This window comes from Amphibalanus amphitrite, unplaced genomic scaffold, assembly GCF_019059575.1.
Source record: "Amphibalanus amphitrite isolate SeventyFive unplaced genomic scaffold, NRLGWU_Aamphi_draft 000495F_arrow, whole genome shotgun sequence".
NCBI classification, from domain to species: Eukaryota; Metazoa; Arthropoda; class Thecostraca; order Balanomorpha; family Balanidae; genus Amphibalanus; species Amphibalanus amphitrite.
The window spans coordinates 270,034-414,212 of NW_024881989.1; the positions used below are offsets into that span (position 1 = coordinate 270,034).

Below are 144,179 nucleotides of genomic sequence, written 5' to 3' on the forward strand. Positions count from 1 at the left end.
TCTCCAATGGCCAGCACTTAGCAAATAATAGCGCAATTCTAAATTGGTAATATATGTGTACAGTAGCAACTGCGGGTCCCTGTACTTGAGGATCAGCTAACCTTCGCCCGCACATGCCATTTTCCCATCCTAGAACGCACATGGGGGGGGGGTTGCCACCCCCCGCGCCATTTCGTTCCTGTTGGAGATAGAGCTTAGCGGTAAGGACCAAAAAGATTCTTTGGGAAGAGACGAATCCAATGATACCCAGTTTTACCTTCTCAGGTCAGTCATTGACCTTCCAGGTCAGGTCAAACTAAAGAATGTTGCTGTTTTGGGTCACCGTTGGATATCAAGTGCGCTGCTTATCAATATACCGATGACGATGCTGTTTTCTGATGCCAAGCCAGCTAGAACCTCTGTCACACTACCCGACCAGATTTTTGCTGCTGAGGTCATTTCAGGTCAAGTTAGGTCAAGGTCAATTATTTGTGTTTGTATGTCTGTGTGTGTCTGTCTCTGTGTGTATACTGATGTGTGTACCGGTTGTTTTTGTGTCCATATTACATGAAATCATGATCTGAGAAGCTTTTACCAAAAATGCAGTCAAAAAACTTCACAAAAAGTTAATTCAGCTTGCCTAAAACGCAATTATCTTAGATGACCTAGGTTGACCTTGACCCTGACCTTGACACCTGTACATCGTCGAACAACATCTTCCATGATAGGTGGGAGGTAAGACTGGCAAAAAAGGCCGAAATCAAGGTGTCAAAAGCTCACAAGGCCCATGGCAAACGCAAGATGTTGAGAATTGGCCATTTGGGTCATGACATGACCTGAAAAACAAGGTCATATCTCCGAAACCAAAAATCACAGAAACTTGAAATTTTCAGTGGACATCAAGAAAGGATAGAGGAGCAGCTATACGAAAAATCAGCCTTCTAGCTTTAAAAATGTTGAGTGCAGAGCAGAAAGACTACCTGGGGGGTGGGGGTGGCAACCACCACCATGTGCGGGCGAGGGTTAAAGTCAACCACACATACGGGGGTGACCTGCAATTTTCGTTTAGTAAAAAAAAAAAACATCGTGTCAGGGCTATGACGAAAAATAAGTGGCCTAAATCCGATGAGAAAACAGGATTTGGGGGTACCCTAGGTTTGGCTCCTTTAGCTGGTGCCCCCCCCCCCCCTTGTCTCAAATCGTTCCGCCGCCTATGCCTGCCATTAGGCCTAGGGCCCTAACTTTCAAACGCCATCACAGCCAAATCATTCGCCATATGATAATGTGCTTTGTGAAGCAACACCTCTAGTCAATTTGTAGTCTTTTCTATATCTTACTTTGGGCAAAAACTTAGTAATAGTAGCACAAACATTGAAAAATAAAGGGCGTGTTTTGCCCAGGGTTTCGGAGTCGTGGTAGCGCTGTTCCGACTCGGACTCCGACTCCGGGCTCCTGACCGACTCCGACTCCGACTCCGACTCCGACTCCGACTCCGACTCCGACTCCGGGTCTGATACGAATGGCAATGGCGGCCGCCAAAATTTTGCGTGATATTACGCCACGTGCTAGGTATACGTGCACGGGGAGAACGCTCTCACTCTCCGGTTTCTTTCGTGCAGTCACCATTTCTCCCACGTGGACGCAGCTGAATCCACAAGAGGTTGCGGCCAGCGTGGAAAGCCGCCGAGAAGCGCGAGAGGCGGCCGTATCACGAACACGAGCATCGCCATCATGTCAGTCATTCCTATGTGTTGATACTTTTTGGAACATAAACGAAGAAAATAAAAATACAGTTGTCATTTAGTCTTTGACTCGTCAAATACTTCAGATAGTGGAAGTTATAACAGGCATGCAAAATACGACTACTAAGTTATCTTGAACCTTGTAAGATCCAATTTTTGTCATTTAGAACAAAAACAAGATGAGTGCAATTTTCATCGCCGGAAGCGAATTCTACCACGGGCAACTGGTAAAAAAAAAAAAACTGAAAAGTGATATCACAGATTCTAGTTATTTTCCGGAGTCGGATTCGAGGCAGCTTGACCGACTCCGACTCCGACTCCGACTCCTGGCTGCTTGCCACGACTCCGGGCGACTCCGACTCCGACTCCGACTCCGAAACCCTGGTTTATTTCTTTGATGATTTAACATGGTTGGATGATGGATCCCAGCTCATTTTCACGAGAATTAGCAAAGTTTCACAGGAATGTAGCGAATATTTTTTTGCAAGATTATTGTTGTTTTTACCACATGCCGAGATATCCGAGGTAGATATTCGTTTTCGCTCTTTCTGAACCGAGCGACATCACTTTCATGCCAATTCATTAACTTTTTTGAAGGTGGGAGGGTCCCTTTAACATTAGCACGTGCATTTGGGAAATGACTTCGGCCCGCCTCGGCTAATGTTGAAGGTATTTGGCACGTACTTGGGAAACGATTCTGTCCCAAGGCCCTAGGTATATAGAAGGTGTGCTCATTAGGTCGAAGCAGCGATTTCCGTGACGTCACAGGTACGAAGGGTCGGACGGCTGTAATGCAATCCTATGGAAAATGACCCAACTTTAGGGCTCTCCCACATAGCTGCCAGACTCGACACCAAGGTAGAAATTATATCGCATAAAAGCTCGAATCAAGACGAACAAAAAACCTATCTGACGTTTTTACGTCTTACTAACGGCTTAGACTCTATTCAAGTATATTCAGAGCTCTGCATTAGCTCACTTTTTCTGCCGTCAATGCCACTACAAATGCCTAGTCGGCGCACGTGCGCTTGTCGAGCGGGGACCACCAGTCGGGCGATTCGGAGCTGCCACCCAATCAGAACGCCGCAATGCCGTGACGTCATTGGTCGCACACGATACGTTACGGAGATAGGGATGAGACAGCCCTGATTCTGCCCTAGGGCTTTTTGATTTTCCCATACGCCGAGATATCCCTTTAGCATTATCCTAGCCGTGCGGGAAACATTTGCACGTGATCTTTCCTGCACTGTTTTCCGGCACGGGTTGATGACCTACAGTTCGGGTGATTTTTTGATAAAAATCTTAAAAAAAGGTGATTTTAATAATTAAATTGTGAGTTTCTGAATAGATATTAAACGATGTATGGGAAATATCTTACTGAACTTGCTCTGGGATGAAAAATGGAAACCTCGGTCTTCAAAAAATCTCCGGCACTCGGCTACGCCTCGTGCCTACAATTTTTTAAAGACCTCGGTTTCCATTTTTCTTTCCCAGAGCCGTTCAGTAGTATTATATATTCCCAGACAAAGTCTCACTGAATATTCTGAGCGGAAGAACCACTTCCAAAGAAGATGTTTACAGACTGTGTTCACTAACAGCAACAGCAACAGTGGCTGCGTGTTTACTTACTTTTGCTGTCAACGTAATTCAACCAAACAGGGTTATCGTTCCAATGCCAATGTATTTATTCTTGTGATTTTCAACGTGCATTGTGCAATGTGTCATGTGTCATAGCATGATTGTGTATCTCATGTAGAACAATCACTTCTTGCCGGTCACTGAGAACCCCTGCCGGCTTGTAGAGAGTTCGGGTCAGCAGCTCTAAAGCCTAAAGGCCCCACGGCCCACACCCGTCTGTAACGGCTCCACACCAGCGTCTATGAGGGCCCACAGCAACGCCTGTAAGGACCCTCATCGGCGCCTCTGAGAGAATCACACTAGCTCCTTTGAGCGCCCACACCGGCACCTGCATGGCGGCCCCATACCGGGGCCTCTAAAGGCCCCTTACCGGCGGCTCTGAGGGCCCTACGCCGGTGATTCTGAGGGTGCTACCGATAACCGAAGGCACCACACATTACACAAGCGCTTAGTGTCGCTGAGCTTTAATCCCACACCGGCCCTCCGAGGGCGCCACGTCAGTGCACTCATTGCCCCACACCCCTCCCTCACACCCAGAGCGGGTAAACTGTGTTATACCTGTAGCAACGATTTTACCACCGTTGTACGTTATGTATTTCTCAAAGTTGACTCAAAATGGTCCAGTATATAATCTGGCCTGTTAAACTTTGGCCAAGGTCAGGCCGAAATCAAAGCGGGATGACAATAGCAGATGTTGTCAAATCGATACTGTATCAGCAGAAACCATTCAGATGGCAAGGAAAATGCTGTGTGTGGATGTTTAGATGTATAAAGGAAACAAGAAGGAAAGAAGTCCGGAAAAGGGAGGAAAGATCTTTTCTCGCTGCCTCAATGTTGAGGGGGCGCCGCCCCCTCGGCTCCCAAGTTGGGGGGCAAGCGCCCCCGCTGCCCCCCCTGTTCCTGGGTCTATGCTTCATCTTATTCTCCCATTCATTCATTCATTCGTTCATTCATTTATTCATTCTCTTATTAATTCAGTCAGTCATTCAGCCAGTCATTCTTTCATGAATACCTACCCCTTAATCATTAGCATTGGGATTCAGATTTTCAAATCATAGATAGCTGGAGGGATGATATGCACGTTTTTTAGAGATGATGGTTGTTTTATTTTTCAAATGTGTCCACGACGCTTTATATTGTCATTGTTGCGATTGTCATTGTTGCGTTGCGATACAAATTGCACATACTGGTACCCTAACTAAAGCCTGAAGAGAAGAAATTGATCGGTCAAAAACTCTAGCTCTGGCGTGATTGCAAACTTTTCTGAGGTAGGGTCACCAAACCGCCTCTGGTGACCTGACCTGAGGTCAGATCAACTCAAAATTTTCAGACATGTTGCGTAGAAGCCTTTTAGGAAAAGTCAGAAAATTTGAGCTTCCTAGCTCAACGCGTTTGGGAGAAATAGCCGAAAAACCTCAGGGGGGGGGCTCCTGAGGCCCCCCCCCGCCAGGAATAGGGTTAAGGTCCTTGGTCCTTCCGCCTCCTTCAAGAGGGCAATGACAAGTGTCGAGAAAATTGGGACCCGCAATAACTTCTTGAAGTGAGATTTTATGGCTCAAGATGATATCCATGTGCATGAAAAAGCTCATAAGCCAACGGTCATTATGGGTCCAGAGGCCAGTTTTACCAACAGAAAAATAGCCGCCTGCCGGAATTTTTTGCCTAAAGATCGTTTCACATATGGAGCGTAAACGGTAAAGCCCTATCCGCTTACGAGCCCATCGCGTTTACGCTCCGCATGTGAAGCGGTCTTGAGGCAAAAACTCCGGCAGGGGGTTATTTTTCTGTTAGTAAAACTGGTCTCAGGTCATATTTTCCGGGCTAGTAAAAAAAAAAAATGATGGGCTCGAGGGTACAATTTGGTCGTGATCCAATGCCTTTTACGTGAGCTTTTAACGAAAAACCACCCGCCGTACAAGGGTTAAATGGGATATAGCGTAGGCGGCGGAACGGGGAGGGCACCGGGGCACCGTGCACCCTTTGATTTTTGCATTTTAACATTAGCCCTATGGGCGTTGCATGGAAAGAATGGGACCAAAAGTCGGCAGTGCCCCCTCCCCCTCCCCCTTAATTGAAGGTGTTCCGCCGCTACTGGGATATAGGTATTAAATGTTTTGTGGAGGAAGTGTCATATATTAACCCGGCAGGCGGTGGGCCTACCAGCCACCTTCCGCGCGGTGGGGGGGGGGGGGGCACTTTCCCCCCGTATCTCCGAAACTACTGGACGGATCCGGAAAATTCAAACGGCGTTCGATAGCCCTGTCCAATTTGTCGAGGGAAACCAAATTTCATTGACCTCGGGGTCACCGATGACGTCACAGGTCAGGTCAAAGATAAAATGTTTCACCGTTCATGGGGCTTCTAGGGAAAGCGCTATAACACCGAGTAAAACGCATTTTGTCGAAAATCAGCGATAAAGCGTCAGTTGTCTAGTACATATGTTGCTATTAGAGGTCACTGGTCATACCAGGTCAGGTCACAGGTCAGGTCACGGAAGGTCACCAAGGGTCACCACATGAGCCCAACTTTACTAAGGTTATGCGATGCATGTTTTATGGCCAGTTTTTCATTTCCAACTCAATGGTGTTGGTTATAAGACCATCAGGTACGGTTTAGGTCACTTTCTGGTGGAGGTCAGGTCAAAAAAGGTCAAATTTCAAAGTTGACATTTTTGCATAAAATGGGTATCGATTCGAATACCCATTCATAAAATGGGTATTCGATATCGATTCGATTCGACCTGACCTGACCTTGACCTTGACCTCTGAATGATATTGTATGCAACGAATATTGTCTTGGTAGCCTAAGAACACGTTTTGAGCAATCAGTCTCAGTCCATTCTTCGGCAACTACGGTGCAAGGCCGATACTGATACTGTAGAAACTTGCAATTTGTACTAGTGATGTTAATTACAGAAAATCGGAATACCGATACCAAACCAAATACCAACCAAAACCGTGGGGAAATACCAAAACCGAACCAACTTCGAAAGATGAAGGAAATACCAACTTTTTACCAATTTCTTAGCCTCTTATACATTAGTAAGGGTTCATAATAACATAAAGAGCATGTGCGACACATGTTTTATGGGTCAATTTATTCATAGAATTCAATAGACACACTCAATAGGTGACATGGTCCACATCTGGATGAATTTCAGGTCGAGGTCAGGTCAAGGTCAGGTCAAGTGAGGTCAAATTTTGAAATTGGTTATTAAGCCCTAAAAAGGTGTCTATTTGATGCAGTTTTTCACGGCGAATCGAATGGTGCTATTTTTGTTTCCGTACGAGGTCTAGAACTTCCAAAAAACGCATTTTTCAAAAAAATGTTTGTCATGACGTCATAAAATTTTGAATAACTCCCACATTTTTGAACCGATTCTTCTAAAAATTGGTATGTAGGTGCACATCGACCACTTCTCTGACATATATTCCGTTTTTTATACACGCAAAATTTCGGATTTTACAATTAGGGGAAGCCGGGGGAAGCCCGGGCGCGGGGGAAGCCCGGCCACCTCGTTTCCGGCTAAATTATTCACAATAAAATGCTCAACTGTTTGTCCTTTCAGCGTGGCAGCTAAGGTAACGCCAGCAAAAAGTTAAGGCTAACAGAAATTGCATATTGTTAAAGTTATAGCGCAAAAATGATATTTTAAGGGTTTTTAGCTAAAAAGTGAGATATGTTGCAGTGTTAATGTTATACCATACAGTACTAATATTTATACGAATGTTATGTAAGGACCGTTTAAGTGTTTGTAGTGAGGGGTGACGAGGCAGGCTGGCTTAAGTATGACATTTTTTTTCGAATATCGCTGTTCTAAAATAAAAATTAGCACATTGGGGTAACCCCGGGCGAGTGGCCAAGCTTACCCCCAACCGAGAGCAATGCCACTAAACCATTGTTTTCCATGAGATAATAGGTACTGAGCAGGATTGGTTTACACCTAGATCAAAGATAAAATTCGAAAATAAACATGTTATCATAGACAAAGCCAGTCATGTCACTTAAGTTCAACTAGGGTCAAACTACGTTTTTGCAGATAACGCGACAGACAATGAAGCTAGAGCTTCAAAAATGGTGTCGTTGTGTTCTTCTTCATCAGCCGAGTCGAATGATATGCAATATGATGCATTAAGGGAAAAAGAAAAATAAATTTTAAGGAATTTTGAAATACACATTTTTTGTGAATTTTGCATCACGATTTTCATCGACCTGTACTGTATATGTGGTAGACGCTAGCTAAAATACCAGTAGTGAAATAAACTCTAAGATGTCCAGAGCTAATCAGTACCTTAATATTTCACTTTCCGTTAATGTTTGGAAGACACATAATGGTTTCATCAACTCGTTGTAAAGCGCTGGGGAGGTGGCCGGCGTTACCCCTATGCCGGGCTCACCCCAGAAAATTCAACACTTTTTTAAAACTCGATTTTCTTTACCTTATACTCATTCCACGAAACCGAATTTTTGGGAAAACACGGCCAATGAACTTAGCTAGCTAACAGGCTATCAACATTTTATACAGCACGTATGGTATGTAATAAAAATGAAAAAGAGCATACTATGCCGGGCTTCCCCCGGCTTCCCCTATTTTCCGAAAAAAGTCAGTTTTTTGAAAAAAAAATTGGGCCAAAATCATTTTTTTTCAAAAAACCGAGATAGCAACTTGATAGACAAAGTAGAATCACGCATAACCTTTTTTGTTACGCCTTGATTCCCTTAAAAATGAAGATGTTAGCGGCGTTTGAAATTTTGCCGTTTTTGAGGCGAAAATGGCGAACAAGACGTCACAAAAACGTCATTTTCTCCAAAAAATCCGAATGATTTCGCTCAAATTTTCAGGGAACGTGTCAAATTGATGTAAGAAAAGGTACTGAAAGTTTGGTGGCGCTGCGCGACGCCGTTTTTGAGATATTGCAAAAATTCGCGAGGGGGGGTAAAATGTACCCACCCACAGCCCCGCGCGGGTTAACCCGCGCATGACTGGGGGCAGGGGGCTCTACAGAGCTCCCTCCGGTTTTTCGGTAATATCTTCTAAACCGTTTGACGGATCAACACAAAAATTGCGGTACCCTCAGAGGCATTACTTTTACACCTTGTGATAATATTTCAACTTTCTAGCTACTAGAGTTTGGCGGAAAATGACGTCGAAGTGACGCCATGTCGGCCGATTTTGATGCAAAATATTAAATTACGGCTAACGCTCTGAATAGCGCAGTTTTTAAGCTAGATCCAATTTCTTTGCATGAGTAGACTAAAAATACACGTAGCTATCCAACTGCTATCTCGAATTTTCAATTTTTTTTTGAAAATTTCAAAGAATATGTATTAAAGGGACCCTCCCACCTTCAAAAAACTTTATGAATTGGCATGAAAGTGATGTCGCTCGGTTCACAAAGAGCGAAAACGAATATCTACCAAATTTCACCGAAAAATATTCACCGGTTTTCAAGATATTAGACTTTTACTTTTGTTTACTTTTTTGGAATCTCCGCTGTTTCTAGCGACTTTATTTTAGAAGTGCGGCGTTTGCGGCAGATGTTGCGCGCAAATAGCATATACCACCGCGTACTACAAAACGTTTTAGTCAAACATTTAAAAATCGTTAGCTATTTGCGCTGACGTCACACATTCAGAGGGGTATTCCTAAGCATTAGCCCCTCTGAATCAAAATGCTGCAATTTTGAAATTCAATATTTCCGATTTAAGGCATTTCTCGATGTTGTGAGTGCCGAAACCGGTAATTGTGAGCCAGGGACCCCATTTTGGCTATCTCAACTCAAATCTAATGTTAAGGTGGGAGGGTCCCTTTAACAATTACAAAATATGTATATTTTTTATTTTTATTTTTTAATTTCGCAAAAAAGAAACAGTAAAAATGTGATAGAACACACACTCATAAACTACTCTAGCAAGTTTTAGCCCAATTTCTTCGAAAATAGCCAAGTTATTTGCATAATTGTTAAAATTTCACAATTATATCAAAATAATATATTTTTAAAACCATTTTTCAGCACGTTTTTGACATCGCAAGGTCACGTCATCAAAATTTCCACAAATTGAAAATCCGAGACAGCCAAAATGGTCTTTGGTTGAATGCGAGTTGAACGATATAAAGTCATAGAAATCATAGAAATAGAAATAGATCATCATAGAAAACTAATAGTTTCTGAGTTATAAGCCGCCAAACATAGGGTTGCAGCGTGACCTCCAGGCCCGAGGCTATATCTCGGAAACCGTTGTTCGAAGAAAAAAATCCTTGCCACAGTTGGCTTCCCCGCCCATCACAACCCCATTATAGACCAGTATTAAACGAAATATAAAATATGTGGGTGTCATTTTTTTTTATCGATCTATCGTAGAATGCCCCTACTGCTGTTCCGTAGTCACTCCTGTGCACTCTACAACTCTTCTTGAGCCCCCCCCCCCCCCCCGGTCGGCTCAGCACAACTACCTACCGGCCGCCCCGCAGAGTCAAATGGAGGCACTCCGACACGATTAGTTTCTGAGTCACCTACTCAGCTCAGCCAATGACTCGGTAGTCCAGTCACCTACTCAGTCCAGCCAATGACTCAGTAGTCCAGTCACTGACTCGCTGACTCAGTCCAACTCCAGTCATTGACTCGTTAGTCCAGCCACCGACGGTGGACATATAGTCCACAAATCAATATTGCCACATAAATGCCACCGCACTCCGCAGATATTGCTGTGGCATGTAGGTCAGGTCAGATTATGTTTTGTTCTATATTAGCCGTGAAAAGACATTTGCGACGAGCGTGTAACGTGGACTGGTGTTGCATGTTCGATATACGAACACGTCATTATATCTTTCCAGGCGGGTGGGGGAGGCATTTTTTGCCCCCCCCCCCTTTAGTTTTTTTTTTCGATATATCTCCAGAACTGCTGCGCCGATCGTCACCAACCTTTCAGTATCCCCCCGTGAATAGCTTTTGCACATTGTGACAAAAATTGTTCCAAAGTCTATGATAGGTTGGCCGCTAATGACGTCGGAGTGACGTCATTTTTGCCATTTTCGACCCAAAAACAGGTTTCGCGGGAAGAGCTGTCAGGCCTACAGCCTTAGAGATACAGAAAAGTGCTTTGGACATAAAAGGTGTAGAATTAGGGGAAGATGGGGGAACACCGCCCTTTGGGGAACACCGCCCACTCCGATATCAGAAATATAAAAAGGTCTAGGGCGACAGCTGACTTGTCTTTTGGTAGCGTAACGTCAACAGAAGTGCAGGTATGGGCAGTGCACCGCATATAGTTATTTTATTTGACAGATATTAGTCCTGAAGTAGTATTTTTTTGCCATAATTAGGACTGATCCTAGCATAACGTGCTCCTGCTCGAGCGAAATTTTTGTCGTGCTGCCATATTGAAGGAAAATGGAAACACTTGGGTAACACCGCCCACTTGGGCAATTTGGTATTTAATAGCACATTGTGACACCAAGTCTAAGAGTGGCGCATTTCAAATAAAGAAAGAACGTTGTTGCTATGTCTTCTTTTTAGTAGATCATGCAAAATTTCGAGAAAAAAATGAAATTTTGAGACTTTAAGTCGTCTAGCTATATAAATGAGTGCTACATTGTACAAGAGATATAATAAAATCGTTTCCACTGCATTTTATAGATATACTAAAATGCCTCGATATTTACGATAAGAAGAACAACTTAATAGTCCAGAAACCTGCAAACTTCGTTGCCTGCTGAGCCCGGGCGGTGTTACCCAACGGTCGGTGTTACCCCGAAAAATGTAGACATTTACTTAATGTGGAATAATGCAATTATGGACGACACTACAAGAAAACAACTGGCTGATATGTATGTAAAATTGATGCAACAATCCAATGAAACTGAGAGATTGATCATTTAGCCGAAAAATACGTGACTAGACCCTAAAAGGTTGAGGGGGTCGGTATTCCCCCATCTTCCCCCAACAGGGCTACAAAATTACAATTTCAGATTTTTTGAAATTTTGGATTTTGACCCCCAAAAATCAAAAATAGATTTATTGAATATAATAGCCGGAAAATCCAAAAATGCTGTTCGAAACCCCGGAATATGTGTGATAGTACCTACCGTCTTCTATACACATACCAAATTTGAGATTGATACTTCTTTTTTTGGCCAAGTTATAGCGAAAAAACTTCAAAATTGGTGACGTCAAATTTTCAAACTCACTTTTTAGCAAGTCTAGAACTCGCAGCGCAAAACAAAGACCACAATTAGACTCGCCCTGGCGAGCTGCATCGAATCAATACCTATTTTGTGCAAAACTATCAACTTCGAAATTTGACCTTTTTTACCTGACCTGACCTCCACCAGAAAGTGATCTAAACCGTACCTGATGGTCTTATAACCAACACCACTGAGTTGGAATTGAAAAATTGGCCATAAAACACGCATCGCACAACCTTAGTTAAGTTGGGTTCATGTGCTGACCCTTGGTGACCTAACCTGTGACCTGACCTGGTATTATCAGTGACCTATAATAGCAGCATATGTACTAGACAACTGACGTCCTATCGCTGATTTTCGACAAAATGCGTTTTATTCGATGTTATAGCGCATTCCCTAGAAGACCCGTGAACGGTGAAACAATTTATCTTTGACCTGACATGTGACGTCATCGGTGACCCCGAGTTCAATGAAATTTGGTTTCCTTCGAAAAATTTGACAGGGTATCGAACACTGTTTGAATTCTACGGATCCGTCCAGTAGTTCAGGAGATACGGGGGGGGGCAAAAATGCCCCCCCCCCCACCACCACCACCGCGCGGAAGCTGGCCGGGAGGCCCATCGTCTGCCGGGATATACATTATACACCTGTCACTGACTTAGTCCATTGTCTGACTCAATAGGTAGTCTAGTCACCTACTCAGTAGTCTATTCACTGACTCAATCCAGTTGTGGGCTTAGTACTTTGTAGTCCATTCACAGCTCAGTATGTAGTCCAGTTACCTTCTCAATAGTCACCGACTCAGTGCAGTTACAGCCTCAGTGCCGTCACCGACTCAGTAGTCCAGTCACCGACCCGCTGACTCAGTCCAGTCAGTCAGCCGATTCACCGGCTCGGCCCCGTCACGAGCTCGTCGGGAGTCGGCTCTCACAGGGTCGGACACTGGCCCTGTGAACCCTCACAGGGTCGGACACTGGCCCTGTGAACCCTCACAGGGTCGGACACTGGCCCTGTGAACCCTCACAGGCGCCAGTGGAACGCGTCGGTATACCTACGGAAACGGAATGGCACTCACCCTGAGCCTTCCTGCACTCAGGGATAAAATACGATACAGATACCGAGCCGCCCAAACTCTGGTCAAAGATACCACACACTCAGCCACCCGGACTCCGAGAAAAACAGCATCTTCACACCCAGACTCGGGGAAAAGCTGCAACACAGACCCGTACTCCGGGAAACAGATACAATAACTAGACGCAGTGGTACAATAACTCGCCCCGATTCCGGACAACAGGTGGACGCCGCACGGTTGGGCCGCTGCACTGTTCTCTACGGGCCGTCCATTGGGGAGGTGAGGCTGCTGCTGCTGCTACTGCGCCGCGGCCCTCACCCGCTGAACACGTTCACTGCTGCGCGCCGAGCGGTGGCCCCACTCCCCTCCGCCGGGCGGTGCGCCGCGCCCGCCGCGCCTCCAGCGGCCATCACAGTATGTTGAGGTTGCAGTGCCGGCCGCCAGGTGGCCGCTCAGCCGGTGCCCTCGGCGAACAGGTCAGCGATGTGGTAGCGCTCCGTCCTGTAGTCCATGGCCGCGCCGGAGTCGGAGTCCGCCAGGGCGGCCGGGTCGGGACTCCGCAGCCACGCACCTGCCCGCAGCGACACAGGTGAGCACTGAGCACCCACACCCACACCCACACCCAGGAAACACCTAATGGTCTGGACATAGGCAGGTTACAGGAGACGGGGAGCGCAGGGAGGGCAGGCAGATTCTTCCCCCCCCCCCCCCCAGTCCAAGATCCGAACAGATGACTATAACAAGACAGAGAAAACGGCAATCAAAAGCTCTCAAGAAGACGGCTGTTTGGAGCACAAACGTTTCTCGAACGTCACATGTCAGATCACTGGCGGATCCAGGGCATGAGCGCGGCGGGAGAGGGGGGGGGGGGGCAGGGGTGAAGGTAGTTTTATATCTCTTTGTGGGGGCAAATACACCCACAATCCTGAATGATGCCCCCATTCCCCACTATGGTGAAAATGCACCATCAAGTCTTTTACAAGCGTCCTTTCGAGAGCACGGCGCCTTTCGCATGCTCTAACGACGTCTTCCTGACTGTCTCGCGTTCCTGGATAATATAGCGTTTTTAATCACTCGGCGCCCTTCTGGGAGAATGGTGCCCTTTTGACAGCACTGCGCCATTCTCATGGTCTAACGGCGCCGGCTCCTGACCGTCTCGCCCTCTCCGTCCACCGTGCATCCCTCGACTGTTCGGCGCCATTCTGGCCTCTCAGCGCCCCTGGACCACATAGCGTTTTCAATCACTCCATGGGTGTAGTTTTCCAAAAATCATTGGGGGTGCTCAATAGCTTTCAGAAAGGCATTCCATAGCTTTTGTAGTTTTTTTTTAGCTGTTCTTTTTTACTGTAGCCATCAGGCATCATGCAAGAAATGATGTTAAATCGGTTCGAGAGCTTGTTTTAATAGCGCCACTGTAAAACAATTTTGGCTCACCCAATGCATTAACCCGCGCGGGGCTGGGGTCTCCACTCTCCAGCCGAACGCGCGGGGCTGGGGGGATAAATTTTACCCCCCTGTTATCTCCCGAACTATTGGTCCGATTTGGAAAATTCAAACGCCAATCGAAAGATCTCATCACGAATAACTAAAAACATGCACTTAATTTAAAGTTTGAGGTCAAGGTCAGGTCAAGGGTACAAATTGCAAGTTTCTACAGTATCGGCCTTGCACCGTAGTTGCTGAAGAATGGAGTCATGGACTGAGACTGATTGCCCAAAACGTGTTTGGGCCTGACCTTGGCCATAAGTTTGGCAGGCCAGATTTTGTACTGGACCATTTTGAGTCAACTTTGAGAAATACATAACGTACAACGGTGGTAAAATCGTTGCTATAGGTATAACACAGCTTACCCGCTCCGGGTGTGAGGGAGGGGTGTGGGGCAATGAGTGCACTGACGTGGCGCCCTCGGAGGGCCGGTATGGGATTAAAGCTCAGCTACACTAAGGGCTTGTGTGGTGCCTTCAGTTATCGGTGGCACCCTCAGAATCACCGGCGTAGGGCCCTCAGAGCCGCCGGTAAGGGAGGCACCGGTGTAGGGCCGCCATGCAGGTGCCGGTGTGGGCGATCAGAGGTGCTAGTGTGATTCTCTCAGAGGCGCCGATGAGGGTCCTTACAGGCGTTGCTCCGGGCCCTCATAGACGCTGGTGTAGAGCCGTTACAGACGGGTGTGGGGCCTTTAGAGCTGCTAACGCGAACTCTCTACAAGCCGGCAGGGGGTCTCAGTGACCGGCAAGGGGTCCTTATTAGGCCGGCAGAAGAAGTCCTGCGGGGTCCTAAGAGACCGGCATGATACTGTCAGACGCCGGTGGGGCCCTCAGGGTCACCGTTGTGGGGCCCTCAAGTCATCAGTGGGTGGCCTTTAGATGCGCAGGTGTTGGGTGGGTCCTCAGAGCCGCCGATATAGGACTTTGGCACTGGTGTAGGCACTCAGAGTTGGGGGTGTGAAACCCTCAGAGACACCGGTGTGGGCCCTTATAAGCACCGACGAGGGCCCCATAGTTGCCGTTATGGGGCCCTCAGAAAAATAAGTGTGGGACCATCACAGGTGGGAAATGCCCCTAGAACTTTCCCTCATTGGCCGGTAAGACCTCTCAGAGGCTAGTAAAGGCTGAAGCAGACTCTTTCCGCGTTCAGGAAATCGCATGCGAGAGCCTATTCAAAAACATTGTAATTCCTCTCGCATCAATCGCTCGCGGGAGGTGCGTGCGATTGATGCGAGCGTGCTTCCATGTATTTGAATAGGCTCTCGCATGCGATTTCCTGACTGCGGAAAGAGTCCGTTTCAGGCTTAACGGGCCTTTGGAGACCACCGAGGTGTCCTTAAAAGCCGCAAGAGGCCCTCAGAAGTCGGCGTGGGGCCCTTATGGAGACCTTAGTGTGGCTATTTAGGGCCCATGAGGTGCTCTAAAGAGCCACACGGGGCCCTTCTGAGTAGAAATATGGCCATCGTTAACCCTCAGCGGTCAAATGGCGCCGCAGGGCCTCTCGGACCCAAGGGTCCCTTTGAACCCGATGGGGGGAGGGGAAACGTGTCCCCTTACACCCCTAGCTATGCCACTGTTTTATATGCATCATGTCAGGTATTTTAGGCTCCCCCCCCCCAACTTGAAAATCGTTCCCGGGCCCCTGATAATATCAGATGTAATGTTAACACAAATATCATGCATCTTAATTTGTGGTGATTTATTCAATGTATATTCTCTTAGTCACTGAATTGAGTAAGCATAGTATTTGCATGATTCACTGGGCTCATTACAGTACTAGGAGATGGACATTCTGATTATTGAGGGCCTTGAGTCAGCTGGGAATGTTTTGAGGAGGCTGGGGGTGCTTTAAGAAGGCAGGGGGTGCTGAGCTCAGGATTGGGGGTGCTTGAGCACCCACAAAGAGATATAAAGTTACGCTTATGAATCACTCGGTGCCATTCTAAGAGAATGCGCCCCTTTACATGGTCTCACGGCGCCCTCGTAACCGTCTGGCGCCCTTTTGTCCCCACCAACTTAGCACTTCTGACTATCCGACGCCCTTCTGGGCTGGCCTCTCAGCGCCCCTGGACCATATAGCGTTTTCAATCACGATTCACTCAGCGCCCTTCTAGAAGAATGTGCCCCTTTTCATGGTCTCACGGCGCCCTCGTAACCGTCTGGCGCCCCTACGTCCCCACCAACTTAACCCTAGAACGCCTAGGGGGGGGGGGTATATCACCCCCCCTGAGGTTTTTTCGAAGTGCACGCTAAACGGCTTGTCGTAGCGGGCTGAAATTTTCAATACCCTCTGGAGCAACCTTTGCGCATCTTTTGCCGAAAAAAATTGATCGGGTCATGTCAGGTCACGGAGGTATGACGTCATAAGAGGTACAGCCTCCGGCCGACAGTTACCAAACGTGTGCGCCGAATCCCTAGGTTTTCTGCCGGTGATACCCACATTGTTTGATGGATCATGATGAAACTTCCCATGCATGTTGGGGCAAGCATTGGCTATCGTGAGGTGCAAGAAAATTGACCGGGTCAGGTCAGGTCACGGAGCTATGACGTCACAAGAGGAACAGCGTCCGGTACTATTTTTGAAAAGCGCCCGAACCACTATTTTGCTAATTCTTGTCACCTCAATGGAAATATGCAGTAATATTAGCTTCTATAGGGAGCAAATGGACCTCCCAAATCCAAAAATACAATCAGATTTCAAAAATTTAAATTTTGATTTTTCGAATTTCTGCCGCCGACTGTGACCTTGCCGACTTCCGGCGCTCCCAACGCGCCATTTTTAGAGCTAGGGAAACGAAATACATACCACACGATAGAGAATTGATTAAGGAACACGATAGTGAAGGTTTCAAGTCGATATCTCCCACCGTTTTGCCGCAATCGCCGCGGAAAGTTGAAAAAGTTTGATTTTTTTCGGAAAATTTGACCTTTGACCGGTCATAAGTAGGTCAAATGTTGACCTAGGACCAAAAAATATACCACCAATCGCGAGATCTCGTTGAGAGCAATCCGTTGGTTTTTTCCGCTAAGCTCTACGACCTTCCGTTTCGAAACGCCAGGGGGGGTCGTAACAACCCCCCCCCCCCCCTGGTCGTTCGTGTTATGAGAAATGGCCTGGTCGTGCGAGGGTTAACATTAACTGACTGTGTGGCGCCCTTCTAACCTCTCTGCGTCCGTGGATCACATAGCATTTTTAATCACCTGTCGCCCTTCTGGGAGAATGGCGCCTTTTGACAGCACTGTGCCCATCTCATGGTCTTTCAGCGCCCATCTCGCTGACCATCTCGCGCCCTTATGTCTCTGTCCACTTCTGTCGCAGTTAACCCGCGACCTGGTGGGGGGGGGGGGCTATTTTTTGCCCCCCCTCCAGACTTTTCAATATATCTCCAGAACCGCTGCGCCGATCGTCACCAAACTTTCAGTACCCTCCCGGACATCAATTTTACACATTGTGACCAAAAATTTTTCCTAAAGCTATGATAGGTTGGCCGGAAATGACGTCAGAGTGACGTCATGTTCTGCCGTTTTCGACCCAAAAAAGGGTTTCGCGGGAAGAGCTGTCAGGCCTATAGCTTTGCAAATACAGAAAAATGATAAAGACATAAAAGCTGTAGATTGGACAGGGCTACAAAACTGCTATCTCGGATGTTTGAAATTTTTGGATTTTGACCCCCAAAAATCAAAAAATAGATTTTTTGGATATAATAATCGAAAAATCAAAAAAGTTTTTTGAATTTCGCAAAAACCGGAATATATGTGATAGTCCTTACCGCCATCCATCCATATACCAAATTTGAGATTGATACCTCTTTTTTTGGCGAAGTTATAGCGAAAAAACTGTTCAAAATTGATGACGTCAAATTTTCAAACTCATTTTTTAGCAATTCTAGACCCCGTAGCGCAAAACAAAGACCACCATTAGACTCCCCGTGACGAGCTGCATCGAATCAATACCCATTTTATGTAAATCTATCAACTTTAAAATTTGACCTTTTTTGGCCTGACCTTGACCTGACCTTGACCTGAACTTCACTAGAAAGTGACCTAAGCCGTACCTGATAGTCTTATAACCAACACCATTGAGTTGGAAATGAAAAATTGGCCATAAAACATGTATCACACAACCTTAGTAAAGCTGGGCTCATGTGACCTGACCTGTGACCCTTGGTGACCTCACCTGTGACCTGACCTGGTATTGCCAGTGACCTCTAATAGCAACATATCTTCTAGGCAACTGCCACCCTACCGCTGATTCTCGACAAAATGCGTTTTCCTCGGTGTTATAGCGCATTCCCTAGAAGACCCGTGAACGGTGAAACATGTCATCTTTGACCTGACCTGTGACGTCATCGGTGACCCCGAGGTCAATTAAATTTGGTTTCCTTCGACAAATTTGACAGGCCTTTCGAACGCCGTTTGAATTTTGCGGATCCGTCCAGTAGTTTCGGAGATACGAGGGGGGGCAAAAAATAGCCCCCCCCCCCCCCACCAGGTCGCGTTATAAACAGACCCCACCAGGGCGCGGGTTAAACTGAGAAAAGGACTTCAAAACGTGTGGTCTGATTTGAATAGGGAAAATGAGAAGGGTCACAGAGAAGGGTCGGTGTTGTCACTTTTTCTCAGTGTGGTTTCCAGCAATGATAACGGAATTCCATCTCATACGAGTCCGTGCATGGGTTTCACTTGAGAATGGTGATGCCGATTAGCGAACTTTTTGCGTAGATATTCTCGCCTGAGAACACCATTCTCCGGTTAATTAAAACGGGAAAAGGACTTAAAACGTGTAGTCTGACTTGAATAGGAAAAATGAGAAGGGCTACGGGTCTCAGATAAGGGTCGGTGATCTCACTTTTTTCTCAGTGTAACGACCGCCGTACACTTACCTGTTCCAGCAGTCTAACGAAAATGACGAGAATACAAGGCCAGGTATGCCTGACCTGACACAATACTCTGTCGTTTGGTTCAGTCAGGAAAGGTATCAAGTATATCGCAAATTATTAACCCGCGCCCTGATGGGGTCTGCCGAGCAACGCGGTCTGATGGGGGGGGGGGCATTTTGCCCCCCCCCCCTAAGATCTCGAGAACCACGCAACATAGCGACAAGCGGTAAACGGCGTTGGATAGCCCCAGGCATTGGTAAAATCCTTTTTGAAAGGATTGCATTCCCAATCCACATTCCTAGTGCCGAAGTGGATTGCATTCCTACCCGCAATCCCCTTTTTTCACTTGGATTGAGATCAAATCCGCAATCCTTTTTTTGCAATCCTGTTGTATTATTATGTGCGCTAGTGGATCTGGGGGGAGGGAGGGGGGCATAGGGCCGTGCCTCCATCCCCAAATCACCCATTTCTAGTACCTAGTCTTGCGAGTAATTCCTATCTAAGGCACAGGTATTTTATGGGAAATATTTTTTGCCTCAAACACCCCCACATTGAAACCTCTACCCAACCAGTGTTTTATATTTTTGAAACTCGCCCTGAAATACGTAACTTTGCCCTTCCTATGTAGTTCATCAGCGTATATTATTTTGAGCGTTTAAATTAAAAGCGTTTAAATTATTTCAAGTTTAGATGTAAAGCCCTTGATAACAAAGTACATTAAAGGGACTATCCCACCTTTAACATGGGGTTTGAGTTGAGATAGCCAAGTTTGCGGCGAGGTTCAGAAACCACTGTCTATCTAGGTTGCAACCCCCGCGGCCTCTTGGTGTTGAAGAAATTCGTTCCCTTCATTTGAAAATGGGCCTTGCACAAGGCCCTATCTTCAACATGCAGCGACCGTTAGTGTGACGTCACCTCGTTTAGTCATTCTGATTTAAATGGGTTTGTTCGTTGAAAAATCGCTTAAAACTTGGTCTGAACTTTGTTGTGGTGCCTACAGAGTAAAAAGAATCGGCTTTATGACAGTAATGTGGCCTGGGGAAGGAGGTAATTTTGGGCTGTGACGTCACATATTTGAAAGTTTGTGTTTGGAATATGGGAAGCCTAAGATGTTTAATGAAAAATAAATGCCAGAACCGTGTTCCTGGTCATCCAATCTATAAAGTCGGGCACAATTTAACTGGTTTTAACAACATTTTAGAAGGTGGGATAGTCCCTTTAAGCCGATGAAGCCGATCTAATAATTTTCAATCGCAACAAACCATTTCAAAGCACTAATCAAACACAATCCGGATTGGATTGCAAAAAATGGAAGTATGATGCAATCCAATCCGCAATCAAATCCTGTTTTTTGGAATGGATTTCAAATCCAGGTGCAGTCCACCAAAAAGGAATGCAATCAGGATTTTGCAATCCTGCAATCACAATCCTACCGATGCCTGGATAGCCCCAACGGGGAACTACCTTGTGACCCAATTTCATTGACCTCGGTCAAACCGATGACGTCACAGGTCAGGTCAAAGGTCGAATTTTCACCGTTTAGAGACATTTCAAGAAATGCGTTGTAAAATCGAGTAAAATGCATTTCATTGAAAATCATCGATGGGGAAATGTTCTTCAAACACATATTTTGCTATTTGGGGTCACGGATACCAGGTCAGGTCACAGAGGTCAGGTCACTGGGGGGTCACAATATGAAAGTGTCGTGTGATACATGTTTTATGGTCCATTTTACATGACAAATGCGATAATGTGGGTCAGGCAGACTTTTGGGCCAGCTTAGGTCACGTTTTGGTCAAGGTCAGGTCAAGGTCAGGTCAAGGTCAGGTCAAGGTCAGGTCAAATTAGGTCAAATTTCAAAGTTGATATTTTTGCATAAAATGGGTATCGATTCGATGCAGCTCGTCACGGGGAGTTCAATGGTGGTCTCCGTTTTGCGCTACGAGGTCTAGAATTGCTAAAAATTGAGTTCAAAAATTTGACGTCATCAATTTTTTAACAGTTTTTTTTTCACTATAACTTGGCCAAAAACAGAGGTATCGATCTAAAATTTGGTATGTATATCGAAGAGCGCAGGTACTATCACATATATACCGGTTTTTTCGAAATTCGAAAAAAAAATTGGATTTTTTTTAGTTTTTCTAAAAAAATCATTTTTTTATTTTTGGGGGTCAAAATCCCAAAATTTCGAAAATCCCAGATAGCAGTTTTGTAGCGCCGTCTTTTCTCTACACAACCACATAAAGAACTTTAAAATTGCTTGTTGACTGTAGAATTGGTGAGCGTTTCAATATGTCATGTTTTTTGCTCATTTTTACTCGAACATGACCTCAGTTTGACCTCAATAACTCCTGACCTGAGGTGACCTGTGACTTGAAATTTTGTGTGAAGGTGTCAAATTGATGCCCGGTAAGGTACCCAAAATTTGGCGGCGCTGCGCGCCGTCGTTTTCTCGCTATTTAAGAAAAACCACAGGAGGGCCAAAATGGCCCCCATCAGGGCGTGGGTTAATTACATGTTTATTGAGTTGCAATCATGACATTTGCATAGGTAGGTACTTTTGAAAGGGAATTTGTTTCCCCTTTACTTTTCCTCATTCTTTCGTTTATTAAATGGACGGTAATAATTCTAACATGCACTTCATGCAACGACACTTTTCAGTTTGAAACACTTGATAAACATATTAGTTTTGTTGTCCATATAGTTAACCCTCGCCGGCACAGGCCATTTTGAGTCCTTCGACGGCACAAGGGGGGGGGGGTACGATCCCCTCGCATTTGGCCCCTGATGGAGCTAGAGCTTCGCGGAAAAAACGAGCGTGCTGCCCGTCACGTGAGGAAGCCAATGATACCCAATTTTAAGGTCATAGGTCATCGGTTGACCTTCCATGTCAGGTCATTGATAAAAAAATCGGGAATATCGGGACCTGTTAGAAAGTCGTAAAGTGTGGCTGCTATGGGGTTTTCCGGGGTTGCTGATCACGAATATCGTGTTAGTTTTGATCACAGATGATGTCGTTAAGCGTTTAGATCAGGTTGGGTCAGGTCAGGTCAGGTAGGTCAACCGGTAGGGGTCGTGACGGGTATTCGTAGTACCTGTCATCCACCTCTGACAGCCTCGTAACATGTTACAAACGCACCAAAACTACTTCGTAAATGTTCAAATGGTTGCTAAATTTGAATTCAGCTCCAAAAAATAGCCTAGAAACATGTAAAACTCGAAAAAGTGAACCGAGCTCACCAAAGGTCAATGGCCTGACCCGACCTTCAGGTGACCTTGACACTCACCCTAATGCATGGGAGCAACATCAAATCACATGTTTGAACGTTTGAAACCACGAAAAGCTTGCAAACGCCCGGCTAATGCGAGCCGACATACGCCGAATTGCGATTCCGGCCAAACATGGTCTCGGAAAAGAGGTCACAGGTCAAAGGTCATTTAGGTCAGGGTCATGAAATTTTCAGGGTAGGTGTACAATTGATCAATGCGAGGGTACTGAAAGTTCCGTCGCGATCGGTAGCTTTTTACGCGAGTTATTCGCGAAAAACCTTAGGGGGTTGCATCAACCCCCCCTTTTTTTTTGCTCCGCCAGCCTAAAGCCAGTCTGGAGCCGGGGGTCATTACATCTGGCAATTTTGGCCAGGAACAAAGTTTTACGTTAAGCCGGTTTATGTGAACCCGGAAGCAATAGCAACGTGGGAGCCTATCCTTAGTGTGTGTGAGCAAATCTAATGGGGGAACTTACTTTTGCCGAAGTGCCGAAAAAGCCGGAACAAAACACAGATGAAGAAACGGTAACATTTATTTACATCACATATTCATACACTTGTGTAAGGTGTCAGTGTACTGGTGTGGGGTGTATTGGTCAGGGAAAAAGTCCTAAATAACAAAAAACCTGACGCCTATTGCAAAGGGGAAAACCCCGCGCTGAAGCCAAAGAGCGCGGGGAAAAAAACCCTACGGTTGTTTAATCTAATGTGTAGGAGGTAAAAGGGAAGGGATTATTGGTGCCAATCGGAATTTCTTTTCTTGGAATTCCAAGTTTTGTCCAATTCCAATTTGGAATTTGGACGGAATTCTTAACATTTTTTGGAAATTAATCGGAACACAAGGCCTTTAAAATTTAAAATTTTGAAACGGAGGCCTTTAAAACGCTTTTAAACACTTTTAAAATTTACGCAAAAAATGCAAAAATCGTTAAAAATTGGAATAGCCCCCGCTTTGGACAAAATTGGAAATTTACTTGGCAATTTCTTGGAATTGGATCGGAATTGGAATTGAAATTTCATGAAATTGGCACCACTAGAAGGGATAATGACGGCCCCGTGCTGGGGAGGGGCGCCCGGCGACCACAGGCGTAAACACCTTGGCTGCCAGTCGGCGTTGGCTCTCAACGACTCCGCCTTAGCGGGTCGGAGAGCGCAATAGGGGGCCGCCAGTTACACATGCCAGTTACACAGTGCAGGAAACATCAATGGCTAGAGCGCGAGCACACGATGCAATCAAAAGGAAAATGTAAATAAACGACCGGGATTTAGGTTGTACGAGTAAGGAACTGGGCGCCGCGTTACTATCGTCCCCACGGCGCCCACTCATGCCCGTGCTCGGGGTTCCTTTTGTCTCAGTGAGGTGGTTTCTATATGCTGTTAATAAGACGTGCCTCCTGGAGAAAGATAAAAAGCAAATCATGAAGCTCTGGATGATGGTCGCCAAGGATAGTTGGCAAATCCAGACTGAGGCCATGTGTGGTAATGTGTCTTATAATGTGTCTTCTGTGGTGCTGTAGGCGTGGGCAGTGGAGTATGAAGTGTTGTATTGTGTATCTTGGATGTGTGGGGCAATAGTGACATATTGGAGGTGGTACACGGTCGTATATATGCGAGTGTGTAAGATACGAGTGTCCTAGCCTCAGTCTGGCCAGCACGGTTTCTTTTTGTCTTGTAGGTTGATTTGAAGAAGAGAAATGGGAAATTGATGGTTTAATCGGATAGAGATGTGGATGTTTGATTGTGTCCCAGTCTCTTTGTCGAAGTTGCATAAAGGAGACGTAAATATGGTTGATGAAATCTATAACTGGAAGAGGAAGATGATTTCGAGACGAGAAGAGGAGTCCAGTTTTGGCAAGGTTATCTGCCCGTTCGTTACCTTGGATCCCCATATGTGCGGGGATCCAGAGGATTCTTACTTCTTTCTTTTCTTTCTGTAGAGCAATCAGCTGCTTTTTTATTTTGTATACCAAAGGATGTGTTTCCGTTTTTCTTGTCGTCAGAGTCCTAACAGAGGAAGCCGAGTCTGTGCATATCACTGCTTTCTGAAAATGTTTGCTTGCAATATATTTAAGAGCTGAACTAATCGCTATCAATTCAGCGCTGAATATGCTGTGGCTGTCGTGAAGTCTGTTTGTTTTTTCATAATTTTGCGAAGTTATAGCTGCGGCAGAGTGTCCGTCTTTCCGTGAACCATCGGTATAAATATATGCGTCTGCCTGATGTTCTTCTTTGTATTCAAAGAACAGCTGTTGTGCTTCCTCTTTTGTAATTTTTGTCTTTTTATCGGTAAATAGGAAATCGATATGCTTGATTTGTTGTAAGAAGAAAGAGGAAAGTGGAGGTGAGGGCATGATGTTCGGATGGGATATTCGAAAGACGTTAAGTACCATTTGAATTCGAGAGGCGATAACCAGGCGGCGTCTTTGAGGAGCAGTCGGCTGCAGATCTTCAGTGTAACGGTTATTTAGTATTTTATATGTGTGGTGAGAGGGGAAGGAACACGACCGAGCGAAGAACCGAAGGAGCTGGTATTTCCGACGCTGTACAAGTAGAGGCAGATTTAGTTCAATATGGAGACATATTATGTTTGTCGTGGACATCGCGCCCGCAACTATGCGGAGTGCTTTGTTCTGGATTATTTGCAATGACTCAATTTTCTTAGAAGCTATATCATCAAATAGAAAAGCATTATAATCCAAGATAGGGCGAATTAGGGAAATGTATAGTCTGAGAAGTGTGCTTCTATCTGCGCCCCACTTCTTACCAGCTATACATTTAAGTATGTTTATACGTCTTTCGCAGCGTTGGGCTATATCTTCGAAGTGTTTATTGAATGTGAGTTTATTGTCTAGGGTGACTCCCAAATATTTAAATTGGTTTACATATTCAATAGGTATGTTGTTTATCTGTAGTCTAGGGGGGTTAGTAAAACGGCTTCTAGGGGGAGCGAATATCATTGCCACTGTTTTAATTGGGGACACGGTAAGTCCCCATTTGTCGCACCACTTTCTAATATCATCAAGTGCTGTGTTCATGTAAGCATACGCCGTTTGTACAGATGAATCAGTAACCCAGACGGCTATGTCATCGGCATATATTGAAAATTTAAGTTTAGCATTATGTGTTTCTATTATGTCATCAATCATTACAAGGAAAAGGGTCGGGGACAACACACTGCCTTGTGGTAGCCCGTGCTCCTGTCGGAAAGGGGGTGAATACAGGGTATATAGAACAACGGGTACACCAACGACGCGGAAAGCGCCCATTTTACCTGGATGAGTTGCATGGTAGGTGATATATTTTTTGAATATGGAAAAAATAGAGTATTCTATTCTGACGAGTAAAGCCGAATTCATAAAGCAGTTATTTTTAAATTATATGTACCAGAAATAACATACCAACCATAGTTTAAAACTTAGTCTAAAGTTAGTTGAAAAGCGTATAGTTGATACTAAGATGGAAGGAATCAATGGAAGGCGGAAATGGCGCAGTTGTTTCATTCTTAAAATGTGTTCGCAAGCAGGATTTACGTGATGCTAGCGACATCTATGAATGTAATCGGGGACGCTGATTGGCTGATCGAGTCCGTGAGCAGTATCACTAATGTACGCCAGTACAGGGTTAAGGCAATGTGCGCATGCGCAGGAACTTGTGCTCTCATGGAGGGGATATTGGTACCTCGGGCAGCGCCCAATGCTTTTTGGACCTGTTATGGCCTCTGCATCGAAAAACGCCAGATAAAAAGGTTGTAGAGGAAGCTTCAGGCTACCTTTCCCCACAATAATATTGGCACTTTATCTTTTAGGTTACGTGTGAGGCTCGCTTGAAATAGGTCGATTTAACATGGAAACCCTATGGGGTAGTAGTTTTTGAGCGCCCATTTGGCCTAATGCTACCAACTGTTACTGGCTACCCCTGGGTGAATATGTGTTGCCGCATCTTACGTTAAAAGTTCGGTTGCTCAGAAAGTTCGTAATGTATGAGGCCATTCTGCCCCGCAATCCTTTTTTATGAAGTTTTATTTGAAGGGCAATTTTATTTACTTTATCGAATGCGTTTTGGAGATCAATAAAGACAGCAAGGGTATATTTTCTTGTTTGAAAACCACGTTGGATATCATCTACAATGTATGTTATATTGTCTGCAGTTGATCGGCCGTGACGAAAGCCATTTTGAAACGGAGAGAGAAGGGAGTTCGTTTCTAGGTAAGCCCTAATTCGCCCATTGACCATACGTTCCATTATTTTAGAGGCACACTCCACTGCCGTACTGAGCGGCGGGGTCAGATTCGGGTCGGAGCGCTGCCCTGGTCCAGCCTGAGGTCCCGAGCAGCGGGGGTTAGTCCCCCGGACGGCGTCGGCGTATCGACGCTCGCTCGGGATAGAGTGCCCGGCCGGGCGGGGTGGAGGGGCGGAGGGCGACTTCCGGTTCAGTTTCTCCTTGTGGAAGTGCCACGCCGGGCACTTCTTATCCCAGGCGGGATGAGGGCCGCCACAGTGGGCGCACTGGACCTCCTCACTCTGGCACTCATCCGAACTGTGTCCCAGTGTGGCACAGCGGAGACAGTTTGCCTTTTTGGAACGGCAGGTCGATTGGAGGTGCCCGTAACGTCCGCAGCGCCGGCAGAGTCGCGGGTTCACCTCCCACGGGCTCACAGTCAGGACCTCGTAGCCGGCGTACACGGCAGCGGGACACTCGAGGCCAAGGAACCTCAGCTTAAGCAGCGGGTTTGGGTTAGGCCCCTTAGATCGGAGGCGCGTCACCTCTACTACTCCTTGTGAGCGGAGCTCCGCCTGAATCTCGGCCTCCTCGATGTACTGGAGTGCTGGGGAGTAGCAAGTGCCCGCCACGGTGTTTAGGCGGGTAGCCGGGGCGGCCGTAACGGCCGTGCCACAGAAGGTGGTGATGCTCAGGGCGAGCCGAGCCTGGTCCTTGTTAAAAACCCTGATCAATATGTTGCCTGACCGGATCACTTTTGCGTTTACGCACGGGCCGATTAGTAGGTCCATCTCCCTCTGCAATTTAAATGGGGAGAGGCGGCGGAACGAGCCATCCGGAGTCAAATGGATGAAGGACTGGCCCTCTGGAACTTGGTCCATCATCGGGTCAGGGAAGGGTTCGGGGGTAGGCTCAGATGGAAAAGGGCCCATGAGAGGGAGGACAAGAGGTGGGCGGGGGCGAGACAGCGTGGGTGCCATCCTTGTTTTCTTAGAAATAGAAATAAGAATGATCAAATTCAGTGGAAAAAATAGAGGGCTTCACAAATTATTATGGCCAAAACAGAACTGGAATTACCCGCGAAGATGTGCCCAGGCGCGCCTGCGGTTAGAAAAAAGCGCGCCAACAAACCGCGCCAAGAAACCGCGCGAACGCCGCTAGCCGGCGGGCTGACGTCACGATCACGTGACCAGTGTCGGCCAATCACCGCGGCCGGCCGCAACCGACGAGGAATGGAGTGGAGCCGGAAACCGATGGAGGGAGAACGAGAATGTGAATATTAATCAGGCGCGGATCCAGGGGGGGGGGGCGACGGGGGCGGCCGCCCCCCCCCCCCCCGCCATCCGAAAAAGGCGCCCATATCCCGCGGCAGAGAGGGCGCCCCGAGCAGCAGAGCGGCGACACAGCAAAGATTCAGCAGAAATAGGGCGCCTCCAGCAGAAGTTGGGCTCACCAAGCAGGAGAGTGACGCCCAATTGCCAATTCCCAGCAGATGAGAGTCGCCCCAGCAGCAGATGGGCGCCCCCAGCAGAAGAGGGCGTCTCGTTACAAGAATATAAAATACCTTCTCTTCAAGAGGGGCGCCCCTGGAAGCGGAAGGGCACGCTTAGCAGGAGACGTGTCCCCCTGAAGAGGAGCGACGCCCCAGCAAAAGGAGAGAGGCGCCCCCATTCCGAGAAGAGGGGCGCCCTGACAGCAGCTGGGCGCCCCAGCAAAAAAGGAGCCCCATAATAAGAAAATGGGTGCCACTGGCAGAAGAGGGGCGTCCCAGCAGAAGAGAGGGGTCTCCAGTAGGAGACGGGCGCCCCAAGCAGAAGAGGGGCGCCCCAGCAGAAGAGAGGCGCCACAGCAAAAGTTAATCAGAAATAGGCAGCCTCCAGCAGAGGTTGGGCCCGCCAAACAGGATATGGGCGCCCCATTGACAATATCCGACAGAAGACAGACGCCCCAGCAGCAGATGGGCACCCCCGGTAGAAGAGGGGCGCCCCATTACAAAAAGAAAAGGAGTATATTCTACCAAGAGGGGCGCCCCTGACGACAGCGGAAGGGCAACCCCAGCAGAGGGGCGGTGCCCAGTGGCGTACCCAGGAATTTGCGAAGGACCAGGGCATTGGACGAGAGGGCGCCAACAACAAGGAGGGCGCCACATATCTGAAACTTGAATGTGTCAGTTATGTACGTACACGTGCGGAACGAACATAACTGACATTGTACATGCGTACACATTGATCAGCCTCAGGCAGCGGTACACGTGCGGTACGAACATAACTCATAACTGCGAACGTGAAAGTGTCGCGGCCGAGCATTCTGGGTGAGTCTGTGGTGCGCGTTGCATCACTGTGTTCCGTTGCTATTTTGTATTACTGGTGTCATGTGCATTGCTACATTCATTATAATTTCCTCACTGAGAGCCGGCTTTACTCTTATCTATCGGCGTACTCCGTACTCCGTAGGAGTATCTCCGTCACGTCTGCGGTCGAATATGTAATAGCAATTGTGTTTTTCTTCAAACGCCCTTAAACTGAATCGAAATGTGCTCTCGCAAGACATGTCATCAAATAGCCGATTACAAAAAGCAAAGTATTTTGCTCAGTTGTATCCGCGCCTGATATGATTCAGACACGACACATTACTCACTAACTAGGTACAATTTTCCCCAAGTGATACCTACATTGAATACCAAAAAAACACGCATCTTTTTTCAATTTGATACACTTACACAGTATAGGTATACGGCCTTTTGACTCACCTGCAAAACTCAAGGATAGACCGATTGCTAGACGCAGACGACAGCAATTCTTTCCTTTTCTTAGCAGCCCTGTTCTGTGCACCAGATTTCTTTCGCGTTCTTTTGTTGCCTGAATTCATTTTTTGCTCACTGCTGTTTAGTCATCCAATACAAAGGACCGTGCTACAGTACTTTACATATAATTTTTAATATGAACGGGGTTCTAACTTCTATGCCTAAATTTGAATTTTGAGCCCGACCCAGCGTCTCGGAAAGCGTCAGCCGTTAACGGTTTTTGTTAGGAAAGCAGAAAACAGCCGAAATATCAGACAACTACAAGTACTATAATAAAAATTAACGATTTTTATTGTTCTTAATACACCCTGGTTTATTGGCTATAGAAAATAAATGTTGGATTTAAAAGAAAAAAATACAGATAGGTTCAAGTCTTATAACTATAAGAGTGTTATAATACTATAATAATGAAATAACTTTATCATCAAGCTATAAGATTAGGGACATGGCCATGGGAGCTATTCAGAGACTAGAGCTGCAGCATTTCTACATATCCCATAACTGACACCATACTCATGAAGTCGGAGGGCGCTTTCTGACCAGAAGTACGCCAGTGAGCCGGGAGGGCGCTCTCTGATCAGAAGCACGTCAGTGTGTCGGTGGGGCGACCTCTGATAACAAGTACCTCACCGGTGAGTCGGAAGGGCGCCTTACGATCAGAAGCACGCCAGTGGGTCAGGAGGGAGCCTTACGATCAGAAGCACGCCGGTGAGTGGAGAGGGCGCCTTCTGAACAGAACCATGCCGGTAAGTCGAGAGGGCGCCCTCTGAGGAGATGCATTCCAATTAGCCGTGAGGGCGCCTTCTGATAAGAAGCATGCTAGTGAGTTGGAGGGCGCCTTCTGGTCAGAAGCACGTCAGTGAGCCGGGAGGGCGCCCTCTGATCAGAAGGATACCAGTGAGCCGGGAAGGTGCCATCATCTAGGAGAGCGCCGCTATCGACTGGAGGAGCGCAAACACTGGACAGAGGGGCGCCGCCATAATCTAGGAGCGCGCCGTTATCGACTGGAGGAGCGCCAACACTGGACAGAGGGTCACCACCATCGTCTAGGAGGGCACCGCTATCACTGAAGGAGCGCCAAGACTGGACAAAGGGGCGTCGCCGTCATCATCTAGGAGCTCGTCGCTGTCGACTGGAGGGGCGCCAACACTGGACAGAGGGGCGCCCCATCATCTAGAAGCGCGCCGCTATCGACTGGAGGAGCGCCAACTCTGGACAGAGGGGCACCGCCATCATCTAGGAGAGCGCCGTTATCACCAGAGGAGCGCCAACACTGGACAGAAGGGCGCCACCTTCGTCTAGGAGGGCACCCTATCTCTGCAGGAGTGCCAAGACTGGACAGAGGGTTCGCCGTCATCATCTAGGAGCTCGTCGCTGTCAACTGGAGGGGCGCCAACACTGGACAGAGGGGCGCCCCATCATCTAGGAGCGCGCTGCTATCGACTGGAGGAGCGCTAACTCTGGACATAGGGGCGCCGCCATCATCTACATAAGAGCGCGACACTGTCGACTGGAGGGGCGCCAACACTGAACAGAGGGGCGCCACCCACCATCATCTAGGAGCGCGACGCTATCGATTGGAGGGGCGCCAATACTGGACAAAGGGGCGCCACCGGCCCACCATATCGTCTAGGAGGGCGCCACTATCACCAGAGGAGCGCCAATACTGGATAGAGGGGCTTCGCCATCAACTAGAAGCGCGCCGCTATCGGCTGGAGGAGCGCCAACACTGGACAGAGGGGCGCCAGTCACTGAGGGCGCCGGGGACGATGAGCCAAAGGGACAGGGCATGCACGGAATGTCCTGTATGTGCGTACGCCACTGGCGGTGCCCCAGTAAAAGAAGAGGTGTGCCCCGTACCGAGCAGCAGAGGGTCGCCTCGCCCCAGAAAAAAAAACAGGAGCCCCATAGGAAGAAAAGGGGTGCCTCTGGCAGAAGAGAGACATTCCCCGCAGTGGAAGGGCGCCCCCACAAGAGTGGCGTCTCCAGCAAAAGAGAAGTGCCCCCTGCAAGAGAGGGGCACCCCACCAAAAGTTGGGCAGAAGTGGGGCGCCTCCAGCAGAATTTGGGGTCGCCAAACAGGAGAGGGCCGCCCTATTCACAGTAGAAAAGACTTCTCAGCAGCAAAGGGGCGCCCTAACAGAAAAGGTGCACTCGTAGTAGAAGTGGGACGCATCAGGAAGAAGAGGGGCACTTCATGGTGTGTCAAAAGTGGAAATAGCCGCCCGGCTTTAGTTCGCCAGCCTTGTCAATAGATGGCAGTACCACAACATGGGCAGCGGATCGTGCAATTGACGTCAAATTTTCGTTATCTGCTAAGAATTGAATGGCGGATCTTTTCATGCAAGAATCATGTAAATCGGTCCACAACTTTTCTAGCAACAGAGATATGAAGTCAAACACCCTGCCAGAGCGGCGCGGCGGCGCGGCGGTCGGCGGCGGCCGTTACGCGCCGCCTGGGAGACTGGCGGCGCTGAACGGTTCCGAATTGGCACTGTACTAAAACCTGTTAACTGCTTGGAATGGTTATTATAGCAAAATTTTCACTCAAGTGAGGGATAACCAAGGGCAGGAAGTATGTATGCTTGTGTGCGTACTGTATAAGCCAAGAAACTGCATTAGCAGATACTCGCTAATATTAGATCCAGCCAAGTCCAAACGCATTCCAGGGGATGTGTTCCTGATGGGTCAACAATATTTATCGTTCGAGGGCGGATACAGTTTTAACAATACAAAAAATATTTTTACACAACTCTATTCCTTGAATAATTCTCTTCAACGCCTCATTCCTAGTTAAGCGAATTAGCCCACCCTGGTTGAATAAATAAGGCGATTTCGCCACAAGGTCGCGGAAAACCGACCGAAAACGGCCGCGCTCAGCGTTAATTTGGGCATGCAGACTCTTAAATACTCGCATTGGGCGGGTAGGGTTTCCCAGGTATTGGCTCCAAAACACCGTATTCGGCTCCCGAATACGTCCAAGTGGCCCGCCTCGTTCCTAGTTAAGCTCTAATTAGATCAAGTGATTCATAAGGAGCGAAAAAGCGACAAAAAGCATGAATTTCCCTATGGCGGCGGGCTGTCGGGTTGCCAGACGGCGCACCGGCTATTTCCACTTTTGACACACCATGTCTAGCAGAAGATGGGCGTCCCAGATAAGTGGGCCGCCTACAGCAAATTGGTCGTTCTTAGAAGGAAGAAATGAGGCGACTTAAGCAAAGTGGGTCTCTCCATAATGGATTAGGCGATCCAAGCAGAGGTTGGGCGCCCCCGGGAAGTGAGGCATACCAGCATAAGTGAGACGCTTCCAGAAAAAGGAGGGGGCATCACCGGGAGAAGGAGGACTGCACCAGTAAATGGAGGTCACCTTTTTGCTAATATCTTTTGCTAGGGTAGCGGTGCCCATCTACGACTTTTAACCCGTGCCGTGCTGGTTGTCTGAGTTTTCCGTGTCCTGCTGGGAAGGGGGGGGGCACACTCCCTCGTCTAACTCGGCTCCTGGGCCGCGTAGTGACACGCGATAAGCGGCATTCGAAAGATCGTCAAAAAACAGGACGAAAACAAAACGGTCATTTTTTAGGTCAGGTCGAATGTCAGGTCACCAGAGGTCATCAAAGGTAAAATGTTGCCTGTTTCAACATTTTTCCGTTTTCGAAGCAGCGGCACATAACTCGGAAACCAATAGAGCTATAGCGCCGCAGAAAAGCGCATTCGATAGCCCTTTTAAAGGTGTTTCTGCAAGCTGCGCTCAGATTTGACCTCAGGTCAACGGTTTAGCCTTCAGAGGGCAAAAGACTCTAAAAATAGCCTTTTTACGAACAATGTTTTCCTGCACAACATTTGACTCAAGAGAGTCTCGACATTACGTTTGCCAGCATTGCGTTTCTGTCGTCGAGACACGTCGAACAAACTAAAGGTTGACCTTATGAAGGGTAATTTTGAGAATTTGACCTCAGGTCAAGGTCATGACCTGACCGAGAAAGGTCATGCTGCATAGCAGTCGATGCGTATCGTCGAGCTGAACACAGCTGAGGTGTTTTTATCGCTCTAGCTTGAATCTATCAAAAGTTATTAAAAAAAAAACTGCTGCGGACCTTTCATGACATGGGATGACCTCTGGGACATAATGAGTGGTCACACTAGGTGCAATGTTCTTATTCGGTGTGTTAATTTTATATGTATCCCAATGCTTGAGATTGTCTAGAATGGCGCTCGTCCAAAAGAGATGCCTTTCAGTTTTCTCCCAAAGACTTAATTATACCTACCTACCTAATGGAGACGTCGCACAACTGACCTGACCTTAGGTCACAGATATCGAAATTCCGAGATATACATTTCATGAATAGTGTTGCTTTCATCATGATCAATCGCTGAAAGGTTAAAAACAATCGTTCAGTCGGTATAGCAATGGTAAGCATTGGAACTTTTTCTTAGGCTAGGTCACCTGGCATAACCTGGTGACCTGACCTTCCATCACCCGCGTCAGACATTTTTACAACATGTGCAAAAAAGATGCATGATAAGGTATGCTGAAAATGGCGGCGCTGCGCGCAGCCGTTTTTCAGATGTTTGCGAAAAACCTGAGGGGGAGCGCGATAGCGCCCCCTAGCACGGCGCGGGCTTTAAAGGGACCCTCCCACCTTAACATTAGATTTGAGTTGAGATAGCCAAAATGGGGTCCCTGGCTCACAATTACCGGTTTCGGCACTCACAACATCGAGAAATGCCTTAACTCAGAAATATTGAATTTCAAAATTGCAGCATTTTAATTCAGAGGGGCTAATGCTTAGGAATACCCCTCTGAATGTGTGACGTCAGCGCAGATATCTAACGATTTTTAAATGTTTGACTAAAACGTTTTGTAGCACGCGGAGGTATAAGCTATTTGCGCGCAACATCTGCCGCAAACGCCGCACTTCTAAAATAAAGTCGCTAGAAATAGCGGAGATCCCAAAAAAGTAAACAAAAGTAAAAGTCTAATATCTTGAAAACCGGTGAATATTTTTCGATGAAATTTGGTAGATATTCGTTTTCGCTCTTTCTGAACCGAGCGACATCATTTTCATGCCAATTCATAAACTTTTTTGAAGGTGGGAGGGTCCCTTTAAGCTCCCGATTTTGACGGTTTGGCGCCCCCTTTGTATGGAGCGCCCCCGGATTGCCAGGTCGCCCCTATTTCGACTTGCCGCCCCCCTCCCGAAAATTCCTGGATCCGCCCCTGATATTAATGTTATAATTTAGAAGACTAGCAAGATTATCAATTCAAATATAGACTTATATATTATATATATATTATATATATAGACTTATACAAATATATTCTTATTCAAATATAGACTTGAATAAAGCAAGATGACGGAGAAGGGAGGGAAATGCACCGGTCTGTTGTCTGAAACAAACCAACCAGCGCACAATTCGGATCGGAGCAACCTAACTAATGCGGACCGTGGCAGAACACGTCCGCACCCGTCGGAGCCTAGTCGCCGAATGCGCCCCCCCCCCCCCCCCCCCCCCTGTGCCGCCCGTCTCATTTGGTCACTGCGCAACCGCGAGCATAATCTCTCAGCGCTCTCTTCCCGCCCATCGCCTTTTATCACATTCAGGGCATCCTGTCTGTCTTATGTCATCCTGACCTTCCCGGTCGCCTCTCGACCACTTAAGACATTTAACCCTCGCCGGCCGAGGGGGGGGGGGCGGGTGCCGCCCCCCCCCCCATAGGGTTTTTTCGCGATAGCTCCGAACACGCTGGCGATAGAGAGCTGAAGCTTGGCATACCTGACCTTTGATCCAAGCCGCATCTTTTGACACCAACCGCATTTTTGGGTCAGGTCAGGTCACTGACCTATGACGTCATAAGTGAACCTCTGCACGGTCTTCAGATGTCGCAACTTCGCAACGCCCTCACTGCCAGAGGAGATGTCACAGGGAAATGAAACTTGCAGGATCTAGTATCCATTGCGAGTCTCACAACTTGTATATCTCGGAAGTCGGATTTTTCATAAAGGTCATATGAGGTCAGGTCATTTTCGTGACCTCACCATTATAAGTCAATGGGGAAAAATGAAAACTGCTATTCTGGCGCCGGGAACGATCTCGAACTATCTCAAGCACACAGAATCGTGATTTGATGCACTCCTTGCAAGGTTAGATGCATCACTTTTGCAATGTTGACCTTGCGTGACGTCATTTATGACGTCATCAAGGTCATATTAGTTTTTCGTCAATAACTCTTGATCAAATTGAGCTAGCGAGTCGAGAAAGCCACCAATGGACTCAGGAAGACCTGCCGAATCGAATGATATGCGACATGACCTCTTTCGACCAACTTCGTGACCTGGGGGTGCTGACCTGACCTTGACCTGAGGTGTGGGACCGATTCCCTTCTTCCATATCATGATAAAGAGAGTACACGTGCAAGCTTTGTTACATAGAAATAGCCGTCACTTTCCCCACGTGTCGGCACCGTCCACCGACCCGGCGGGTCGGCGGACCGGTCCTTCATTGTGCAACCACCTTGCATATAACGCACAGGCACTGGCGAACCCCGAATCAGAATCAGAACCACCGTTGCAATACAAGTCTCGGCCCGCTCAGTCTTCTCTCATTCCGCGCCTCTGCGACAATGGTGGCAGCGGCGGTCGAGGGGACTTGTGCCCCTCACCACGGACCCCAGCCTCTACATCTGCACTGACATCGCAGACTGGTTAGTCCGTGCTCCGTGACGGTGTATCTCCCGTACGTCACGTCATCGACTAGGGAGCTGACCATCCTGGACTCGTCATCGTCCAGCAGCACCGTCTCCAGTGAGTAGCTCTGCCCAGCAAGACTATCTGCCCTGCGGCAAGGTCATCAGCTACCCTGGACTACTACGGAGCCCGCCGACAGCGTACGGCTCATCAGCCCGCGCCGTCCTCCTCAGCATCATCGAGTGATGGACACCACCTCGCTGAAGGACTCAAGATCGGAGGAGAGAAGACGAAAAGTACAACGCTAAATTCAAGACAAATTGGCACCGAAATCAAGAAAATTCACCCATTATGAACTTTTGCTGTATTTTCGTCAAAAAGTGACAGTGAAATTGTGCTGTGAAATTTGTTTTAACTTCGATGTGTTTCAAAAAACCGTACTGTTTCATTATCCGTTTTCGTCAGTGTTCTGTCGTTTGTTGTGCTTCATTGTGGTTGCTCACCCCAAAATTTACGGAGAAATTGCAAGTGCATTTAATTTTTGCCTGCACTTTGCCGTGTCATTTTGACACTAGTAAACGTAGAAAGAGCATACTCTCAACGGTATGAACATTCAAATACGTTAATCGTGGTCAATTCACTGAAATTATATTGTATTGATATTCGGCCAGAGATGCCGAGGGCCATGGAGATGCCCAGGGACGGTCCCCGCCAAGAGTGCGGAGGGATCGCCCGGTAGTAGGTGTAATTGTCACGAAACTTACTTATCTGTTCATACCATTTTGTGATACGCTCATATGGAAATTTCTTTCTCCGTCAGCTAAACGTTTCCTCTCTTTGTTATGATCGCTTCGGTTCCCTACGCTTCCCTGGGGGGAGGGAAGATAATGTGGGACCGATTCCCTTCTTCCATATCATGATAAAGAGAGTACACGTGCAAGCTTTGTTACATAGAAATAGCCGTCACTTTCCCCACGTGTCGGCACCGTCCACCGACCCGGCGGGTCGGCGGACCGGTCCTTCATTGTGCAACCACCTTGCATATAACGCACAGGCACTGGCGAACCCCGAATCAGAATCAGAACCACCGTTGCAATACAAGTCTCGGCCCGCTCAGTCTTCTCTCATTCCGCGCCTCCGCGACAGAGGTCAACACCCCAAGTTGACCTAACCCGGACAAAAAGTATATCATTCGACGCGCCTGAGCAAGGCGAACACGATGCTGCCAAAATCGCGGCTCTGCGGCCGTTTTTCGCGAAGTTATTCAACAAAAACTGAACCGTACCCTGGGGCACTTGACCTGACCTCAGAGGTCACCGGTTGACCTAGGACCTTAAAATCGGGTACCAATCTCTGCGTCTCGTAACGGCGCACACGCTCGTTTTTTCCGCGACGCGCTAGCTTCACCAGGGGCGAAACGGCGAGGGGGGGGGGGGGGTCGTACCCACCCACCCCCCCCCCCCCTCGGCCGGCGCGTATGTAGAAAACCAATAGGTCCGGCGAGGGTTAAGACGTATAGCTCGCGTAACCATGTGTTAGCAATTGACTGGATGGTGTCCCTGTACATTTTTACGCCCTTCCGGTCACTTTACACTTTAAACCGTGTTTTTGCTTAGTTAGACATGTTACTTGAAGCGCCCTTCGACTATAGTTCGTTTTTTTTTAGTTTGCCCCTCACTGTAAACGTCTTTTTGAACATAGCACGATAATTGCTAGCTGAATTACCGAGGAAACTGGTTGGCGCACATTGATTTCACCAGATTTCACAGACGATTAATTTCATCAAATTTGTTTACTATTTCACTCGTATTTGCCCATACCTACAGCTCCGCAGTCATCATGCAAACCCCAGAATTTGACCTTTGACCTGACCTTGACCCGAAAGTTGACCTCAATCTTAAAATCTTAAGAGTGCTTTGGGAAGGTCTCGTAGAGACCTTTCGAACGCCGCCTCGCGGGGCTCGATACGACCGTTGGTTCTCGAGATAACAGGGGGGGGGGGGGTCGGATCCGACCCCTCCCCAGGCTGTCGTGGGCACGGAAATAGCCCAGGCGGTGCCGGGTTAAGGGGTAGGTTTTGCACTTTTACATTTCCGGTTATATCTCAGAAACTAATCGATCTACGATGAAGCCATTTTACACGATCATGGCCGGCTTGTTACCCAACAAGTCAATCGCATCTTCAACACTTAAAAGCAGAAGACGACGAAGATAACTTTCTAGGTGCAAAACCTACCGCTAAAACCCGCGAGAGCTGTACATAGAAAACCGACGGGTCCGGCGAGGGCCAGGGCGGGGCGGGGTGCAGCTTTCGGCGTCACTCGACAATGGGCAGCTCAGTAGTTGAGCAGCTCAGCTCACTCGTGTAGCACCTCAGCGTGCGTGCGTGCGTGCGTGCGTGCGTGCGTGTGTGTGCGTGCGTGTGTGTGTGTGTAACAGTGGCGGCAGGCCCAGCGGTGCGACCGGTGTGTGGTTGAACAGTGGCCGCCTGTCGCGCGGAGGTGCCCACGGCGGTCGGCGCTGCCAGGGCGCGCCGCTAAACCCCTCAGACGCCGTGGCGCCGCGGAGGTTCCCACGGCGGTCGGCGCTGCCAGGACGCGCCGCTAAACCCCTCAGACGCCGAGGCGCCGCGGCAGCTCCGTCCACTTTTACCGGCCGTATCGGCAATCAGTTGTCACGATAGGGTATCTCCAACAGGTTTAAGGTGTGCATGTGCACACCCGCCGGCGGAGGACGACGCGAGACATTTTTGACGCCGCCAACACGCCCGATAGCCTTAGCGGCACCGGCTCCTATGTCAACTCAAAGTCGGCAGCCGGCAGCCGGCAGCCGGCGCGGCCGGACCGTGGCAGCTGAACGCCGACGTACCCACCGGGACCCACTGAAATACCCACCGGGACCCACTGAAATACCCGCCGAGACCCAATGAAATACCCGCCGAGCTAAATTCATTTTACGTTAGGGGGAGGATGTAGAAAAAAAAGGCCGGAAAGGATGTCGTTATTTTATATAAAACATGACTTCGACCCTTTTTTATCACCGTTTTTTATATATGTCACGAGAAAATGAGGTAGAAATATTAAATATTGATATTCGGGATGTTAAATGAGGTTTTTAACCCTCGCCCGTATAGGGGGGGGGGTCGAACGGACCCCCCCCATGGTTTTTCGCGAATAACTCGCGTAAAAAGCGGCCGATCGCGACGAAACTTTCAGTACCATCGCTTTCATTAATTTTACACCTACCCTGAAAATTTCATGACCCTGACCCAAATGACCTTTGACCTGTGACCTACTTTTCGAGACCATGTTTGGCCGGAATCGCGATTCGGCGTATGTCGGCTCGCATTAGCCGCCCGTTTGCAGTCTTTTCGTGGTTTCAAGCGTTCAAACATGTGATATGATGTTGCCTCCATGCATAAGGGTGGGTGTCAAGGTCACCTGAAGGTCAGGTCAGGTCATTGACCTTTGATGACCTCGGTTCACTTTTTTCGAGTTTTACATGTTTCTAGGCAAGTTTTTGGAGCTGAATTCGAATTTAGCAACCATATGAACATTTCCGAAGTAGTTTTGGTGCCTTCGTAACATGTTACGAAGCTGTCAGAGGCGGTTGCCACCTACTACGAATACCCTTACTGGTTGACCTGACCTGACCTGACCCGACCTGGCCTAAATGCATGAAGACATCATCTGTGATCAAAACTAACATGATATTCGTGATCAGCACGCCGAAAAACCCCATAGCAGCCACACTTTACGACGTTCTAACAGGTCCCGATTTTCCCGACTTTTGGGTCATTGACCTGACCTGCAAGGTCAACCAATGACCTAGGACCTTAAAATTGGGTATCATCGGCTTCCTCTCGTCACGGGCAACACGCTCGTTTTTTTTTTTCCGCGAAGCTCTAGCTCGGTCAGGGGCGAAACGGCAAGGGGGGTCCAACCGACCCCCCCCCCCTCCCTTATACGTTCGCGGCTGGAAAAAAACACCAATACGGGCGAGGGTTAAGTCGGGTCATATAATTGAACATTTTGGTTATTCAAATGGCTGTCTTGGCGTGTTGTGAGAGCTTGCGAGGTTTGTGTTTCTCTTGCTCCTAGATGTTTGGGTTCGAGGTTGTTATTGGGGCATTCCACGTCAAGTGGGACAAAAAATGATCATTTTGAACCTCACCTCCTCCGATTTTTGCGAAACTTTGTGAAACTACTAATCTATATGTGAAAAGAAAGGAGACATATTTTTGTCAAGATATGACGTCACGTTTCCGAGATACACGTCATCAAACATTGACTTAGGCAAGGCACATTATCATCTTTAAAGCGTCATAACTATTGAAGTTTTAGACATACCTATCACCACGAGACAAAGTGTGAAATGGAGGGAATAGGTCAGGCTTTAATTTGAGGATAACAATATTGATGTAATTAACTAATTAGTGAACTTAATTAAAATTCAAAAAATAAATTTTGATTTTCTGAAAAATGGGTACCCTTCGATTTTGCTGATTTTTACATATTTTATTCTCCTATACATCAGCTACATCATATAAAAAATCCAGAATGGGCCGACGTCTACGTAACTGTCTTTTGGACTTCGTAATGTCTGGCACTCGCGTGTTTCGTTTTAGCAACCAAGTAGAGCCGCTACCCGGAGATGCTTCTTTCTACCCCAAACCAAAGCAAACCTAACCTGACCTGACGTGACCTGACCTAATCTAACACGCGTAAATATATACAGCCCTCACGGCAGTTGCCGACTGGCCAAATGCTACCTAACTAGATACGAACATTAGCCCTCACGACAGTTGCCGGCTGGCCAGATGCTACTTAAAAAACAAATGCGTGTTAAACACTTCAGGCTGACCCACTGCGAGCCAGCGACCTTTAGATTTCGAGGTGGGTACACTCGGCACACTTACTACTAAGCCACGAAGATAGCTGGTCATCGTAAGCCAGTTTTTTTAATGATGAAATTGGGGATTCTCCGGGCAGCGCCTCTCTTTGGTTGCAAAAAGAAAATACGCCTGACTCTCCCAGCGCTAGGGGAGAAAAGCCCGGTTTAGCCAAAAAAGGTATAAAAAAGGAATTTGAATTGTAGTTGGGGCGGTGGGGAACTTTATCGTGTGTCAATTTCATGGCCCTAGATCAATATATTCAAGATCAAATGAGGTTAAACGTGATCAAATTTGCTTTTGTGACTATTTTGCATTTATACGCCCATAGCTCTAAGAGATACTGGCCGATTTTCCTATTTCTTCCTTTATACGACATTTGTAGTGTTATGAGAATCTCTAGTTAATCTTACCATAAATTTGGCAGTTAGTGGCTTGCTAAGAGTAAGATGTCGCCGGCAGAGGCGGGGATCGGCCGACGCGGGAAACGTCATAGTCACATACCTATTGTGTTTGCACCCTAATAGTTTAATTTTACTAGTTGATTTTCGTATTTATTTGAACATTAGATTGCCTGTACATTTTTAGGTCTTCACACAAAATTTGACACGAATCCATCATAATCAGCGGTAAGAAGCGCGGTGCAAAGATGGAACCGTGCCGCGCCGGCACAGTCTACCATTCAGGCGGCAACGGCCGGCGCCGGCCGCCGAGCCGCTCCGGCAGGAATGTTTGACTTTACACCGCTATTACTAGACAAGTTGTGGACTGATTTACCTATTTCTTGCACGGGAGGATTTGCAATTCGATTCTGGACAGGTACTGAAAGTTTGACATCAATATGATAATTATGGTGTGAGTTATTAGCGAAAAACAGGTGGGGTTGGAGAAATCCGCTCCCTTCCACTGCGCGTGAACGCTGCACTTTTTGTTGCTATAACATCCAAAGTTATCGTTCGCCCACTCTAATTTTCTCAGCACGTGTGCCTTACGTGTAGTGGAACACAATATCTAAATTTGAGCAAAATCGAAGGGTACCCATTTTTCACAAATTACATTTTAAAAAATTAATTCAAGATAAAAAAATTCAAAATCACCAAAAAATGTAAAAATTGTCAAATTTTACTAGCATAACTCTTTACGTACACGTTTCAGTTTGTTTGAAATTAACCCTCGCCCATGTAGGGGGGGGGTTGGTGCAACCCCCCCCCCTGAGGTTTTTCGGAAATAGTGCAAAAACGGCGGCGCGCAGCGCCGCCAAATTTTAAGTAACTTATGGGGCAAGCCTTGCGCATCTTTTGATAAAAAAAAATTGACCGGGTCATGTCAGGTCACGGAGTTATGACGTCACAAAGGGAACAGCCTTCGGCCGGATTTTCACAAACTGAGTGCCAACGCCCGAGGTTTCCTGCCGGTGGTACGGACATCGGTTGATGGATCGTGATGAAACTTCCCATGCATGTTGGGGCAAGTATTGGCTATCATATGGTATAAGAAACTTGACCGGGTCAGGTCAGGTCACGGAGCTATGACGTCACAAGAGGAACAGCGTCCGGTACTATTTTTGAAAAGCGCCCGAACCACTATTTTGCTAATTCTTGTCACCTTAATGGGAATATGCAGCAATATTAGCTTCTATAGGGAGCAAATGGACCTCCCAAATCCAAAAATACAATCAGATTTCAAAAATTTAAATTTTGATTTTTCGAATTTCTGCCGCCGACTGTGACCTTGCCGACTTCCGGCGCTCCCAACGCGCCATTTTTAGAGCTAGGGAAACGAAATACATACCAAACGATAGGGAATTGATCAAGGAACACGATAGTGAAGGTTTCAAGTCGATATCTCCCACCGTTTTGCCGCAATCGCCGCGGAAAGTTGAAAAAAGTCTATTTTTCCGAAAATTTGACCTTTGACCGGTCAAAAGTAGGTCAAATGTTGACCTAGGACCAAAAAATATACCACCAATCGCGAGATCTCGGCGAGAGCAATCCGTTGGTCTTTTCCGCTAAGCTCTACGACGCTCCGTTTTTAAACGCCAAGGGGGGGGGGTCGCACCAACCCCCCCCCCCCTGCATGGGCGAAGGTGGCAGATCGCCGTTTACGGGCGAGGGTTAATAGCTTCAAAAATGTTGAAGCTATAGATCTTTCAAGATTGCAATACATGTCCAATTCTGCTCAAAAAGCAGAAGTTTAGCGACTTGTATCTCTGTACCCCGAGGGCATATGACAAAATCCTTTCACCCTCAGAGGTTTCACCCAATAGCCAATAAGTATACCAAGTTTGAACAAAATCGTAGAGGTGGCCGATTTTGGCTGTCCCGGTTGACATGGAATGCCCCTATTATAAGTTGTGACTGCCATGAGGATGTTTTATTTATATTTTTAGGATGTCATTATGCTTCTCATTATGGGTGAATTTCCCCACAACATTACAATTTTGGACACACTCGCCGAGACCCACTGAAATACCCGCCGAGACCCACTGAAATACCCACCGAGACCCAAATCAGTGGGCACACTACCCTGCTCACCGAAATGCTCTACATACATGTCAACCTTTTTTTAGTCCTGCATTTAGTTCATTTAGTCCTGTAACGCTGTGTGATCAATGATGGCTAACAGGGCCACGGGAACTACTTGCAGACTGAGGGGCACAGTGTGCCCCTTATTAGGGTGTGCCCGGCACACCCTAATTGAGATCAGCCTAGGGTGTCCCCAAATTGAGTTTTATCATCGGTTTTAGGCCACTTATTTTCCATCCCCTGTCTTTTTTTTAACAAAAAAGAAAACATTGGCAAAAAAGTGCGGTAGTCCGTCTCAAAGTTATGGGGGCACCGCCCCCACGGTCCCAGAGTGGGGGGGGGCAAGCTGCCCCACTGCCCCCTCCCCCCCGGCTCCCGCGCCTATGATGGCCAATGGGTTATTAGAATGTCCACTTACGTGACCATTAACCAGTCTAGGTACCCTGTGGTTGGTCCGAGCTGTTAGGTAATCGTAGTTTGCCATTCCCTGCCAGGTTGAGCGACGCCTACAAGAGAACAGTGATTCTGATTCGGTTCATGTAGTATTGCAAAATAAGGCACTAAACCCCAGTAGGGCGCGTTATACACAGACCCCAGTGGGGCGCGGGTTAACTAACAGCAGATGGGTCAAACATGGGCGATATAGCATCCCAGATGGGTTTTCGATTTTGTCGCTTTTTCGCTCCTTATGAGTCACTTGATCTAATTACAGCTTAACTAGGAACGAGGCGGATCACTTGGACGTATTCGGGAGCCGAATACGTTGTTTTGGAGCCAATACCTGGGAAACTTTATCCGCCCAATGAGAGAGTCTACATGCCCAAATTAACGTTGAGCGCGGCCGTTTTCGTTCAGTTTTCCGCGACCTTTTGGCGAAATCGCCTTCTTTATTCAACCAGGGTGCACTAATTCGCATAACTAGGAATAAGGCGTTGAAGAGAATTATTCAAGGAATTGAGATGTGCAAAAATATTTTATATTGTTACAACTGTATCGGCCCCCGAACGATAAATATTGTTGACGCATCAGAAACACATCCCGTGGAATACGTTTGGACTTGGCTGGATCTAATATTAGCGAGTATCTGCTAATGCAGCTTCTTGGCTTGCAAAGTATGCACACAAACATACATGCTTCCTGCTGTTGGATTATTCCTCACTCGAATGAAAATTTTGCTATGATAACTTTCCAAGCAGTTGACAGGTTTTAGTGCAATGCAAAGTAGGAACCGTCCCGCGCCGGCAGTCTCCCAGGCGGCGCGTAACGGGCGCCGCCGGCCGCCGCGCCGCCGCTCTGGCAGGGTGTTTGACTTTATACCACTGTTGTTAGAAAAGTTGTGGACCGATTTACTTGATTCTTGTATGACAAGATTCGCTATTCAATTCTTATCAGGTATCGAAAATTTGACGTCAATTGCACGATGCGCCGCCCATATTGTGGTACTGCCATCTATTGACAAGACTGGAGAACTAAAGCCGAGCGGCTATTTCCACTTCTGACACACCATGTGTTGCTTCGGAATCTTGCCGCATCCTCCTTTCCTCCAGACCTTGCACCGTCCGGTTACCACCTCTTCTCAAACATCAGGAAGCTGCTCAGTGGTCGTGTCATCGCCTACAGCAGGGAGAAGACACGACCGTAGCAGCCATCTTGGACGTGCCGGATGGGTCCGAAACCCACTTGGTTAAGGAGGGTCTGAGGTTTCTAGCGTAATGCTGCGAAAATGTGTTTGTCGTAAGAGTGATTATTTGGATATATGAACATTTCTGGTCTAAGAAATTGATGTCGTATCTCTGCTCCTTCATGGTCGGGCCCGGAATTTTTTGAACGCCCCCTGTGAATCTGTGTGGAGTCATTTGGCGTTGAGCAGCCACCCCTTTCCATGTGGACGGGCTGCCTTTGTGGGCCTTTTGTGGGCCTACTTTACCTGGCAGAGCACAGGACAGTGACAGTGACACAGGACAGCCGCCACCCCTTTCCATGTGGACGGGCTGCCTTTGTGGGCCTACTTTACCTGGCAGAGCCGGCGGCGCTGTTGAGCTGCCCATTTCACGCCTCCTCGAAGGCGTTAGTTGTAGCCTGTTGAGAGGCGCTTGGTGACCTTCAAAAGACCTCGGCGGCCGCGGGTGCTGTTGGCCGCGCGCTGAGAGCGGGGCGGGCAGGTCTGGCAGGCGGGTCGGCGGGGCGCCATGCGCCAGCAGCGCGCAGCAGGTGACTGTCAGCAGGGCGGCCCTCTGCGCCAGGGGATGGCGTCAGTTGCCACACCGGCGGGGCGCGGCGGGCACACAGGACACGGCAGTGATTCAGCGACACTGGACGGTGCGCAGAAGCACAGCGACACTGCACACGGCACAGCGACAAAGAATAGCAGGGCAACGACACAGGACAGCAAAACAGTGGCACTGGAGAACGAGACAGTGATACGGGACGGTGATACAGGACGGTGATACAAGATAGTGACACAGGACAGTAACACAGGACAGTGGCACTGGAGAGCGATACAGTTACACCGGACAGTGATACAAGATAATGGGACAGTGACACATGACAGTGATTTAACCCTCGCCCTGGCAGGGGGAGGGTCGATGCGACCCCCCCCCCCTAAGGTTTTTCGAAGATAGCGTAAAAACGGTGGCGCGCAGCGCCGCCAAATTTGGCACAGCCTATGGGGCAGCCTTTTTACATATGACCTGAAAATTTCAGGTCCGGGTGACCTTGGGTCAGGTCACCAGGTCAGAAAAACCGGTACAAGGTCATAGTCAAATTTCAATTTTCTTTTTGCACCTGTCCAACTCACAGTTTTTGACTGATTTCCTTCAAACTTTCTGGGTGTGCTAAGTTCACGGAGTTGTATAACATATAGTTCGGGTTTTTTTATGTCACTGACCTGAGGTCAGTTAGAGGTCATTACGTCGTAATGTTAAGCCTACGGGAAAATACTAAATTCCGAAAATACTGGAGATATCCGCTTCGTTCTATCACTTTTGTGCTTTGAAACCGTAGTACTTAACAGCAGGTCACTTGGTGCTTCTTTGTTTGGTGGTCTTATCCATGGGTCAGGTCAAATGAGGTCAACTGAGGTCAAATGACGTTTTTGCCAATAACTTGGCACATAATGACGCTAGAGCTTAAAAATGGTGTCACTGTGTTCCTTGTGATCGGCCAAATCGAATGATATGCGATATGCTGCAATTTGGTTAACTTGAACTTAATTAATTAATTAAAGTTTACTTAAAATTTAAGAAAAACTTTAAGGACAGCAAGCTAAAAGTATACCATTCGACGCGCCTTGACGTGCTGAGTTCACTGCTGCTTTTCATTTTGCTCTATCTGAATTAGATCAAACGTTATAAGCGAAAAACTTTTGACCTGTTTTTAGCTAAATTTTTACATTTATACCCCCCCAAAACCCCCCTAAATATTGACCTAGAGCAACCAAATTTGCACAGGGGCGAGAACTCCCGGAGGTCCACCTACCTACCAAATTTGGTGTTTCTAGGTGCCATAGGAGCCAATCGCAAGGGGGGGGTTGCATCGGCCCCCCTGTTGAGCAAAACCTATTCTCACTGACCTCGAGGTCACCGATGACGTCACAGGTCAGTTCAAAGTAAAAATTATCAGCATTTTTGCTTGGTATAGGTACAGTTTCATTACTTGACCTTATCCTCAAATTAAGTGTACAAAGTTTTTTATCAGAAGTTTTCTAAATTTTAGAATTAACAAGAATACTGATATATTTCGAGCACTGCTCTTCGTCGGTCTTACAAGGTAAACATGATCACACCAAATTACACAGAAGCTCAATTCGTCTCAAAACCTTCACTAATGTCACACGCAACGAATAATTATACAGAACAGTCAGACAATCCGATCATATTCGATCATACTTCAAATTCTGCTTATCAGTAAATATCACCGCTTTATCGTGTTGCATAATATCCTTCAAACGTCTATCCAATGCTAAGATAGCATAAAGAAAACCTGTCACATTATCACATTATACAGTTAAGTGAGATCCCCACCTCTGCCCCTCTTCCCCTTGTGGTGGTTCATAAAGCAAGCAAGCAACTTTACTTCACTGCCTTCAAACTTCAAACAGTGAAGTGAGTCACGACCCTCCTCACCCCCAGCCCAGCCCGGCCCGGTTTGACAGCGACATACATACGAGTACGAACGATACCATCAGTCGCCAAAAACAAAACACTGTCGATGTTTACAAAATATGCCATGATGTTGAGTTGTCGTTGATCTTTGGCCTAGCGTCTCGGATACATACCTACTTTTTTCGGCTTTCTATTTGCTTCATCTTTACATACACGCAGAATTTTGGCCGTCATAGAAGTGTCACGAGGGTCTAAATCGGGATGAATTTGGATAGTATGCTCTCCGAATGGAGCATCATGTTCACCATTCATACCGTTCCTACGGTGCTCATTAAATCGCAGTCTAATTGGTCTGCCTGTCTCCCCGATGTATATGTCCCCACAGTGTTTACATTGGACCTCATAAACAACATTTTTGGTGGCACACTTGTTTTGTAGGCCTGCCTGGTACGAATGACAGCACTTTCTTCCGGAGTCTTTGCAGTCCACTCATGCAAAGAAATCGGATATAGGTTTAAAACTGAGCTCTTGAGAGCGTTTGGCGTTATTCAATATTTTGCATCAAAATCGGCCGACATGACGTCACTCTGACGTCATTTCCGGCCAAACTATGGTCGCTAGAAAGTTAAAATTTCAACACAAGGTGTCAAATTAATGCCGCTGAGGGTACCGTAAGTTTCGTGTTGATCCGTGAAACGGTTTGGAAGATATTGTTGAAAAACGGGAGTGGGGGCTCTGTAGATTCTCCCGTCATGCGCGGGTTAACGACTTTTTTCCAAATTTATCGAAAGTTTAAAAAATAAATATGTGATAGAATACATATTGATGATTTGCTTCAAAAAATTGTAGCCCAATATCTTCAAAAATACCTAAGTTATACGCTTTGTAGTGAACATTTCATCATTATCAATTTTCAGTACGTTTTCGACAACAATGCATCTGGTATTTACCTTCTTTGTTGAAAAAAAATATCTTCAAAATTTGACCTTTTTGACCTGAAAGTGACCTGACCTTAGCTAAATTCAAGTGAAGATTGTCTCAAATGACACAGACGACACTGGTTTCGTAATTTATGGCTGACAGGCCATAATTATTCAATATTTTGCATCAAAATCGGCCGACATGACGTAACTCTGACGTCATTTCCGGCCAAACTATGGTCGCTAGAAAGTTAAAATTTCAACACAAGGTGTTCAAATTAATGCCGCTGAGGGTACCGTAAGTTTCGTGTTGATCCGTGAAACGGTTTGGAAGATATTGTTGAAAAACGGGAGTGGGGGCTCTGTAAATTCCCCCGTCATGCGCGGGTTAACGACTTTTTTCCATGTTTATCGAAAGTTTAAAAAATAAATATGTGATAGAATACATATTGATGATTTGCTTCAAAAATTGTAGCCCAATATCTTCAAAAGTACCTAAGTTATACGCTTTGTAGTGAACATTTCATCATTATCAATTTTTCAGTACGTTTTCGACAACAATGCATCTGGTATTTACCTTTTTTTGTTGAAAAAAAAATTATCTTCAAAATTTGACCTTTTTGACCTGAACTGAAAGTGACCTGACCTTAGCTAAATTCAACTGAAGATTGTCTCAAATGACACAGACGACACTGGTTTCGAAATTTATGGCTGACAGACCATAAGACACGCGTTACGTGACCGATGCATGATATTAAATTCCGTGACCTTGGATGACCAGACCTTGACCTGGCAAACACGAAGTACAGGTTCGGTACACTCAAGGTATCTTAGGCATATATCAAGGAGTGTGTGAACCAAAAAATGAACCTGATCTGACTTGCTAGCCGGCGGCCAGAACCCAAATTATGAAGAAGGCAAAACGCTGATAATTTTTACTTCGACCTGACCTGTGACGTCATCGGTGACCTCGAGGTCAATGAAATTATGTTTCACTCGACAGTATCTATCTCCAGGGTTATCAGCCGCCGTTTGAATTTTGACAATCGGCCCAGTAGTTTCAGAGATAGGATTGGGGACTCTGTAGTGCTCCCCCCCCCCCCCAACCAGTACCCAGGTCGCGCAAGGTCAGGTCACCGGGTCACGCCAAGTGACCTCACCTTAGAAAAAAATGAATGTTCGTCATAGCTACACCGACTAAACTATTGCCTTGAAACTTTCAGTGATTGATGAGAGTAACAGCATCTACAAGTATAAAACGTATATCTTGGAATTTTGATATCGGTGAGCTAAGGTCAGGTCAATTTTGCGGCCTCTCCATATATGGAGAGGTCCCATTGACATACATGTCAATGGGGGATAATTGAAAAGCGCCTCTTTTGCACGAACGCCATCCTAGACACTTTCGAACATTAGAATGCAGGTAAAATTGACACACTGAACCGGAAAATGGCATCTCTGACCCCTTGTTATGTCCCCGAGGTCATCTCAGGTCACAAATATTATCTAAAAGTTTTCACTAATAACTTCTGTTAGAGGCATGCTAGAGCGATGAAAACACCTTAGTTGTGTTTGGCTCGACGATACGAATCGACTGATATGCAACTTGACCCTTACCGGTCAGGTCATGACCTTGACCAGAAGTCAAAGTTTCAAGTTGACCATTCAAGGTCAAGTGATAGTTCATTCGACGCGTCTTGACGAGAGGTTCACGATGCTGGTAAAAGAAAGTCCGTGCAAGGTTTGAGTCAAAAGTTATTGCAGAAAACGGCTTCCGAAAAAATGGGCTATTTTGGCAGTTTTTGTCCCCTGCAGGCAAAAGCGTTGACGGTATGCCAAATCGGAGAGAATTACTCAGAACCGTAAACAGGGCTATCAAATGCGCTTTTCCACGGCGCTGTAGCTTTATTAGCTTCCGAGCTGTGCGTCGATTTGTTGAAAATTGTCGACTCGACATCTGACCTACAAAACGGCGAATTTTGGCCTTCAATGACCTCTGGTGACCTGACCTTTGACTTGACCTGACCAAAAAAAGTGACCGAAGTGATTTCTTCCTTATTTTTGACACTCTTTCGAACGCCGCCTTTCCCGTGTCACTACATGGCCCGTGAGCTGAGTTAGAGGGGGGGGGTTATAACCCCCCAGCAGGGCGTGGAAATCCAGGAGCCCCAGCGGGGCGCGGGTTAACCAAGGGGCGCCTTCTGGCCCGAGGGAGCCGCCGCTGTGTGACCGGACTGAGGGAGCCGCCGCTCCCTGAACTGAGGGAGCCGCGCCGCTCCCTGAACTGAGGGAGCCGCCGCTGTGTGACCGGCCGGAGCCGGCGCTCCCTGAACTGAGGGAGCCGGCGCTGTGTGACCGGACCGGGGGCCGCCGCTGTGTGAGCGGACCGGCCGGGGCCGCGCCGCTCCCTGAACTGAGGGAGCCGCCGCTGTGCGACCGGGGCGGGGGGCCGCCGCTGTGTGACCGGACCGGGGGCCGCCGCTCCCTGAACTGAGGGGGCCGCCGCTGTGTGACCGGACCAGGGAGCAGCACCGCTCCCTGAACTGAGGGGGCCGCCGCTGTGTGACCGGGGCGGGGGCCGCCGCTGTGTGACCGGGGCGGGGGGCCGCCGCTGTGTGACCAGACCGGCCGGGGCCGCCGCTCCCTGAACTGAGGGAGCCGCCGCTGTGTCACCGGGGCGGGGGCCGCCGCTGTGTGACCGGGGCGGGGGGCCGCCGCTGTGTGACCAGACCGGCCGGGGCCGCCGCTCCCTGAACTGAGGGAGCCGCCGCTGTGTCACCGGGGCGGGGGCCGCCGCTGTGTGACCGGACCGGCCGGAGCCGCGCCGCTGTGTGACCGGACCGGCCGGGGCCGCCGCTCCCTGAACTGAGGGAGCCGCCGCTGTGCGACCGGGGCGGGGGGCCGCCGCTGTGTGACCAGACCGGCCGGGGCCGCCGCTCCCTGAACTGAGGGAGCCGCCGCTCCGAGTCGTATCGCCTGCCGCCATCGGCGGCTCGGCGGCCTGCAATTGTCGACGCGCCGCCGCCGATCGGCCTGCGCTGCCGTGCAGCGATCTCTGAGCGCCGCCAGTCCGGTGGGACGGCAGCTCCGCCGGACGGCCGATAGCGCCGGCCACCCACGCGGCGGCCGTGCTGCCGTGTAGGTACTGGGAACGCGGGACCCACCAGGCGTCCGGCGGTGTTAGTACTAGTTACTACTGGTGTACTGGGGACGCGGGACCCACCAGACGTCCGGCGGTGTTAGTACTAGTTACTACTGGTGTACTGGGGACGCGGGACCCACCAGACGTCCGCCGGTGTTAGTACTAGTTACTACTGGTGTACTGGGGACGCGGGACCCACCAGACGTCCGGTGGTGTTAGTACTAGTTACTACTGGTGTACTGGGAACGCGGGACCCACCAGGCGTCCGGCGGTGTTAGTACTAGTTACTACTGGTGTACTGGGGACGCGGGACCCACCAGACGTCCGCCGGTGTTAGTACTAGTTACTACTGGTGTACTGGGGACGCGGGACCCACCAGACGTCCGCCGGTGTTAGTACTAGTTACTACTGGTGTACTGGGGACGCGGGACCCACCAGACGTCCGCCGGTGTTAGTACTAGTTACTACTGGTGTACTGGGGACGCGGGACCCACCAGACGTCCGGTGGTGTTAGTACTAGTTACTACTGGTGTACTGGGGACGCGGGACCCACCAGACGTCCGCCGGTGTTAGTACTAGTTACTACTGGTGTACTGGGGACGCGGGACCCACCAGACGTCCGCCGGTGTTAGTACTAGTTACTACTGGTGTACTGGGGACGCGGGACCCACCAGACGTCCGCCGGTGTTAGTACTAGTTACTACTGGTGTACTGGGGACGCGGGACCCACCAGACGTCCGCCGGTGTTAGTACTAGTTACTACTGGTGTACTGGGGACGCGGGACCCACCAGACGTCCGCCGGTGTTAGTACTAGTTACTACTGGTGTACTGGGGACGCGGGACCCACCAGACGTCCGGTGGTGTTAGTACTAGTTACCTACTACTGGTGTACTGGGGACGCGGGACCCACCAGACGTCCGCCGGTGTTAGTACTGGTTACTACTGGTGTACTGGGGACGCGGGACCCACCAGACGTCCGCCGGTGTTAGTACTAGTTACTACTGGTGTACTGGGGACGCGGGACCCACCAGACGTCCGGTGGTGTTAGTACTAGTTACCTACTACTGGTGTACTGGGGACGCGGGACCCACCAGACGTCCGCCGGTGTTAGTACTAGTTACTACTGGTGTACTGGGGACGCGGGACCCACCAGACGTCCGCCGGTGTTAGTACTAGTTACTACTGGTGTACTGGGGACGCGGGACCCAACAGACGTCCGCCGGTGTTAGTACTAGTTACTACTGGTGTACTGGGGACGCGGGACCCACCAGACGTCCGCCGGTGTTAGTACTAGTTACTACTGGTGTACTGGGGACGCGGGACCCACCAGACGTCCGCCGGTGTTAGTACTAGTTACTACTGGTGTACTGGGGACGCGGGACCCACCAGGCGTCCGGCGGTGTTAGTACTGGTTACTACTGGTGTACTGGGGACGCGGGACCCATCAGATTGGTGTTACCCATCAAGTGGTGTTAGTACTAGTTACTACTGGTGTACAGACTATAAGTTACTGCTGGTGTACTGGGGTTTTGTGTTATTCATACTACACTCAAATTACCCCTTCCTACTCTAATGGAGAGGGCGCAAGACTGACATGACCTTAGGTCACGGATATCGAAATTCCGAGTTGCTCATTTTACGCTCTTATAAATCTCTGAGAGTTTCAAGGTGATCGTTCGGTCGGTAAAGCGGTCGGTAAGTATTATAACTTCTGAGGTGAGGTCACTGAACATGACTTGGTGACCTGACCTTCAGCGACCTTATTCTGAAATTTTTACAACATATGCGGAAAAATGCATTAACACGTTTGGCAAAAACGGTGTTGCTCCCCGCTGCCGTTTTTGAGATACTGGCAAAAAAAGCACACACACACAAGGGGTGTGGCCCGACGCAGATTGAGGTTAACGTTACATACGCATGCATGTTCCTGGTTCCACATTTCATGTGAAATTATCAGCATGTCCAATGTACTTGCTGAATGCACATGTCCACACGCGGAGGGGCTTATGAAATGTTTCAGAAGTGCAATTCTGCTGTACTTCTGAACAAAACACCACATAGCTATGTTAATCCACTGATAGATCCCGTCCCTAGATCATGAGGTCATAAATGCCGTCCTCGCCGCACGCCATGGCTGGACGATGATGGTGGCCTCTATGACGTCACTAATCGGTACATGACGTCACTAAATCTGCTCGGTTCCCAGGGTGTTATCAGTCACAGCTGAGTAATTTGAACACCTGCAGTGTATGTGCCGACAGTTGCTCAATGTTTCAGCACAGAAAGTATTTTGATGATTACCTGTTTCCTAAAGGCGTTGGTGATACTCTGAAAGCATTTCCGGCGCCAAAATGCCAATTTCGATACTCTTACCTTACCCCATTGCCGAGTCCAACTGGTGAGGTGATCACAATTCACTGAGACGTTTCGTTGGCACCTCTGCGTAGTCTAGACAATGCGGTCGGCACGTATGTGGGAAACCCACAGGTCCGTACAGGGCGAAACGTATCGCCAGAGGACAATGGCTACAACGTTTGCAACCCTCTTTATAAAAACACCGTTTATCTACCTAGTGGTTTTGGGAAAATGGCGACATTGTTGCACTCTGGCCGGCATCAGGACTTGAGATGTCAATCGGATACCAACTTTTTGGTATACCGATACCAAACCGATATCAACTCGGTATTTGGTGTTTCAATCCTAATGTGTTTGGTATTTTGTTGGTATCATGAACCCTCGCTAATGTGAGGCTAAGAAATCGGTAAAAAGTTGGTATTTTCCACATGTTCCCAAGTTGTTTGGTTTCGGTATTTGTCCACGGTTTTGGTTGGTATTTGGTTTGGTATCGGTATTCCGATTTTCCGTAATTGACATCACTAATCAGGACCCAGTAATTTGCGGTGTTTGTGTTTGAGCACGTTCTCGACAGGAGGCACGGAAATGGATCTAAGAGGGCCGCTGCAGTCGCTCCGGCAGCCGGCGGCGCAGGGCGGCCCGCCGGAGCCGCACCAAACGCAGTTCTCATCATACCGGCCGATGACGGCCCTGTGTTTGGCCGAGTAGGCGCGGAAGTGGGCACACGCAACCGCACGCTACGGCTGCGGCGGGGCACAAACCAATTATGTATTTCAGGTTGTGCGAGCACACAAACCGCTGGCAAACTTTTGGGCAAGAAACATGGCAGGACACAGGGAAGGCAATATATCAGGGCGTGTACAAGGCCGGGTACATGTCAAGATAAGATTTAGGGCATGCATGTGAGGGCAAAGGGCAGTGCAAATAGCACGACGCAGGGCAGGGCACGGGGCAGGGCATGGGGCAGCGCACGGGCGGGGAACCGGGAAGGGCACGGGTCGGAGCACAGGACAGGATAAAGGGCAGAGCTCAGGGCAGGGCACAGGGCAGGTACAGGACAGCGCACAGGACAGTGCTCAGGACAGCGCACAGGACAGTGCTCAGGGTAGCGCACAGGACAGTGCTCAGGGTAGCGCACAGGACAGTGCTCAGGGTAGCGCACAGGACAGTGCTCAGGGTAGCGCACAGACCGATGCACAGGCCAGGACAGGGCACATGGCAGTGCTCAGGACAGGGCACAGACCGATGCACAGGCCAGGACAGGGCACAGGGTAGCGCACAGACCGATACACAGGCCAGGACAGAGCACGTGCAGGGCAGTGCTCAGGGTAGCGCACAGACCGATGCACAGGCCAGGACAGGGCTCCAGAGTCCAGTCACCCACCCGTTATAAGCGCGAGGGCTTACCATTGTGTGCTCCTTCTCGGGAAATTTGTAGGTCCTGAGGAGTACTCACCGGAGTGAAGCCAACACCCGATCTTCGTCTATCCTGCCGAAAAAGCAGACAAGAACCATGACAAGGAGTTGGTCAGAGTGAGGTAAATTGGCCGCTGTTAAAAAAACGACATGCCTGAAAAACAACGCCTAATTTCTGAATATTTTCATCTCTGGTAGGTCTTGCATTTTTGCTTGCCGTTTAAATTGTGCATTTCAGACCTTGCATGACGACATATGAGACGATAAAATGTTGTTTAGCGCAATGGGAGTTAATCGCTAATAACTTCTGTAGTGTTTGGATTCATACTGACAAGTAGAAGTAGTATAAAGTTAATTCCTCAGTTATATTTATGTATTGACAGACCAAAACGCGTTTCGAATAAATCGTCTTCAGTTGGTATGTATCGTATGTATGATAAAAACCGTAGCTGTGCATAAAATCGACATTTGAAAATATGACACTTATTACATGCTATGCAAGTTAAGGTTACCTACATGAAGTTTCTCAGTGCTTGTGCGAGGATCATATTAAAACATTTTGATTAATGACCTTACCCTCGTAGTTTGAAAAAGTTAGATCAAAACACTTGTTTATTAATAATTTCGAGCACAGCTCTTCATCAGAATACAAGGCTAAAAATGTCACGATAGCTTTGTATTCTGATGAAGAGCTGTGCTCGAAATTATTAATAAGCAAGTGTTTTGATCTAACTTTTTCAAACTACGAGGGTAAGGTCATTAATCAAAATGCTTACCTACATGAAGTAAAACACACACACGCAAATTACATATCGCACTTACATTCCGACAAAATTAATTTAGACGCCATTTCTGACAATGCGACCCTACCAGTTTTGGGATTCATACATTCTTTCACTTCCAGAACAGCGGCTTCTATGGCAATTCTTCTTTTCTTTTCTACATTTTGTATGATACTTTTTGCTCCTCTCCAGTCCGGTAAAGCACCACATTCATGACTATGCTAGACTATAGTTTTTGGTCTTTGGTTTTTTAACCCGCGCGGGGCTGGGGGGGGGGTAAATTTTACCCCCCTCGCGAATTTTTGCAATATCTCAAAAACGGCGGCGCGCAGCGCCGCCAAACTTTCAGTACATTTTCTTACATCAATTTGACACGTTCCCTGAAAATTTGAGCGAAATCCGTCGGAAATTTTTTGAGAAATTGACGTTTTAGTGACGTCATGTTCCCCATTTTCGCCTCAAAAAACGGCAAAACTTCAAACGCCGCTAACATCTTCATTTTTAAAGGAATCAAGACGTAACAAAAAAGGTTATACGTAATTCTACTTTGTCTATCAAATGGCTATCTCGGTTTTCTGAAAATTTTGGATTTTGGCCCAAATTTTTTCAAAAAACTGACTTTTTTGGGAAAATAGTTATAAAATCCAAAATTTTGTGTGTATCGAAAAAACCGGAATATATGTCAGAGAAGTGGTCTATGTGCACCTACATACCAATTTTTAGAAGAATCGGTTCAAAAATGTGGGAGTTATTCAAAATTTTATGTCGTCACGACACACAAAAATTTTGAAAAATGATTTTTTGGAAGTTCTAGACCTCGTACGGAAACAAAAATAGCACCATTCGATTTGCCGTGAAAAACTGCATCAGATAGACACCGTTTTAGGCCTTAACAACCAACTTCAAAATTTGACCTCACTTGACCTGACCTTGACCTGACCTCGACCTGAAATTCATCCAGAGGTGGTCCATATCACTTATTGAGTGTGCCTATTGAATTCTATGAGTAAAATGACCCATAAAACATGTGTCGCACATGCCCTTTTCTCTATTTTGTTTTTTGGTGACCTGACCTGACCTGACCTGACCTTGACCTTGACCTCTGAATGATATTGTATGCAGCGAATATTGTCTTGGTAGCCTAAGAACACGTTTTGGCTAATCAGTCTCAGTCGATGACTCCATTCTTCGGCAACTACGGTGCAAGACCGATACTGTAGAAACTTGCAATTTGTACCCTTGACCTGACCTTGACCTTGACCTCAAACTTTAAATTAAGTACATGTTTTTAGTTGTTCGTGATGAGATCTTTCGATTGGCGTTTGAATTTTCCAAATCGGACCATTTGTTCGGGAGATAACAGGGGGGTAAAATTTACCCCCCCCCCCAGCTCCGCGCGTTCGGCTGGAGACCCCAGCCCCGCGCGGGTTAAATTTTGTCTATGTTCTGTCAGTCTCGTATTCAAGCCTCTTCCTGTTTCTCCGTAATACGGTTTAGGACATCCTAGGCATGGTATTTTGTAGCCACGAGGCTTTTTTCATGTACCTGTTTCTTTTCTGTCGAACAATATCTCCTATCTTCTTCCCTGATCTTTCCATGACAGCGATGTCAGCTTGTGTCAGAAAACCTGCGAATTGCGATCGTATTTACATGTTTGGACGCCGGTACCACAATGACCTTTGGGTGGGTCTTCTTTTCTTTTGATTTCTGTACATTTCTTCTAATCTTAATTGCTTTCTTCCTGCATTTGACCAGTAAAGCTTTTGGATACTTCAGTTTGATGAATGTATTTTCTATGTGTTCAAGCCCTGCATTCAAGAACTCAGGGCTACAAATCCTAAATGCTCTTAAATAAAAACCAATTAAAACCCCAGTCTTTATCCTGGGACTATGCGCTGAATAAAAATAAATGTAGTCCTCCTTTTTCGTTTCCTTTCTGAATACTTTGAACTTTAAACCCTCCTCGTTGGTGCGTATTATCGCTACATCCAAAAATGGAAGATGCACCCACCCTCCTCTTCTCCTATAGTAAACTGTAAGTAGGATCTTCTCTATGGAGCTCAATCGAGTAGATCCTCCTAGCTGAGTTCTTGAATGCAGAGCTTGAACATGTGTCTTATGACATGATACGTCATATATCATGTAAAATATGCAACGTGAACACAAAATACACGTTTTCGTTAAGCATAGGCGGATTCAGGCATGCTAAGACGGGGGCAGTACATTGAGATTTCTCAGGTATCCGGGTCCGCCTATTCCAATATTTTCATTGTAGAATGACGTCATATAGTCTTTAGGTACATACATAGGACGGGGGGGGGGGGGGCACTGATCACCATTACAAACCTAAGTAAGTCGCTGCTTAGCGGCAAATGTCGGAACAGTCAAAGCTAGGCCAAACCTACCCCCGAGAAACTTGTCCTGGAGACGCCTCTGCGCAAGCTAGAAACTCAAAAATTTGACACAATGTGCCCAATGAATGGCAAGGAAAAGTCACAAAATTTCAAGTCCTTAGCTAGAGTGGTTTTCCGTCGAGAGCAACAAAAAAAAAAAACTACCGGTGGGGGCCGATTTGCCCCCCCCCCCCACCAGTAATAGGGTTAAACCAGGCAACTATAAACCACAAAGCCGCCCAAAGGAACCGGAAACATTATAACTACTTATAACATTAGTTATTTAGGGGCTCTAGCGGAACCTCATTTTCGATTGAATATATAAGCTCTGCAGTTTTGCAGCATTTTAGGGTGTTCCAAAACTGGTATCGAACTTACTATCCACTTAAGCATTTAGGAATTATTACATTGTAGGAAAAGTACATTGAAGCTGATGCCACAAGTGACAAAGCTGTCACTAGCTGTCAATAAACACATACAATTGACTAAGAACTAAGAACTGTATGACTAAGAAATTGGTCGGGACGCCGACTTGACCATGCTTGACCTGACCCAGCCTATCCGAAATGCACAAATATATTATTACTGAATAAGATGACTGCTTTAAATTTAGAGCAAGAAGCCAATGGAAAACAAGAAAATGTTAACGAATCAAGATGAACGTCCAAACTACGACCTACGATTATTCATCGAAACAGCCGAAACGAACCAAGAACTCGAAGACGGATCGCTGACGTCTTAACGAATGAAGTGTGTCTGCGCATTTTAATCGCGTGTTTCTTAGTGTTAAATTCAATGAATGAAATGTTGAGGTTTTAATGTTAACAGTACACATCATACGCATTTTGATTTCTGTTTTGGTCTTTTATAGGTATTTTTAGTGCTTTAGACAGGCTGATGAAGGAAGACGGATGTCTCCCGAAAGCTACCGTAAACCGGGGTGAGTTGATATGGATTTTGAGGTTTTTCTATATTTCTTTAAAAGCCACATTTATTTACGGAATTCTTTTTGTGCCAGTTTCATGGCACATGCCTTGGGGAGGCAATCAGCAAAAATGAATAAAAAATGTATATATTAAGCCCCTTTTTTAAAACGCCAAAGTTCATATCAACTCACCCCCTGGGGGGTGGTGAGTTGATATGGTTTTGGATTTTTCAAAATTTCTCGGCTAAAGAAGCTCAGAGGTGAGTTGATAAAATGCCAGTGTTTAAAAAAAGGATGAGAGAACACATCCTGAAAGAAACCATCAGAAAAATGGTAGTAGTTTGGCAGCAGACCTCACATTCATGAAAACGCAATCATGCCCAACACAGCGCTATCAAAATGGCTTGATTTTAGCAGCATCATTTTTTCGCTTTATGATACTTAGTTTTACTTAGAACATTCTGAACTTGGCTAGTCACGTGTCCTCAAGCCAACGGTATCAAAACTGGCAATATATTTTGGAATTACAAGTGTATTTTTATGTAATTAAAACACATTGTCAGTTGCGGGTCAAGGTTGATATGCCTCTGACAGAGATAAGGGATTGAAATGAAAGAATACCTATACTTATGAGCTTTTGTTGACTGGTAGTCAACAAAATATTAATGAAGTGAAGTGAAGCGAATCTAATTCGGACTGTATTCTATCAGGTGAAACAAGCGACATAAAACAGAATTCGGCATCAAAAGCCAAAATTAACCCTCGCACTTATAGGCGGGCGAACGGACCACCTCGGCTTTTCGCACATAACTCAAGCAAAAAGCGGCCGATCGCGACGAAACTTTCAGTACCTCTCGAGTTTATCAATTTTACACATGTTCTAAAGATTTCATGACCCTGACTCAAATGGTTTTTGACTTGTGACCTGATTCTCGAGACCATGCTTGGCCGGAATCGCGATTTGGCGTAGTCGGCTCACATTATCCGCGTATTTCCAGTCTTTTTGTGATTGTAACGTCCAAACATGTAAACGATGTTGGTCCCACGCAGTATTGTGCGTGTCAACTGTCAAGGTCACCTGAAGGTCAGGTCAGGTCATTGACCTTTGGTGACCTCGGTTCACTTTTTGGAATTTTACATGTTTCTAGGGTAGTTTTTTCGGGCCGATTTCGAATTTAACATGCATTTGATCATTTACGAAGTAGTTTTAGTGCCTTCGTAACATGTTACGACACCGTCAGTGGTAGTTGACACTTGACACTCCCTATGGATAGCCGGCAGGACACCTACTGGTTGACCTGACCTGACCTGGCCTAAATGTACGAAGACATTTGTAATCAAAACTAACATGACATTCGTGATCAGCAACAGCCAAAAAATAATAAACTCGCTTTACGAACTTCAAATAATCCCCTATTTTCCCGACTCCTGGGTAATTGACCTGGCCTGGAAGGTTAACCAATGACCTAGGACCTTAAAGTTGGTTATCATCGGCTTCCTCGCGTCTCGGGCAACACGCTCATTTTTTTCCGCGAAGCTCTAGCTCCACCAGGGGCCAAACGACGATGGGATTCCAACGGACCCCCCCCCCCCCCCCCCATACGTTAAACGCTGGCAAAACACGAATACGGGCGAGGGCTAAAACACCAGTCAATTTCTTTATATTGTTTGTTCCATTTCATTTTGTCACTCATTCTCGGTTGGCAACTGCCAAGCAGGAAAACTAATCAGTTTCACGAGATCAGAATTCCCGCGCTGTTAGCCATACAGAAACGACAGTTCTGTCATTTTCGAAACTACGAATAATTATAACAATTTTTTTAATCTGTATGTATATAGGTGTTCAATAGTGCTCCTTTGTAGCTTGTAGGGAGCCATCTTGAGACTTAACAGGGAGTTGTGTTGTGCCTTTTGCATGTTAGGTATGTCCACAGAAAAAAACTTTGGGGTCACTGATGTTAGTTGTCGGACCTTCGTCCGCTTCTTGAGTTGAGATGTTAGTTTCACAACGTTTCGGCCAGTTACTCTCCGGCCGTCGTCACTCGGCAGGTGTTCTTTGACCCTCAGAAGGACCTCGATGTTGGTGGCATTGCGCCGTACGCGTCAAACTGTTCGAAAGCTCCTGTAGTCAGCGGGAATCGAACTCGGGTTTCCCCGGTGATGGTCCACGGTTCTAACCACTCCACTATCGAGGCAGATTTGACAATGGCCGGAGAAGTTACTGGCTGAAACGTTGTGAAACTAACATCTCAACTCAAGACGGGGACGAAAGTCCGACAACTAACATCAGTGATACTAACAGGCCTCGTCTCAAGCATTCAGAAAAAAAAAACTAAAGCTTTTGGGGGTTGATGGAATGATGTGGGGAAAGAAAAGGAGAAGAGTTGGTCTAATTGACTTTGTCTTACCTGCAGATCCATATTTCATGCTAATTTGCATGCATACCAGCCTGGTATCAGCTTTTATCATGCATATCAACTCACCACTTGATGGCATATCAACTCACCACCTGTCACTTTTCTTAAAATTATAAAAAAAAACGTTGTTATAGGTGAAACCCAAAACTACCTGGGATCAACAGTAAATTGATGGTAGTTTCTTTCCCAGTGCATGTTGTTCCATGAATATCCACCGTCTTTGCTGTAGGGTGGGGAATTTTCCTTAGTTTCAAAATCAGAAGAAAAAAAGGACTTCGAAAAAAGTAATGTGTTAAGAAGGCACTGCACCACATGCAGGCCTTTCTCAGCTATGTGCATCACTTATTGGTTGCTTCACTTCACAGAAAAATAAAACTGAAGATTGGTTTACAAATGGATGAGCAGCATGCATTTTAACATTTTTCGAGCAATCTATATCAACTCACCACCCCATATCAACTCACCCCGGTTTACGGTACCAATAAAGATAAACAAAGCTGGTGTCCTGAACAATCTTTACCAAGAACTATAGTGACTTCCGTCTACAAAAGGCTAGGCTAGGTCACTTGACCTGACCTGGTGACCTGACCTCAAGTGCCCCGGGTCTGAAATTTTCACAACATATGTAAAAAAGGTGCATAGCGCCGCCGTTTTTGAGATATTCGCGAAAAACCGTAAAGGGGTGTTCAAACAACCCCCAGCAGAGCGGGGGAATGAATTTTATAAGGTTTTAATAGGACTTGATATGTTTTAAATCAAACTTAATAAGCCTTAACCCTCGCCGGCCGAGGGAGGTTTTTTCGCGATAGCTCCAAACACGCTGGGATACATAGCTGAAACTTAGCTTACCTAACCTTTGATTCAAGCCGGATCTTTTGACACCAACCGCATTTTCAGGTCAGGTCAGGTCACTGACCTATGACGTCATAAGTGAACCTCTGCACGATCTTCAGATGTCGCAACTGCGCAACGCCCTCACTGCCAGAAGAGCTTTCACAGGGAAATGAAACTTGCAGGATCTAGTACCCATTTTACGAGTCTCACAACTTGTTTATCTCGGATTTTTCCGAAAGGTCAGGTCATTTTCGTGACCCATTAGTCAATGGGGAAAAATGCAAACTGTTATTCTGGCACCGGGAGCGATCTCCAGCTATCTCAAGCACACAGAATCGTGATTTGCTGCACTCCTTGCAAGGTTAGATGAGTCACTTTTGCAATGTTGACCTTGCGTGACGTCATTTATGACGTCATCAAGGTCATATTAGTTTTTCGTCAATAACTCGCGATCAAATTGAGCTAGCGAGGCGGGAAAGACAGCAATAGACTCAGGAAGACCTGCCAAATCGAACGGTATGCGACATGACCTCTTTCAACCAGCTTCGTGACCTGGGGGCGTTGACCTGACCGTGACCTGAGATCAACACCCTAAGTTGACCTGACCCAAACAAAAAGTATATCACTCGACGCGCCTGAGCGAGGCGAACACTATGCTGCCAAAGTCGCGGCTCTGCGGCCGTTTTCTGCGAAGTTATTTACCAAAAACTGAACCGTACCCTGGGGCACTTGACCTGACCTCAGAGGTCACCAACTGAGCTAGGACCTTAAAATCGGGTACAGGGACCCGCAGTTGCTACTGTACAGCGACCCTGAGTAAATTGTCCCAGCACCCTCACAGGGAACAACGATAAGCTGTCAGAGGGTACTCACAGGAAACCTCAGCTGCTCTTGTACAGGGACCAGCAGTCGATATCAATGTTATCGGTTGTTACTGGACAGGACAGACGGTTAGACTTGGGGTTCGTGTACAGTAGCAACGGCGGGTCCCCGTACCAATCTCTGCGTCTCGTAACGGCGCACACGCTCGTTTTTTCCGCGACGCGCTAGCTCCACCAGGGGCGAAACGGCGAGGGGGGAGGTCGTACCCCCCTCGGCCGGCGCGTATGTAGAAAACCAATAGGTCCGGCGAGGGTTAAAATGAATTTTATTAGATTGATATGAATGTGTTATGTTTTAAATAAATTGTTCCAAAGATTAAATTGAATTTTATAAAGATTAATTCAAATGAAAAAAGGTGTAGAGTTACATGTTGTCGCACAGGTGCCGGGGCCAATGAACCCCACAGTGGCCCTGTCCCCGGGGTGTGACCGTGCCGTGCACCCTGAGCGGGTGCCGACTCACCTGCACGGAGCAGGCCATGGCGCCGCAGTGGCGCGCTGCGTTCGACTGACTGGCGGCCGCGGGCCGGGCCGCGGGCCGGGCCGGGCCGGGCCGCCCCGCCCCGCGGCCGCCGGCCTTCCATTGGAGCGCCGCCGCGCCGCCGCGCTGGGGGGAGGGGGGCTGTTCAGAGGACAACGCGCCTCCCCGTCCTGCTCTCCCCCTATTCCTCTCCACGTCTCTCTTTCCTCTATTCTCTCTTTGCTTAGCGCGCGAGATGCTGGGGTGGGGCTTTAACCCGCGCGGGGCTGGGGGGGGGGGGGGGTAAATTTTACCCCCCCTCGCAAATTTTTGCGATATCTCAAAAACGGCGGCGCGCAGCGCCGCCAAACTTTCAGTACCTTTTCTTACATCAATTTGACACGTTCCCTGAAAATTTGAGCGAAATCCGTCGGAAAATTTTTGAGAAATTGACGTTTTAGTGACGTCATGTTCGCCATTTTCGCCTCAAAAACGGCAAAAGTTCAAACGCCGCTAACATCTTCATTTTTAAGGGAATCAGGACGTAACAAAAAAGGTTATACGTAGTTTTACTTTGTCTATGAAATGGCTATCTCGGTTTTTTGAAAATTTTGGATTTTGGCCTAAATTTTTTCAAAAAACTGACTTTTTTGGGAAAATCATTATAAAATCCAAAATTTTGGAACTATCGAAAAAACCAGAATATATGTCAGAGAAGTGGTCTATGTGCACCTACATACCAAATTTTAGAAGAATCGGTTCAAAAATGTGGGAGTTATTCAAAATTTTATGACGTCACGACACACAAAAATTTTGAAAAATGATTTTTTGGAAGTTCTAGACCTCGTACGGAAACAAAAATAGCACCATTCGATTTTCCGTGAAAAACTGCATCAGATAGACACCTTTTTAGGCCTTAACAACCAACTTCAAAATTTGACCTCACTTGACCTGACCTTGACCTGACCTCGACCTGAAATTCATCCAGAGGTGGTCCATATCACTTATTGAGTGTGCCTATTGAATTCTATGAGTAAAATGACCCATAAAACATGTGTCGCACATGCCCTTTTCTATATTTTGTTTTTTGGTGACCTGACCTGACCTGACCTGACCTTGACCTTGACCTCTGAATGATATTGTATGCAACGAATATTGTCTTGGTAGCCTAAGAACACGTTTTGGGCGATCAGTCTCAGTCCATGACTCCATTCTTCGGCAACTACGGTGCAAGGCCGATACTGTAGAAACTTGCAATTTGTACCCTTGACCTGACCTTGACCTTGACCTCAAACTTTAAATTAAGTACATGTTTTTAGTAGTTCGTGATGAGAGCTTTCGATTGGCGTTTGAATTTTCCAAATCGGACCATTAGTTCGGGAGATAACAGGGGGGGGGTAAAATTTACCCCCCCCCCCCCCAGCCCCGCGCGTTCGGCTGGGGACCCCAGCCCCGCGCGGGTTAAAGGCCCTCCACTTTTTATCGCCGTGCAATATCTCTAAAACAGCGCACCGCATGCGTGCCCAATTTTTGGATCCCTGACGCTATTAGATTAAAGTGTATTTACCCAGTGTTAAAAAAAAAACAATCGAACATTTTTTGAGACATTAAGGACATGACGAGTTTTCGACTAAAAGTGGCATATGTTTGAAAAATCATATCATAATAAAATCGCACAGATTAGCCGTACAGACATGCGGTAAACGTCGCTCGACTGCCAATACCATGTAAGTACATACATTTTATACATTCAATTTGCTACCTTCAATTTTTTAATATCACTCGTTTTTTTTAAACCATGAGCTGAATCTTGGCAATTTCTAGTGACTACTTTAGGACATGATGTATGTATTATATCTTCAGCATTGCGGAAAAGATCTACCTATGATTAGGTGTGTCAAAAACGGTGGCGCTGAGCGCTGCCGTTTTTAACCCGCGCCCTGGTGGGGTCTGTTTATAACGCGACCTGGTGGGGGGGGGCTATTTTTTGCCCCCCCTCGTATCTCCGAAACTACTGGACGGATCCGAAAAATTCAAACGGCGTTCGAAAGGCCTGTCAAATTTGTCGAGGGAAACCAAGTTTTATTGACCTCGGGGTCACCGATGACGTCACAGGTCAGGTCAAAGATGAAATGTTTCACCGTTCACGGGTCTTACTAGGGAATGCGCTATAACACCGAGGAAAACGCATTTTGTCGGGAATCAGCGATAGGGCGTCAGTTGCCTAGTAGATATGTTGCTGTTAGAGGTCACTGGTCATACCAGGTCAGGTCACAGGTCAGGTCACCAAAGGTCACCAAGGGTCACCACATGAACCCAACTTTACTAAGGTTATGCGATGCATGTTTTATGGCCAGTTTTTCATTTCCAACTCAATGGTGTTGGTTATAAGACCATCAGGTACGGTTTAGGTCACTTTCTGGTGGAGGTCAGGTCAAGGTCAGGTCAAAAAAGGTCAAATTTCAAATTTGATATTTTTGCATAAAATGGGTATTGATTCGATGCAGCTCGTCACGGGGAGTCTAATGGTGGTCTTTGTTTTGCGCTACGAGGTCTAAAATTGCTGAAAATTGAGTTTGAAAATTTGACGTCATCAATTTTGAACAGTTTTTTTCGCTATAACTTGGCCAAAAAAAGAGGTATCGATCTCAAATTTAGTATGTAGATAGAAGGCGGTAAGGACTATCACATATATTCCGGTTTTTTTCGAAATTCAAAAAACTTTTTGGATTTTTTGTCTATCATATTCAAAAAATCTATTTTTTTGATTTTTGGGGGGTCAAAATCCAAAAATTTCAAAAATCCGAGATAGCAGTTTTGTAGCCCTGTCCATTCTACAGCTTTTATGTCTGTATCATTTTTCTGTATTTGCAAAGCTATAGGCCTGACAGCTCTTCCCGCGAAACCCTTTTTTGGGTCGAAAATGGCAGAACATGACGTCACTCTGACGTCATTTCCGGCCAACCTATCATAGCCTTTGGAAAAAATTTTGGTCACAATGTGTAAAATTGATGTCCGGGAGGGTACTGAAAGTTTGGTGACGATCGGCGCAGTGGTTCTGGAGATATATCGAAAAGTCTGGAGGGGGCAAAAAATAGCCCCCCCCACCAGGTCGCGGGTTAAAATATTGGCGAAATCCGTAGGGGGATTGTTCAACCATCCCTCTCCGAGCACGGCGTGGGTTAAAGTGATTTTCTTCGACCAAACACGTACTCGTATGATATAATGAACGGCAATATCGTATTCTACGCCTAAAAGTACCCATAAAGCATATGTCATATTCATTTTCAGGAATAGGTATGTTCCTGAAATCATATTCCATCACTGATCCCTAAATGAATCCGACACTTGAGTGTAGCACTTATATGAGAGTTTTGCACAGTCTGGACGGACGTTATGACGAGAGACCTTGTATCACAGACCTGTGCGAGGTTTTAGAGTCCATACAACTCACAGCTCAATTTTATGTGTTTGGCCTGACCTTCCCGGCTGTGACCTCGAAATTCAACTTACAAGTATTCATCACAAGCGTCTCATCGCGTTCGCTCTATGCCACCTCGTGCGTTTCACTGCACCTATTGGTTTTCGAGTTATCAGCTGGGGGCGTTTAACTCGCGCCCTGGTGGGGTCTGTTTATAGCGTGACCTAATGGGGGGCTATTTTTACCCCCCCCCCTTTCTCCGGCATTATTGGGTGGATTTATAAAACTCAAACGTTGTTCGATAGCCATGTAAAATCTGTCAGAACTCAAAAGAACATAATTTCATTGACCTGGAGGTCACCGATGATGTGACCAGCACAAGACCTAGCCCAAGTGATCGCGGCACCTTAACCACTTCACAGAGAGGCCCGAACGACCGAAGCCTGGTGGAGGATGTCACAGGTAAGTTCAAAGGTCGCATTTTTCACCATGTACAGGCCTTCTGGGAAATGCGTTATCAATCGAGTAAAAGGCATGCTATCGGAAATCATCGATATAGCGTCGGTTACCTAATACGAATGTTGGTAAAGAATCACTGATGCTAGGTCAGGTCACAGAGGCCAGGTCACTAAGGGTCAAAATATGATCCAAACTATACTAGGGCCGTGTGATGCATGTTTCATGACAAATTTTACATTTCCAATGAAATGATGTTGGTTAGACGATCATTGGGGCCGGTTTAGGTTAGGTTCTGGTGGAGGTCATGTAAAAAATGTCAAGTTAAAAAACTGATGGTTTTGCATAAAATGTGTATCTATTCGATGCAGCTCCGCGGGGAATCCAATGGTGATCTTACTTTCATTTTACGTGGTCTAAAATGGCTAAAAATATTGAGTTTAAAAGTTTGACGTAATCAATTTTCAGCAGGTTTTTTTTCGCCATAACTTAGCCAAAAATAGAGTTATGGGACTCAAATTTGACGTTTCGAATGTCGATAGCAGACCAATAGTTCTATAACACATATTCCGGTTTTCAAAATTTTGAGAAATGTTTTTTTTCTTTGGTACGGTTCGCCGAGTGATCCTCCCAGCGAGAGTTCCTGAAGAAGTGAACTTGGATTTATACAGCTCAAACGTTGGCGTGCAGTTCTGGCGTGCAGTTCTGGCGTGCTGTTCTGGCGTGCAGTTCTGGCGTGCTAGCGCTTGAGCCGGTGGAGCTAAGTTCCCTCACACGCCCCACACCATCACCAATGCCGCCGCTGGGCTTATTTTTGTACATTGACATTTGTCATTTATTGCAAAAATATACTTCTTATCCCTCGCCCTGGCAGGGGGGGGGGTCGATGCGACCCCTCCTAAGGTTTTTCGAAAATAGCGTAAAAACGGCGGCGCGCAGTGCCGCCAAATTTGGTACAGCTAATGAGGCTAACTTTTTAAATATGACTTGAAAATTTCAGTTCCGGATGATTTTGGGTCAGGTCACCAGGCCAGAAGAACGAGGACAAGGTCATGGTCAAATTTCGATTTTCTTTTTGCACCTGTCCAACTCACAGTTTTGGACTGATATTCTTCAAACTATCAGGATATGCTAAGTTTACCGAGTTGTATAACATATATTTCGGTTTTTATGGCACTGACCTGAGGTCAGTTAGAGGTCATTACGTCGTTATGTTAACCCGCGCACCGACGGGGGTCTGCGCCAACTTAGAACCGACGGGGGGGGGGGCGGATGACCGCCCCCCCCCCCTCCCTGAAACCTCGAGAACGAAGAAAGATAGCGACAAGCGGTAAACGGTATGGGATATGCACAGACAAGGTCTACAATTTTTACCCAGGTCATTTTCAGGTCAGATCAGATATGACGTCACAGGGGTAAAAAAGTCAAAATGGTGGCGCTACGTATGGAGTGTTTTTCTCGAATAACTTTCGAACTAGTCAAGATAGGAAAAAAAACTAAGGGCATCATCGTGATCCTCTCGTCAATCCACATCGAATGATATATAGGTTGATCTTGAAAGGTCAAAGTCAAAGGTTGACCTCAGGACGTCACGTTACCTCAAGGTCACCATGTATAGCATTTGATGCGCCTTGACAAGCTGAACACAATGCGACCATCTGCGTGGCTGTATCTTGTTCCTGTACGGAGTTATTGGCAAAAAAAACTTTGGTGACCTTTGATGACGTCACATGACCTTATAGCTGCCCAACAGCAAAACAGACCTCCACCAACAGACCTCCAGACCAAGGTAGTGAAGGTTGATCGTATATGAAGTCATGTATGGTTTATGTGGCCATTCCGACCCGTTTTAGTGGTAAAAAAGGGAGTTGATTTTCCCCCATTGACTTACAATGGGGAGGTCGAGAAATTGACCTGACCTTAGGTCATCGATATCAAAATTCCGAGATATGCAAATTCTAGCTACTAATGACCCTATAACATCCTACGACTTTCAAAGGCCTCCGACATCTACTGTAGCTCTGGCACGGTGACAAAGTTGCAAAAAAGTGACTTGAGGCTGGGTCATTCAAAGTGACCTGGTGACCTGACCTTAAAAGTTAGGAGGTTCAAACTTGCACACCAAGTGTAAAATTGATGAGAAAATAGTCGCACTAAATTCCGCGGCGCTAACCGCCGCGGTTTTCCCCTATTTACGAAAAACCTCAGGGGGGCGGATATCCGCCCCCCCCCCCGTCGGTGCGCGGATTAAGCCTATGGGAAAATACTAAATTCGGAAAATACCGGAGATATCCACTTCCTTCTAACACTTCTGTGCTTTGCAACCACAGTAATTAACAGCAGGTCACTTGGTGCTTCTTTGTTTGGTTTACTTATCCATGGGTCAGGTCAAATGAGGTCAACTGAGGTCAAATGACGTTTTTGCCAATAACTTGGCACATGATGAAGCTAGAGCTTATTAAATGGTGTAATTGTGTTCCTGGTGATCTGCCAAATCGAATGATATGCGATATGATGCAATTTGGTTACCTTGAACGTAATTAATCATTTAAAGATTACTTAATAATTAAGAAAAACTTTAAGTACAATTAAGCAAGCAATAAAGTATATCATTCGACGCGCCTTGTCGTGCTGAGTTCATAGGTACACTCTTGGAGTTCTGCTGCTTTGCCTGCTTTACTTTGGCATTGTTGACCTTGCGTGACGTCATACTGGTTACTGGTAGGTACCTATACCTTGGACGTCACTAAGAGCATCGCAACGTTTCGGAAGGTCGGATCGGTCGGATCATTGGAATGTCACCGCTCGACCTAAGACCTTGAAAGCATCTGTTTTTTTTTTTCTTCGCGAGGCTAGATCAATACGGGGTGAGACGGCAAGAGGTCCAGGAAACATGTGGAAAGCTGATAGATCCGGCAACGCAAAGAACATTTTAAAAAAAATCGCCCCTTTAAGAGATACCTAGGCCCCAAAGGAGAAACTAACCCTTAACCCTCGCCGGCCGAGGGGGGGGGCGGGTGCCGCCCCCCCCCCATAGGGTTTTTTCGCGATAGCTCCGAACACGCTGGCGATAGAGAGCTGAAACTTGGCATACCTGACCTTTGATCCAAGCCGGATCTTTTGACACCAACCGCATTTTTGGGTCAGGTCAGGTCACTGACCTATGACGTCATAAGTGAACCTCTGCACGGTCTTCAGATGTCGCAACTTCGCAACGCCCTCACTGCCAGAGGAGATGTCACAGGGAAATGAAACTTGCAGGATCTCGTATCCATTATGAGTCTCACAACTTGTATGTCTCGGATTTTTCCTAAAGGTCATATGAGGTCAGGTCATTTTCGTGACCTCACCATTTTAAGTCAATGGGGAAAAATTCAAACTGCTATTCTGGCGCCGGGAACGATCTCCAACTATCTCAAGCGCACAGAATCGTGATTTGATGCACTCCTTGCAAGGTTAGATGCGTCACTTTTGCAATGTTGACCTTACGTGACGTCATTTATGACGTCATCAAGGTCATATTAGTTTTTCGTCAATAACTCTTGATCAAATTGAGCTAGCGAGTCGGGAAAGCCACCAATGGACTCAGGAAGACCTGCCGAATCGAATGATATGCGACATGACCCCTTTCGACCAACTTCGTGACCTGGGGGTGCTGACCTGACCTTGACCTGAGGTCAACACCCCAAATTGACCTGACCCGGACAAAAAGTATATCATTCGACGCGCCTGAGCGAGACGAACACGATGCTGCCAAAATCGGCGCTCTGCGGCCGTTTTTTGCGAAGTTATTCACCAAAAACTGAAGCGTACCTTGGGGCACTTGACCTGACCTCAGAGGTCACCGGTTGACCTAGGACCTTAAAATCGGGTACCAATCTCTGCGTTTCGTAACGGCGCACACGCTCGTTTTTTCCGCGACGCGCTAGCTCCACCAGGGGCGAAACGGCGAGGGGGGGGTCGTACCCGCCCCCCCCCCCCCTCGGCCGGCGCGTATGTAGAAAACCAATAGGTCCGGCGAGGGTTAAGGCACGTCAACACGCTCCAGATAAAATATAGTACTGTACACTCTGGTGTTATGGGCGCCACTGTCTCCGGCCCCAGTGTGCTCAAATCTGATGATGCGGCCAGTTTGTGGCCACTTTGTCGGCGCAGCTAGCCGAGCCGTCCGGTCGGCACCTCACTGTCCCCATATGCGGGCTGGGCGGCGCTTTTTCGGCCGACTCGCTCGGGCCGGCGGTATATTTTTGGCGCGCGGCGGTACTGCGTCAGTGGCCGGTGCGCCCGTCACAAAGGGCGCGCAGCGGTAAAATGTGTGCGCCGTCGCGCCATCGGCGGCCGCCATCAGCGCGGCTCCCACCGGCCACGCCGTCCGGCTCCGACCGGCCACGCCGTCCGGCTCCGTCCGGCTCCGTCCGGCTCCCACCGGTCACGCCGTCCGGCTCCGACCGGCTCCCACCGGCCACGCCGTCCGGCTCCCACCGGCCACGCCGTCCGGCTCCGTCCGGCCACGCCATCCGGCTCCGTCCGGCTCCGACCGGCCACGCCGTCCGGCTTCGTCCGGCTCCGACCGGCCACGCCGTCCGGCTCCGTCCGGCTCCGACCGGCCACGCCGTCCCTGAGTACAGCGCGTCCTCCTCTAATACAGTCAACACTCGGTCCGCCTCACTCACTTCAAAGAGGCCCCTTCAAACTGTATACCTGGTTTTTCTGACATTCCTTCCAATGCAACACGGTCATCCAATCCAACTACACACATCCACGGACAACAGCTGATGCGGCGGCTGAAATCGTGCATTCTACTTGCGTGGCGTTAACGCAAGCGAGTGTTGTATAACTAGGTGGGGCCACGTGACTGCGGGGGTCCCGTCAGGGATGTGTAACCCTCCTCCGGTGGGCCGGCATGGGCCCTCCAGTCGAACGCACAGCAGCCAAGTACCTACTGGGTACTGCGCTTCGCAGCGGTTTAAGGTGACGCATCAAACTGAAAAATATCATTTCTAACACAGTTTTGGTTTCCGAGAGTGAATAACTTCATGTTTCTTGACACAGTCCGACAGAACGTTTTTTTGTGTCACTGTGAAGGATTTCCTCTGATGACGTCACCACGGCGCCTTTATTTCCCTAGTGAACCAGCCTGAGTAGTAAAGGAATCTTGGCCGCGCAGGGGTCTAGAAAAATCGACCCTGTGACGGCATCAAGGGGGCTAGGTCCAAATTTTTTGCTTCAGAAGATGTCAAATTGATTGGAGTAAAGGTTCTTAAAGTTTCGCTTTCCTACTCGCAAGCGTTCGGGAGCTATCGCAAATATTTGCCACGTGGGGTGAAAAACGCCCCCCCCGGGCCCGCCAGGGATAAGTGACCTGGATTATTTGCTTATTTTGATATTTGATTATTCAAACTTTGAATCATATGCTGACATTTTTTTGGCAAAGTCAAAAATACCGGCATGCTACCGGCAAGACATGCGAAATACCACGAATTACCCTGCAGTAGTGAAAAATTACCGGCATGCCGGTAGTGCGGTAGGGAAATTTTGCAACCGTAGTTTTAACCTGCGCTTGACCAGGTTAGAACTATAGCTCCATAAACTAGAACTGGAACTTAAACTAAAACTAGAACTCCAGCCGAACGCCGTTAGCTGGGGGGAGGGGGGGGGGCAATTGACGCCCCAGATAAGCGCAGGGGAAGTTGGAAAAAGTGTCATCGAGACGCACCTAAAGCAGCTCTAAAATATGGACCATCGCTGACCATCTGACCGCTGGCCGTCTGACCGTCTGGCCGCTGGCCGTCTGCTGTCTGACCTGTTCAGCGCTCGCCGCTCACCCAACCGTCCGTCTTATGGCGGTTGGGGTGGGGGGGGGGGGCATCCAATGAGTCCCGGCTCACAGAGCGCGCCGATTCTCTGAGCGCATTCCGGACCGGCACGTGCCGCGGACACCGAACATTCCTGAGGCGTGTCGGGCGCATTCCGCGCGCGCCGCCGCGCCGCCGCGCCGCCGGCCCGGTGGGTGATTATTGGTGCCGATCAGGGGCGCCGGTGTGCCGCGCTGCCACCGACACAGTCCCGGGACTCGTCTAACATGCTAAATTGGGGGGGGGGGGGGGGGGTCCGCAGCCACCGACCTACCAGGCCACCCCAGCCAGGGCAAATATGTCATTACTGGGTAACAGCGGAAAGGCATCCAATTTTTTTTTAGTGCGAGGTGTCGATGGACATTGGACATACAAATTAATGCACAAACGAATCATGGGTGCGGTATGGTCACGTGGACCCACCAATACATGAGGGTATCAGGAATACATGAGCGTAAATGCGTATCGGGAACGGATTTTTCTATTCGCTTAGCAAGTTAGCATTGGGATCTTGGATCCCTTTGTATTACGCATTTACTCTGCTCGTGTATTCCTGTAGGAGGGCGGCTCCTCCTCCCGTGCCGCCGCCTATTGCTCGGGCGGCTATATGTTGGCAATGAATGAACTGCCGCCAATGAATGGACTGCCAATCCGAGACCGACTGAGTCAGAGTCGGAAGTGGAACTCTGCCGCTGCGAGCGCCCGCGGCTACAGCTCACGCGCCGTGGGCTATTTGCCGTGCTCTGCGGCGACGGCTGTGGCAGTGATGGCGGCTGCTGATTGGCTGGCGCTGCGACGCCAGGGCAGCCGCCGATTGGGTTTTCTCCTGGAACCTTCTCGGACGAAAGGTCGTCTGAAGGTCATTGTCATTGACGGGGGGATTCGGTCTGGAGCGGGGGGCTACGCTTGGAATTGGGACTTGAACTGAACTTTGACTTTGACTTGGTTTTGAACTGGTCTTGCTTGCCAATACACTGTGACTAATGTTTTACATTAAGTCTATCACGGCCATGTCTACATTCCGGTCATGGATATGTTGCCAGTGCAATAGGTAGGCCGCTGCAGGCGCGGCAAATATTGGGTAGGTACCTACTAGGGATGTACATACCTGTAGGCAGGGAATTTATTGGAGCTTATTGTTACGAAGTTTTAAAAAAAATCGGTCGGAAATCTTTTACATGTCGAGGTTTTACTGACGCCATGATTTTTTAGATCGCGACCAAAAACGGCATAACTAAGAAAAGAAATAATATGAAATAACAGAACAGACGTAGAGACATGCCGTAAACGCCAATTAGAATTCCAATACAATGACCAATCATCCCGCTATCTTCCATTTTTGATTATCGTTGCACATTTTCCTGAATCTTGTACTGAGCATTGGCAATTTCACGTGACAACTTCACGACCATGATGCATTGCACACATTTCTTAACCCGCGCACCGACGGGGGTCTGCGCCAACTTCGCACCGACGGGGGGCGGATAACCGCCCCCCCCCCTCTGAGATCTCGAGAACGAAGCATGATAGCGACAAGCGGTAAACGGCATCGGATACGCACGGACAGGGTCTACAATTTTTACACAGGTCATTTTCAGGTCAGGTCAAAGATGACGTCACAGGGGTCGAAAAAGTCAAAATGGCGGCGCTAGAATGGAGAGTTTTTTCTCGAATAACTTTCGAATTAGTCAAGATAGGAACAAACTAAGGGCATCATCGTGATCCTCTCGTCAATCCGCATCGAATGATACATATGTTGACCTCGAAAGGTCAAGGTCAAAGGTTGACCTCAGGTCACGTGACCTGGAGGTCATCATGTATATCATTCGATGCGTCTTGACGAGCTGAACACAATGAGACCATCCGCGCGGCTGTATCTTGTTCCTGTACGGAGTTATTGGCAAAAAACCTTTGTTGACCTTTGATGACGTCACATGACCTTACAGCTGCCCAACAGCAGAACAGACCTCAAGGTAGTGAAGGTTGATCGTATATGAAGTCATGTATGGTATATGGGGCCATTCCGACCCGTTTTAGTGGTAAAAACAGGGAATTGATTTTTCCCCCATTGACTTATAATGGGGAAGTCGAGAAATTAACCTGACCTTAGGTCACCGACATCAAAATTCCGAGATTAACAAATTGTAGCTACTAATGATCTAATAACATCCTGCGACTTTCAAAGGCCTCCGACATCTACTGTAGCTCTGGCACGGTGACAAATTTGCAAAAAAGTGACTTGAGGTTGGGTCATTTAAAGTGACCTGGTGACCTGCCCTTTAAAGTTAGGAGGCTCAAACTTGCACACAATGTGTAAAATTGATAAGAGAATAGTCGTACCAAATTTCGCGGCGCTACACGCCGCGGTTTTCCCGCTATCCGCGAAAAACCTCAGGGGGGCGGATATCCGCCCCCCCCCCCGTCGGTGCGCGGGTTAAATCGATCTCTTCTGACCTTACACGTTCTTGTATGATACCCTAACTGTCACCATCGTGTACTACGCCCATAAGTATCCGTAAATCACATGTTTACCTGATTGACGTACCTTGACCCTGACTTTTGCTTGAATGACCCTTACATGAATCTGACACTCGTGTAGCGCTTCCATGAACGATCGTGCGCAGTTTTGACATAGATTTATGACGAAAGATGTCCAGTGCGAGGTTCTAAACTCCGTGCTACTTAACCCGCGCCGGGCCGGTGCTCTGAGCTTCCGCGCCGGGCCGGGGGGATGTCTGAACACCCCCCGTCTAATTCGGCTCCTGGGCCACGTATCGACACGCGGTAAGCGGCAATCGAAAGAACGTCCAAAATAAGGACGAAAACGCTTCGATCATTTTTTGGGTCAGGTCAAAGGTCAGGTCACCAGAGGTCACCAAAGGTAAAATGTTGACTATTTCAACATTTTGGAAACTGCCGACGGCTATCTCGGGAACCGATAGAGCTACTTCATTTCTAGCGCCGTTATTTTGACTTTTCTGACCCCTGTGACGTCATCTTTGACCTGACCTGAAAATGACCTTTGTAAATATTGCAGACATTGTCCATGCATACCCCATGCCGTTTACTGCTTTTCGCTATCTTGCTTCGTTCTCGAGATCTCAGGGGGGCGGTCAAACGCCCCCCCCCCCCCGTCGGTTCTAAGCTGGGGAGGACCCCCGTCGGTGCACGGATTAAAAACTGATCTCTCTTCCGCTCACCCAAATAATTAGATTATTCGTTAAAACCTCTTATAACGCTTCAAAACGAATCACAAATTCTAAGCATGAAAGGTAGCCGCTATGGACTGAGGGGATGAGGTGCGACATTATTGGCCATATTTTTCGAGGAAGGTGTGTGGCTGCAGTCCGGTGTATGCGCTGCAGTCCGGTGGCTGCAGTCCGGTGGGTGGCTGCAGTTCGATGTATGCGCTGCAGTCCGGTGACTGCAGTCCGGTGGCTGCAGTCCGGTGGCTGCAGTCCGGTGGCTGCAGTCCGGTGTGTGGCTGCAGTCCGGTGTATGCGCTGCAGTCCGGTGGCTGCAGTCCGGTGGCTGCAGTCCGGTGGCTGCAGTCCGGTGTGTGGCTGCAGTCCGGTCAGGGTATGGGAAGTTCGAGCCAGCCGGAAGAGTCCGAGTCTGCCGGGAGAGTCCGGTCCGAGTCATACGAGAGAGTCCGAGCGAGCGGGAGAGTCCGAGCGAGCGAGAAGAGTTCGCGCCTGCTGGTGTCGGCCGGCGGAGGGGGGGGGGGCGCGCCGCGCGGCCGCCGGCGGAGGGGGGGTGGTCGGGGTGGTCGGGGCAGACGGTATCGACGCTCGGCGGCCGGCCGTCTGGTCGGCAGTCGGCACGCCATGGCGGGTGGCGTGACCGGGCGGCAGAGATGGAGGCGGGCCGAGCGACCGGGAACGGACCTCCCACCTGCCTGCCGGAGCGGACCCCCCACCTGCCCCAACGGACCGCCCACCTGCCTGCCGGAGCGGACCCCCACCAGCCCCAACGGACGGCCCACCTGTGTGAACGGACCCCCCACCAGCCCCAACGGACGGCCCACCTGTGTGAACGGACCCACCCCCCCCCCCACCAGCCCCAACGGACGGCCCACCTGTGTGAACGGACCGCCCACCTGTGTGGACGGACCCCCCACCTGCCCCAACGGACTACACTGTGAAAGGACTACACTTGCCAGAACTAGTGGGACGGACCCCCTGGTGGAACGGAACCTCACCTTTGCCAAGGCCCCCGGCCCACCACCAGTCACTACCAGTCACCAGTTACCACCTATCAGAAAGGATCTCCACTCGAAACGGACGTCCTCCTGTCACCACGGGCCGCCCGCCTGTCCTGGGGTGTAACCGTGACCCGTCCACGGGCCGCCCGCCTGTCCTGGGGTGGAACCGTGACCCGTCCACGGGCCGCCCGCCTGTTCTGGGGTGGAACCGTGACCCGTCCACGGGCCGCCCGCCTGTTCTGGGGTGGAACCGTCAGTCATACAGTGCTACAAGGCCTGGAGATATGAGTAAAAAAAAAGAAAAACAGGAGACGTACAAATGTCTTTCCATTTTGTGGTCGAGGAACTCGGAACAATTTAAAGTGTGAGCTACTGACACGAGTCAATACAAACCTACTATGTACTTAAACGAAACTGACCGCCTATGTATGCTATATGTATGGGCTCATGTTTGAACAATCTTTTACCAAATATCCATTCACCCATTCGGAAATTAAAAAAAATGTATGCAGTTAGGTACCGCATGTCCTGGCGACTGGTCACTGCAGTTTTCCAGCGCCACCTCACCATAAAGTCACACGGGCATCTTCTATCGGCCGACTTGAGATGTAGGTATACAGCTTTTAGCTCGGACACCAGGGGTGCGGAGACGGAGCCGGAGCTGGAGCCGGAGCCGCCGGAGCCGGCATATTTTGCCCGGAGCCGGAACCGGAGCCGTGAAACAATATAGCCCGGAGCCGGAGCCGTCAGAAAAGGGGGTGACTCCGGCTCCTTTTTTTAAGAGGAAAAATTATTGACCTACATAGCTCGGTTTGACAGTTCAAGGCAGTAAAACACGTGGTATTTAAATCGGTGACCAAAGCTCAGGTGAGCTTTACGACCTTTCCATTGTGAGCCAAGGTGAGAAGATTGAACTGCGCTTCTATTGGACGAAAGTTATACAAAACACTCTCAACCATCGGCTCACAGTAGAGTTCTGCGCGGCTGCAATTTTCCACAGCCTATAGCCGCCCCGCAGCCGTGGCCCCACAGCCACAGCCGCCCACAGCCGTGGCAAATTGTGGGCGGCCAGCCGTCAGCCGGCCGTGGATACCTACTTTTGATGTCAGCCAAATTGATGGCAGCCAAATAGTAAATAACAAGATATCTTGCGCTTGCTCCGCGTCGCTTTGGCAATCAAAGTATGAGGGAGAAAATTTGGGATCGACTGGTGTTTTTTCCGGTGACAATCGGACGTCTAGAAGCTTTGATATTCGCGAAAAACTTGCTGATCTTGCAAAAGTACGAGTACTTGGTACTTGCTTGGTACTTACAAAAGTACTTGGTACTTGCTTGGTATTTGCATAAGTACTTGGTGTACTTGGTACTTGCTTGGTATTTGCATAAGTACTTGGTACTTGTTTGGTATTTGCAAAAGTACTTGGTACTTGCTTGGTATTTGTTAGGTCAGTAGGTCCATTAACTCAAACTCCGAACAGATTAACACCATAGACATTATAAACACACACCTCCCATTATAAGTCAATGGGAGAAAATGAAAGTCGCCGTTTTAGACGGAAGTAATTATAAACACTCTAAAACACTGAATTAATAGTATCTTTGACACACTGAACATGGAAATGGCATCCGTGACCCCTTTTTATGCCCCTGAGGTCATCTCAGGTCACCAATGGTATGTGACTGTTTTTCGCGAATAACTTTTGATAGGAGCATGCCAGAGCGATGAAAATACATTATTTGTGTTTAGCTCGACGATACGGATCGACTGATATGCAACTTGACCTTTACCGGTCAGGTCATGACCTTGACCTGAGGTCAAATTTTCAAGTTGACCTTTCAAGGTCAAGCGATAGTTCATTCGACGCGTCTTCACGAGGGGAACACGATGCTGGGTGAAAGAAAGCTCGTGCAAGGTTTGAGTCAGAGGTTATTGCAGAAAAACTGTTTCCGAAAAAACGGCTATTTTGGCAGTTTTCGCCCCCTGCAGGCGAAAACGTTGACAGTAGGACAAATCTGAGAGAATTACCCAGAAAGAGCGTTAATAGGGCTATCAAATGCGCTTTACTGCGGCGCTGTAGCTTTATTAGTTTCCGAGCTGTGCGTCGATTTGTTGAAAATTGTCGACATCTGACCTACAAATCGGCGAATTTTGGCCTTCACCCTATTCCTGGCGGGGGGGCCTCAGGAGCCTCCCCCCTGAGGTTTTTTGGTTATTTCTCCCAAACGCGTTGAGCTAGGAAGCTCAAATTTTCTGACTTTTCCTAAAAGGCTTCTACGCAACATGTCTGAAAATTTTGAGTTGATCTGACCTCAGGTCAGGTCACCAGAGGCGGTTTGGTGACCCTACCTCAGAAAAGTTTGCAATCACGCCAGAGCTAGAGTTTTTGACCGATCAATTTCTTCTCTTCAGGATTTAGTTAGGGTACCAGTATGTGCAATTTGTATATCTCGGAATTTTGATATCGGTGACCTAAGGTCAGGTCAGTTTCGCGACCTCCCCATTATAAGTCAATGGGGGAAAAATCAACTCCCTGTTTTTACCACTAAAACGGGTCGGAATGGCCCCATATACCATACATGACTTCATATACGATCAACCTTCACTACCTTGAGGTCTGTTTTGCTGTTGGGCAGCTGTGAGGTCATGTGACGTCATCAAAGGTCACCAAAGGTTTTTGGCCAACAACTCCGTACAGGAACAAGATACAGACGCGTGGATGGTCTCATTGTGTTCAGCTCGTCAAGACGCATCGAATGATATACATGATGACCTCGAGGTCACGTGACCTGAGGTCAACCTTTGACCTTGACCTTTCGAGGTCAACATACATATCATTCGATGCGGATTGACGAGAGGATCACGATGATGCCTTTAGTTTGTTCCTATCTTGACTAATTCGAAAGTTATTCGAGAAAAACTTTCTCCATATCTAGCGCCGCCATTTTGACTTTTTCGACCCCTGTGACGTCATCTTTGACCTGACCTGAAAATGACCTTGGTAAAAATTGTAGATCGTGACCGTGCGTATCCGATGCCGTTTACCGTTTGTCGCTGCGATGTGTAGTTTTTGAGATCTGAAGGGGGGCCGAATCGGCCCCCCCCCCCCCGCCAGTTTCTTGTCCCGGCGGAGCCCGCCAGGAATAGGGTTCAATGACCTCTGGTGACGTGACCTTTGACCTAACCAAAAAGTGACGGGGTGTTTTCTTCCTTATTTTGACGCCCTTTCGAACGCCACCTTTTCCGTATCGCTACGTGACCCAGGAGCCGAGTGAGAAGGGGGTGTTCAAGCACCCCCCTCCCCCCAGCAGGCGTGGAAATCCAGGACCCTCAGCGGGGCGCGGGTTAAAATGTGTAATTAAGCTCAAAATCTCAGCCGTGGCCATAGCCGTAGCCCTGCTATTGAAGATACTTGCTTCTGCCCCGCCCCGCAGCCGTGGGGATGCAGGCGGCCGTGGCCGCAGCCGGCCTATATGCAGACCTTTACCGGCCAGTGAAACACCATACCAGCTCTGCACAGCGCCTGAGCGCAGTGTCTCCATCACAATGGCAGAAGACAACCGGCGAGCGGCCAGACCCGGCCGGAACTGGCACCGGGCCATCCTCTGAGGCACTGTGCAGCTCTCCGTCAGTGGACGCTTCTACCACTGGAAGGCCAGTTTTCACTCCAGGCGACTAGGTACAACGCCAACCTTCTCAGAGCCACCGCTCCAGGCGCGCACGGTTTTCGCGATATTTTTGGGCGATATCAATATCCGTCAGCTGGTGGTGGAAGAACTGACGCACCTCTACCCGCCACCCCGCCACTAGACCCTATTAACTACAACTATACCAGCTGTTCACACTCCACAAGACTCAGTCAGGGTGCTGTCCGGGTCAATTGTCGACCATCAGCCGGGGAACGCTGACTGGGGCGCCCCTGTCGGCCTCTGCTCCTCGCCGACTGGGGCGCCCCCTGCCTGCCTCCTCTGCTACTCGCAGACTGGGGCGCCCCCTGACTGCCTCCTCTGCTACTCGCAGACTGGGGCGCCCCCTGACTGCCTCCTCTGCTCCTCGCCGACTGGGAGCCCCTCTACTCTGCCGCCATCAACGCCAAACTGTCCTCCTAAATAGATAGACATAGTATTTCTGGATACCTTTGTTAATACTTTCGTTCCCGAACACCCAAAGATCACGACGAGTTTACATTTTATTGGCCAAAATACACAATATGTAGAACAAAAGTGTTCCGGCCGTCCCAAATAATGTGACCATATAAGACACGACAGAGCCATCTGTCATACTCGGCGACATACCTAAAAGTATTGCACCTCCGCAGGGCGGCACTGAGTGGTCAGGGAGCATTGAACGGGCCACCGGTCGACCGCGCGACGGCCACAGACCAGCGGCCCACAGTGTCAGCCACAGACCAGCGGCCCACAGTGCCAGCCACAGATCAGCGGCCCACCACACTCGCCGGCCCACAGTGCCAGCCACAGACCAGCGGCCCACAGTGCCGGCCACAGACCAGTGGCCCATTACACTCGCCGGCCCACAGAGCCTGCCACAGGCCAGCGGCCACCCTCGGCGCTGGCTGGTCACGGAGTGAAGGCCACAATGGACGTCACCGGGTCGCCGCGCGCACACAGTACACGGAAACGGACCACAGTGTATCAGGCACCGGCGCACGCTCCCGGCCACGCTCTCTCTCTCTCTCTCTCTCTCTCTCTCTCTCTCTCTCTCTCTCTCTCTCTCTCTCTCTCTCTCTCTCTCTCTCTCTCTCTCTCTCTCTCTCTCTCTCTCTCTCTCTCTCTCTCTCTCCTCTCTCTCTCTCTCTCTCTCTCTCTCTCTCTCTCTCTCTTGCTAGCTCGCTCGTTCTTCACCTCGCTCATCTCTCCCCTTCTCCTACCCCGTTTCTGCCAGCGGAGCGGTCACACGAGCTATCGCCTGGACAGCCGGCGGCAATGTTGGCGTGTCCTGAGTGGCGGCGCTGCCCGCTACAGCTCCAGCTTCTTGGGCTGCTCCCAAGTGAAGCAGTCGCGGCCGAAGTGGCCGTAGCTGGCCGTCTGCTGGTAGATGGGCTGGCGCAGGTTCAACTCCCTGTCGGACAGAGGCGGGCGGCGCTCAGACAGGGCTGACAGCCGGCCGGCCGCTGGTGGATGGTCAGCTGGTCAGCAACCGGACAGCCACACCCACCGACTGCCGACTGCCACACCCACCGACTGCGGACAGACACACCCACCGACTGCCGACAGCCACACCCACCGACTGCGGACAGCCACACAGACACACCCACCGACTGCGGACAGCCATGCCCACCGACTGCCGACAGCCACACCCACCGACTGCGGACAGCCACACCCACCGACTGCGGACAGACACACCCACCGACTGCGGACAGATACACCCACCGACTGCCGACAGCCACACAGACACACCCACCGACTGCCGACAGCCACACAGACACACCCACCGACTGCTGACAGACACACCCACCGACTGCGGACAGACACACCCACCGACTGCGGACAGACACACAGCCACACCCACCGACTGCGGACAGACATACAGCCACACCCACCGACTGCCGACAGCCACACCCACAGACTGCGGACAGACACACCCACAGACTGCGGACAGACACACCCACCGACTGCGGACAGACACACAGCCACACCCACCGACTGCGGACAGCCACACAGACACACCCACCGACTGCCACACAGCCACACCCACCGACTGCGGACAGCCACACCCACTGACTGCCGACAGACATAAAGACACACCCACCGACTGCCGACAGCCACACCCACCGACTGCCGACAGCCACACCCACCGACTGCCGACAGACACACCCACCGACTGCCGACAGCCATACAGATACACCCACCGACTGCCGACAGCAACACCCACCGACTGCCGACAGCCACACCCACCGACTGCCGACAGCCACACCCACCGACTGCCGACAGACACACCCACCGACTGCCGACAGCCACACCCACCGACTGCCGACAGCCACACCCACCGACTGCGGACAGACACACAGACACACCCACCGACTGCCGACAGCCATACAGATACACCCACCGACTGCCGACAGCCACACCCACCGACTGCCGACAGCCATACAGATACACCCACCGACTCCCCGCGGACAGACACACCCACCGACTGCCGACAGCCACACCCACCGACTGCGGACAGCCACACCCACCGACTGCCGACAGCCACACCCACCGACTGCCGACAGCCACACAGACACACCCACCGACTGCCGACAGCCACACCCACCGACTGCGGACAGCCACACAGACACACCTACCGACTGCCGACAGCCACACCCACCGACTGCGGACAGCCACACCCACCGACTGCGGACAGCCACACCCACCAACTGCAGACAGACACACCCACCGACTGCGGACAGCCACACAGTCACACCCACCGACTGCGGACAGCCACACCCACCGACTGCAGACAGCCACACCCACCGACTGCCGACAGCCACACAGCCACACCCACCGACTGCGGACAGCCACACCCACCGACTGCGGACAGCCACACCCACCGACTGCGGACAGCCACACCCACCAACTGCAGACAGACACACCCACCGACTGCGGACAGACACACAGACACACCCACCGACTGCCGACAGCCACACCCACCGACTGCGGACAGCCACACCCACCGACTGCGGACAGACACACCCACCGACTGCGGACAGACACACCCACCGACTGCGGACAGCCACACAGTCACACCCACCGACTGCAGACAGCCACACCCAACGACTGCGGACAGACACACCCACAGACTGCGGACAGACACACCCACCGACTGCGGACAGACACACCCACCGACTGCCGACAGCCACACCCACCGACTGCCGACAGCCACACCCACCGACTGCGGACAGCCACACCCACCGACTGCGGACAGCCACACCCACCGACTGCCGACAGACATACAGACACACCCACCGACTGCCGACAGCCACACCCACCGACTGCCCGCGGACAGACACACACACCGACTGCGGACAGCCATACAGCCACATCCACCGACTGCTGACAGACACACAGACACACCCACCGACTGCCGACAGACATACAGCCACACCCACCGACTGCGGACAGCCACACCCACCGACTGCGGACAGACACACAGCCACATCCATCGACTGCGGACAGCCACACCGTCGGACGCCGCTGCGCCTGACCGGCTGGGCCTCTGAGTCTAACATCCAGACTGTCTGGCCCGGGCGGCTCGCTTACTTCACGATTTTGCCTGGCCGGAGGTCGAAGTTCTTCAGCACGATCTCGAGCAGTTCGCGCTGCGTGTACTTGCTCGTACCGTAGTGGAACACCGTGATCGAAATGGGCTCCGCCACGCCGATCGCGTACGAGGACTGGCGGCGGGTCACATCAGAGGGTCACATCGGCGGGTCACATCGGTGGGTCACAGCGGCGGGTCACAGCGGCGGGTCACATCAGAGGGTCACAGCGGCGGGTCACAGCGGCGGGTCACATCAGAGGGTCACATCAGAGGGTCACATCAGAGGGTCACAGCGGCGGGTCACAGCGGCGGGTCACAGCGGCGGGTCACAGCGGCGGGTCACATCAGAGGGTCACAGCGGCGGGTCACAGCGGCGGGTCACATCAGAGGGTCACATCAGAGGGTCACATCAGAGGGTCACATCAGAGGGTCACAGCGGCGGGTCACAGCGGCGGGTCACAGCGGCGGGTCACAGCGGCGGGTCACATCAGAGGGTCACAGCGGCGGGTCACAGCGGCGGGTCACAGCGCGGTAGGACACAGCGGCGGGGCAGAGCAGTGGAGCACATCAGAGGGTCACATCAGAGGGTCACAGCAGGACTCCGGATGGGTTATGGTGTGTGCGCGGGGTAGGGGTGGCGACTGGCGGCGGAGAAGGGATAATGGGTTTGTGTGGGTCCCATCCATGGTGTGGATAGAGATAGTGTGTGTGGGGCCACGAGGGTTAGGGGTGAGTGTGTGTGTGTGTGTGGGGGGGGGGGCTATAGGTGAGTGAGGGAAGCTGTGAGTGGGTGAGGGTGGGAGGTGGGGGGGGGGGGTGCCAGTGTGCCACTGACCTGGACGAGGCACCGTTTGCAGAGTCCAGCCTTGACGAGCGACTTGGCTACCCAGCGCGCAGCGTACGCGGCCGAGCGATCCACCTTGGTGTAGTCCTTACCACTGCCGGAGGCGGAGACCAGAGTCAGTCAGAGACAGTCAGACTGCGGCGGAGACCAGAGTCAGTCAGAGACAGTCAGACTGCCGGAGGCGGAGACCAGAGTCAGTCAGAGACGGCCAGACTGCCGGAGGCGGAGACCAGAGTCAGTCAGAGACGGCCAGACTGCCGGAGGCGGAGGCCAGAGTCAGTCAGAGACGGCCAGAGGAAGAGGAGAGTCAAAACACACACACACACACACACACACACACGCGCACGCACGCACGCACCCACGAACACAGACAGACAGACAGACAGACAGACAGACAGACAGACAGACAGACAGACTGGCAAAGAAACAGCGTTCTGCCTTAGTTAGTTATTGTTACGAGTATATGTATGTACAGCCCCGTCAATGGCCCCAAATCCGCCCCACTCCTGTTTCAGCTGACCGATCTTGGCCCACATTTCCCAGCCAAATAAACACACGTGCTGCCCGTGCCAACCATGGCGTCAGACGCACAGGCGAGGCCGGGGGCTAGCAATGTATCTCGCTAGGTTACTTCTCAGTGTCTTCCAACTGAATGATCAAAGAAAGGCAAAACAATAAAAATATCAACAAAAAGTACGGTGATTAACTTTTCTTTGTTTTTGTTTTCTGTGTAAACTGTACATATAGGTACTCTCGGTGTTTCCGGCTCGCGCGTAATTTGTTCCGGTGCACAACTTACAAGAGCATGGGCGTCGCCACCATACGGACACTACGGACAGCGTCCGTACAAGTTTTGGAAGGCCCGAAAACTTGAACGGAATGTCCGTACAAATTTCGACAAGTTGGTGAGCGGTGGCGACGCCCCTGCACAAGAGACACTTTTGTCACTAACCAACGCAGTCTCGGTGCAGAGCATGTCTGAAGGTCATCGAAACCTTGGTCTTCCTTCCGCAACGACAGAGCATCCCGTCACGGGGGAAAGAAAACAACGGACGCCATTTAATTGCGTCCCAGAAAAGCTATTTTTGGCACCTAAAAGCTGACTCGCCCCAAAATTGGTCCTCAGCACCTATTTGGTGGATACCAGCACCAATCATGGAAAATGACCTTAATTACCTGTTTCTGGCACCTATTCATCGGTTCGCCTTACTCTTTTTTCTGAATCTGGCACCTAAATGCTGAGCGTAGCACCAATCTAGTAGAAAAATGAACTACTGGCTGGTAGAATCATGTTGTTCTGGTATAATGACCCCTGGAGTCTAGCTTAAAGGTTGCCAGTGCAGCTACACTCTAAGACAGCCCCGTAGTGATCTCAGCATTGTATATGACGTTTAAGTAAGCAAATAATATTGATTTGTTTGAAAAAAACAATGTCATTTAAATATTTAAAAGTATTTATTTGTAATGCTTAAAGGGAAACATTTTTGTGAGTAATTGTCTCCATTTTGACCATTAAAACGGGTATTGTATTTTTTGACGTCATCAAATAGCTCCAAAAAAGAAATGTAATGTTTTCATTCCGTTCAAGGCCGCTGAAGAAACGCGGGATCTTGCGTGGGACATTGTCCGTTGTTTGCCGCGCAGAGTTGTGCCGTGGTTGTGCCTTTTTCATCCGTTTCTTACTTATGTGTGCATGAAGCTTTGATTTTGTTTTTGGTTATTGTGTGGCCGGTCAGTTAAACGCCCCTGTAGAAACCGGATGCTGCGTTTGATCGAGATGGAGTCAGACGATGATTGCAGAAAGCTAATAATATTGAAAAGAGGGCCGGTTGCGTGGCATGTCTGTTCAGAGTTGACATTTTGCTTTACTCCAGTTTATGACCTGAGAGCCTGGCTGGAAGTGACGGATCCAAACTTTTCACGTTAAAATGGCTGAGTGTGCAATAATCTCTACATAGCGGGCTGGTATAGGAGCGTCTTGCTATGCTGCACCATAGCTGGCTAGTGATTCTCTTTTGGCTAGAAATGGCATTAATCATTATCTCCACTGGCGAAAATGGCACTTGACATCACCGAATGCAACGTTCATGTTTGTTAGGATACATAAAATCAGGAAGATTACGCGAATTAGGTAGGCAAACGTGGAATAAAATAGGTGCTGGATGTTGTGGTTTTGGTGCTGAATCAGCAAGCAGCAAATACGGAGTTCAACTAGACAATCTGGCAACTTTAGGCTGTGTGGAAGCAATTAGGTGCCAGATTCAGATATTAGGGTCGAATAAGCATTTTGGGGCTGATCAGCAATTAGGTGCCAGAAACAGCTTTTTAGGGACCAGAAACAAATATTCCCCGAAAACAACTCAGGAAACATAAGCCAGCCGCTCCTTGTCCGAAAGAAATACCTATTACCTACCAAAACATCATACCGGGATTCGGGAACGACCACCCGTCTCCCGTGACCCAAAATGACACTTGATACGCCCTAAGTTGACGAGGATTCCGTGGGTCTAATGGACACAGAGACGGCGACCGGTGAGGTGCCCCTTCCTCAGCCAGTGGAGGTGCCCTCCCTCAACCAGTGGAGGTGCCCCTCCCTCAGCAGGTGGAGGTGCCCGCAGCCAGTGGAGGTGCCCTCAGCCAGTGGAGGTGCCCCTCCCTCAGCCAGTGGAGGTGCCCCTCCCTCAGCCCGTGGAGGTGCCCCTCCCTCAGCCCGTGGAGGTGCCCCTCCCTCAACCAGTGGAGGTGCCCTCCCTCAGCCAGTGGAGGTGCCCCTCCCTCAGCCAGTGGAGGTGCCCTCAGTCAGTGGAGGTGCCCCTCAGCCAGTGTCGTGGTCCGCCGTGTACGACGGGCAGCATCCATGCAGAGCCGGATGACGGGGACGGCGGCCACGATCACAGAGCGGTGACCGACTGCGCTGCACGCTCATTGTCTGGTACACTGCACAAAACTCGCTTAGCAGATAAGCGAAATGTGATCAGAAATACCCAGGACAGGCCCTCTATACCTGGACATTGGGCATCACCAACGACCGCACGCCCTTCGTCAGAAAGTCACCGAGGGGAGGTGCGGACTGCGGAGATGTCGCAGATGACGCTCACTGGAGCGCTGGCTCTCGTGGAGAGGGTGGGCGCGCTGGGCGGCCTCCCCCGGCCATTGAGCCGCTCGCCACGCCGGAGCCGCTCCCGCGCTCACTACAGCCGTCTGGTCGCCAAGGGGGGGGGGCGTACCAACCCTCCCCGCACCCCCCCCCCCCCCCCTGGCCGACCGCGTTATGGAAGGCCGTGGCCTGTCGCACCCGTTTTGGCGTTTTTACGGCGTCTACCGTAGAGGGCCGACGTCTGTCCGGAAATTTGGGACCTGTTGGAACTTCTTGTATCAAGGATTTTATTTTCATTCGGGGGAGAGGGCCCCTAAATAAAAAAGCATTTGTTTTGTTCCCGGATTATGCATTCATGTATTTGAGATAGGCTGGGTCAGGCCATGTTAGGTCAATCGTCAGGGTTCCTGCCGGACGTCGGTTATCCATAGTATTTACCTAGGTGCTTACTGCTTATCACCATTGACCTCTGACATCATAGCAGCCAGGATGCTGCCGATCTCAATCTACATAAATATGAAACGTTCATATGAACGCTTAATTAGACAGCAGTTCCGAAAAAAAAAAACTAGAAAACCTAAAACTGAAAATACTCAGCCAAGGTCACCAATGGTCAATGGTGCTGGTCTGGCCTTGTCGTGACATTGGGACACACTGTTACACATGAGAGAACACCATTCCATCTGTTATCAGTTGTCCTCCTCCCCTCCTCCCCTGCCCCCTCTGTTCTCCCTGCCAGTTGCTCTCTCCTGTCCTCGGCCTCCTGACGCTGTGCTCTGTCCCGCCTCGCTCTGCTGCTAGCCTGTGCTGCTGCCGCTAGTCTGTGCTGCTGCTGCTAGCCTGTGCTGCTGCTGCTAGCCTGTGCTGCTGCCGCTAGCCTGTGCTGCTGCCGCTAGCCTGTGCTGCTGCCGCCAGCCTGTGCTGCTGCCGCTGCCTCACCTGAAGGCGCCGCCGCCGTGCGCGCCCCAGCCGCCGTACGTGTCGACGATGATCTTGCGTCCGGTGAGGCCGGCGTCGCCCTGCGGGCCGCCGATGACAAACTCGCCGCACGGGTTCACGTGGTAGATGGTGTTACCGGTCAGGTACTTGGACGGGATCACCTCGGGTATCACCTGCCGGACGTCACACCGGGAGGTCACACCAGTCACACCGGTCACACCGGGAGGTCACACCAGGAGGTCACACCGGTAGGTCACATTGGTTACACCGGGAGGTCACACCGGGAGGTCACACCGGTAGGTCACATTGGTTACACCGGGAGGTCATGCCACATCGGATGAGCTGTGTGATCTGGTCACTAGGTCAGGGGCTGGGTCACCACACCGCGCCGGGGCGCGGTGAGTCGGTGAGCGCCGGCCTGGCGCGCTGACCTGCCGCCGACTCACCTTCTGCATCACCTCTCGGCGCAGGTCCTCCAGAGAGATCTCGGGCGCGTGCTGGATGGACACGACCACGCTGTGCACCCGCAGCGGGATCATGGCGCCGCCCTTGTTGGCGTACTCAATGGTCACCTGCCGGCAACGGTCCGCCGTTACCCGCCCAATAGACGGCAACGGTCCACCGGTTACCCTCCCAATAGCCGACAACGGTCCTCTGTTTACCCGCCCAATAGCCGAGAGCGGTCCGCCGGTTACCCTCCCAATAGCCGAGAACGGTCCGCCGGTTACCCTCCCAATAGTTTCCGCAGTCAGTGGTCATCTGGCCAAATCCCCGCAGTCAGTGGCCGCCTAGCCCAATCTCAATCACTTCATTGACAATAAAATAAGCATTTTGTGAAAACGAAAAGAAGACCCGGAAAGGTGTGTGTCCGTTGCGGGATGGGGTCAAACGGTGCCATCATGTCAGGTCGGTTTTTGTGCTGGTTTCCGGGGTCTATGAGCGTCAGTGGCTGATGGACTGGAAGCTGGTGTTGTATAATCAATTGAGTGTCCTTGTTTGTATGTCCTCTATCTACAGCGTATACTAGTCCAAGGTCCCGTAGCTCAGTTGGTAGGGCGTTGGACGCCGCGTGGTGAGAGCACGCGTTTCCGGTTATAACAGTCCGGATTCAAAGTGCGACGGGCGCTTGACGTTTACGAGCCTCCTGGCAGGCATGGTTGCGTTTAGTGGCAGGCCATAGCCAGGCGAAGTCAGTGAGGGGATCGGCCGTGTGCGGCTATGCGCGCACGCTAAGCTTTGGACTCCAACATCTGCCACAGATCCGGCATTGCGCGATCTGAAGGTCGAGCAGGGTCATCGCAACAAGCTTCGCTTAGCGGGGGTCCTGTCCTTGACAACCCTTCCATTGCAAAGGTTCGACTAAATTTATGAACAAAATAAAAAGGTATCGCCCCGCTCGAGTGGTCGAGGGGTGCGTGCTACCCAAGGCTGATAGCTGGGGTCGCTCTGACAGCTGGGGTCGCTCTGACAGCTGGGGTCGCTCTGACAGCTGGGGTCGCTCTGACAGCTGACAGCTGCCCGAGGCTGACAGCTGACAGCTGCCCGAGGCTGACAGCTGGGGCATTCCACGATAGATCGTACCAGGCCCGTCACCCTCATCTCTCAGATTTGAATGAAAATTGGTACAAGGGGTAATCATAGGCTCCAAAAACACCTGTCAAAATATCAGACTTCTCAGATCAAAACTTTTTTAGTTACATTGCATAATATTTTCTAAACTTCAGATTGTTAGGGTGAGTTTGATGAGCTATAACTCAAAAACGAGCTAAGCAAGCAACAAACGGTAAACAGCTTTGAACTAACGATGAATCAAAGATTAATACAGTATTTTTATAATTGGAAAGAAAAGCTGAACATATTGAAAAAGTCGTAGTATTTTTTTTTAATTGTCTTTAATGGCCCTTGGGACCAAAATTTTTGCCATTTTTTTTTTTTTAAATAAACCCCAGGTCCTTTAACCCTATTAGTGGCAGGCTCCTGGCTACCCCCTATTAGTGGCAGGGGGGGCTGTTTACGACCCCCCCTTGATATCTCGAGATCTAACGGGCCGATTTTCAAAATTCAAACGACATTCGATTTCGCTCAACGAGATCTACATTTCTAAAAAAATAAAATTGAAAAATGTCAATAGGGGGGTAGAGGGGGGTAAAAACGGGCAAATTGCAGATACATTTTAGACTGTTTATCACAGCCAGGTTTCTGAACCAATCTTAACGCAACTTTTGCCGATCGATAGAGAATGAACCAGGAATTCACATGGATCCTAAAAATATGCATTTTCAAAAAATCATAGGCGGATACAGATCATTGAGATTGGGGGTACACAAAAAGTATAGTAAATAAGGTTTTTGTTGGTACTGTTTCTAAAAAGGGTGGCAATGGTCTTGTTATGTTACAATTTTCTTATGAGAGAACGACTAAAATTGTATTGGTCATGCATAGGCGGTGTCAGGGCACATATGTTGGGAGGTAAAAAATAACCCCCCTTTTTGGACGCCTGGATCCGCCTATTATAGCAAAAACGTGTCAAAAAAGGATGCACAATAACTTTGTATATGTTATCACATGATACCTTTCATTCACTGTTCGTAAAACTGGTGCAGCATCGTGATCTTCGCCCAAATGACTCGCTTCACGAATAGGACCCCCCAATTCCCAGTGCTCTGGAGCCGCCCCTGGTAAAGTTATGAACTTGAAATTTTCAGGGAATGTGCCCAATTTAGTTTTAGGAAAAGTCAGAAAATTTCAGCATCGTAGCTTCAGCGGTTTCGGAGATATTCCCGAAAAACCTGAGGGGTGGATAAAATTAACCCCCCTGCCACTAATAGGGTTAAAATCGACATGCAAAAAATTAGAAAGGTTTTCTTTCTATAAATTCCTCATTTAAATGTATACAAAATGGGTTTCCGGGGGGTTGGTACGACCCCAGCTCGCCGTTTCGCCTCTAATGGAGCTAGAACCTTGCGGAAAAAAACGAGCATGTGCGCCGTTACAAGATGCATCGAATAATACCACATTTTAAGGTCTCAGGTTCATTGGTGACCCCTGAGGTCATTTCAAGTGACCCAAATCACGGGTCCGGTTTTTGATAGATAACTTAGCAACAAATGGTCGCAGAGCCGCGATTTTAGCATCTTTGTGTTTGCCTAGCTCCGGCGCGTCGAATGGTATACTGTTTGTTCTGGTGAAGTCAGCTTAAGTCGCTGACCTCGGGTCAGCACACTGCCGTGTATTTGGCTCCGCGCCCCGACCGGGCGGCCCAGCCGGCAGCCAGCCCCCGGGCATCACGTGACCGCTCGAGTCCGCGGCAAAGCCAACCAGCGCGGCGCTGGACAAACAGCGCCGCTACAGAGATGGTTAACAGTCGGGTCAGGCCACGAAACTGAGTGAATGAGATCATATTGCACATCATTCGATTCGCAATGTCTTTCCGAGTCCATTGGTAGCTTTCCCGTCTCTCTAGCTCAATTTGATCGAGAGTTATTGACGAAAAACTCTTATGACCCTAGTGACGTACGAATGACGTCACGAAAGATCAACAATGCAAAAGTGAGGCGAAAATGACTTCAACTGAACTTTCAGTAACCAGTGATGTCACTAGGCAGCTTTACCACACCATTTGTAGGCTCTTTTCCGAAATCACAATTCGAGACCATTACGGTGACGCAAAATAAGTACATTTATAGAAAGAACACCTTCCTAATTTTTGCATTACTACTTAAAAATGATCCAAAAATGTTTTTAAGTAAATAAAAATTCAAAAAATGTGGTCCCAAAGGCATAAAAATGCAAATTAAAGGAAACTCGAGGTGTTATATATCAAAAATAGTATATATTTCAAAATTTTGACAATGCGTATTATTCTTTGTTTCAATGCAAGTTTAATGCCGTACAGCATTTGGCATTTGGATTATCCGTCTTAGAGTTACAGCCCGCCAAACTTGGGGCTGCAACGCAAGATCCAAAACATGTTATACACTATAACTCAAAAACCACTCATCTGATAAGCTTGAAATTGTTACAGGAGGATTCAGAGCCCCTGATTACCCTTTAGACCAATTATCGTGTTAAAATCCGAGAGATGAGGGTGTCAAATTCGAAAAAAGTGGTACGATCTATCGTGGAATGCCCCAGCTGCCCGAGGCTAACAGCTGGTGTAACTCTGACAGCTGACAGCTGCCCGAGGCTGACAGCTGGGGTCGCTCTGACAGCTGGGGCTACTCTGACAGCTGACAGCTGCCCGAGGCTGACAGCTGGGGTCGAACTAATGGCGGTCTGACAGCTGAAATTATTCAGGCCGCATTTAAACTTCTGGTCGCGGGAACATTTATCATTAAACACATACCTTACCACGAAGTATAAATAATTATAAGCATGGCACCCGATCGCTGGACGGTGCGTCTCGTCATGGGCTGTGATACATTAGTTTATACTGGGCCCACCTGACTGACACAGCTGGAGTAGGAGTGAACCATGGCATAAAGTGGTCGGTAGGTGGCATTGTCAACCGCAGAGCATCGCGAAACCAATACAAAACAAAACCATAGGCAACGCAAAAAAAAAAAGATTGAGAGACTCAGCAACATTTTACCCTGGGTAGGTATGCACAGAAAAAATATGACATCAAAATATAAACTTGATGTCGGTTTTGGTAAACCCAAAAATCTAATATCTATTGACATGGGTATCTAGTAATTGGCGCAGACTGTACAAGACTGAGAGTACGTGGCGCAGACTGTACGAGGGTGTGGTGGCGTGTGGCGCGGCGCAGCCTGTATGAGGGCAGGGGGTGGCATGTGGCGCTGGCTGTGCGCGGTGTCGGTGCCGCCGATCGGTCCCACCTGTGTCTTGGAGTCGGGCCGGGCCCACCACAGTGATCCCTCCTTCCTCATTTCGGCGATTTTGCGGTTGAGGTTGTGCGCCAGCACCACGGTCAGCGGCATGCACTCCTCAGTCTCGTCCGTGGCATAGCCGAACATCAGGCCCTGGCGGCAGGTCACAGCAGGTCACAGGTCAGCGTCACAGGTCACAGGTCAGCGTCACAGGCCAATGGCACAGCTCACAGGTCGGGGATACAGGGTTTCACTACGTGAGTTGGTCCACTGGCCTGGCTCCGCAAGTCCCGTTCTAGTAGCTGGTCCCACCATCATATCCTCTCCCCCCAGCCCTCACCCCCCCCCCCCCCAATCACCACCACTCTAGTAGTGTCCCTTCACTAGCCTCATCCCGTACCCCATAGCTGCCCGGGACAGGGGTGGTCACTGGTCAGCGGTGGTGGTTGATCCTTGGTTGATCCGGTCCAATCTGTCATTCTTGAATAACTCATGAACCATCTGAGCTAGCAACGTGACGGCATGCCTTCCCCTCCACCAATTTGGCGTGTCTTTATGGATGTTCCACTCTTGTATATGGTATAACGTTGCTTTGAGCATGATTAATATCAATAATAATAATAGGATTGACCTTATGCTCATATTATTATTTATACTAAAATATGAGCATAAGGTCAATTTTTTTCAAACTACTCCGCCACCCATTATTAGGTGACCAGGAGTGCCCCCACCCTCAGCCCAGCGACTCACAGCACCTTACGTTAACACCAGACAAAAATAAAAAAGGATAAGTCGCGGCACTCCCAGCTAGGAAAATTAAAAAAAAACAAAGTAAGCAAAAGAAGTGCGGGAACCGGTTAATAAATAAAGAGAGCCAAAGTAGTCATTGCTGAAAGCAGCGGATGACTGTTCTACTACATCTAAGAAAGAAGTCATTCATACATGCATACATAATTGGTTAGTAGAGTGCATTCAGCCTTTCACTCCTAGAAGAAAAATCAGCAAATGGCAATCCAGTGGGGAAACATTTCTGGTCAATTCGAGCGCAGGTCAACAGCCAGACTTTCTAGGGCCCACCAGCTAAGCAGGGCTTGTTGCTGATGGACCCCTTCAAGTCCGGCGTTCCATTTGAGTGGGGACGTATCTCCTGTGTTGATAATCACGAAGGTAGGTTACAATTATCAACACATCATTGTCAGCCTAGCCCAATAATAAATGCACCAATATGTCCATTTATTATTGGGCCACTTGTCGAGATGCTAAGCACTTTGTATGAAAAGTACTAGGTAAGCGTGTGTATTACGCTATTTAGGTATGCATTGCTATTTATTGTCATGTTCTTGTTGTTTTACTTATTGTAAGATTAACATATTTTCATATTCATTTATAGGTATATTTACGAGGATACTTAGTACCCAGGATTACTTAACTAATACTTTTGCTAATACTTTACTTAAACTTTTGATAAGTACTTTTGCTTAGTACTCACTAAGTAAGATATTCTTTACATATTTTTTGAAAGTGTTTTTTGATTGAGGTACTTCTTCTAATAGAAGATCTTTAGCTATTAAGTCATTCCAGAGTTTGGGTCCGATGCAAGGAAATGAGTAGAGCCTGTAATTTTTTGTTGAAAAAACAGGTTGAAAATGATGGATATTTCTTGTCTGATGGATAGGGTCAGTTGAAAGATGAAGTAATCGTCTTACAGAGACTGGTAATTCCTGCATTATGTACTTATGCATGATAAGCATTATTTGAAGTTTGGCTACGTCTTTAATTTTAAGAATACTATATTTTTTAAATATTGGGGTAGCACTTTGTGGTGGGAAAATACCTTCAATTAGTCTCATGAACCTTTTTTGCAGAATTACCAGCCTTTGAAGGTGGTTTTCATAGTTGGAACCCCAAATGAAACAGCAGTAGTTGATGTAAGGAAAAATCAAAGAATAATATAATTGAATGAGCTGCTGTTTTGGGATAAAGCGTCTAGCTCTTGCAATCATTCCAATGTTTCTGCTGATAATTTTACATATGCTACTGATATGAGATGTGAATTTAAGGTCAGAGTCAATAAGGATTCCTAAATATTTCACTGTTTTCATTTCAACTACTGCTGTGTTTCTAATGTAAATGTTTAACTTTTCAGCAGTTCTCCGTTTTGAATATACTTGGAGAAATGTTTTTGATGGGTTCACTGTGAGGTAATTTGCTTCTAGCCATTCAGATATTTTTGACAGGGCTGCATTTGTTATTTCTTGAAGTGTTTCTCTGTTTTTATGTTTGAAAAATATTTCTAACATTTTATATTGAAGCTCCATACTATACATTTGATAAAAGCATTTTAGATATATCCGTTTTACTGACTCATCAACATAACAGTTATAATAAAAATAATTGTTTTTGAAAAAATGCCAAAAACGACTTAACAAGTTAAACGCAAATATACATGCAAAAAGACGAACAACATCAGCTCTTTAACACGGCAATCTCGTTCTTTTTTTACAAAAAAGTTTGCCATAACAATTTGGAAAACCTTTTTTGCTAATGTTCATAAAAGGAAATTAAAATTAAAAGCTTTCACAGAGCCGGAGTACATGGTGTGCCGGTGCCGGTGCCGGTGGCGGTGGCGGTGGCGGTGGCGGTGGCGGTGCCGGTGGTGGTGCCGGTGGTGGTGCCGGTGGCGGTCTGCGGACGGACTGAGCGGCGCGGGCCGGTGCCGGTGCCGGTGCCGGTGCCGGTGCCGGTGCCGGTGCCGGTGCCGGTGCCGGTGGCGGTGTTGGTGTTGGTGGTGGCGGTGGCGGTGCCGGTGCCGGTGGCGGTCTGCGGACGGACTGAGCGGCGCGGGCCTCTCACCTGGTCCCCGGCGCCCACCTCCTCCTCCAGACGGTTGTGGTGCACGCCAGCCGCAATTTCCGGATTCTGCTGCTCGATGGCGATCATCAGGTTCAGGGTTTTATGGTCGAAACCTGGCCAACACACGGGGCACATTTCTAGGTGTCAGAAACTTGCGAATATCATTGTTTGTTGAATATGGGAGGTGAATAAATTTATTAATATCGTGGCAAGCTAAAAACACGTTTCAACATTTGTGTTTTTGATTTAAATTGATCATAACTTATAATGATCTGTGTATAGTCGAGGTGATTCCCTAAAACAAACACCTTTGCTAAAGCACTAGTCCGTGCACGGAGCTGCCATTTTCACATTTCCGTTCGCAGCATCGCCCACTACCCCAGCGTGCCAAGCTGGATGGAGCTCACTGCTCACAGGCCTGTCATTTCCGCGCGCCGTGGGCCATCACGCCGTGTCCCGGGCTTCTCACCTCTCACGCTGTCCTTTTCTCGGCTATCCGTTGCTCTCACATCTCTCGTTGTCTGTCTTTTACCGGCTGTCTAGTGTCTCCCTGTGTCTGGTGTCTCCCGCTGTCTGACGTCTGCCGGCTGTCGGCCGCGCTCACCCCTCCCGCTGTCTGGTGTCGGCCGCCGTCTCACCTTTCTGCTGTCTGGTGTCTGGTGGTGTCGGCCGCCGTCTCACCTTTCTGCTGTCTGGTGTCTGATGGTGTCGGCCGCCGTCTCACCTTCCCTGCTGTCTGGTGTCTGATGGTGTCGGCCGCCGTCTCACCTTTTCTGCTGTCTGGTGCCTGATGGTGTCGGCCGCCGTCTCACCTTTCTGCTGTCTGGTGTCGGCCGCCGTCTCACCTTTCTGCTGTCTGGTGTCTGATGGTGTCGGCCGCCGTCTCACCTTCCTGCTATCTGGTGTCTAATGGTGTCGGCCGCCGTCTCACCTTTCTGCTGTCTGGTGTCTGATGGTGTCGGCCGCCGTCTCACCTTCCTGCTGTCTGCTGTCTGGTGTCGGCCGCCGTCTCACCTTTCTGCTGTCTGGTGTCTGATGGTATCGGCCGCCGTCTCACCTTTCTGCTGTCTGGTGTCTGATGGTGTCGGCCGCCGTCTCACCTTTTCTACTGTCTGGTGTCTGATGGTGTCGGCCGCCGTCTCACCTTTTCTGCTGTCTGGTGTCTGATGGTGTCGGCCGCCGTCTCACCTTTCTGCTGTCTGGTGTCTGATGGTGTCGGCCGCCGTCTCACCTTTCTGCTGTCTGGTGTCTGATGGTGTCGGCCGCCGTCTCACCTTTTCTGCTGTCGTCGTACCCGATGCCCTTGATGGTGTCGCGCACCACCTGCTGGTAGTCGATGGTGGCCCTCGAGGTGATCTCTCCCAGCACCAGGATCATGCCCGTCTTGGTGGCCGTCTCTGCACAACCACACGGGTCAGCGGTCAGCCGTCTCTGCACAGCCACACGGGTCAGCGGTCAGCCATCAGCCGTCTCTGCACAACCACACGGGTCAGCGGTCAGCCGTCTCTGCACAGCCACACGGGTCAGCGGTCAGCCGTCTCTGCACAGCCACACGGGTCAGCGGTCAGATCAGCCATCGGTCAGTGGTCACTGGTCATGTAATCAGCGATCAGACAGATCAGACGGGTCAGTGGTCAGCACTCAGCCGTCAGTGGTCAGCGGTCAGATGGGTCAGCAGTCAGACGGGTAAGCGGTAGAGGTGATTGATATCGCCCACTTTTGTGCAGTTTGCTTGTTTGTTTGTTCGTTTGTTTGTTTGTTTGTTTTTGCTACAGACTAATGACTTTTCATGCTTAGAATGACCAGAAACGAAAAAAAATATTTTTTTTTCAAAAAGTATTTTAAAAAATGTTTTCATATCAATATAAGCACAACTATATTCCATATTTGTATAGGCTAAACAGTGGTTGCAGCGGAAGCTTATCACGCGTTTACCAAACATATTGCAGAGTTCAACTCAGCGTGTCTCGATCTAAAGTTATTGTCAAAAAAATGGAGACGTTTTGTGACCTGAGATGACCTCGGGGGCCTAAATGGGGTCACGTTAGGCGGCACGGGCGGACATCGATAGCAGCGCCTCTATCGGTCACTAGGGAAAGCTGGGCAGTAGGCGACGAAATACCGGCTGAGTTGTCACACGTTGAATAGGTTTATAGACATCCGTCTTGTGAAAAAGTTGAACTTTTGCCTTCAATATTTCTACAGGCAATTTTAGAAGTGTCTTCACATAGATTACAACACCGTTAAGATTATTGTATTCACTTCAAGCCTTCCCTATTGTTCTTGATGATGCGGGAACTATTTCTAATTAGTGTTTCTAGCTTAAAAAAGAACATATTGTGCAAACGATGAAAAAAAAACATAGATCGAAGATTTTAAATGCAATTTTCTCTAGCAATTAATGGTAAATTCTCTACAGATCAAGGAAAAGATGCATGCTAACTGATAATTTAAAGTTCTTGGGGCCAGTTGTTTTCTTCTTTTCTTACGTCGCCCCAATGGCCGCGAATACACTTGTGATAACGCCTATCGATAGGTGCAAGTTCCCGGTTCAGTGTGTCATGGTTACCTGTGTCCCGATGTTTTTGGTGTTTTCAGTCACAATAAGAGCATTTTAATTTTCTCCCTATTTAGTCCCCTTGACTCATAATGGCGATGTCACAAAATTGGCCTGACTTTAGGGCACCGATATGAGATTTCAAAATTCCGTGATATGCTAAGTGTTGGTACTGATTCCCTTATGCAATAGCCTGAGCTTCAAACCTCTGGGATGTTTCCTGTAGGAATGATGGAACCACAAAGGTTTTTAGATACATGGTCACTTAACTTGATTTGTTGACCTGACCTTATGTGACCTGGGGTCAAAAATTTTACATATGATGCGACATTAATGTACCATAAGCTACATCAAGTTTCGCGGCGCGCGCTGTGCGCCGCGGTTTTTTACACTCGCAAAAAACTGACAGGTATGACCAAAAAGAAGAAAAGAAAAAAACGCCCCACCTGGGCGAAGGTTAATTAACCCGCGCCCCGTAGGGGGGCCGAAACGGCCCCTCCCTGTCCTTTTCCGTCGATATCTCCTAAACGGCTGGAGATATCGCCACCAAACTTTCAGGACCCCTCCGGGCATCAATTGTACCCATTGTGACAAAAAAAATCCAGAGGTTATGATAGGTTGGCCACAAACGACGTCAGAATGACGTCATGTTCTGTCATTTTCGACCGAAAAAAGACCTTCGCGAGAAGACCTGTCAGGCCTACAGCTTTGAAGATACAGAAAAATGATCGAGACATAAAAGGTGTAGAATTGACAGGGCTACAAAACTATTATCTTGGATTTTTGAAATTTTTGAGTTTTGACCCCCAAAAATCAAAAAAGCATTTTTTTTATATATTAGCCAAAAAATCCAAAAAGTTTTTTTTAGCTTCGAGAAAACCGGAATAAATGTGATAGTACCTACCGTCTTCTATCCACATACCAAATTTCAGATCGATACCTGCTTTTTGGCCAAGTTATAGTGAAAAAAACTGTCCAAAAATGATGACGTCAAATTTTCAAACTCAATTTTTGGCAATTCTAGGTCTCGTAGAGCAGAACAAAGACCACCATTAGACTCCCCGTGACGAGCTGCATCGAATCGATACCCATATTATGCAAAAATATCAACTTTGAAATTTGACCTAATTTGACCTGACCTTGACCTGACCTTCACCAAAATGTGACCCAGGCTGGCCCCAAAGGCTGCCTAACCCACATAATCGCATTTGTCATGTAAAATGGACCATAAAACATGTATCATACGACACTTTCATATTGTGCCCCCGGTGACCTGACCTCGCTGTGACCTGACCTGGTATCAGTGACCTCAGGTAGTAAAGTAAGTGTTTGACGAACAATGTACCATCGATGGTTTTCAATAAATTACCATTTTACTCAATTTCACAACACATTTCTTGAAATGCCTGTGAACGGTGAAAATCCGACCTTTGACCTGACCTGTGACGTCATCGGTTTGACCTGGGTCAATGAAATTTGGTCACAAGGTAGTTCCCCGGTGGGGCTATCGAACACCGTTTGAATTTTGAAAATCGGCCGGTAAATTTCCGAGATCTTAGGGGGGGGCCGAAACGGCCCCTCCCCTACGGGTGGTAGGGTCCGCCGATAGCCCTACGGGGCGCGGGTTAACCCGCGCCGGGATAAAAAATAGAGTTCAACTGATGTGAGATTTTCAGACGGTGCCGTTTGCTAACAGAGCTGCGTAGTGTCTACACTCTACATAGTCCCAGTTGGATTTGTTTCCAGTAACCATGTACGGCGCTCACAAAACGGAGCACAGCTTAATGAACGATAGACCGGAGAATCAGGGCCCTTAGCAAATAGGATGCTACAGGGTCTTTCATAATGAATGTTACTTTTGAACATTTAGTTAGGAGCTCTTAATTTATCACTTCTGCGTGAATTTTATATGCATATTGTTGCAAATTGATTAGGGTTTTGTTCCAAAAAATAAAAAAATTCACAACGCCAATTTTCTTTCACGCAAAAGCAGAGTATGTCGACACCACCAAAACGTATTACGGATTACGGTCGACGGACAAGTCTTCAGCCATTGGCTCTCCCCTGGGTCAACACTGAACGGGGTGGCTTACCTCAGGCTGCTCAAGGAATGCTTCTGCCTCAGGTCAGGGACAAGGTTCAAAGAGACGGCCTGTGGTTCCAGCAGGATGGTGCCACAGTGCACACCACGGCAGCTGTTGCGCCAGTGACTGATCGAAAATTTCGAAGAGCGCGTTATCAGCCGCCTCACCGAGCGACCATGGCCACCACGGAGTCCTGACCTCTCCCCGCTGGACTACTGGCTTTGGGGAGTCCGGCATTGGCTGATCTGAGACAAAACCCTCCTGCAGCCATCCACTGCGAACCACAGTGGAAGGGTTTGCTGGAAGCCTGGACCCAGACGTTGTGAGGCGCGGGGTGTGACACCTTCATCAGAGGGCCGAAACGTGTGCCTTAATTAAGGGCGATCAGTGGAAAATTCCTCAGGAGTATTAAAATGAAAGTTGTGTGTGCAAAAACGCTAATGTGTTTCTGTTTCATGTGATGGTACATATTACATGAGGAACATATATGTCCTGAGAAATAGCTCTTTCAAAAGTAACATTCATTATGAAAGACCCTGTAGACGTAGCGATCCATTCAAACAGCTTGATCGGGATCTTAACCCGCGTATGACTGGGGTATTTTCCATAACTCGAGTGACTGGGGGGGGGGGGGGCTCTCCAGAGCCTCCTCCTTCTATCTCCGAAACTACTGGGCCGATCGTCAAAGTTCAAACGGCGTCTGATAGCCCTGAAAAAAAATGTCGAACAAAACCTATTTTCATTTACCTCGAGGTCACCGATGACGTCACAGGTCAGGTCAAAATAGAAATTATCAACATTTTTGCTTGTTCACAAATTAGGCTCTGACCACCGGCTGACAAGTCTGATCAGGCTCATTTTTGGTTTGCGCACTCCTTGATATATGCCTCAGATACACTGAGGGTACCGAACTTTTACTTCGAATTTTTCAGGTCAAGGCCAGGTTATCCTAGGTCACGAAAATCGTTTATCATGTATCGGTCACGTGACGCATGTTTTATGGCCCATTTTACTCGCAGATTTCGAGAACAATGTCGTATGTGTCATTTGAGGTCATTTTCAGCTGAATTTACCGGAGGTCAGGTCAGTTTCAGGTAAGAAAAAGTCAAATTTAAAAAATGATTTTTTCAACAAAAAGGTTACTTTTAGATGCAGATTGAGCTCAGGAATACGATGATGCCATCATATTGCTGTACAATGTCACAAACGTACTGAAAAATTGTTTTGAAAAATCTGTGATTGTAAAATTTTGACAATAATGCGAAAAACTTCGCTATTTTTTAAGACATTGGACTAAAACTTGCTAATCAGTGTGTGCTTTATTACGGAGCGAGCGAGGCGAGCGTAGTCTTTCCTTAGAATTTAGATTAACGGAAATTTCTGAGTATGAGCGGCCGGCCGGGACGCTTTTGCGAGGCTTATATCTCAGCAACCACTTGACCGATTTACACGCGGTAATTTTTGTAGGGTAGCTTCATTCCTTCTACCAAGTATTGGACTATTCCCGATGCATGTCGGTGACCCCTTATGCACGTGCCACGTGCAAAACGAAGAGGTGTCAGTTTTGTAATTGTTGCAATATCTCGGTTATTACTTGGCCGATTGCGCTGAAAGTTGGCATGTAGGTAGGCACCCACTAGGCACTGCATATCCATGTGCCAGAGTTGGGGTGCTGCTGCACGTGCGCACGTGCAGGGTTCGTTTCCAGATCTCGAGAACGGCTGGACCGATGGCGCTCAAATTTGGTACACGGTTAGGGGCCAGTTAGTAGGGTGCCGTGCACAAGTCAGTTGGGACCCATTTTGCACGTGCGCACGTGCAGGGTGCCGCTTCCAGATCTCGAGAACGGCTGGGCCGATTGTGCTCAAATTTGGCACATCGCTATAGACCGGTTTGTAGGGTGCCGTGCACAAGTCAGTTGGAGGTACCCCTTGCGATTTCGCACGTGCAAGGCCCACCCTCTCCCTCGCTCCGTTAGTCGCCCCAAAAGGCGTTATACTGGTCACAATATTCCGGTTTTTGTAAAAAAACAAACAAAAAAAAATCATTTTTTGTAATTGTGAATACATATTTCTTAAAGTTTCAAAAGTTGAAAATTCGAGCTAGCAGTTTGATAGATACGTGTATTTGTAGTCCACTCATGCGAAGAAATTGGATCTAGCTGTGAAACTGAGCTCTTGAGAGCGTTTGTCGTAATTCAAGGTTTTGCATCAAAATTGGCAGACATGACGTCACTTGACGTCATTTCCGCGGGCCAAACTATGATAGCTTGAAAGTTGAACTTTTAACACAAGGTGTCAAATTCGGGCTTTCAGTAGCATGGACTTCAGAACCTCGCAATGGGCGTCTCTCGTCATAAACTCTGTCAAAACGGTGCACAAGCCATCATATAAGGCCTACAAGAGTGTCAGATCCATGTAGGGGTCAGTCAAGCATAGGTCAGTGTCAAGGTCAGGTCAACCAGGTAGGCTAATATCCCCGAAAATCAAAACTGATATTTGCAGCCTGTGACACATGTTTTATGATTAATTTTGGGCGTGGAACACGATGGTGACATTCATTTCATCATATGTGTACGTGTTTGGTTAGAAAATTTAATTTAAGAAATGCATGCATCATGGTCGTGAAGAAGTCACAGGAAATTGCCAAGATTCAGTTCGAGATTTTGAAAAATGCGGAACGATAATCAAAAATCGAAGATAGCCATTTGATTGTTCATGGTATTCGCAGTCTAATGGCGTTTATGGCATGTCTTTATATGTATTCTGTGATTTTATATGATATTTTAAACATATGCCATTTTTGGTTGAAAACTCAGAAATCATGACGGCACTAAAACCTCGATATCTCAAAACTTTCCGACCTATTTTTTTAATCTTTGTCACAATAAACTTCAATCAATTCCCTACAGGTCCCCTAATATTGGCGCGCTTGCGGCGCGCCGTTTTCATGCTATGGCGCGGCGACAAAAGTGGGGGCGTTTAACGCCCTCCCCCCGCAACTCGCGGGTTTTTAAATGTCTAGGGTTAAATGTCGCGGGTTTCAAATGTCTAGCAACAAAGGCGCGGTCATTCGGTGCTTATAATATTATATTACTGACTCACACAATACAACATTATCTATATACTTTTTGTATGCTTTTTATAGTTCCAATAGCCTGCTTCGACAGACTCAATCAGACATGGACTCTATGTATTAGGTTATTTCCTAGCAATGTTTCAATAAACAGCTTTCCAATCCGTTAGAGGTTATTGTGCAAGTAAAGGGGACCCAGATTGAACTTCTCATTAGTGACTGTCAGTGGTCGCCATCAGTGACCGCCACCGGACGCCGTCAGTGGTCGCCATCAGTGGTCGCCACCGGACGCCGTCAGCGGTCGCCGTCACCGGTCGCCGTCACCGGTCGCCGTCAGTGGTCGCCGTCAGTGGTCGCCCGTCCCGCCGAGTCGCCGCCCTCACCACAGGCCACCTTGGCGTCCGGGTCCTCCCGCAGGTGGGCGTCCAAGATGGCGTCGCTTACTTGGTCGCAAATCTTGTCTGCCGAAAAAAAAAACAGAAACACGGCCATCAGCCACGCCGGTCAGCAGCAGCGGGCGGTTATCCTATAGACACCACGAACATATGCATGTCACAATGCTGAGCCTGGATGACGCGACAAACTATATGTAGAATGTAGATACTATCTACCAAGCTTCAGTCAAAACCGATCCCCAATCCAAGCAAATAATAACCACTGTAGGCAGATATAGCTACGGGCAATGCATATATCGGAAACGGTTGGTGAGCCAGACATGGGTAAATAGATCAGAAAATCAAAAATGGAATAGTTATACCAGGTTCCATGGACCAGACCAGGGTCGCCGGGCCAGACCAGGGTCGCCGGGCCAGACCAGGGGAGGTGGACCAGGGTCGGTGGACCAAACCAGACGGCCGGGCGGAGGGCATCGCTGGGTTTAGGAAGCAGGGTCGCTCTCAGAGGACGACAGCTGAGTGACGGTGGATACAAACGGACGCCGTGATCAGAGGGACGACATGGCTGTGTTTTCAGGTACAACATGTATAATAGCATCACCGAGAGACTGTGTGGCAGCGCGCACTGGATTGTGCGGCGTCACCCAGTCCCGGCCCGGCGGTGGTGGTCCGGTCAGGGTACGGCAGTCCGGTACAAACACTGTACATTGTATAACGCAGCAGGAGCCGCCCACCAGTAAACAGCGGGCGGCGCGCCACGCGCCTGGACAGTGTCGGCGTGAGTGACCGCCACCAGACCGCTGACACAGCACTGTGACACACCACTGACACGGCACTGTGACACAGCACTGACGCAGCACTGACACAGCACTGACACAGCACTGACACAGCACTGACAAAACACGGATACAGCACTGATACAGCACTGATACAGCACTGACACACGGCTGACACAGCACGGACACAGCACGGACACAGCACTGACACACCGCTGACCGCCACCAGACCGCTGACACAGCACTGACACACCGCTGACACAGCACTGACACAGCACTGACACACCACTGACACAGCACGGACAAACCACTGGGCACTGACACAGCACTGACACAGCACTGACACAGCACTGACACACCGCTGACACACCACTGACACACCGCTGGCACAGCACTGACACACCGCTGACACAGCACTGACAAACCACTGGGCACTGACACAGCACTGACACAGCACTGACACACGGCTGACGCGCGGCTCTGGTGTGCGTGTTGCGCGTGCGCCGGCGCGGGCCGTCCGGCTGGCTCACCTGGGTGCCCCTCGCCGACCGACTCGGAGGTGAAGAGGAACGTGTCGCTGCCCTCCATGGCCTCCCCTCGCAGCTGGTCCGACTGGATGCTCATGCCGGGCATGATGCCGAGTCCGTTCAGCAAGGGCTCTGTGGGCACGGACCAGGCGCCCAGCTGTCACATGCTCGCACGTGGTCCCACGCGGCGCGGTCCGACACGAGCACACGGCACGTGGAGCCAAGACCACTGACGGATCAAACGTGGAGGAACGTTTGGACACTGACCCTCCGGCAGAGTTCGAAACTGACTGGAAATTCAGAAATTAAAATCAACAAGATTTGTAATTTCGTAGCATAGATAGAAAAAGTAAAAGTTTTATCAGCAATGCTGTTCGAAAGTACACGGTAATTGATAAGGAAGCGAACGCTGGAAGTTTTATGGACATTGAACAATGTTTTGTTTCCCAGTGAATTGCGTGGCTGCAGGGCCTGACGGCCCATTTTGATCCGCCAGTGGCCGAGACATTGCCACACTAAATCATTTACATAGTTCACGTGCCACCAGCGTGCATGGAGGCCTACAACCTCTGTGACTCCACGGTGACTTACATGATTAAACTCAAGTCACTTATCTAAGTACCTTACTTTTGATGTAAAACAGCCTTATAATATGCATTCAAGGGAACTGAATGATGCCACTTGAGACCGTTTACTTTTTGTTGTAATTGGCATGTTATATGCAGTGTTTTACCTTTTATTTCGCTTTCTTCCTGCCCCATGACTGATATGTCTGAGAATGACAAGAGCGGGCACAGACCACACATCAGCAAACCAGCAGCGTTCAACTAGCGTTCACAGGAAAAGTCACTTTCTGTGCTGACTCTCAGCTCGCTGAGCCGTTGCTGGCCGGCGCGGCTGTGGGCCGGCCGGTGACTGGTGGTGACTGGTGACTGGTGACTGGTGACTGGTGACTGGTGACTGGTGACTGGACCGGCGCGTCTGTGGGCCGGCTGGTGACAGCCGGTGCGCGCCGTTTTCATTGTCTCTCGTATCGCGTCGTGACCGGATTAGTTGTGTTGTACAGGTGACCCGCATACGACGGGGACTTATTTTGTAGACCTACTGTATAACACGGTAACGGCCGCGATCAGAAGCCAATGGTCACACGAGTCGTATAGCTGGCAACGGCATAAAGCACGGTGCTTTCTAGCACTGGCCATTGTGGGGTATCGATAAAACCACGTCCTTGTTTTATTTTTTAGTTTTCTTTTTTGCGTGTGTAGGAACTTGCGTGTTAAAGAAATATGTTGACAGTGCTTGGTGGCAATGGACTGAAAAGGTACAAAGCATCTGTAATTATGAAGGCACTGGGCATTGTATTTATTGCTGTAGAACTTTTGGCCCGGATAATTCAAGGTAAGTCTAGCAGGTCGATTTAGGCAGCGCCTCTCTGTGGCTCCCACGGATTTCCGGGGAGGGAGGAATCTGGTGCGGTAGGGGTCAAACGCCCCCCCCCGCGCCGCCTCTGATCAGTTCCTGGACGGTCACCAACAGTTGGATGAAATGAAACCATAAAAAGGAGCCTTGCTGACTGCTAGTAGGTACAAAAGTAGAAACAATTAGTTCAGTAATGCAATTACCCGATATAAATCACCCAGAGCCGCTGATTTTGGCGGAGCATGGCCTGGCTGGCGACCACAGAGCTCAATCACATGATCCGACCAGAAACCCCCCAAAAAATGTTATTTGTCCAATGAAAGAATGCCCAAATAAAACAGCCTTGCACTCCCACTTGTACACGTGGTCGTGATCTGGAAACGTACATGAGGAAAGGCTTGGCTACCGTAAGCCGGCAAGGGTAAAAAAGTTGTGGCAGCATTCAGCGGTGCACCCAAGGGGGGCCTCGGGGCCCACAGGAAGCCCGCTTTGACAGGAGACCTTCTCTGGAAAAGAGGCACTCTCTAAGTGGGAGGCTACCTCTGCACACGAGGGAGTCAGGAGGCCTCCTCCGGCAGGAGATCGTTAACCTTCGCCCCAGTGGGGGGGGGGGCATATGTTACCACCCTGTCGCGTTTTTCGCGTGTGAATAAAAAACCGCGGCGCGTAGCGCCGCGCCGCTTGGGGTAGCTTTTGGTACATCAATTTTGGACAATGTGTGAAATTTTTGACCCCAGGTCATGTCAGGTCAGGTCACCAGGTCAAGTTAACTGACCAAGCCTTAAAAAAAGTTTGCAATCATGTCCAGCCTGCAGTGTTTGTCAGAAAGGTTTTAAACTTGGTGGATTGCATGCTGTTATGGGAGCCTACAATTTGTATATCTCGGATTTTTTATATCCGTGACCTAAGGTCAGGTCAGTGGCATGACCTTTCCATTACAAGTCAATAGAGAAAAATGAAAATGCCTCTAGATCCGTGTGTACGCATAGGAACAGTCCAAATATTTCAGAATCACAATGATTTAGTCCACTCGTGATGACCAAGGTGTCATTTTTGCTGATAGCCTCTAGAAAGGTCATCCGAGGTCATTTGAGGCTACAAACAGTTTTTTTTGCCAATAACTCGCGATTGGAAAGAGATAGAACGCTGGGGATGGTCTCATTGTGTTTGTCTTGTTGAGACGCATCGACTGATATGCAGCATGACCTTTTCCGGTCAGGTCATGACCTTGACCTGAGGTCAAATTTTTAAGTTGACCTTTCAAGGTCAAATTATAGTTCATTCGACGCGTCTCGGTGAGGGGAACACGATTCTGACAATAGAAATGTCGTGGCTTTTTGTAGTCGAAAGTTATTGTCGAAAAACACTTTTCGTAAAAACAGCTATTTTTGGAGTTTTTGCCCTCTGGAGGCTAAACCGTTGACCTGAGGACAATATTGATAATCACGTTTTCAAAAGAAGAGTTCAAAAGCTATCGATTGCTTTTCCATGCGTTTTTCTAGCTACCATAGTTCCTGAGATAGCAGCATGTTTTCTGAAAAATATAATGACAATTGGCAAATTTTGACCTTTGATGACCTCTGGTGACCCCAATATTGCTCTAAGGTGAAAAATGACCGAAATACTTTCAAACGTACGTATTGAGAGCTATCGACTGCTTTTTACCGCGTCTTTCTAGCCCTCTTAGTTTTGGAGTTAGAGGTGGGTGGTAACATATGCCCCCCCTCACTAGGGCGAAGTTGGCCGAGACCGCCACTGGGGCGCGGGTTAATAGACAGGACTGGAGGCCCCTTCTGAATGAGAGTGTCCCTCTGCACAGAGGCTCTATCTTGGCATGAGTCAGGGGGCCTCATTGGCAGGAGACCCTCTTTGTGTAGGGGAAGACTGGGGAACACCGACGCCCTTAACCGTTTAGGGTCTAGTCACGTAATTTTTGGCCACATGTTAAATCTCTCAGTTTCATATGATTGTTGCATTAATTTTACATACCTACATATCACCCAATTGTAGGTATTATTGTAATCTCGTTCATAATTGCATCATTCCACATTTAGTAACCGTCTACATTTTTTTTTTTCGGGGTAACACCGCCCATTGGGTAACACCGTCCGTGACTCCTGTTTATGCCCCTGAGGTCATCTCAGGTCACGAATGGTATCTAACAGTTTTTCGCAAATAACTTTTGATAGAGGCATGCTAAAGCGATGAAAAGCCTTAGCTGTGTTCAGCTCGACGATACGGATCGACTGATATGCAACATAACTCTTTCCGGTCAGGTCATGACCTTGACCTGAGGTCAAATTTTCAAGTTAACATTTCAAGATCAAGTTAGGTATAGTTCATTCGATGCGTCGCGAATGGCTCCTGTGGCACCTAGAAATACCAAATTTGGTAGGTAGGTGGCCCCCCTGGAGCTCTCACCCCTGTGCAAATTTGGTTGCTCTAGGTCAATATTTAGGCGGTTTTGGGGGTATAAATGTAAAAATTTCGCTAAAAACAGGTCAAAAGTTTTTCGCTTATAACTTTTGATCTAATTAAGATAGAGCAAAAAAAGCACCAGTTAACTCAGCACGTCAAGGCGCGTCGAATAGTATACTTTTTAGCCTGCTTAAGTGTACTTAAAGTTTTTCTTAAATTTTAAGTAAATTTAAATTAATAAATTAAGTTCAAGTTAACCAAATTGCATAATATCGCATATCATTCGATTCGGCTGATCACCAGGAACACAATGATACCATGTTTTAGGCTCTAGCGTCATTATATGCCAAGTTATTGGCAAAAACGTCATTGACTCATTTGACCTCAGTTGACCTCATTTGACATGACCCATGGATAAGTACACCAAACAAAGAAGCACCAAGTGACCTGCTGTTAAGTGCTGTGGTTTCAAAGCACAAAAGTGATAGAACGAAGCGGATGTCTCCAGTATTTCATGACTTTAGTATTTTCCCATAGGCTTAACATTACGACGTAATGACCTCTAACTGACCTCAGGTCAGTGACATAAAAAACCCGAACTATTGGTTATACAACTCGGTGAACTTAGTACATCCTGAAAGTTTGAGGGAAATCAGTCCAAAACTGTGAGTTGGACAGGTGCAAAAAGAAAATTAAAATTTGACCATGACCTTGTACCGGTTTTTCTGACCTGGTGACCTGACCCAAGGTCGCCCGGACCTGAAATTTACAGGTTATATGTAAAAAGGCTGCCCCATAGGCTGTACTAAATTTGGCGGCGCTGCGCGCCGCCGTTTTTACGCTATTTTCGAAAACCTTAGGGTTAGGGGGTCGCATCGACCCCCCCCCCCCTGCCAGGGCGAGGGTAAATGTAAAAATTTGCTAAAACAGGTCAAAAGTTTTTCGCTGATACCTTTTGATCTAATAAAGCAAAACAAAAGCACCAGTGAGCACAGCACGTGTAGGCGCGTCGAATGTTATAACTTTTTGTTTGCTTAACCCTCGCACGACCAGGCCATTTCTCATAACACGAACGACCAGGGGGGGGGTTGTTACGACCCCCCCTGGCGTTTCGAAACGGAAGGTCGTAGAGCTTAGCGGAAAAAACCAACGGATTGCTCTCAACGAGATCTCGCGATTGGTGGTATATTTTTTGGTCCTAGGTCAACATTTGACCTACTTTTGACCGGTCAAAGGTCAAATTTTCGGAAAAATAGACTTTTTCAACTTTCGGCGGCGATTGCGGCAAAACGGTGAGAGATATCGACTTGAAACCTTTACTATCGTGTTCCTTGATCAATTCTCTATCGTTTGGTATGTATTTCGTTTCCCTAGCTCTAAAAATGGCGCGTTGGGAGCGCCGGAAGTCGGCAAGGTCACAGTCGGCGGCAGAAATTCGAAAAATCAAAATTTAAATTTTTGAAATCTGATTGTATTTTTGGATTTGGGAGGTCCATTTGCTCCCTATACAAGCAAATATTGCTGCATATTCCCATTGAGGTGACAAGAATTAGCAAAATAATGGTTCGGGCGCTTTTCAAAAATAGTACCGGACGCTGTTCCTCTTGTGACGTCATAGCTCCGTGACCTGACCTGACCTGGTCAAATTTCTTATACCATATGATAGCCAATACTTGCCCCAACATGCATGGGAAGTTTCATCACGATCCATCAACCGATGTCCGTACCACCGGCAGGAAACCTCGGGCGTCGGCACTCAGTTTGTGAAAATCCGGCCGGAGGCTGTACCTCTTATGACGTCATAACTCCGTGACCTGACATGACCCGATCAATTTTTTTCGGCAAAAGATGCGCAAAGGTTGCCCCAGAGGGTATTGAAAATTTCAGCCCGCTACGACAAGCCGTTTAGCGTGCACTTCGAAAAAACCTCAGGGGGGGGGTTGATACAACCCCCCCCCCTAGGCGTTCTAGGGGTGTACTTAAGAACTTAAGCATATCTTAAGTAAAACTTAAGTCCTGAGAATGGTTCAAATGCTGAATGTTGCATAGCATTCGACTCGGCTGTTCAAGAGGAACAGAATGATACCACTTTTAAGTTTTATCTTTATTATGTGATAAGTTATTGGCACAAACGTCATTTGACCTCAATTGACCTCCTTTGACCTGACCCTTGGATAAGTACACCAAACAAAGAAAAAACCGAGTGACATACTGTTAAGTACTGTGGTATCAAAGCAAAAAAGGGATAGAACGAATTTGATATCTCTAGTATTTTCCGACTTGGAGTTATTTGAATATATTCCCATAGGCTTAACCCTCGCCGGCACAGGCCATTTTGCGTCCTTCGACGGCACAAGGAGGGGGCGGGGGGGGGTTGGTACGACCCACGTTAACCCGCGCACCGACGGGGGTCTGCGCCAACTTCGCACCGACGGGAGGGCGGATGACCGCCCCCCCCCCCCTGAGATCTCGAGAACGAAGCAAGATAGCGACAAGCGGTAAATGGCATCGGATACGCACGGTCAAGATCTACATTTTTTAATAAGGTCATTTTCAGGTCAGGTCAAAGATGACGTCACAGGGGTCGAAAAAGTCAAAATGGCGGCGCTAGATATGGAGAGTTTTTCTCGAATAACTTTCGAATTAGTCAAGATAGGAACAAACTAAGGGCATAATCGTGATCCTCTCGTCAATCCGCATCGAATGATATATATGTTGACCTCGAAAGGTCAAGGTCAAAGGTTGACCTCAGGTCACGTGACCTCGAGGTCATCATGTATATCATTCGATACGTCTTGACGAGCTGAACACAATGAGACCATCCACGCGTCTGTATCTTGTTCCTGTACGGAGTTATTGGCCAAAAACCTTTGGTGACCTTTGATGACGTCACATGACCTCACAGCTGCCCAACAGCAAAACAGACCTCAAGGTAGTGAAGTTTGATCGTATATGAAGTCATGTATGGTATATGGGGCCATTCCGACCCGTTTTAGTGGTAAAAACAGGGAGTTGATTTTTCACCCATTGACTTATAATGGGGAGGTCGCGAAATTGACCTGACCTTAGGTCACCGATATCAAAATTCCGAGATATACAAATTGTAGCTACTAATGACCTAATAATATCCTGCGACTTTCAAAGGCCTCCGACATCTACTGTAGCTCTGGCACGGTGACAAAGTTGCAAAAAAGTGACTTGAGGTTGGGTCATTCAAAGTGACCTGGTGACCTGACCTTAAAAGGTAGGAGGTTCAAACTTGCACACCATGTGTAAAATTGATGAGGGAATAGTCATACCAAATTTCGCGGCGCTACGCGCCGCGGTTTTCCCGCTATTCGCGAAAAACCTCAGGGGGGCGGATATCCGCCCCCCGTCGGTGCGCGGGTTAAAGGAAATAGTTCACTTTCACGAAATTATTTTTTTTTGCAACGATTTATGATTTTTTATGTTCAAAATAATCAGCAAAGAAAATAAAACCTTTTTATAACAAAAGATTTTTTTTCTATATTTTGATATAGGAAGAACTTTTCAGTTTCTGTAAGGCACACGCGATCCAGTATGAAAAGAGCATGGGTCCCGAAAATTCTTCAGAAACAGAGAAATTATCGCAGCCACCGGCATTTGGGCGATCTGCTCGATCTGATAATGTTCCCCTGAATGTCCTAATTGATCAGTACGAGAATTTCTCTAGAGTTCTCGTAGATAATTTCTCTAGTTTCTGAAGAATTTTCGGGACCCATGCTCTTTTCATACTGGATGGAAATATATGCAAGGCACACATCCTCAACGCAAGACACCTTTTTCGGGACGAGAAATAGAATATCTTTGCCTAGGGTGATCGTTGGGCTGTAAAAGCTCCTGATTTATGCTCGTCTCAGCCTAAGCTACGGAACTGCTATTCCAGTTCAAAACCCATGTTAAAAAGTGAACTATTTCCTTTAACCCGGCGGCCGCTGGGCCTCCGCGCCACCCGCCGGCCGCTGGGGGGGGGGGGGCATATAGTTGCCCCCCCTTTACTTCCGCGGCGATATCGTCGCAACGCGAAGAGATAGAGAAGCGAAACTTTGCACACATCTTCCTGAATACCTAGCCGAGGTTGTGTCCAAATTGGTGTCGATCCCATTTGAAATGACGTCACAGTGACGTCATAAGTCAAATTATAGATTTGCGACTCTCAGTTTCCTCACGATACATCAGGTATATGGGACCGAATATAAAGGGCCAATTATTGGTTAGCAACTAGATGGAAGTGTACTTAGATGTTTTAGGATGACAGCAGGTGCTGTCTAGTTCATTTACAGTTGAGTTTCATGCTCAGCGTCATCAGAAACGGTCCATATCGGAAAACGACAAAACTTTATGACGTCACTGTGACGTCATCTTAGATGCTACAACCACCAAACTTTCTTCAAACATTGCCTAGGTATTCATTTGAAGCTATGCCAAGTTTCACGTTCGTAGCTCATCAGGTTTCGGAGATATTCCACAAAACGTAAAGGGGGGCAACTTTATGCCCCCCCCCCCCCCCCCAGCGGCTCGTGGGTTAAGGTACCCTGAACTTGAAATGCTAACAGATATTGCCTACCAAAACCTCCCTAAAGCAGTGTTCGCCATGGGCCGGGCCAGCCCAATGGGCCATGGGCTGGGCTGGGCTACGGGCTGGGCTGGGCCCTCAAATATGAAGGATCGATGGGCTGTGGATGGGCTGGGCCAGGAACAGTTAAGTGGAGTCAGGGGCTCGCAACTGAGACAAAAACTATAACTACATAGCTTATTACTGCGCAAGACTAAAAAACGAGTCAATAAAGCACGCATGCAATGTGCACTGTGCATGCGGCTAGCAAAATATTGTCTCTTTGCTACCTTTGGGTACCTGTGCGGTGTCAATAATTTTTAACCAATTCATTTTTGACGGGCTGGGCCTGGCTGGGCTTTGACGCTTTTACCATGAATGGGTTCGGGCTGGGCCGGGCTGTGAACCCATGGGCCTGGGCTGGGCTGGACTAGGGTTTTGCGGCCCGTGGCGAACACTGCCCTAAAGCCGTTTTGGTTTCTCCCGTACCGACTCGTTACGATGGCGACTGGCTGGACCTGGGTCGGCAGCGGCGGCGGCGGCGGCGGCGGCGCGGGGGGGCTGGGGGGGGGGGGGGCAGGCACACCTACTAGATTTGTGTCAAAGTGACCCGGGTCAGAGCCTCTAGCACGGGTCAGATTGCCGCCGGAGCGCCGCGAAAAGACAGCAACAGCCCGGCTACTTGCTCTTAGCTTCACAAAACGTGAGTGTCAAACCTATTAGGAAATGAACGGCGTTGCATATGATGACGTGCGCCATGCGCAGTGTGACTGTGTGCGGGGGGGGGGGGGGTAGCTCTGTGCGGTTAGGGGGGGGGGGTGGTCTATGCGGTGGGGAGGTGTGCTTTGTGCGGTGTGTGTGTGGGGGGGGGGGTGCGCCCTGTGCCGTGTGGGGGGGTATGCTCTGTGCTGTGCGCGCGTGTTGCCGTCCGCGGTTCGGCAGTGGCTCAGGAGGCCCGCGTGCACGGGCGCCGCGCGCCCGTTCTGTTTGCCTCACCCGCTCACTGCCAGTAGCGCGCCTCACACGTTCCAATGGCACTGGCCCTGCCGGCGTCCGTCTCACTGTCGACTGTGTGTTATCGCCGGCGGCAGTCGGCCCGTACTGGCGGCCGCACCGGCAGCGTCATCTTTATGGGAGCGCGCGGCGACACACCCCGGCGGCTGGCCAATCAGCGGCCCCGAGGCCCGGCGCCGACCAATCAGCCGCCAGGCGCGTCATGTCACACCCGAGTGTCGGGAGTGCCGCGACACGACACCCCGAACTGCTGCTCTGTGTGAATTCGCCGCTTCAGCACCTGTCATCACTTTTATTTCAAGTTTATTTCGGCCGTCGCGTCGACGAGAGGAGCATGATGATCGCAAAAGCAATATCGTGCCTTTCTTGAGTCAAAAATTATTTTTTTTAGTTCTTTTTTTTGTTAAAGACGGTTATTTTAACGGGTTTGCCATCTGGAGGCTAAACCGTTGATATTAGGTCAAATTTGATAGCTTATTTGAGAGAAAAAAAAAAACGTTAAAATGGCTCACGATTGCGTTGTTTGCAGTGTTGTAGCTTTATTTGTTTCCGGGATATGCGCCGCTTTGTAATGAATGCTGAAAAAGGCCACATTTGACTTTTGATGACCACTGGTGACCTGACCTTTGACCGGAACCAAACAATGGCTGAATATTTTCTTCATAATTTTTTACGCTCTGCCCAGCCAGCCATCCCAAATGGGGCCCACATGATGGGCTAGAAGTGGGGAATCAGGGCGAATGTGGGCTAGGCTACATCTGGGTATGTCATGGGCGTCCAACTGGGTTCCAGATGGGCTAAATGAGCCCAATCAGCCCATTTGGGACTCAGTTGGACGCCCAGGACACTTACCCATGAAGTTTACGTGGTAGACTTCAGTGCATTTCGAACACGAGACGGCGGACGCTAAGGCGCCCTTGTCCGTGCCGCATGGAGCCAGCGCTTCCACTCTTTGAACCCGCGCCCCACTGGGGTCTGCGAATAACGCGCCCTACGGGGGGGGGGGGCGGGCTCTTCATAGCCCCCCCCCCTCCTAACTCCGACACTACTGGGCCGATTGTCAAAATTCAAACGGCATCCGATAGCCCCGGAAAAACTGTCGAGCGAAACCTAATTTCATTAACCTCGAGGTCACCCATGACGTCACAGGTCAGGTCAAAGTAAAAATAATTAGTATTTTGGCTTGTTCACATTTTGGGCTCTGGCCGCCGTCTTACAGGTCAGATCAGGCTCATTTTTGGTTTACACACTCGTTAACAGATGTTTTAGATACCCTGAGGATACCAAACTTGTACTTTGATTTTCAGGTCAGGGTCGGATCATCACAGGTCACGGAAATATTATATCATGCGTCGGTCACGTGACACATGTTTTATGACCCATTTAGACCATAGATTTTGAATTTTATGTCATTTGTGTCATTTGAGGTCGTTTTGAATTGAATTTAGCTTAGGTCAGGTCACTTTCAGGTCAAAAGAGGTCAAATTTTGAAGTTAAAAATTTTCAACAAAAAAAGGTGTCAATTAGATGCAGTTTGAGCTCAGGAACACGATGGTGGTATTTATATTGGTGTACGATGTCAAATACGTACTGAAAAAAAAAATGATTAAAAAAATATAATTGTGATTTTTTTTTTGCAATATTGCGTATAACTTGGCCATTTTTGAATATATTTAGCTAAACCTTGCTAGAGTAAGCTATAAGCATGTGTTCTATAACATGTATTCCGGTTTTTCGAAAGAGCAAAAAATAAAATATAAATTTTAAATTTGATTATATATAATTTTCGAAATTTTCAAAAATTTGAAAATCCGAGATAGCAGTTTCATAGCGCAGTCTAATTTGAGTCCTCTCATGCAAAGAAATTGGATCTAGCTTAACCCTCGCCGGCACAGGTTGATGCAACCTGCCCCCTAAGGGTTTTCGCGAATAACTCGCGTAAAAAGCGGCCGATCGCGCCGAAACATTCAGTACCCTCGCATTGATCAATTTTACACCTACCCTGAAAATTTCATGACCCTGACTCTAACGACCTTTGACCTGTGACCTCTTTTCCGAGACCATGTTTGGCCGGAATCGCGAATCGGCGTATGTCGGCTCGCATTAGCCGCGCGTTTGCAAGATTTTCGTGGTTTCAAACGTTCAAACATGTGATTTGATGTTGCTCCCATAAATTAGGGTAGGTGTCAAGGTCACCTGAAGGTCAGGTCAGGGCATTGACCTTTGGTGACCTAGGGTGACCTTGGTTCACTTTTTCGAGTTTTACATGTTTTTAGGCTAGTTTTTTAGCTGAATTCGAATTTAGCAACCATTTGAACATTTACGATGTAGTTTTGGTGCCTTCGTAACATGTTACAATGCTGTCAGAGGCGGTTGACACGTATAACGAATACCCGTCACAATCCCTACCGGTTGACCTGACCTGACCTGACCCGACCTGATCTAAATGCTAAAAGACATCATCTCTGATCAAAACTAACACTGCTGGGCTGGACAGGCAACTTTATCTCATGCGGGCTGCTCCCTTGGAGCGGCACCGCTGCTCCTGAGGGAGCGCACCCCGTAGCCGGGTGCGGTGAGTGCCTTGGGGCTGGGTGGCCTGTCCTCTGGACGGGCTCAGCCCCGGCGACTCACTAGGGTGCCTGCCCAGACCAATGTCTCCCCCTAATTCCTATCATCCTTCCGGCTCTGCAATGGTCTTGTCGACCGAAAGGGCCTAACCCAACAAAACAAACAAACACTTTACGACTTTCTAACAGGTCCCGATTTTCCCGGTTTTCGGGTCATTGACCTGGCCTGGAAGGTCACCCGATGACCTAGGACCTCAAAATTGGGTATCATCGGCTTCCTCTCGTGACGGGCAACACGCTCGTTTTTTCCGCGAAGCTCTAGCTCGATCAGGGGCCAAACGCGAGGGGGAGGGGTCGTACTTGTGCCGTACTTGTGCCTTGCGCCGTCGTACTTGTGCCTTGTGCCGTCGAAGGACGCAAAATGGCCTGTGCCGGCGTGGGTTAAAATCAAAGCACAAGTTTGGTACCCTCAGGGTATCTAAAGCATCTGTTCACGAGTGTGTAAACCAACAATGAGTCTGATCTGACTTGTAAGACGGCGGCTAGAGCCCAAAATGTGAACAAACCAAAATGCTAATAACTTTTACTTTGACCTGACCTGTGACGTCATCGGTGACCTTGAGGTCAATAAAATTAGGTTCCGCTCGACAGTTTTCTGGGGCTATCAGACGTTGTTTGAATTTTGACGATCGGCCCAGTAGTTTCGGAGTTAAGAGGGGGGCTATGAAGATCCCCCCTTCCCCCGCTCAGAAGGGCGCGTTATTATACGCAGATCCCAGTGGGGCGCGAGTAAAAGCTAGAAGCCTGATTTTCCGTATAGCTGCTCCTGTATCCTTTCTCAGCGTCCACGTAAAATTTTAGGTTCCTCTGGTTTTTGTTTTCAGAGATATGACCTTGTTTTTCAGGTCATGTCATTACCCAAATGACCAAAACTCAATATCTTGCGTTAGCTATGGGTGTTGTGAGCTTGTGACACCTTGATTTCGGTATGTTTTTGCCAGTCTTACCTCCACCCTATTATGAAACATGGTATTCGACGATATGCAGATGTCAGGGTCAGTGTCAAGGTCAACCTAGGTCATCTAAAAACATTGCATTTTAGGCTTGCTAAATTTACTTTTCGTGAAGTTTTTGGACTGAGTTTTTGATAAAAGCTTCTCCGATCATGATCTCATGTAATTGGGACACACAAAACAATCGGTGCACACATCAGTATACACACAGACACACACAGACATATAAACACATAGCATTGACCTTGACCTAGCTTGACCTGAAATGACCACAGCCGGTGAAAACCTAATCGGATATTGTGACAAAGAGCTGTTTTATCTGGCCTGACACCACAAAGGGCAGCGCCATCAGTATATGATGGACACCGCACGTGATATTACAACGGTGGCCCCCAAAAGCAACATTTTTAGTTTGACATGACCTGGAAGGTCAATGATTGACCTAATGAGGTAAAATTGGGTACGATTGGATTCGTCTCTTCCCAAAAAATATGTTGGTCTTTGCCGCGAAGCTCTACCTCCAACAGGAACGAAATGGCGCGGGGGGTGGCACCCCCCCCCCCATGTGCGTTCTAGGATGGGAAAATGGCAAGTGCGGTTAACCTGCGCGGGGCTGGGGTCTCCAGCCGAACGCGCGGGGCTGGGGGGAGGGTAAATTTCCCCCTGGTGGTATCTCCCGAACTAATGGTCCGATTTGGAAAAGTCAAACGCCAATCGAAAGATCTCATCACGAACAACTAAAAACATGTACTTAATTTAAAGTTTGAAGTCAATGTCAAGGTCAGGTCAAGGGTACAAATTGCAAGTTTCTACAGTATCGGCCTTGCACCGTAGTTGCCGAAGAATGGAGTTATGGACTGAGACTAAATCCCCAAAACGTGTTCTTAGGCTACCAAGACAATATTCCTTGCATACAATATCATTTAGAGGTCAAGTTCAGGTCAGGTCAGGTCAGGTCACCAAAAACAAAATATAGAAAAGGGCATGTGCGACACATGTTTTATGGGTCATTTTATTCATAGAATTCAATAGGCACACTCAAAAGGTGATAACGACCACATCTGGATGAATTTCAGGTCGAGGTCAGGTTAAGGTCAGGTCAAGTGAGGTCAAATTTTGAAGTTGGTTGTTAAGGCCTAAAAAGGTGTCTATCTGATGCAGTTTTTCACGGCGAAACGAATGGTGCTACTTTTGTTTCCGTACGAAGTCTAGAACTTTCAAAAAATTTATTTTAAAAAAAAATTGTTTGTCGTAACGTCATAAATTTTTTAATAACTTCCACATTTTTGAACGGATTCTTCTAAAAATTGGTATGTAGGTGCACACTGCACATACACCACTTCTCTGACATATATACCGGTTTTTTCGATACACACAAAATTTTGAATTTTATAATTATTTACCAAAAAAGTCAATTTTTTGAAAAAAAAATTGGGCCAAAAATCAAAAATGTTCAAAAAACCGAGATAGCCATTGGATAGACAAAGTAGAATCACGTATAAAAAATTTTGTTACGTCTTGATTTCCCTTAAAAATGAAGATGTTAGCGGCGTTTGAAATTTTGCCATTTTTTTAGGCGAAAATGGCGAACATGATGTCACTAAAACGTCATTTTCTTAAAATAAAATCCGAGGGTTTTCGCTCAAATTTTCATGGAACGTGTCAAATTGATGTAAGATAAGGTACGCGCTGCGCGCCGCCGTTTTTGAGATATTGCAAAAAAACGCGAGGGGGGGTAAAATTTACCCCCCCCCAGCCCCGCGCGGGTTAACGGAAATTTTCTAGTCGGCCAGGACGCTTTTGCGAGGCTTACCTATATCTCAGCAGCCACTTGACGGAATTACATGCGATAATTTTTGTAGGGTAGCTTAATTCCTTCTGCCAAGTATTGGACTATTCCCGACGCATGTGGGTTACCCCTTGACCTGACCGTGAAAGGTAGAAGGCTCAAACTTGCACACCATGTCACCATGTGTAAAATTGATGTTGGAATAGTCATGCTAAATTTCACGGCGCGTGGCGCCTCGATTTTCCGGGCGTTAAGCGTCCCTCCCCCTTCTCCCTAGCAAACGGCGGGTGCCGAAATACAGAAAACCTCGCTCTTTCGTAGAGCTCGTTTTTTCAGTAGCCCGTTTGAAAAAGATATCTTTATCTTTTACTCGAAGCCATGAAGAGTCCTCTAAGTACCTATATCTCCCAATCGGAGCCATGAAGAATCACCTACTCTCTGTACAGTTTGATGCGCTGGTCGCTGATGCATGTTAGTGACATGAGCAGCCGCGACACATGCTCCTTGAACAGTGCTGAGGCACGCTCCCAGAGCCGGTCAGTGGGTGCCACAATAATAAACACGGGCACCGGAGCGAGACGGAGGGCAGACACCGCCACCGGCCGTCAGTTGGGTAGGTGCCACCCCACCCCACCCCACCCCACCCGACAGCGTGTCTCCCACCGGCCGCCAGTTGGGTAGGTCCCACCCCACCCCACCCGACAGCGTGTCTCCCACCGGCCGTCAGTTGGGTAGGTCCCACCCCACCCCACCCACCAGCGTGTCTCCCACCGGCCGTCAGTTGGGTAGGTCCCACCCCACCCCACCCCACCCCACCCGACAGCGTGTCTCCCACCGGCCGTCAGTTGGGTAGGTCCCACCCCACCCCACCCCACCCCACCCGACAGCGTGTCTCCCACCGGCCGTCAGTTGGGTAGGTCCCACCCCACCCCACCCCACCCTACAGCGTGTCTCCCACCGGCCGTCAGTTGGGTAGGTCCCACCCCACCCCACCCCACCCGACAGCGTGTCTCCCACCGGCCGTCAGTTGGGTAGGTCCCACCCCACCCCACCCGACAGGGCGACTCCCACCGGCCGTCAGTTGGGTAGGTCCCACCCCACCCCACCCCACCCCACCCCACCCGACAGCGTGTCTCCCACCGGCCGTCAGTTGGGTAGGTCCCACCCCACCCCACCCACCAGCGTGTCTCCCACCGGCCGTCAGTTGGGTAGGTCCCACCCCACCCCACCCGACAGCGTGTCTCCCACCGGCCGTCAGTTGGATAGGTCCCACCCCACCCCACCCCACCCACCAGCGTGTCTCCCACCGGCCGTCAGTTGGGTAGGTCCCACCCCACCCCACCGCACCCCACAGCGTGTCTCCCACCGGCCGTCAGTTGGGTAGGTCCCACCCCACCCCACCCGACAGCGTGTCTCCCACCGGCCGTCAGTTGGGTAGGTCCCACTCCACCCCACCCCACCCCACCCGACAGCGTGTCTCCCACCGGCCGTCAGTTGGGTAGGTCCCACCTTACCCCACCCGACAGGGCGACTCCCACCGGCCGTCAGTTGGGTAGGTCCCACCCCACCCCACCCCACCCCACCCGACAGCGTGTCTCCCACCGGCCGTCAGTTGGGTAGGTCCCACCCCACCCCACCCCACCCCACCCGACAGCGTGTCTCCCACCGGCCGTCAGTTGGGTAGGTCCCACCCCACCCCACCCCACCCCACCCGACAGCGTGTCTCCCACCGGTGGCCACCGCTGAGAGACGCCGCACGGCCCGCCCTTCCGGCTGTCTATAGTATGAGCCTGTCTTCAGCCCCTGGCCAGGAAATGTGGCCACCATATACCGATACGACTCCAAACCAGACGCATTGTTTCGATGCAATGAAAACAAAAACAACAACAAAAATAACCGAGTGTGGTGGTCAAATTAACCCGCGCTTGACTAAGCATTGAGCCGAACGCCATTGAATTAGGGGGCGTTAAACTCGCACCCGGCGCAGACCGCGCCGGGCCGGGGGGTCCTGACCCCCCCCCCTCCCGACTTACTCGGCTCCTGGGCCACGTAGAGACACGCGGTAAGCGAAATTCGAAAGAGCGTCCAAAAGTAGGACGAAAACACTCCAGTCATTTCTTAGGTCAGGTCAAAGGTCAGGTCACCAGAGGTCATCAAAGGAAAAATGTTGCCTATTTCAACATTTTTTCGAGATGCCGGCGCTAACTCAGGAACCAAAAGGGCTACAGCGCTGCAGAAAGCGCAGAAGTCTTCCTACGACCATCGCGACGGTCGTAGGAAGACGGAGAAAACGGCAATCGAAAGCTCTCAACAAGGTGGATCTTAAAATCTATTTTTTGCTTAAGTAGTTAAGAGGTCAGGTCAAGGGTAAAAATGCAGGTTTCTACAGTATCGGCCTTGCACCGTAGTTGCCGAACCGATAACTATAATCGGTATAACTATAATAACCGATAATCGGTAACTTCCGAACCGATGCATCGGTTCGGAAGTTAGACGGGGGGCAGAATCTGCCCCCCCCCCCCCAGCAGGGCGCGTATGGCTGAATAGCCCAGCGGGGCGCGGGTTAACAGAGCTATCGAATGGGCATTTCCGAGGCGTCGTAGCTTTATAAGTTCCTGAGTGATGCGCTGATTTGTCAAAACAAGTTCAAATATGTAGCATTTGACCTTTGATGACCTCTGATAACTTGGCCTTTGGCCTGACCCTGGAATGACTGATTATTCCTTGCGCGATATTTTCCACGTTCGAATGCCGCTTACTACGTCTCGCTACATGGCCGCGGAGCCGAGTTAGAAAGAGGATGTTCAAACACTGCTCCCCCAGCAGTGCGTGGAAATGGCCAATGGGGAGGACTGAAGAGCCCCAATGGGGGGGGGGGACTGAGGAGGTCAGCGCTAGACCAGTCACTCTATGACATGAATGCAAGTGTGCATGCATGCTGCCCATTCCATTACTCCTGCTGGTTGAGCCCCCGAGCGGGCCTGGGCCGGAGGTACCGGACTGGGCCGGTGGTACTGACTGGGCAAGAGGTACCGGACTGGGCCGGTGGTACTGGTTTGTGCCGGAGGTACCGGACTGGGTCGGAGGTACTGGTTTGTACCGGAGGTACTGACTGAGCCGGAGGTACCGGACTGGGCCGGAGGTACCGGACTGGGCCGGAGGTACCGGACCGGGCCGGAGGTACCGGACCGGGCCGGTGGTACTGGTTTGTGCCGGAGGTACCGGACTGGGCCGGTGGTACTGACTGGGCCGGTGGTACTGACTGGGCCGGTGGTACTGACTGGGCCGGTGGTACTGACTGGGCCGGTGGTACTGACTGGGCCGGTGGTACTGACTGGGCCGGTGATACCGGACTGGGCCGGTGGTTGGTACTGGTTTGTGCCGGAGGTACCGGACTGGGCCGAAGGTACCGGACTGGGCCGGTGGTACTGACTGGGCCGGTGGTACTGGTTTGTGCCGGAGGTACCGGATTGGGCCGGTGGTACTGACCGGGCCGGTCCGCTCCCTGGGCCGCTGGTATGCAGGAGCACTACCTCTTTCCGCCAAGTCACGCTGACAGTTGACAGCTTACTTTACAGTCATGCCATTTGCCACATCAGGCTCGTCACCGTGATCTCTAGGACGGGGGGGGGGGGACGCTGGAATCTGAAGGCTTCTGTACTGGGAAACCACCAACCGTCAACAAAACCCAAGTTATTGCACTTACTCTTGTATACATTTATTACATACGTATGTTACACTGTTACAGGCAGCGTGTGGATGTTAATTGTTATGCGCCAGGCGCGGCCATAGCGCGGGACGCAACGCCAGCGCCGCCTATCGACAACGCCAGAGAACTATAAGGTCAGCCAGAGCACGGACTTTGGTGGGTAATAGCGCAGGATGAAAAATAGGCAAGTTACATGAAAATGTCGCTATACTACGGTATAGTTCACCATCTGAGTAACATGTTTATGTATTTTTCATCCATGGCGGATAACAATTGGACCTCTGGCCATGGAAGAAAAAAATTGGTCAGTGTAAGGACGGATTTTCGTGGAAATGAGCACAGTGCGAGAAAATAGGGAAGTACATACAAATGTCGCTATACTAGGCTGTAGTCAGGGGCGCGGGAACTACTTTCCGACTGGGGGGGGGGGGCACACCATAATAGAGATTAACCAAGGGTACCCCCAAATCTAGTTTTCTCACCGGTTTTAGGCCACTTATTTCTCACCCCTCGGCTTTTTCAACAAAAAAGAAAACATTTGCAAAAAAGTGTGGTATTCCGTCTCAAAGCTGTGGGGGCACCGCCCCCACGGCCCCTGAGTTGGGGGGGGGGCAAGCTGCCCCCACTGCCCCCCGGCTCCCGCGCCTATGGCTGTAGTTCGCTATCTGAGCAACATATCTATGTATTTTTTATCCATCACGGATAAAAATTGGACCTGGGATCTGCCGGCGAGCACTTGCTGTCATTATGAAACATCTAAGTACGTACAGTGGGTCTATTTAAGATCTCCAGAGCCACCACGTGGCGCTACGATCGGGGTAGGGCGAGTCCAAATCTCGAGGGAAGTGAGGTCACCGGTCATTGTGGGGGAAGGAGGGAGGGGGAGTGACGCGGTATCACGGCGCATGGGGCGTGCGTAGCGCCGGGAGTGGGCCGCCCAGGGCCGCCCGCCACTGCGCCGAGGCTGAGGGGAGGGGATGATGGTTGCGGGTGCGTTCACTCCGGTATGGTGGTATCCTGTTCATGCGGAACCAGCAAGAATACGATTGAAGGGAATCATTATCTCAAACAAGCGGGCAAGCCAGAGACAGCGTCAGTTCCAGCCAAAAGGTTGAACAGTGATAGGTAATTGAAATCTAGGACGCATTCATAGCATGAAACTATTCAGTCGATAGTTGCATGATGCTTTTCATGATGCATGATGAGGCTGTTCTAAACTGTTATTTGAGTTAGATATTTTTCATTTGGCACGCTCAGTTTTGGTGGGTTTTGCCGGGCCGAAAAGAATCAGAAAAGAAAAAAAAAGATTTAAAATGGCTCCAGAAAAATGTCCAAAAATATTTTCTTAAAAATGAAACTTTGTTGAACATTTATAAGCGATAATTTTGACTTCTTGAGAGGATATTGGGGAAAGATATTGGGAAAGATGTCATCGTGCTTATCTGTGTTGCAGTAGCAGGAAAGGTTTTGGTTCGTGTCGAGATAAAACCAGACCCGGGAGTGGGGCTCGAACTCACGACATCGCATTCAGCTCACAGGTTACCCAACCTCAACGCTACGAGCACCTATCGCCCTGCGCAGCTTGCTCAGTGTTTCGGCTAGAGTTCGGCCAAAGTGTCTGACGTCTGTCAATGTCACGAGGCGAAACCGCAAGGTAAATGTCCGTCCCGGTAGATCGGTCGGTAGAGCGTTGGACTCCATGTGCCATGTGGTGAGAGCGCACGTCCCGGTTGCAAAAGTCCGGGTTCGAAACGCGACGTGTGTTTGACACTTTTGAGCCTCCTGACGGGTATGGTTGTGGTTGGTGGCAGGCCGCTGCCAGGCGAAGTCAGTGAGGGGATCGGCCGTGCGCGGCTATGTGCGCACGTTAAAATTTGGACTCCAATTCTGTCATAGACCGGGAATTGTTTGATCGGAGGGTAGAGGGTAGGGTCAAGGCAACAAGCTCAGCTTAGCGGGAACTCTGTCCTTGTGATTCCTTTCATTCCAAATCTAATATTAAAAAAGGGAAAGCCGAACCTGGTCGGGCAGAGTTGAACCCGGTTGGACCGGTTATTATACGCAGTCATGGTCAGACAAAACAGAGGCTAATTTCGGGTCAAATATTTTTATTAACGGATCTTATTGTTTTAGCTTACACGTATATTAACTTTTAGCTTTTTTTAACTCGAGACTTCATGCACAAAAATGTGGCATTCGTCTACTTTTCCTCACCTTCTCTTAGCGACTTCATTTGACCTTTAAGGCCCATTTTACCAATAAAAAAATCACCTGCGTGATAATTATTTGCCAAAGGGCGCTCTACCGGCTACGGAAGAAACACCAGCCGGTCAAAAAACTGGCGAACGATACGATCTTTCTATTGCTTGAATTATATTCAATGAAAATTTCAGGAGGCATAAATAATATTAAAGGGACCCTCCCACCTTCAAAAAAGCTAATGAATTGGCATGAAAGTGATGTCGCTCGGTTCAGAAAGAGCAAAAACCAATATCTACCAAATTTCGTCGCAAAATATTCACCGGTTTTCAAGATATTAGACTTTTACTTTTGTTTACTTTTTGGGATCTCCGCTGTTCCTAGCGACTTTATCTGAAAGTGCGGCATTTGTTGCGCGCAAAGCAGCATATACCACCGCGTGCTACCAAACGTTTTAGTAAAAGATTTAAAAATCGTTAGATATCTGCGCTGACGTCACACATTCAGAGGGGTATTCCTATGCATTAGCCCCTCTGAATCAAAATGCTGCAATTTTGAAATTCAATATTTCCGATCCCTCGCCCGTAAACGGCGATCTGCCACCTTCGCCCATGCAGGGGGGGGTTGGTGCGACCCCCCCCTTGGCGTTTGAAAACGGAGCGTCGTAGAGCTTAGCGGAAAAGACCAACGGATTGCTCTCGCCGAGATCTCGCGATTGGTGGTATATTTTTTGGTCCTAGGTCAACATTTGACCTACTTTTGACCGGTCAAAGGTCAAATTTTCGGAAAAATAGACTTTTTTCAACTTTTGGCGGCGATTGCGGCAAAACGGCGGGAGATATCGACTTGAAACCTTCACTATCGTGTTCCTTGATCAATTCTCCATCGTTTGGTACGTATTTCGTTTCCCTAGCTCTAAAAATGGCGCGTTGGGAGCGCCGGAAGTCGGCAAGGTCACAGTCGGCGGCAGAAATTCGAAAAATCAAAATTTAAATTTTTGAAATCTGATTGTATTTTTGGATTTGGGAGGTCCATTTGCTCCCTATAGAAGCTAATATTGCTGCATATTCCCATTGAGGTGACAAGAATTAGCAAAATAGTGGTTCGGGCGCTTTTCAAAAATAGTACCGGACGCTGTTCCTCTTGTGACGTCATAGCTCCGTGACCTGACCTGACCCGGTCAAGTTTCTTATACCATATGATAGCCAATACTTGCCCCAACATGCATGGGAAGTTTCATCACGATCCATCAACCGATCTCCGTACCACCGGCAGGAAACCTCGGGCGTTGGCACTCAGTTTGTGAAAATCCGGCCGGAGGCTGTTCCCTTTGTGACGTCATAACTCCGTGACCTGACATGACCCGGTCAAATTTTTTTTTATCAAAAGATGCGCAAGGTTTGCCCCATAAGGTACCCAAAATTTGGCGGCGCTGCGCGCCGCCGTTTTTGCACTATTTCCGAAAAACCTCAGGGGGGGGTTGCACCAACCCCCCCCCTACATGGGCGAGGGTTAACCCTCGCCGGCACAGGGGGGGGGGGTTGATGCAACCCCCCTAAGGCTTTTCGCGAATAACTCGCGTAAAAAGCGGCCGATCGCGACACAACTTTCAGTACCCTCGCATTGATCAATTTTACACATTCCCTGAAAATTTCATGACCCTGATCCCAATGACCTTTGACCTGTGACCTCTTTTCCGTGACCATGTTTGGCCGAAATCGCGATTCGGCGTATGTCGGCTCGCATTAGCCGCGCGTTTGCAAGCTTTTCGTGGTTTCAAACGTTCAAACATGTGATTTGATGTTGCTCCCATACATTAGGGTAGGTGTCAAGGTCACCTGAAGGTCAGGTCAGGTCATTGACCTTTGGTGACCTCGGGTGACCTCGGTTCACTTTTTCGAGTTTTACATGTTTCTAGGCTAGTGTTTGGAGCTGAATTCGAATTTAGCAACCATTTGAACATTTACGAAGTAGTTTTGGTGCCTTCGTCATGGGTGGAGAACCTGCCCCGGCCACCCCGGCCGTGGCCGGGGTAACTTTAAGCCTACCCCGGCGCGGCCGGGGTAACTTTTCCACTCTTGTAAATCCTAAAAGCTGTCGTCATACTCGTACGAGAAAAGAAAACTGTCGTTTTTCGGATGTTGACTGCCATGGGCGTAATACTGCAAATCAGGAAGGTATTTACACTATTTAGGTACTCAACTTACCATGCGGTGGCGTTGAGCCCTAGGACCCGCGTATGGTTGGCAATGCCAAGATTGCTCTCAAATCGTGTACAGTTTCGAAAATTTGGCGCGCCTTCGGCGCACTTTTTTAGAACCACTGCTTGACTTCACTGCCTTCGACTGGCCTGCCACAAACCGCAACCATACCGTCAGGGCGTAGCCGTCAGGATGCTCATACACCGAGCGTCCGTCACGCTTCGAGCTCGGACTGTTGTAACCGGAACGCTCAAGTCCAACGCTCCAACGCTCAAGCGATTGAGCTACGAGACCGGGACCGGTCGATATCCCTGGATAGACTCCCTGTTTGTCTTATAAGAGGTTGAGCCACCCAACATTGAAAAAGACTGTGTCCCTGGATGTCAGTGACCCATTTTAGTGCTTTGGTTCGAACGTTCTATTTCTCTGTAAAGCTCCTACGAGGTGAGCTGTCATCTTTTTGTAGCTATTTTGAGACACAATAAAAAGCTGAAAACGCAACATTTACTCATAATGACTCATGATTGGTATGGTTTGGATATGTTGTGAAATTGCATAAGTTTAAGTAAAAAAATCACTCAAAAGAAAATCGCCTTTTCAATCATCGCCAACAATGTTATGAATGATACAATGTCGGATACAACGCTCACCCTTGCAGGCCTTGCACAAACACAACGTCCATTATTCCATTTCCATGGGTCAGAATAGGGGTTTGTTTATGATGATCGTTGACAACAACGTGAGCTTAGTCGTCTTTCCGACTATCGGTCGCCGGCCGGGGTAACTTTTTCAAACATTCTCCACCCATGGCCTTCGTAACATGTTACGAAGCTTTCAGAGGTGGTTGACACGTATTACGAATACCCGTCACAACCCCTACCGGTTGACCTGACCTGACCTGACCCGACCTGGTCTAAATGCTTAAAAACACCATCTCTGATCACAACTAACACGATATTCGTGATCAGCACCCCGGAAAACCACGCAGCAGCCACACTTTACGACTTTCTAGCAGGTCCCGATTTTCCCGGTTTTCGGGTCATTGACCTGACCTGGAAGGTCGCCCGATGACCTAGGACCTTAACCCTCGCACGACCAGGCCATTTCTCATAACACGAACGACCAGGGGGGGGGGGTTGTTACGACCCCCCCTGGCGTTTCGAAACGGAAGGTCGTAGAGCTTAGCGGAAAAAACCAACGGATTGCTCTCAACGAGATCTCGCGATTGGTGGTATATTTTTTGGTCCTAGGTCAACATTTGACCTACTTATGACCGGTCAAAGGTCAAATTTTCCGAAAAAAAAAAATCAAACTTTTTCAACTTTGCGCAACGATTGCGGCAAAACGGTGAGAGATATTAACTTAAAACCTTCAACAACGTATTCCCCACTCAATTCTGCATCATATATGGTGTTTTTGGTGTATTTACCCTATAAAAGTAAGAGGCCTATTGCTGATGAGTGATATGGTGTCACATCACCCTCCGGTGTTTGTCCCGATTCGTCGGCTGTTGACCACTGCTCTGCTATAAATACTGTAGGTAACGACTCAGAAAAGATATGTGGATATCCACTGCAATGTGGATAGCATCAGCAGAAAACCTCGAGACTCGGTACACACTTCGTGAAAATCCGGCCGGAGGCTGTACCTCTTATGACGTCATAACTCCGTGACCTGACCTGACCCGGTCAATTTTCTTGCACCACACGATAGCCATGCTTGCCCCAACATGCATGGGAAGTTTCATCATGATCCATCAAACAATGTGGGTATCACCGGCAGAAAACCTAGGGATTCGGCGCACACGTTTGGTAACTGTCGGCCGGAGGCTGTACCTCTTATGACGTCATAACTCCGTGACCTGACATGACCCGATCAATTTTTTTTTTCGGCAAAAGATGCGCAAAGGTTGCCCCAGAGGGTATTGAAAATTTCAGCCCGCTACGACAAGCCGTTTAGCGTGCACTTCGAAAAAACCTCAGGGGGGGGGGTTGATACAACCCCCCCCTAGGCGTTCTAGGGTTAAAATTGGGTATCATCGGCTTCCTCTCGTGACGGGCAACACGCTCGTTTTTTTTCCGCGAAGCTCTAGCTCGATCAGGGGCCAAACGCGAGGGGGGGTCGTACCAACCCCCCCCCCCCCCTTGTGCCGTCGAAGGACGCAAAATGGCCTGTGCCGGCGAGGGTTAAGGCATTTCTCGATGTTGTGAGTGCCGAAACTGGTAACTTGTGAGCCAGGGACCCCATTTTGGCTATCTCAACTCAAATCTAATTTTAAGGTGGGAGGGTCCCTTTAAGTTATAGCTACTGGGCGCCCGGAGCATTCGCTAGCATTGCGTTGCCAGCTGCATTACCAACATTACACTTGCACTATTTTGGGTTCATCATAGTTGACAGTAGATGAACTGGCCACAGCAAACTCATGCCTCATTATCCTTTCCTTCCAAGCAGCCAACTGCCAAGCTAACCGGCCGCCCGGCCCACCACCACGATATGGAAGAACGCTGGACTGCGCCATTTGCCTGCGGCAGTGCCCCACCGCGCCGGGGCTGTTTGACAGGTCACCCGCACCGTGCCCTCGCCACCCCCCCCCCCCCCACCGGGCTCAGCTCGGTAGTGAGTGTGACCTCTCCTTGAATCTTACATGGACTCGACTGAGGCTCAACGCCATCTAGTTTCGTCTGGAGATCCTTACTAGATCCACTGTACACTTCCAACTAGTTCCTAACCAATAATCGGTCCTTTATATTCGGTCTCATATATCGAACATATCGAGAGGAAACTGAGAGTCGCAAATCTATAATTTTACTTCTGACGTCACTGTGACGTCATTTCAAATGAAATCGGCCCAAAATTTAGACAAAACCTCGACTAGGTATTCGGGAAGATATGTGCGAAGTTTCGCTTCTCCATCTCTTTCGCGTTGCGACGATATCGTCGCAGAAGTAAAGGGGGGGGGGCAACTATATGCCCCCCCCCCCAGTGGCCGGCGGGTGGCGCGGAGGCCGCCGCCAGGTTAATGCCTGAAACAGACTCTTTCCGCAGTCAGGAAATCGCATGCGAGAGCCTATTTCAATACATGGAAGCACGCTCGCATCAATCGCACGCACCTCCCGGATGCGATTGATGCGGGAAGAATTATAGTTCGTTTTTTCTAAGTTCGACCCTCACTGTAAACATCTTTTTGAACAAAGCACGAGAATTGCTAGCCGAATTACTTAAAAAACTGGTTAGCGCACATTGTACTGGAGATACGAATAATATTTTCTAAATAAGTTCTTAACACCGATAATATACCCTTCTGTTAAACGCCGTACGATTTATTGACTAGTTTAATTATAATTTCTGACAAGTCGTCTTTCCCTGTGGGGTTGTATATATATAGGCAAATACGAGCTAAAAGTCTGGGAAAAAAGAGCCAGGAAGAAATACTTTTGAATAAAATTAATCGTCTGTGAAATCAATGTGCGTCAGTCAGTTTTCTCAGTAATTCAGCTAGCAATTCTCGTGCTGTGTTCAAAGAGACGATTTGAGTGAGGGTCGAACTTAAGAAAAACGAACTATATAATGCATTTGAATAGGCTCTCGCATGCGATTTCCTGAATGCGGAAAGAGTCTGTTTCAGCCTTAAAATGCAGCTCCGGAGGTGACGGAGCTGGAGTCGGCAGAGGGTCCGTACTCAGTGGCGCCTCTGTTCGGCCTCACCGCTGTCTGTCTGTCTGTCTGTCTGTATGTCTGTCTGTCCGCTGGAATCCGGTGTTGACCGGACTAATCCGGTCTGAACCAGTGACAGTCAGTTGTGGCTGTCCCGGTCACAAGTGCGCCGATTCGGCAGCTGCCGGTGCCCACTGTGCCCAGCTGCACTGTTTACGCCCGGGGCGGCGCCCGGCCGCCTCCCGTGACGCCCGTTCGTGCAGAGCGATCAGTGACGCAGAATATATACCAGCGCCTCCATGGATTCCGAAAGGCTGCGCGACAATGTATCAGTCACTTTGCGCCCGTGTGGAGGCTCCTCCCCCTCTAGCTCCTCAGCCTTTTCACCTGCTGCGCAAAGCCAAGGTGCAAGAAAGCTCGCTCTGAAAAGGAAACGAAGTAGATACAGGTCACCACTGAAGTAATGAGCGCATGGCCTGTCCTCTGGACGGGCTCAGCCCCGGCGACTCACTAGGGTGCCTGCCCAGACCAATGTCTCCCCCTAATTCCTATCATCCTTCCGGCTCTGCAATGGTCTTGTCGACCGAAAGGGCCTAACCCAACAAAACAAACAATGAGCGCATATACTGTAATCGGACGCATAGGCGGCGGAACGTGGAAGGCACCGGGGCACCGTGCCCCCTTTGATTTTACAGAGAGTTGTAAACCTACGCACGTGCATACTACGCCGTAGTAAAGTGACATTGTTGGATCCTCCAGTAGAGTGTAGCCATTGATGATCGGGACACCAGCATCGACCAATAGGGGCTCTCTCTCTCTGACAGGCGAGGAGCGGGAGAGTCAGAGGTGGGGAGGGTTGATCGCGGGGCTATTGGCCGGCGCAGTGGGAGGGTTGGGTGGAGGTAGGGTGACAGGGACGCCAGCCGCAGGGCAACAGCGAGCTTTGACCCCAGCTGCGTGCGGGAGCGATATGTCTGATGCCATTTTGTGAAGCAGACGGCGTGTCACGCGGGAGCTTTGACCGAAATGACCGTCAAAGCTACAGTTTTGAAGATAAAAGAAATAAGTTATTTGGAATCAGCAGATATAACTTAACCCGCGCCCCACTGGGGTCTGTGCATAACACGCCCCACTGGGGGGGGGGGCTCTTCATACCCCCCCCCCCCTAACTCCTAAACTACTGGGCTGATCGTCAAAATTCAAACGGCATCTGATAGCCCCGGAAAAAACTGTTAAGCGAAACCTAATTTCATAGACAACGAGGTCACCGATGACGTCACAGGTCAGGTCAAAATAAAAAATATCGATATTTGGCTTGTTCATTTTTTGGGCTGTGGCTGCCGTCTTACAAGTCAGATCAGGCTGATTTTTGGTTTACACACTCGTGAACAGATACTTTAGATACCCTAAGGGTACAAAACTTGTACTTTGATTTTCAGGTCAGGATCAAGTCATCATAAGTCACGGAAATGTTATGTCATAAGTCGGTCACGTGACAAGTTTTATGGTCCATTTAGGCCATAGATTTCGATTTCGGTGTCGCCTGTGTCATTTGAAGCCATTTTCATCTGAATATAGCTGAGGTCAGGTCACTTTCAGGTCAAAAAGGTCAAATTTCAAAGTTAAAATTTTCAACAAAAACATGTCTATTAGATGCAGTTTGAGCTCAGGAACACTATGGTGCTATTTGTATTGGTGTACGATGTCAAACTTGTACTGAAAAGTTGATTTGAAAACTTAAAAATTGTGAAATTTTTGCTATAATGCGTATAACTTAGCCATTTTTGAAGATATCATTCTGGCTCAAACCTGCTAGAGTAAGTCATAAGCATGTGTTCTATCATATATATTCCGGTTTTATCGACAAGTCAGAAAGTTTTTGAAAAAAAGATAAAAATACAAATTTTGAACTTTAATGTATATAATTTTCAAAATTCACAAAATTTTGAAAATAGCATTTTTGAAAGAAGTTTTGAAAACTTGCTAGAGTAAGTCATAAGCATGTGTTCTATCATATATATTCCGGTTTTAACGACAAGTCAGAAAGTTTTAAAAAAAGATACAAATACAAATTTTGAATTTTAATGTAAATAATTTTCAAAATATACAAAATTTTGAAAATCGAGAGATAGCAGTTTGATACTGAAGACTGAATGATATACATGATGACCTCGAGGTCACGTGACCTGAGGTCAATCTTTGACCTTGACCTTTCGAGGTCAACATACATATAACTCGATTCGGATTGACGAGAGGATGACGATGATGCCCTTAGTTTGTTCCTAGCTTGGCTAGTTCGAAAGTTATTTGAGAAAAACTCTCCAAATCTAGCGCCGCCATTTTGACTTTTTTACCCCTGGGACGTCATCTTTGACTTGACCTGAAAATAAACGACCTTGATGTGCCAAGGTCAACCAAAGGTCATTTGAGGTCACATGAGGTCAACATAAAACTTGACCTTTTCCAAACAAAATATAAATCCTTCGACGTGGCTTGCCCAAGGCGAATGCGAGGGTACCACTGCCGTAGCTCTAGGACTATTTTTGTCGAAATTATTTGCGAAAAACAAAACTAAAGCTCGGGGTGGTTGACCTGACCTCTGACCTCAGGTCAGAGGTCAGGCAACCAAAACTACTTTTCTATTTTTCTCTGGGTCAAACGCTACACAACCTTACCTGACCAAGCCTAAAAAAGTTTGCAATCATGTACAGCCTGCAGTGTTTGTCAGAGAGGTTTTAAACTTCGTGGATTGCATGATGTTATGGGCGCCTATAATTTGTATATCTCGGATTTTTTATATCCGTGACCTCAGGTCAGGCCAGTGGCGTGACCTTTCCATTATAAGTCAATGGAGAAAAACGAAAATGCCTCTAGATACGTGTGTACGCATAGCAACAGTCCAAATATTTCAGAATCACAATGATTTAGACCACCCGTAACGAGCAAGGTGTCTTTTTTGCTGATAGCCCGAGGCCATCCGAGGTCATTCGAGGCTACACACAGATTTTTGTCAATAACTCTCGATTGGAAAGAGATAGAACGCTGGGGATGGCCTCATTATGTTTGTCTTGCCGAGACGCATCGACTGATATGCAACATGACCTTTTCCGGTCAGGTCATGACCTTGACCTGAGATCAAATTTTCAAGTTGACCTTTCAAGGTCTAATAATAGTTCATTCAACGCGTCTGGGCGAGAGGAACACGATTCTGGCAATAGAAATGTGTTGGCTTTTTTCAGTCAAAAGTTATTGTCGAAAAACACTTAACGTAAAAACAGCTATTTTTGGAGTTTATGCCCTCTGGGGGCTAAACCGTGGACCTGAGGTCATTTTTATTACGATCTAATCAAAAGAAGAGTTTAAAAGCTATCGATTGCTTTCCCATGCGTTTCTCTAGCTATCATAGTTCCTGAGATAATGGCATGTTTTCTGAAAAATATAATGACAATTCACAAATTTTGACCTTTGATGACCTCTGGTGACCCCAATATTGCTCTAAAATGAAAAATGACTGAAATATCTTCAAACGTACGCATTAAGAGCTATTGCTTTCTACCGCGTCTTTCTAGCCCTCTTAGTTTTTGAGTTAGAGGTGGGTGGTAACATATGCCCCCCCCCACACACACACACACACACTAGGGCGAAGTTGGCTGAGACCGCCACTGGGGCGCGGGTTAAAGAGCTATCGAATGCGCTTTTCTGCGGCGCTGTAGCTCTATCGGTTTCTGAGTTAGCCGTTGGCAGTCCCCAAAATGTTGAAATACCCAACTTTTTACCTTTGGTGACCTCTGGTGACCTGACCTTTGACCTGACCCAAAAAATGACAGAAGTGTTATCGGCCTTATTGTGGACGTTCTTTCGATTGCCGCTTACCGTGTCGCTACCTGGCCCAGAAGCCGAGTTAGAAGGGGGTGTTCAGACCCCCTCCCCCGGCCCGGCGCGGAAGGGAAAATGTGGAACAAGCAGCCGCTACCTACCATCTGCAAAGAATACTGAAGGTTCGGTGGTGGACCGCAGTGGCGCTGCAGTCGCCGCCCTGATCGTCTGCTCCGATGGCTGACTGAGCTGCTGTGATCCGCGCGATGACCACCACATGATGGCGAGCTGGCCAGGAGGGTCTGAATGTAATGTGCATTCTGCCCAAAATATATTTAAAATGTTTTATATGTGATTTTTGGTACACATGATTTAAAAATAACTGTTTCATGAAATTGGTAAAACTATATAGCAACGAATATATTTTTTTCCATTTGCAAAAACAAACATCAAAAATACACAGCCCAGTCATCATCCAGTCAAAATGCACCACCCAGTGTAAGTCGTCCAGTCAAAATGCACCACCCAGTGTAAGTCATCCAGTCAAAATGCACCACCCAGTGTAAGTCATCCAGTCAAAATGCACCACCCAGTGTAAGTCGTCCAGGTACAATGGTCGCTTTCCCCGTCGTTGGCGTACCCGTTGTTCTATATACTCTGATAGGGAACAACAGCCGGCTAGAGTGCGCCATTTGCCTGTGGCAGTGCCCCACCGCGCGTCGGGGCTGTTTGACAGGTACAGGGCGACGCGCAGCGCCGCCGCTTTTAGCACACCTTATCATACATTACTTTTACACATTTTGTTAAAATTTCAGACCAAGGTCATGTAAGGTCAGGTCACCAGGTCACTTAACCCGCGCCCCGTAGGGGGGGCCGAAACGGCCCCCCCTGTCCTTTTCGGTCGATATCTCCTAAACGGCTGGAGATATCGCCACCAAACTTTCAGGACCCCTCCGGGCATTAATTTTACACATTGTGACCAAAAATTTTTTCCAGAGGCTATGATAGGTTGGCCACAAATGACGTCAGAGTGACGTCATGTTCTGTCATTTTTGACCGAAAAAAGACCTTCGCGAGAAGACCTGTCAGGACTACAGCTTTGAAGATACAGAAAAATGATCAAGACATAAAAGTTGTAGAATTGACAGGGCTACAAAACTGCTATCTCGAATTTTTGAAATTTTTGAGTTTTGGCCCCCAAAAATAAAAAAAGCATTTTTTTTGGATATATTTGCCAAAAAATCCAAAAAGTTTTTTGAGTTTCGAAAAAAAAACGGAATATATGTGATAGTGCCTACCGTCTTCTATCTACATACCAAATTTCAGATCGATACCTCGTTTTTTGGCCAAGTTATAGCGAAAAAACTGTTCAAAAATGATGACGCCAAATTTTCAAACTCAATTTTTGGCAATTCTAGAACTCGTAGAGCAAAACGAAGACCACCATTAGACTCCCCGTGACAAGCTGCATCGAATCGATGCCCATTTTATGCAAAAATATCAACTTTGAAATTTGACCTAATTTGACCTGACCGTGACCTGACCTTCACCAAAACGTGACCTAGGCTGGCCCCAAAGGCTGCCTAACCCACATAATCGCATTTGTCATGTAAAATGGACCATAAAACATGTATCACACGACACATTCATATTGTGACCCCCGATGACCTGACCTCGCTGTGACCTGACCTGGTATCAGTGACCTCAGATAGCAAAGTATGTGTTTGACGAACAATGTACCATCGATGGTTTTCAATAAATTACCAATTTACTCGCTTTCACAGCACATTTCTTGAATTGCCTTTGAACGGTGAAAATCTGACCTTTGACCTGACCTGTGACGTCATCGGTTTGACCTAGGTCAATGAAATTTGGTCACAAGGTAGTTCCCGGGTGGGGCTATCGAACGCCGTTTGAATTTTGAAAATCGGCCGGTAACTTTCCGAGATCTTAGGGGGGGCCGAAACGGCCCCCCCCCCCCTACGGGTGGTAGGGTCCGCCGGTAGCCCTACGGGGCGCGGGTTAACCCGCGCCCGGCTGGGGGTCCTGGATTTCCACGCCCTGCTGGGGGGGGGTGTTTGAACACCCCCCCCCCTTGTAACTCGGCTCCTGGGCCAGGTAGCGATACGCGGAAGGCGGCGTTCGAAAGAGCGTAAAAAATAATGACGAAATCACTTCGGTCAATTTTTTGGTCAGGTCAAAGGTCAGGTCACCAGAGGTCATTGAAGGCAAAATTTCGCCGATTTCCAGGTCGAATGTCGAAAATTTCCAAGAAGCCCACGCATAACTCGGGAACTAATAGAGCTACAGCGCCGCGGAAAAGCACATTCGATACCCCTATTAACGCCCTTTCTGAGTAATCCTCTCAGATTTGACCTAACGTCAACGGTTTTGCCTGCAGGGGGCAAAAACTGCAAAAATAGCCGATTTTTTCGAAAACAGTTTTTCTGCAATAACTTTTGACCCAAGCCTTGTACGAGCTTACTGTTACCGGCATCGTGTTCCTCTCGTCAAGACGCATCGAATGAACTATAACTTGACCTTGAAAGGTCAACTTGAAAATTTGACCTCAGGTCAAGGTCATGACCTGACCGGAAAGGGTCATGTTGCATATCAGTCGATCCGTATCGTCGAGCTGAACACATCTAAGGCGTTTTCATCGCTCTAGCATGCCTCTATCAAAAGTTATTTGCGAAAAACTGTTAGATACCATTCGTGACCTAAGATGACCTCAGGGCATAAACAAGGGTCACGGACACCATTTTCATGTTCAGTGCATCTAAACCACTTGTAATTCGGTGTTTGGGAGTGTTTATAATGTCTTTCATCCAAAAGAGGCGCATTTCAATTTTCTCCCATTGACTTATAATGGGGAGGTCGCAAAATTGATCTGACCTTAGGTCATCGATATCAAAATTCTGAGATATACATTTTGTACGTGCTATTGCTCTTAGCAATCGCTGAAAGTTTCAAAGGGATCGGTCACTCGGTGTAGCTATGACAGACATTGAAAGTTTTTATGAGGTGAGGTCACTTCAAGTGACCTGGTGACCTGACCTTGAATGACCTTGGTCTGAAAATTTCACAACATGTGTAGAATTGATGTATGATAAGGTGTACCAAAAACGGCGGCGCTCCGCGCCGCCGTTTTTGAGATATTCGCGAAAAACCACAAGGGGGGTGTTCAAACACCCCCCCCCCCCCAGCAGGGCGCGGGTTAAAGAGACCTCGCCTCATAAAAAAGTTTTAATGTCTACCATAGCTGCACCAAGTGACCGATTGCTTTGAAATTTTCAGCGATTGATAAGAGCAACCGTATTTACAAAATGTTTATCTCGGAGCTTCGACGCTGGTGACCTAAGCTCAGGTCAATTTTGCGACCTCCCCATTATCAGTCAATAGGAAAAAATTGAAACGCGCGTCTTTTGGACCACAGTCATTTTAAACACTCTCAAACACTGAATTAGAAGTAACTTTGAAACACTAAACATGAAAATATGGCAGCTGTCACGCCTGCTTATGCCCCTGAGGTTATATCAGGTCACTTTTTTGAACTTTTGAAAGAGGCATGCTAGAGCGATGCATGTAGAGCGAGTTCGAGCCTTAGATGTGTTCAGCTCGACGATACAGATCGACTGATATGCAACATGACCCTTTCGGGTCGGGTCATTACCTTGAACTGAGGCCAAATTTGCAAGTTGATCTTTCGTCAAATTATAGTTCATTCGATGCGTCTTGACAAGAGGAACACGATGCCGGTAAAAGTAACACCGTGCAAGGTGAGAGTCAAAAGTTATTACAGAAAAGTTGTTTCCGCTCAGGTCGTCAATTTTGATAGTTTTTGTCCCCTGCAGGCAAAAATGATAGAAATACTGGGAATAGAGCGTTAATAAGCCATCGAATGTGTTTTTCCGCGGCGCTGTACATATGTACCTCTATTACACCTTTTTACATTTGAATTCAACCATTCGCCGTAACTATTTGAGTAGCCATTTTGACAACCGGCATTGATCGCAACTATTCCAGCGTTGTGTGTTTCGTTTTTGCCATCCAGCAAAACACTGAAATGAGCGATCTGCAAAACAATTTGACACCTACAGGCTATATAGGCCGTAATTAATACGTGAATACGTGTAATAGTAATAGTAATAGTAATAGTAATAGTAATAATAATAATAGTAATAATAGTAATAATAGTAATAATAATAGTAATAGTAGTAGTGTAATAGTAATAATACGTGAAGCGTTTCAGTCAGATCCCTCTCACGGTCGACACACACTACCTACAGACACGATTAAACCACCAATCGACAGCTCCCGGCCGTGGCTAGCGTATAGGCACATTTTCAATCGCACTGGCACCCCCCAAATGGCAAAACTCGGCCCCTCGACTATGTCACCAGACGCTCCAGAGATGGCGCTGACTTACTGCGTGACGTCAGCTCACACGGCCGGCGATCGCCGATCATAAAACGTGCATGTCGCCGCTGGACAACCAATTCCAGCGTACTGTCTTGCTTTTGCCCTCTTGTTCTGAAAATTTGGTCAAGAAACATTACGTCAGTGTTGCCAGGTCTAGAGGTAAACCTCCAGATCTAGAGGTTTTAGGGGTGCGTTTTGGGGCTCTTGGAGGTTTTTGAAAAAGGCCGGATTCTAGAGGTTTTTCTAGAGGTAATTTGAAAATGCGAGAAGAAGCATCAATATCTCTTGAGAACTATTTATATAGATACTTTATTTCATGTAATTATTTTAAAGTATTGCATGCTTAAACACCCTTTTTTACAGATTGATGGAAACGAAAAAGTAAAAACCTAATGTAATTGATTAACCCGCGCCTGACTGAGGTATTTTCCATAACGCGGATGACTGGGTGGGGGGGGGGGAGAAGCTCTTCAGGGCCCCCTTCCTATTTCTGAAGTCCGAAACTGCCGAGCCGATTGCCAAAATTCAAATGACAGCTGATAAAACTCTCAACCGAAACCATCTTCATTTACCTCAAGGTAACCGATGACGTCACAGCCCACAGGTTAGGTCAAAATAAAAATTATCACCATTTTGGCTTGATCACAATTTAGGCTCAGGCAGCTGGCTGCAGCTAAAAGTTCTCGTCTTACCGTGGGGACCAAGTATTGTCGACAAATGCGAAGGCATGCGAAAGATGAGCGATATTAATTAATCTCCATTGGTGATACAAACGCGGTGTTTCAAAGCACGATGCGCCGCTGCCAGCGCGCTGACGTCACACTTTGGTAGTGTTGGAGCAATGGGCGTGATGATGTCATCACGCGCTTGCAGCGTGCTTTGAAACAGCGCCACGGTTTGTGATACGGAGTTAAGTATGGAGGTACTTCATAATAAGCGGTAATGGAACAGAGGTTTCTAGAGGTTTTTACAGCATTTTCTGGAGGTATTGGCATCACTTGACCTGGCAACACTGCATTACGTATAACCTTCATTTAAAACCAAATTTTCTCCCAACCACTTCGCCGTAAAACGCCGCAATACGCACCAGACCATGTCATCAACCCGTGCAGGCTACCTAGGCTTATTCAAAATAATAATGTTTGTGTCCTTGATGGCTCAGTTGGTAGAGTGGTGGACTTCTGTGGTGTGGGTCGCTGGTTCGATTCCAGCTCGAGATGATTTTAAAACCTACTTACATCTTTGGTTGCAGTACCCGGCCGCTACGGTCGCGACCCCGTAGAGGTCGCTGCGGTCCCCACGTGACCGACCGGCCACAGTCACGGGCCGGCGGCGGCGCAGTGTGGGGCGAGCGGGCGGAGGGGTTGGTGCGGTAACTGCGGTGCCGTCAGAGCGGCCGCTGCCGGACAGCGGGAATGCGGCATGATACAGACATGGGAAGGGGGGGTAGGTAAAGGCTCCATATCAAAGCATACAAAATCTTATCATACAATCATCAAAACATACAAAATCATAACATACAACGCGCAAAACCTACAAAACAGGCCGGGTAGGGGACAGTCAAAACATACAAAAGCGCAGCATACAAAATCGTGTCATACAAAATTGCAAGGTACAAAATCGTTTCACACAAAAAGGCAGTGGAAAATTAATGGCATTAATCAAAGTACGCATCATACAAAACCATTTCATATAAATTTACATCATTTCATCGTCCTTGAGATGTCAATTTTCAGTTGGATCAAAACCTACAATCTCAACTGCGCTTCAAGCGACATATTTGTTAGAAGTTTGTGTAGTTACGAAATATTCCACTAGATGTTTCCTCTGTCAAAGCACAGCCAAGCTTTGCACGGCCAGCGTTTTTTGCTTGTTTATACAGTGAGCGCCGGTCTCGGAGCGACGGGGCGTCCCGGTGGCGCCGTCGTCCCCCTCCCTCAGACTGGGCAAGGTCTCCCCTCCCTCGGCAGACGGCGCGGCCCCAGAGGAAACGGCCAAGGCCGTGCCTGACTTACATCCCCGCTCTCTGCGGGCCGGAGAACGAAGTTGCGCTTGGTACATTGAGCAGCATTCTGCTCATTTTGACCATAGCATAATTCGTAAATTAAATTGAAAACTGCAAAAGAATATTAACTGACTTAACCCTCGCCGGCCGAGGGGGGCGGGTGCCGCCCCCCCCCCCCCATAGGGTTTTTTCGCGATAGC

The 144,179-nt window shown here is 48.5% G+C and overlaps 2 protein-coding genes across 7 annotated transcripts; both read right to left on the reverse strand.

Moving 5' to 3' along the window:
* Window positions 1-12,235: 12,235 nt before the first annotated feature.
* LOC122392649 lies at window positions 12,236-64,057 on the reverse strand. 5 transcript variants are annotated; one of them, XR_006258565.1, is made up of 5 exons: window positions 64,005-64,045; window positions 55,350-55,382; window positions 45,387-45,606; window positions 12,563-13,187; window positions 12,236-12,531 (listed from the first exon to the last, which is right to left on the reverse strand). XR_006258565.1 is itself a non-coding variant. In XM_043387742.1 (4 exons), exons 2-4 carry the CDS (start codon window positions 55,301-55,303, stop codon window positions 13,069-13,071), a joined length of 342 nt encoding a protein of 113 aa, XP_043243677.1. In that variant the 5' UTR covers window positions 55,304-55,377; window positions 64,005-64,057; the 3' UTR covers window positions 12,236-13,068. The 5 variants fall into 5 exon arrangements, 4 of the variants coding, with proteins under 4 accessions (XP_043243677.1, XP_043243674.1, XP_043243676.1 ...); XM_043387742.1 differs by having other exon boundaries at window positions 12,236-13,187; window positions 55,301-55,377; window positions 64,005-64,057; XM_043387739.1 differs by having other exon boundaries at window positions 12,236-13,187; window positions 64,005-64,056.
* Window positions 64,058-82,111: 18,054 nt separating this feature from the next.
* Window positions 82,112-116,708, reverse strand: LOC122392642 (S-adenosylmethionine synthase-like). Of its 2 annotated transcripts, XM_043387728.1 has the most exons (12): window positions 116,584-116,708; window positions 107,908-107,946; window positions 107,178-107,306; window positions 105,860-105,937; window positions 99,035-99,157; window positions 97,761-97,873; window positions 94,917-95,060; window positions 90,522-90,647; window positions 90,076-90,248; window positions 86,031-86,133; window positions 85,195-85,328; window positions 82,112-83,014 (listed from the first exon to the last, which is right to left on the reverse strand). In XM_043387728.1, exons 2-12 carry the CDS (start codon window positions 107,933-107,935, stop codon window positions 82,912-82,914), a joined length of 1,254 nt encoding a protein of 417 aa, XP_043243663.1. In that variant the 5' UTR covers window positions 107,936-107,946; window positions 116,584-116,708; the 3' UTR covers window positions 82,112-82,911. The 2 variants fall into 2 exon arrangements, with proteins under 2 accessions (XP_043243663.1, XP_043243664.1); XM_043387729.1 differs by lacking the exon at window positions 107,908-107,946 and having other exon boundaries at window positions 116,584-116,697.
* Between the last annotated feature and the right edge of the window lie 27,471 nt (window positions 116,709-144,179).

Bases quoted from the DNA above. Each gene is read 5' to 3' on its own strand.
- LOC122392642 (XM_043387728.1), bottom strand. From the start codon at position 107,935: ATGGGGCAGGAAGAAAGCGAAATAAAAG. The intron at 105,938-107,177 runs GTGAGCCAGCCG...TTTTTTCGGCAG, and splicing joins GGTCGGCGAGGGGCACCCAG to ACAAGATTTGCGACCAAGTA. The intron at 83,015-85,194 runs GTAAGCGAGCCG...TCTGTCCGACAG, and splicing joins CGGCCAGGCAAAATCGTGAA to GGAGTTGAACCTGCGCCAGC.
- LOC122392649 (XM_043387739.1), bottom strand. The intron at 45,607-55,349 runs GTGAGTACTCCT...CCCCTGGCGCAG, and splicing joins CGGGTGTTGGCTTCACTCCG to AGGGCCGCCCTGCTGACAGT. The intron at 13,188-45,386 runs GTAAAGTAGGCC...CGCTGCGGGCAG, and splicing joins AGCGCCGCCGGCTCTGCCAG to GTGCGTGGCTGCGGAGTCCC.